Raw genomic sequence first — 144179 nt, forward strand, 5'->3', positions numbered from 1 at the left:
CGGATAGAGGCTGCCATTGTGACTGTTTACATGATGTGCTGTTCAGGGGCGGGGGATTGGCTTTTGGCCGACTGGTGCCTGTCAGCCAGGTCGATTGGTGGAATGATGGGTTGTTCAGAATGTGGCTGGTCACAGGTGGCTGTGTTTGCGTGCGTTTGTTGGAGGGGGACTGGGGTCATGTCCATTGGAATAGCTTCTGTATTGATGCCATCTGTGCCCTGCAGCTCCCATCGGCCCCTCTTGGGATGAGCCTGGCTGCTCAGTCACTCTGCCGACTTGTGTGGTACATGCTTCTGCTGATGGTTGGTTTGTTTACTGGCATGAGTACAGGGCTGGTGCAATCCCCCTCAGGATGCTGTTGTGGATGTTGCCTTGCGCTGGTGGCAAGCGATGGGGGACTACTGTTGTTTTGTGTCATGTGTTCTTGATTTTCATTTTGATGTGTTGTACCTTCACATGCCTGTGCTGCGTCAGTACGGCTATGGTGACATGCCGTACATGGATGCCCACTCACGGGGCGCTTTGAGCCCCTGCATGCTTTTCTACGTTGGCATGCATGGGTGAATTGTGGATTTCACTGGTTGCATAGTGTGAGTACATTGCGCCTGCCAGGAGTTGTGCAATGAGGCCAGGGAGTGGAGTACAGGCACTCAGTGGGCCATTTACGGTTGGTTCGCGTTGCCGTATTTCTCGCCATGGCGGAATGGTACTTTACGACGTGCTTGATGGCGTTCAGTACATGTCCGCTAGGGTCAGAATTCGCGTACCGTTGCGCCATGGCGGTGATTCCGGTTTTGCAAGGCGCGCGTGCGCGTACTTGGTGCAGTTAGCGTTGCCGTTCACTGCGGTGTCGCTAATGGCATCGTACTTTACGGTGACGGGTCATGATCGCAACGAGCGGTGTTCGATGGCGGTATTGCATTTCCGCCATCATTTTTCCATTTCCGCAAGGGTCGTAATGAGGCCCAGTGTCATTGCTGTTGGTCCTGTTCCCTTGCTCCTCCTGAAGTGGTGCAGATCTCTTTCTTCTCTTATCCCCTTCATCCATTCTAGGAAATTTCGCCACATTGACGTGCTTCTTAGGTACCACTAGTGATGGTACATTGACGTGTACTATTGTGCACACACCATTCCACAGGGGAGGCAGTGTATGGTATGCCTTTTCTCCACAGGCCCAATAATGGTCCATTATTACTGCTGTTCCCGCTCCCCCCTCAGGTAACTCCGTCACACTTGCACAATTGGTGTTATATCCTACGTCCACCTCTCCTTTATGCTGGTAGCATACCTTGGGCGCAGTCAACGGTAGTATCGTTATTGGGTCTTCATCTTCTTCTACCCACGTGAGCATTGGTACATACTTGATCCACGTCGTCCAACATCGGTGATTGTGTGTCTCGATGGCTGAGATAGTTTCTTTTGTTACCATGTTGCTGCCAATCACTCCTATCTCCCAGCTGTTGTCCAGGTACACCTTTCCTGTTATCGTCAGTAGCGGCCTCTCCCAGCATCCTTGTTTACCCGGAACTTCAGTGGCGTACCAATCACATGGTAGATACTGCAGTGTTACTTTCTGTGTTTCTCCTTTTGCAGGGCCACTTGTTATATATTTGAATGCTTCAGCATGTAAACTGGTCTTGTGGTAACTCAAGTAGGTCTTGAGGAAGTTGTTTTCATATGGGTATGAGTCTCGTGTTTTCCATGTCATGTGCACTACAGTTCCTTGGAATCTTCCTTTCGTCTGGAACAGTGCCAAGTATATTATGCACTGCGCTATCTTCTCATTTATTTCTGTGGCAACAAATGTTCGTGAAGCACTCATGGCGTATGGTATTAATGAGCAGACGTAGCAGCTATCGTCAGTTGTCTGCTTACCAATGCGGGTCATGTGTTGGTACCATATGTTGTTTGTGACGTGTGCTGAATCTTGTACATAATTATCAATACCTTTATTGTCTGAGTATGTGCTGCGTTTAACCCTATTTTGCTTGGGTGCAATGTTACTACTACCACCTGACGTAACAACTGTTGCAGCAAGGAACGGGGGTATATTAGGTTTGGGTGCAGCAATAAAATTGATAGCACAATACTAGGGGATTAAATGAGGAATTTATTCCACCATTCTAATATCTACCATAATGCCACAGTATAATTCCTCTCACAGAGTCACATGTCAGTGACGAAACGCGGCTCCGCTTATATACGGCTTTGTATGGCGAGTTCAACGGCCCTCATACACCCCCCTCTAGGGGTGTGTGCTTAGGGGCCGCGCTGTGATTGGATATGTTTTATGCTTCAATCACGGGGAAGGTGTGTCAGTTCACCTCCCGCTCGTTTCTCTCTAGATCATAGAGAAAAAGGATACGTCACACGCATCCACCCACGAGTCGGAGGATGCAGTGCGTAGACGTAACAGCCGATCGAGGTTTTCTATTCGGCAGCCGGAACGCGCGTCATCACGCTGCCGGCTATTTACTCAGTCCCTATTCTATCTCTTTCACTGTTGTCAGATCCTCACTGACACCGTGAGCTACGTTTGATTCATTCTCAAACTATTGGTAAGTATACTTCTGCTTCACTTCCTACTCCGCTAAGAAGCCTCATTCACTGTTTTATATGTTTTATATCTTGCATAACACTCTGGTTTTGATATTTGTGCAATCTTGTGACCTTTAGGCACCTCTTTTCTTTTCTTCCCCCCGGTAGGTATTCGTTACCGCAACATCCATTTTGATACCAACGTTGCTTCATCACAGGGTATCATTTCCTCCACTCTGAAGAATGTTCATGATCATCGGGTTCTATTAATTTAAGATCCGTACGCGATAATTGCAGAAGAGCACATAACATCTTTTAGAGACTCAGGTAATTTCTCTTTCTGTGCTCTCTCTCTTTTTTCACTCTTTATCTCGTTATGACTACATTTCATAGATTCTGTATTTTCCAGATTCACTGAAAGATATACTTCTCCCCTGTTTTTATAATTTCTTTAATGTTATCTTTACTTCAGTGTCCTGCTTCAGTCACTCCTGCTCATGCTCTGCACCAGGGTCTTGTTTGACGTCTTGACCTCCTGCCTTTGAAGTTTTCCCCCTCATTCATTTAGGGTAAGGTTCCCCTTCTAGGCAGTTTAAATTAGTAGTCTTAACTTAAATCACTGATCAGCCTTAAAGAAATTATGGTTTTTTTAATTTAAACTTGTCAACCCATGATTTCCGTTTGAGAAGCATACAGCATGTGATATTATGTTTTTGTTGTAATACAATTGATTTTTTTGTACAAACTATACATTTCTTTATGTGATGGAGTATTTTGTCTGCTTCCCCGTAGGGAATTTCACTACTTACTTTGCCCCGAGGAAGGCGGTTTTCCAACACCAGTGGCCTCACAGGTGGCCCGCCGAAACGTCCTAACGGTCTCAATGTCGAATGGAACTTAAATTCTGTTCCCAATTGCTTATTGATTTATTCTCTTTGAGACCTTTTTCTTTCTTTTCTCTTCATATACCAAGTGAAAAGTGGACGTTGGCAGACCTGTATATTGCTTACAAGTGCATTTATATTTTGCCTAGACCAATTGGCGGACTTTCATAAAATGCACTTAGATTTTGCTTAAACCGTAATTGCACTTAGATTTTGCTCAAATTATAATTGTATGTCTTTGTTGAAAGCAATGAATTTTATGTATTTGTTAAACACACTCTCTCTTTTTTGTGAAATAAATAAGTCAGAAAGAAAATACGTTTTTCTTTGTGTAAAATGATGTTGCTCTATGCTTCTTATGGTGACCTTGGGTTGTTCTAAGTTGGAATAAGTAGGATATCGTGCTGGATACCATTTAAAATCATTTCATAAATTTTCAAATTTAGTCTTTACGGCTTTTGAAACCCTTGTTATGTGAATATTGGTGACCCCATCATTAGCTGTACCACGTTTGGGTCAGTCCCCATTTTGTGTACTGCCAGACAGAGGCAGCCAAAAATCCGGTGATCATCAAAATCCCTATTATTTTTATTACAACTGCTAATCTCACCGGCATTTTGCTCTTACCTTGCTGCAGTCCTGGCAGCGTATTCTTGCCACGTTAAAGTTGCCCGCCTAAAAATTCTCAGAAATGCTCGTTTTTAGATGTTAGTTTTGTTTTATTTAAGCTCTCCCTATCAAATAGTCATTCAGTGCCCAGGCGAAGAGCTGCTCCCACGCTACTCTAAGTGATTGGTCTCTTAGGACCGGCAAGTATGGGCGGAGGTGGGGCATGTAATATTCTATGGCCAGGAGGAAGGCTGTGTAGTAGGCACGTACCCTTCTTCTTTTTAGGTATGTTGGCCTTTTTATTTCGTATACAAATTGGTGTGACAATTCTTCTGGGTAATTATCGTCTGGGAGTACCATCTACGCCTGGACAGTGGACTTGTTAATTAGCTCTCTACTTAACAATACAATAATACGCAGTTCCTGTATGTGCGAGAGAAAAAAGAGAACATTCACGTGTTTACATGTGTATTTGTGCGAGAGAACATTCAGTTTAAGTTGCAATTATACAATAATACGCAGTTCCTGTATGTGCGAGAGAAAAAAGAGAACATTCACGTGTTTACATGTGTATTTGTGCAGCCAGTGACTTTCAGTTTAAGTTACAACTGTCCTTGGGAGTCAATGGGCGGGGGGGGGTTTTTTGCGCTCAGATGGCGGAAGTATTTTTACTCTTTGAACGTGTGATCATGGGGTGGGCAGTGTAGGGATCACCCCTTTCTTCGTCAGTTGTTGTCTCTGGGGTAGCTGGGTAGTGACACAGTAAGGGAACAATTGGGTCGTTGTCTGTGGTGGAACTTCCTTCCGCTGTCGGTGATGTTGTTGCTGTTTTTCCAATGGACCTGTCGTTGGCGCTGGGGCGGGTCTGCAGTTTGTATATCTTTACATCATGTAGGTGGTTCCAGGCACGCTTGTCCTTTAGTTTTACTGCTCTTGGTGATACGTCTTCTACCAGATGTGGGCCGGTGAACCTTTTGTCGTTCCAATTTCTATTGAAATTGCGAAGTAGCACGTGGTCACCTTTGGCAAGTTTGCACAAGTTCTCTTTTTCTAATTCTGTACTGGCGCCTTCTTCTTGATTTCTGGTGGACCCGCCCCGCGTGCGCTCGAGCTGTTGAGACACAAACACAACACTAGTAATCAAAGACGACACATATTGATACATTTCATCACCTAGTACACTCGCTGAACTTTCGTGGTCAGTGAATGCCCTTGACGTTGGCGTTAGGGGAAGGCGCATTTGACGTCCAGTAACCACCTCGTGTGGGGTGAGGTGGTGGTCGGACCCTAGCCTGTTTCTTAGTTCGAATAGGGCTAACGGAAGGCAATACAACCAACTTTTCTTTGTTGTTTGTTGTATCTTTGCAATTGCCTCCTTCAATAAACCATTTAGGCGTTCACATATACCGTTAGCCTGTGGGTGATATGCACATGCAAATTTGTGCTTTATGCTCAGCAGGGCTGTGATATGTTGGAACATTTCGTTTGCGAAATGTGGGCCATTGTCTGATCTTAACACCTCGCACACTCCCCACCTGGGGAAGACCTCCCTTACTATGAATTTGGCTGCTCTAAATGCATCTGGGTGTGAATAGGGCCCTGCTTCAATCCACCTAGAAAATGGGCATACTACTACAATCATGTACCTATTACCTTGACATATGTTGATCATATCAACATAGTCAATGTGAAGGTGCCGAAACGGTCCTTCTGGCCGGGGTATGGTACCTCTTATCACTTTTAGGGTATGACCGGCCGTAAACTGTTGGCATGTGAGACAATTGCTGATAAAATTTGACACATGAGAATTTAACTCGGGACAGAACCAATCTTCTCTAATTCGTGCTGCAATTATTTCCTTGCCTGTATGGGCTGGGTGATGTAATTGGCTCAGGGCGGTATTTAAAAGTGCCAACGGTATTACAACTTTCCCAGTACCACTCTGGCGCCATAGTGCGTCGGTTGGTGACATTGTACATCCTCTTTTTACCCATATTTCCTTTTCGGCCATTGGTGCAGCTGCTTGTAATTCCATAATCTGTGTGGCTGGGAGATGGGTGTACCCTTCTCTTATTAACATCTCCCTAGCCATTCCCCTCCCTCTCCCTCTCTGTGAGTCTGTGGGGTTCCATATCTCACCAAAGTATGCAGCATATTTCGCATGTGCGTCTGCTGCATTCCCTTTTGAGACGTGGTCTTCACCATTGGTGTGTGCGGTGCATTTTACTAGGGCTAGCTCTTGGGGGTCGTTTATTACTTCAATTAATTCAGCCAACAAGAGGGCATGTTGCACTGGAGTGCCATCAGCTCTTCTAAACCCTCTTCTTCTCCATTTTGATAGCCCTGAGTGGACAGTGGATGTAACATATGCACTGTCGGAATATATTGTTACACGTTTGTTAAAACTTTCCTTTAATGCCAATATTAGTGCAACTAGTTCAGCGGCTTGAGCAGAGTAATGCTGTGGTAACTGTACACACTTCATAGCCACACACACCGGCGCCTCCATCATTTTTACCACTGCTGCCCCAGTCCTCCGTATCCCATCTCCTTGATCAATAGTTGATGACCCATCAATAAACAAAAGCTCACCTCCCTCTAGTGCATTTTCTTCAACTTTTCTAGTGCATGAATATATTTCATTTAGTTGGGTGCAGTCGTGGGCGTAATCTCCCTCCTCAATTATTTCTGCTAGAAATCTTGCAGGGTTAACAGTGCTACATCTAACAATCGCTAGTTCAGCCCTAGACAAAATGATCTCATAACCTGATGCCCTTTGTGTCGTTAGTGTGGACTTGGGTTTATTCAATATTGCAAATAGTGCATGTTCCACAAACAGTGTAGTTGGACACCCCATGGTTATTGCTGATGCCTTTTCTACTGCAAAAGCAGCTGCAGCGAGACCTTGTTCGCAAGGGAAGTGGCCTAACATCACGGGGTCTAAGTGACCGCTGTAAAATGCTACTGGTTTATAGCCCATGCTTGTTTTTTGGGCCAATACTGCTTTCATTACTGCTGAGTCGCAATGTGAAAATATAAAAAAGCGTCGCTCATAGTCTGGGGATGCCAGTACTGGAGCTGTTGATATCGCGTCCTTCAATTCGTCAAATGCCTCCCTCATTTCCATAGTCCACCCCAACTTTTTCTCCCCTTTATTTGCTTCCTTCAAACCCTCAAGCAGGGGTCCTATGTATGAACTGTAATCAAATACCCATGCTCTACAGTAGTTGCACAGCCCCAGAAATTGCTGCAGTTCTCTCACAGTCTGTGGCATGGGAGTGCTAGAGATGGCCTGTGCTCTTTGTGGTGCGATCTTTCTTCCATGTTGGGATATCAGTTGGCCAATGTAAAGTACCTGTTCCTGACAGTATTGTATTTTTTCCATGTCTACCTTATACCCCTTTTCAGCCAATATAGTCAACATTTTTAAGGAGTCCTCTCTACATTTACTTTCGTTTATACTGCAAATTATTATGTCATCCACATACTGTAACACTGTGCTTTCCACCTCAACGTTACCCAAATCCATCTGTATTACTCTATTGAAAATTGAGGGTGATTCACAATACCCCTGTGGTAACCTGGTATGTTTCCATTTTGTATTTCGGTAAGTGAAACTTGTCAAATCTTGTGAGTCGGGGTGTAATGGTATTGAGAAAAATGCATTTTTAAGGTCTATTACTGTAAATCGTGATGCTTCTGCTGGAATGCCACACAATATTGTGGCCGGGTTTGCTGTTACTGGATATTCTGCTTCTACTATGTTGTTCAAGGGCCTGAGGTCCTGTATGAAGCGCCAAGACCCCCCTTTAGCCTTGCGCACTGGGTACACAGCCGTGTTACATGGTGATTCTGAGGGGACCAATATGCCATTGTTTATAAGGGCCGTTATAGTTTCATATATGCCCTCATCTGCCTCTTTTGACAATGGGTACTGCTTTACTCTTGGTAGTATGGCACCTTTTTTCAATTTTATCCGTACACCCCCTATGCTTTTTATGCATCCTACGTCATAAGGGCTAATGGTCCATAATGATTTGGGCACCTTTGACATATCCTCCTTAAAGAAAGGGACTGGGGTGCATGCAGGTGCCTCAAGTGCCATCGCAATTTTCTGCGCTATTTGTTTGTGAGCCACTCTTAACCATATTTCTACACTCATCATGAACACCATTTCCCCCTCCTCCTTTTTTTCTGAGAACAGCTCCTCATCTGACACCTGGGTCAACCTACATCCTTCTGCTAGTGCTATCACTGCCCTCCATGCTCTTCCTTCTTTGTCTTGGGCGTGCACAGCAATATACTCAGCTGTTGCAATAATGCTCTCAATGTCCATTACAAACACCTTTCCTTCTTGTTCATTAACAGGTGTTTCTGGTCGGAACAGATAAGCTGCTGGCCTCCTCCATATTTTCCCTTCTATCCCTGGCATCCATGCAAATGCCATGTCTGTTCCATACTGGAATAGCTCGCCATCTACTGGTTCCGCCCTAATCGCTATCTGCCCGCAGTATGCTTGCATAATCTGTCGTGCTGCTAGCATGTTAATCCCTGGAGTAGAGCAAATTATACCATCCTCTGTAAAGGAGATTGTCATATTTAACCTATTCATTATGTCCCTCCCCAGTATATTTACTGGTGAGGCACTATAATACAAAAGTGGAATTGACAGATCATAATCTCCGATAGATAAGGGAACGTTATCAGTAAAAGGAACCAACCCTTTAGCCCCAGAAAATCCTTGGGTGTTCATGGCTTCGCCTGACATCTTAAATTTACCTTCCCTTATGCAAGACCGGGTTGCCCCGGTGTCAACAAGGAATGATAATTTTTTGTCACCTATCGTTACCTCTATGCGTGGCTCCTCCGCACTATTAGGTGTTACTGACAGGATGGGACACACCAAGGCTGTCTGTGGGCTGTCCTATTGGGGGTACAATGATTGGCCATTCCCTGTGTAAGGGTTGTGTCCCAAGACCGTCACCCTACCCAATTGCGTTTGTTCAGCTTGGGGTTGTTGTGTTAGCGCTACTTGTTGTTGTGGCAGTGGCTGTTGTTGTGTTATTTGTTGTTGTGGCAGTGAATATGTTTGTGGCTGTTGTTGCGTTATTTGTTGTTGTTGTATGCCCTGCTGTTCTTGTGATGGCCTAGGTTGTGCCTGTTCATTCCATGCTGGTGTTCCTGGCCTGACCCTACACGTACGTGACATGTGTCCTAGTAATCCACAACTCCAACACACGGGTGGTTCCCTGCTCTGCCATGGGAAGCTCCCTGTGTTGTCCTGGTATACCGGTTGCCCTGTGGGGTAGGAATTTCCAAGTCCCCCCACCTGCTGTTGGGTATTATATCCGTATCCTCTCCCTCTCATAAATCCTCCTCTCCCCCTGTTATAACTATAATACCCAGCTCCTTGCATTGGGTACCCTCCTCCCACGTTTGGTGCGTGTAATTGCAGTGGCGGCACTTGCTGTATTATACTTTGTGGAGGTGCTATTTGAGCTGGATCTTGTGCAGCCACTACTTGTGTGGGGCTTTGGGCCATTGGTGTGGGCGTAGTTATTAGTGCCCCTTCCATTGTGTATTTAGTAAGTTTTTTCTGTACTAGTTTGGCCTCTTCTGTTTTCCTGTCCTCTTCCTTTTGTTTCATTTTTCCTTGCCATATCCTGCAGTGATGTACTATAGTCAGCTGTATTTCTGGCCATGGTTTTGCTTCCATTCCCACTACTTTCTTTAGTTGTTTCTGAACTCCTTCTGGGAGCCCTTGTACTAGTATATGATAAAATATGGCTGGTGTTTTATCCCATTGTTCTCTAGTTTCCATGCGCCACTTCTCTTGAATATCCTGGATATAATCAACAGGATCCTCATTCTCACGCATCTTACGGGAAGTAATTGCTCCTATGTCTGATGTGTCTGGGTACTGTACTCTCAGTGCCTGCCATAGCGCATGTCTGCAGTTTGCAAATGGCGCCCCATCATGCGATGTGTTCGTTATTGTTACCCCATGGAATCCCGCTCTCTTCCAGATGTCGTCCGCTCTATCCCCTAATATTGATATTAACAGGCCCTTCACATCTCCTACTGCTAGTTTCTGTCCTGCGGTGTGTTTTTCCATTTCATATATCCACTTACCCGCACCTCCACTTAGTGATGGGAGCCTACATTTTATATTTTCTTTATCCGTATGCTTCCAAGGTACATACTGCGGTCTAACCCCTCCTCTCACCAACAGTGGCATTAAGTTGTGTCTTGTGTCACCCTTTACGCTCCATAATATTGAGTCCTCACACCCCTCCTCTTCCCCCGTTTCCTTTACCACTTCAAATTCTTCCTTACTACCCCTACTCCTACCTCCCTCTCCGTCCTTTCCCCTTTTTTCATCATTTCCTGTGTTTAATATGGGTATGTTTATTTGTCTGTCTTGCCTGCGGCTAGGGAGGTCTCTAAGCCGACATGCATAGGGAGTCAATTCGTCCATGAAGGGCGCAAGCTTTATTGTGCGCAGCGAGCGTGTGGCGGTTGAGCATGTAGGGTGCGATGGGGGAGGGCGTGATGGAGATGGCGATGGTGTGGCTTCATGGGTTTGTTTTTCCACTAGTTGTTGCACCCTCTCCTCACTTCTTTCCAGCTCCTCCCTTCTCTTACTGATCCATGGCGAGTCTATGTTTGTTCTAGTGAGGTACAGCTTATCTAAGCTTTCCCTTTCACTCTTTCTTCCTACCCTCTCTACTCCTTCTTCCTCCTCACTGCAAAAATCAGTCATAAATGGTATCCCCCACTCTGCCTTTTTCCCTTTTACTGTTACTGTTTCTAAGTCTATTAGCTCCATTTCTCCTCTTCCTTTGTTACCAACTGTTCCCCCTGGTGTTGATGTTGTTGCTACTTCTCTATTTCTATATACATCCCCCCATTTTTCACTCTCCCTATTACTCCCTCCTCTTTCCCCTTCACTCCTCTCCTCCATCTCCCTACTATTTTCCTCCCTTTTCCTTTTTAGTTCCTCCATCACTTCGTTGCTCATCTGTTCCAATATTCTTTCATCCTCTTTCTTCCTTTCCCATTTCACCCTTTCTCTTTCTATTGCTTTCCCCTCTTCATATTTCTTAGCTGCCTCTGATACTACCCTCCTCCTCCATATTTCCATTTCCCTTTCTTTATCTTCTTCTTCCTTCTTTTTTTCTCTCAACACTACTCTTGACACCCTTTCTGCTGCTGCTTTTACCCTTTCAGCTTCTATCCTTTGCTCCTCATTTCGTTCCCTTAATTTGTCCAATTCGTCTTTACCCTCTTTTCTTTTCCTCACTCTCTCTTTTTCCTCCTTCTCAAGCTGTTTTATTAATTCATTCTGCTCATCCCTTAGCTTTGCCAATTTTTCCTCCAAAATCTCTTCTCTTTGTCGTAATAGTTCCTCCCCCTTCATCTCACTCTCCCTTGTACTATCCTCGTCTGTTCTCTTTACTGCCTCCCTCTCTTCTCCCGTTAGTGAACCCCGTAATTTTAATAATATCTGTGCAGCTACCCACTCATCATGTCCTATCTCTACAATCTGCTCTTCTCCAATCCTCCCCTCCCCCACTGTCATCTTCCTATGAGCCACATATGGTGGAGGGCTGTATGCCGGGTTTGAGTATCCTTCAGCCGCCCTTAACTGTCCTTCTATTTCTCCTAATTCTCTTAAAGGGTACAACCCTTCTCCCTCTGTTTTCACTCCCGGTGTTATGAGTATCTCGTTGCTCGGTTCCTTTTTTATGTTGTCTAATTTATCAATCTTTTCTCCTCCCTCTCCTTCATTCCCCGTATTCTTTCTCCTTTCACACCCCTTTTCCCCATCCGTTCCCTCTTTCTTAATCTCCTTTACTTCCGGTGTTTCTCCCATAGAGAACATTCCATTTGGTCCTGGTCGGGACCCCTGGAACATCCTCCATAAGTTAAACACCTCCACATGGCTCGCCAACTTCTTCCCCTTGTATGTATTGTGCAGATGGTTTAGCAGTGAATGTTGGGCATATGGATCGAAACTACCATTAGGCGGCCATGGTGTTAACATTTTGTTATCCGTCCCCTGGGTCCACTCTATGCTGTACTTAATTAATTTCTCCCTATGGGGTGGCAGTGTGGTGCATATGTGTTGTAGTGGGGTAGTGAGGGTGTTCCCCCACCCTCCGGACCCTGTCCCGTATGACATAGTAGTGCCCCACTTGTTACTCTTCCCTTCACTATCAGTTTGCAATTTACAACCTTATATTGTTTACCTGGCCCCGTAAGTGTGGGGACTTACGACAATCCTTTGACAATTATGCAATAATAATAATTAAAAAAAAATAAAAAATAAAAAAACGCAAATATATATATATGTATAATTTTATATTGTATATTCATTCCCCTACGGCCCCCTGCGGCCGAGGCGCACGCAGCCCCCTGTGGCTGCGTACCCCTTACGACGATCTTATACAGTCGTCCTGATTCCTCGTTCTCCTCCCCCTTTTACACTTGCCGTGGCCGGCGTTCTCCGTGCGCAGCCATGCCCCTCTCCCCTTCTCCTCTTCCGATCCACTCGTTTATCGTTTATCTCCGTATCCGCTCCCTTATCATGTTTCTCTTCCCCACCACTCTCAAACCCAAGGTTCCTTGTGCTCGCGATATCCTATTAAATCCCTACTGGTGACGTCACCGATGTCTTTACGCTACTGGTACATTCTCATTATTAGTTTCAAAATACACTTGCAATCTACCCCCGCTAACCCTACAGCTGTCTTCCTGTCTCTCCTGGAACAAGGTAATCTCATCAATAATATAATCGGACTGCGCACGCTGCGTCGCCTCGCGTGTGATACGCCCCTCAACAGGAGGGCTTAACCAGCCAATTATCTTCCGTATTGGGCAACTATGCAACTAGCTACCGCCTACAGGGAAACGTCATCTACCTATCGAGTTTCTTGCTCGAACAATAGGGAACCTCATCTACTCATTGATCAATAAATGTCAAATCGTAGGAAACCACACACACCCACCCCTACACGTTAGTCGCGATTTAGGCCAATCAGTGTCTACGAGCGGCCACACGTGATGTTTTCGTGCTCCGCCCCCCTCTTTCGCGTGACGTAGCCGACTGCTCTCGCACTCGTCTCGCCACCATTCATTCCATTAGCAACACTCAGTTGTTAAACCTTCGCCGCGCATCTGTACAATACCTCTCTCCTCCCTTATTTACTTCCTCCCCCTCCCTCACAATTTCGCATTGCTCGTTGTGCGTGTCATGCTCACCAAGTTCTCTCGATGCAGGGCCGCTCGACTGCGTGCACCCCTCCAAGCGGCTCGCCACCTCCCCTCGTCTGGACCACGTCTGGACACTCGCCAACCGTGGGCGGGATACTTCTCAACCGGCTCCCGAGGGCCAATATCCGGATTGCGCTGTCCGGTCTTCTCGCAGCTCCGCGATGGTCCTGTAGTCCTCAGAAGGGGGCAACGGCAGAGGGGGCCGCGCCGCCGGGCCTCCTCGCAACGGGAGTGCCTGGAAAAAGTAAAAATAAAAAGTCGATCTTAAACAGATCTCAGCAGTGCCTCCAACTTGTCGGGGGGAAATTCTGCCGGGGTCGGCCGGGCCGTCCGCGGACCTCCAGGCAGGGAGGCCCCAACTCCTCCCGTGTATATCCCAGATGAGATGAGATAGAGTATGAGACGCACACAAGGAGCAAGGTGACTCTGCTGTTTATTAGACAAAACGGCAGGGATGGGTCAAGGAGCGTACGCGTTCGTCCTGACACACACACAATCGTGGGGCTCGCAGGCCCTTTTTGCTGTATTATGACGCGCTACTTGCGTCACTTCAGAAAGTTAACAAAAAACCTATTGCCACTCTTAATTGGGTGTTCGAGTGGTAGGGTTAGTATAGCACACATATAGAGAAAGATATTAGTGGACAAGGTGTAGTCAGGTGGTATATCTGGGTTGTCCCTACAATTAGATACATGAGAATTGTTACATGAAGACTCCTGAGGATTGGCTAAATTTGCTGGCGTCAGTGATAAGAGCCCCATGTTCTGATTGGTGCGCCCGTGAGCTTCCCAGCCTGGGACCACCGTCGTTCCCAGCTCTCGGTGTACCTGTAAGTTGCAACAATGTTTCACTATGGGTACATGCAGACAATGTGAGGACTTATTCATAGCTGGACGGGGGACCGCTCCCACTGTTGCAGATGTCCATTGAGCCTTTCAAGTGTATCTGCCAGTGTCTCGTAGCGAGGGATCCAGACGCCTCTGTTCTCCTGGGTTTGGCATCTCGTCAGGTTCGGCTTGGTCACGTGGGGAGGGACCGTGAAAGAGGCAGAATTCTGCACAATTAATATTGTTTTTCTACTGTGCGTCTGGTTTAATTTGTCGGTGTGACTTTAACGTTGGTGCGCGGAGTACGAGGTTGCAACATCGTGCCTTTGATGATTTGCTCTTGGAACGTGGGTTTGCAACATTGCGACCTTGGCTGGTTGCTTCGCCGAGCTCATTCTGCAGGATCAGCAACTGACTCTTGCCTTGTTGATGTCCACGGGAGCTCTTGTTTGAGGCCTACTTGGGCCTGGTGCATAAGTTGTCCGTTTGGTGCACAGGTGCTTTAGGTTATAGGAGCATATAGTTTCATGACCAGTATTGTCTTCATTCTACTTCTCATGGCGGTAACTGGTTTTAAGAGAAGCGTGAGCAAGCTAGTAGGAGAGTTCATGACGCGTCTTGCGTTTCTGCATTCTGAAAGCCTATGTAAAAATAATAAAGATGCACGTCCGTGAATATGCCTGTCGCCTACGTCATAGCACTGAGTATATTCTTCATGTAGGTTGGTGTGGGAATGTCCAGTGTGTACATTTGTACAGATGTGCTTCCCGTTGTCTAGGACGTCATGGCATCTCTAACAACGTGTAGATTTTAGTCTAGTTGATCCGTGCCGCAAGTGTCGGCATGGCCAGTGCGGGCTGCTGGGCAGGCAGATGGACACATCCGTATGTTCCTGTACCAGGGTATCTGGTCGTCTGGTAGATGGACAAACTCGTCTCGTGGCGGGTGTTTGGGTCGTGACCCTCTAGGCCAAGCGCGAGAGGCGAAGGACGGGAGCCTGGTCTTCCATTCTCCCACTTCAATACCATGAGAACACACCAGGAACACTGACCTGTAAGAGAGAAAAAGCAGGAGTATGCAAAATAACTGAGACAGTGGCCAATATAGTCACTTAAGGAAAAGGATTAATTTCCGGGGTGCCAACGCGTTCATGTTGAGGGCGGAAAAACCTCTAAGAAACTCAGGCTGTTTTGTGCCATCTCTGACTCTAATATGTCCTTCTTAGGTGAAGCAATTCTCTTTTACATGATTTTGTTTTAATTTAGCACAGACAATACTGTAAAAGTGATGTTCAGACGTTTTTTAATATATACAAGTTCACTTAGTAATATAGAATAGCATCCAACACGCTTCGCTTGAGTCTGTTTTTTTTTATTGCTATGACAATGTCCATCTTTCCTTCAGTTTACAAGAGTTTCCCTGCAATAGCATGTTCAGATGCTGTTCTTTGACATGTCCCCTTTCCCCACATAACCGTCCCCCAGGACCACAGTGTCTCAAGTGTGGATTAGTGCTGCTCTCCTGCCCCCTCCTCCACACTGTTAACAATTTCAAGGCCCTCAAATGTGTGAGCACTTGGAACATCACAACTGCATTACCCACCCCTGGGGTATTTTATCTCCTTCAATTACATTCTGTTTCATCCTTAGGCTGCTTCAATCAAGTTCATTTGACTAAAGGTAGGTGGGGGAGGGCTGAAGCTAAAATTCAGGGCTGCCTTCAGCAGTAATATCCCTAATCCCTTTACACTGGACACTGCAAGCACGGGGGGAGGGGTGGTGGGGGCAGGAGGGTGCTGTTAAATTATCTATTATATTAAAAATAATTCTACCAACATAAATTAGGAAGTTATTGATGTACAGTACAGAAGAGATGCTGAAGCCGGGACGATGGGATATTTGCTTATTTGTATTTGAATGCACTTTTGGAATGTTCTATTGTTATATGCTGCTGCGAGTTTTGCAATCACCCACCGCCCCCCAACTCCTCTGCCTGTTTCCAGTAGTTGCCAAGCTGTAGCATGTCTGCAACACAATCTAGCAAACACAAATACAATTCAGGTTATGACACAATATTATCCCTCCCCCTATCTTTCACTCCACCATCTTGCGGTGTTGACCTGTTATCAACCTCTCTGCCGTTTGCCCTGGATAAATACATTGAAGTAATGCAATGCATGTTGCTCCTTTAACAAATCCCAAGATACAACAAAAGTAAATAAACTCCATGCCAATTTAGTGCCACACCAGAGATCTGCAAGTTATCCAGGAAAATGCATAAAATGAAGAGTAGAAGTTTGAATAACACCAAAGCACTTTGAGAGGTACAGTTACTGGTGCTGGCCTAGACTACAGTCTCTATGATGTTCCAGGCAATAAAAATGTATGTGATGGAACCCTACCCTCGCCACCTACAAATAGCCTTAAGTGTCATACAAATAGGATGCAGGAAGAGAGATTGGCCTGGGTTCATGGCTCAGAAGAACAGGCCATGATGTCAGTATGATTACTGGTAACCAAACATGCGGGGGCTACCCAGTCCAACCTTACCGATGATCACCTCACTGTCCATGGTCAGGCCATGCTTCATCTAAACGCTGCACTCAATGTTTGCTCGCCATTAATGTAATGTTCTCCCATGTCTGGTATTCGGTTGTTTTTATGGACCATTTAGATTACATACTGCCATAGATCTGGATCCTGGCATCTCTTGCCTCCCTGCACTTAAAATCTCCACTTTGTCAGTACTTATTCCTAGTTCGTGGAACCCTTCCTGGTCTTTCATATCCACTTTTCCATTTGACGTTCTAGGATGCCTTCACCCTTTATAAGACGTTGTTGCCCTTCCTTTCTTTTTACTGTCCATTCCACGATTATACTGGCCCCCTTCTTGACCTCATTTTGTTGTTTTATCCTGCTCATGTGTTTAGTTGCCGCCCTTCGATGCTGCCCAGCCACGGCCCCCTAAATTTTGCTCGTAACTTTCCTGTAGTTATTATTTTTCCTGCTCTGGAACGGGCGCTTCCACTGCTCTGCCTCGAACTCGTGGATCGCAATATTACTTTGCATGCAACAGCCCAAATCTTACCCATCTCCACACGGAACTGTGATTCAGGGCCACCCTGAAATATTGTGGCCCTTCTCTGAGTCCTGAGATGTATTTGTGCTTTAGTTGAAGCATTGCCCCTTAATGCTCTTACTCTCCTTTATGGTTTAAAAGGTGTAGGTATGGTTTAACAATGGTATTACAAAGGTAGCGGGCGCCCCTCTCTCGCAAGAACAGACATGATAACCTGTTCAGTGGTTATTAACCACTTGAGAGTTCGCAGCCACTGCTTTTACTCACTGTGCCTTTCACAGATGGGAAATATCCATTTGCATATCAGTCTTTGTCCTGCCCAGGGGCAGTCCAGCACCGAAATACAATGGCAATGGTTTAACAATTCCTGTAACCTTTGGGCCAATTTTCGAGCATTTCTCAGGTGGAGTGACCACCTTGTTCGAGTTGTATGATACTGCCACCCCCACCCACCCAGCTCAGAAATACACGAGCCTCTCCACCATAACCTGGATTTATGGTTATGATGTCTTTGTTTCCTCTGGAATCCGCCATCTTTTTGCACCTCCTTTCAGCTGTCAGATTCTATTGGATTCCATGAAAATGACTCACGCCATGCGCATATGTGTAAGGCTTTTACAGATGCTTGCATTACATGGAGGAAAACTGCGTGGAAAACTGGGACTGCCATATGTTCTGTGCATTTTTTCCCACGTGACGTGGATGCATGCCCTGGGAAGAGGAAAGCTCTCGTGTCGACCTTTTCTTTGGTTATATTCGTTCTTTTTCTGAAAGGTACATACTAGAAGATAGGCAATACAATACAACTGAAGCTGAGTCAAAAAACACATGACTTTGTTAATCTACTGAAACCAAATGCCAGGGCAGATGTAGTGAAAGAAGCCAATCACAGGATAATGGCCCTTGAACAGGTTCGGACTGGGACATAACATTGAAAAATTGGCCCACAGATGCAAATGCAATTCCTTCCTTTTTTTGGACAAACTGTTGTAGTAGTACCCAAGGGCGAGGATTGTTATCAAATGTGATGAAAATTGTGCATTTTAAACAGTATTCACTCAGTAACACTAGTCAAAAATATTAGCCGCATGGTGTAAAGTAACTTATCAAACTGGCCCCAAAAAGGTGCCTCACTTTGACACAAAAAACTGGCCCACAATAGTATTTTGCGTTTTTGGTTCGTGCATTGCCCTACTGCTCTATAGGCCAGCCCGCACCTGCCCTTGAACATCTGACTTTCTCCACAGAAAAAAAAGGAAAGGAAAAAGCTGCCTGGTAAGACACATTTCGTTTGATTATAACTGTAGGGAAACACTATCTGATCTACTCTGACCTTAAATCCTTAGACATAGATATAAAGAATGTGTAAGGAGAAAATAAGGAACAAGGCTTGAAGAATTCTAAGGCGATTGTACAGAACGATCGTAATGTATTCTTGCTGCTTTTAGCAAAGAGGGCTAAATACCACCAGGTGTTGCCTCAGGTGGAAAGAACAATACAAAACATGACATCATAAAAGTAATTAAATATACATGATAGGACATAGAATAAGAGCAGGAGCAGTGTTATTCTAAAGCCAGATTTTGATTGCTTGATTAAATGATTGACTGATTTTGTACTTTTGACTAAACTTTTTCAAGTAAAAAGAAGAATTACACAGTTGAAATAAATACACATGGTGAATAAATTTTTGTATTTACAAAATTGAAACCACCTATTGAAATATATTCAGTAATAGAAACATGGTTAAACTTACAAAACATTTCTATAAATGTTGGAGATATCACAACACATTTGATCCCCACAGCCTGCTCTTAAAAGAGTATCTTAAAAGATGCTCACAATAATTCATTTAAAGTTAAAAGTTCTCTATTGCTGAAAAGGTTATTCTATCTGGGTTCTAATTGTATATTATGCTCAAAGAAAGCCCCCCACTTTTTTGGCTACCTATCTAAATTACCAAGCTGGAACACCATAGCCTCATTTACTGACCAAATTCATTCTATTCTACCTCTGGGGCATATTGTGTTATTTCATACATTCTTGTGCAATGGACAAATTAGCAAAAGAATGCAATGTATGCTTTGTCATTTTCAGTTGACAACTACATGAACTGGTTTACTCAGTTTCCATTTCTTTTTATTATGATTTGATGGAACCTTGTAGCATTGGCAAATAACCATCTTTGCTGCGCCCCTGCTAGTAGCTGAAGGTAAGGTTGGAGAATATATCTGCCCATTACATGGAGTCTAATTATCAGAGGAGGAATATCAGCATGGGAACAGATATAGTATGTATTAAGACAGAACTGGAAGCTAGCTGTGTCCATAAAATCCGTAACGTTCTAATCACCAGATTGTGTACTGATGGCACATGACAAATCTTGTCCATAAAGTAGTGATAGTTACCAATGATAGCTGAATATAGCTATCACCCCTGTTTCGGTGGGAGAACATGGACTGTGACACTACTGGACATGTACACACCCCCGACATTGTATTGATTGCTATTCACACACCAGGGGTCTGTCCGGGTGCAAACATTTTATTTTATTTTCATGCATTTTTAAAAAGCAAGATGACCTAGTCCCTTTTCTATTTACTATGGCCTTAGCCGTGGGCGGGAAGGAGGGCCGGGACTGGAGCACAAAGCTCCAGTCCAGTAGGTAAGTGAGGACGGAGGGAGAGGGATAGGGGAGGGTGCAGGATATCTAGAGAGGTGGGGGAGAGCTTGCGGTGTGGGGAGGCAATGAGGAGTTGCTCCCTGTTGCCTCTCCACAATCAAGATGGCAGCACCCAGGGAACGACCTCGGGTGGCTGGAGAGACATGGGTGGCACAGTGTTTGTTTTTGCCCACGCTTCCAACCACCTGATTGAGTGCCATCCCCAGTGAGAATGTCAGATATTGTCCTCTTGTATGTTGATTATTGTTGTGATGATCTTCAAAAAGGGGAGCTGTGTTGGCCCCAGACGCTACCTGCCAATTACACTGCTAGCCTTTCATGGGGAGCTTTTGGGAAGTGTTCTGTGAGGAGGATGAATGCACTGGGTAGATCATATTAATATAAGATGTTCAATTGGGCTTCATGAGCAACTGACCAACCATGGACCTGTGCTTTAATTTGCATTAATTATACATGAAATATGTTTTGTTTGGAAAGGAGTCGCTTGACATTCATTGATATGAGAACTACTTGAATACAGTGATCCACTGAAAACTATGCAACCTGTCTACAGATATATGAGCAGATACGAATATTGTATCTCTTTAAAAGTCTTTCAAAACAGGAAATCCAGTGATAATTTGGTATGGCTCAGGGGGAGGGCGGGTAAAATACGTTACAGATGTAAATGGGGTGAGACAGGGATATATTATTCCAACTTCTTTTTAAAACTATATCTCAATGGATTCTCTCTGTTATATCTCTATCGGATGATGTCCTAAAAGTGGGTAATGACTGGGTATTGCTTCTCTGGTTTTGGATACTAAGGGTGACCCATGAACAAGTTGATGCTGATGGCTAATGTCCTATGTAAGGGACAAAGTTGGATAGAGAATGTGACAAACAAGAGTACTGCCCCATCACCTTCCACAATGGGCTTCCTCCTGGGTGTGGCAGTACCTCCCACTGCCTAATTGGAATAAGGAATAAAGGAAATAAAATAAGGAAATAAGAGGATGCTTTCAAACAACGTTTGTAATTCTATGACACTTTTATATGTATTTTGTAAATCACGTTTGACATACTGTTTTCAGTATTCATGTATGTGTACACTTCATTTGGTTTTGTCATACTTTATACATTTATGTTGTTTCAAGTAGGCATTTACATGTGTTGTATGTGCTGCCATATATGTCGATATTCTCATTAAATGCACCTCAAAAAAGATTGTCAAACCCTATCATTGTTACCTCATTACCTGTCCATAGGGGGCTCTATATGTGGTATCAGCTTTTTGTATGGCTTGCAGGGGACCAATGTTGCTGCTGGGGATTCCAGTGAGGAGAGCTTTGCCGTAATTTAGCTTGGAGAGAACCAGTACTTGCACTGCAGTGGGAAAGTCATCAGGAGGAAGAATGTGTCTGATCTTTCATAGGAGGTGTAGGTTGCCTGATTTGGTGACAGCAGCTAATTGGAGTGTGGTGGGCGTTTATGGTGAAGACACAGGATTTGACAGGCGTGGAGAGGGGTATGTGTGGGAAGTCCATGGAGATTTCTTTGATCATTGGGGTGAGTTTGGGTTTGTGTCTAGGGGCAGATGAGGAGAGAATGCTTTTGATGGTGTGGAGTTGTGAAGGGATGAGATTTGGAAGTATGTTTGTGTGTCATTTGCATATTGGTGGAAATGGACGTTATGTTTGTTAAGGGTCTCTCTAGGGATTCAACATTTAGGTTGAAGAGCAGTGGAGATAGAGAGGAGCCTTGTGGTATGCAATTAGTAGCATTAGCAATGTTCAAAAATATTTGCTTGGAGACTTTGTGAATTTTAAACTATTACGTAGCAGGGACACAATGTGAGAAGAGTTATGTTTGCACCTTTTCCTTGTGGCAGGGCAAACCTGAGATGTTGGCATTTGGAAATAAATTGCACACAGCACATTTGTTCATGTAGTATCAGTCTGGGCATTCTATTCTCATGCTGCCCTTACACATACAAATATACCTATGAGCTCCACAGGATAACATTTATTATGTTGGATTTCTTATTGTGGATTTAAATATTCACCAATATTCACCAATATTTCTACAATACCACCACAAAATGCATGGGCAGGAAACAGGCTGTATTAGAATTTAAACTCTACTTTATTTTGATAAAAATGTCAAGTGGTCCCCAAAATATATGCTGGGGAAGACAACACACTATAATTTACAAATTTAGACAGCTTGTCTACACAAGAAATCAACCTGCCTGTAAAATCTTACTTATTCTAGAACACAGACACATTCATTCATATATATTCTATGAAAAAACTTTGTTAAAGGGACGTTGTGGTTAAGTCGCACTAATAAAAACCTATGAAATTCAGTAAAAAAACATTGTTAAAAGGACGTTATGGTTACAAGTAAAATCAAAACCCCCCTGAAATTCGCCAGTTATGGTAAGCCAAGCAACCATAACTCGCGCCACCACAGTGCACTGCTAAGACTAATACCCAGGACATCAAAGATGACATCACAAATATCATTGATGACATCGCTAATGACAGCACATGTGCATTTACTTTTCATACAAGGGGTTGTGAATCTAATGTTGGCAAAAAAGTATCAGGGATTATTGGGACATGTGCAATAAACTACATAATTCATTATGCAATGTAGTGCTCTAAAGAACATTCCATTGCAGTGCTCTTTCTAGTACAGGAACCTACTCATACAGAAATGTATGTATTGGCTGCAGCATACACCACAACGGAGCTATATTTGTAATTTTCCAAAGTTGTATAATACAACGGTGAGTGTTCTGTATCAGACTTTTCCGTACTGTGAAACATGTACTAAGTAGCTAATAATGCATCACTTACTACATATTTCTACTAATACACACAAAACATAAATGCATACAAATATGGGGCTTATATATGGAGAGTAAAGTAAGCAAACAAGAGGCAGTATCAATAGCAACTGTGCATAATCTACATGATTGTATTCACGCACAAAAATGGCCTGCTTCTTCCTCTTTATATGTACATCATAAGATGCGATTAAATTCTAAGGAAAGTAGCGTAAGAACATGTGAGAATAGCAATATCTATAAATGTAATACCTTTTGAAAGTTAAGTTTCTGTCTGTCAGTAAATAAAATCACCTGGCCTAGATATGGCATTGAATAAAAAAGAAGGGGCTAGACATGTGATGTCATCAATGATATTTGTGATGTCATCTTTGATGTCCTGGGTGTTAGTCTTAGCAGAGCACGGTGGTGGCGCGAGTTATGGTTGCTTAGCTTACCATAACTGGTGAATTTCAGGGGTTTTTCGATTTTACTTGTAACCATAACGTCCTTTTAACAACGTTTTTTTCATAGAATTTCATAGGTTTTTATTAGTGCAACTTAACCATAACGTCCCTTTAACAAAGTTTTTTCATTGAATTTCATAGGTTTTTATCAGAGTATGCAATTTTCCTACAACTTACTTATATCATACTTACCAAATATAACAATATTTGTGTCCAATTTACAAAGTGTCACCTTAAAACTCTGCCATTTCCCACCTTCTATAATCATTTTGAACATTCTATACACTTTTTGCAACTATTTCAACTAGTTTTGCATCCGTAGACGTCTACGAACATCTGACTTCATTACGGACCTTCCGGACAGCGCCACATGACCATGCGCTGGTGCGGCATGATGACGTGTCCGAGAACCCGTCCGCACTTCACAATTAGATCCGTCCTTAGCGGACAGTTCGGAACTGCATTTTCTACTGATCTAGGAACTTTCAACTTCACAATTTCCCTTGCACACCTCCTACACCTGTTCATACTCATTATCCATTACCAATCTAGTACACAGTACATACTTGGAAGATTTTTTTTAAAAACTGCTATTTATCTTAAAAATGGCATCAGTTATTGCCATCCCTCCTCCCCAAGAGCCACCACGACCACCAGCTGGAGGACTTTCACAACAAAAAAAGCACAGTACTTTCAAAGACAATGAAGAGGACCAAGAAGATGAGGTAGAGGAAGTGCCTACTTCTAGCACCAAGATCGAATCATGGGTGTGTCAGTTCTTTGCAACTGTTGGGAGTGTACTAAAGGCTAAAGCTACCAAAGTGAAATGCACTGAGTGCAAGCAGTCCCAGACTACCTGGACAGTACTCCTACGGGACCACCTCCATGCACCGTCAGACCAAATCCAATGGCCGCAATGCTCTCAGAAAGGTTGTCCCTTTCTCAGCATGTACTAAGCTGTCTTCCTCCACCTCATCTTTGTCAACAAATACTGTAACCACAAAGCCTGATATTTGCGGGCATTAGTGTGTTGTAAATAAATAAATAAGGAGGGCTACGGACCATTATCATCCATTGCAGCCCAGGAAATGGGGGATACAGGCCATTAGCACCCCTGGTTCCCAAAGCGGGAACCCAGGGTGCTAAAACATAGATTTATCTTCCTATAGCAGGAAGCCTGCGGCGTCCCGCTGTAAGAAGGAAGGATTATTCTTCCTACAGCGGGATGCCTGTGGCATCCCGCTGTAGGCAGGAAAATCCTTTTCCGAGACAGCCAAAATGGAAAGAGAAGGCTGGGCTCCGTACACAACCCCTCTACCATTGGCATGGCAGCCTGCAAAACCCTATGCACATATTACCACAACCACTTTTTTTCCCTTTCAAACCTATCCTACCTTTGAATAACTTAACGACATAGCCGGTCGCAGGTAGACATAGCCACTTTAACACAATTTTTCATCCCTAGCGGTCATGCCCAGTAGCCAGATTGTCCCCGTCATGACCTTATGCCATGACCCAAACAATCTGGCTACTGCCCACGGCCACAGGCTATACCTCAGTCACCAAAGGTATATGACTATTTTTTGTACCTACATTATTACACTTGTAAAAAAAAGAAAACACAGGCACATTTGCAAAACCATGCTTTAACGTCCTTGCCAATGCTCCTCACAAGTTTGCTTGAAATCCGCCCATGTTTTATTTTTTAAAAAGTGTCAAAATGTACGTACATACAATAGTCATATAACTTAGCCCCCACTTGACAAAATCCATTCAGTCTTTACACAAACATTGAAAGTTGGGTCTATAATCTTTCTCAAAACTTTTGTCCACATTCGTCAAATAGCAACAAAGTTATAAGCCATCTAAAAATGTTAAGACCACCCCCTCTAATTTCGCCCCCTCTTGAGAAAATCCCACCAAACTTTAGAAAACATTTATATCTAGATTTAAAATTATTTTGCAAACTTTTGTGCATTCAAATAGCACGACATTTATAAGCCTTTACAATATTTTGGGATGTGCCCTCTAAATGTGGTCCCTCTTGACAAAATAGCTCCACACTTTCAGAAACCATTCAGAATCGAGTCTAGGATAAAATTAAAAAGTTTCATGCAGTTTCATTGAGTGGCGTCAAAGTTATAAGCCATACAAGTAATGCAGAAATAGGCACAGATGTCCCTGAACATCTAAAGTGTTCGCGAACAGCACAGGGCTGCCCCCCGAACATCTGTTTGCGGACTATGGGAGTGAAAAACGCCTGTTTTTTGGCTTCTTGAGGCCATATCCCATCCCATCCTTATCACCCCTTAGCTCACCCGAGATTCTTTGATAAGTTTGACAAGTGCAATGTTGTGTTTTTTAATATTTTTCAACTGCAGTGTCCGCAAATCCAACATGGCAGGCGTTTCCAAAAATCTGACGCACTTCATGCTTTTCACCATCCATTCAGGGGGCACATCAGATGACCGTGGACATCACGTCACCTTCTAGGCCAATCAGATGCTGTCCGCGGACCGAACAGGGAAATGGGTCTGCGAAGCGGAGCCAGATATCACACATTTTTTGGACCTACTTTTTGGCCATTTAAAAAAAAAAGCTACTGGAAGGATTTACACCACATTTACAAATGCACGCTTTCAGTACCAAGTTGCCACTCCTGGCGTAAATTTGGTACAAATCCGTCCAGTGGTTTGGGCTGTAGGCATGAGCAAAATGTCTTCCATTATGTCTATGGAAAAAAACACAATTTTGGGACGCCTCCTATAACTTTGCTCCCTTGACGAAACCTCAAACTTGCCACAATAATTCAGAGCCGGTCGTTTACTTTTTTTGCAAAGTTTGGTGAGGATTCGTCCAGGGAGAGAGAAGTTATAAGCTGCCCTAAAAGCGCTCTTCCTATGAGTTTAGCAACTAATACATATATCACACAGCCCACGATTTTGGTAGTGGGAATAATTCCAAATTATTTGTGATAGCATGTGAAGGTGTTTGGTTGTTGTCAAGTTTTGCAGTGCAGTAATTGCAAAGTATTAAGGGGTCAGTAATTTCTATTTGTTTTCTGCTATAAGGTAGAGAGCTAATTTGAACCATTTGGAATCTTCATTGTCTTCTATTTTGTACGTTATGTCTACAGTTTTTGTGTTACTTTTATAAAAAGTCCTGCAGCAACACACACACATGGCTTGGTACTTCAGCGGAGGTACTTTTAAACTTTAGTATTTCTTTTTTGTATGTGTTAAATAGAAGGTTGCTATTTGTACAGTAGTTGCTAATTTGTTGTAAAGTTAATGCATTTTGTAAGTGGCTTTCTCTTCTAAAATATTTTATCTGGATATGCTCTATTTCTTCGAGTAGTCGTTTGACTGTACCATGTAGAATATTGTTATTTAAATGGACAAGTGCTAAAGCATGACTTTTAGCATAGTAGAGTTTATGGGCCAGATTTCCTATAGTTGAATGATGTGTTGATATCATTTTATAAGATGGAAGGTGCTTTTGCAAATTGGTCCTGAAATGCAGGCTAATGAATCTCCTTGTAGTTCTGTGTATTTGCGTACTGGACAGGCATCCATATTTTGTAGTAGTTTCATTTTGAATTTGTCTTTGTTTTTTACATACTGATTGAGGAAGTGGCGTAAAGATTTGAAAGATTTTTTAGCAATGTTACACATTGATGTGCACGGCCATTTGTGGACTGGACGTTTTGGTTCAGTAGAATGGAGAGGTGATACTGATTTTCTGGGGATATTTTTGTGAGCAGAGTTTCTTGTTCCATAATGGTGTTATTGCGTTTTTCATACCCTAGTCCACTACTATGTATGGCAAATGGGTTTGTTTGCTTTTGTTTATATGCTTCTTCATTAATATGGTTCTGTGCTCGTGGTGTGACTCCATTCACCTCCACAGATGTATAAGAAGCTATTTTTGTTGATATTCCATTTATTGAGAAGTCTTTTTTGTAATTTAGTAGATAGTTTTGTTAGTGGTTTCATTCTATTTAAAAATAAAATAAATAACTTACTTTTGAGAAGGATTGCAGTCTCTGTGAGAGCTTTTAGGATTACTTTTATATGGTAGGTTCTAAGGGTTGTCCATGATTTCTCTCTTGTTTTTATAAGGTTCTGAAGGACTCTGTGGCAGAACATTTTTTGTAAAAAAGAATTTGGTATCGTTAATTGCTACTATTTCAAGATGTATAGGTGCAGTGTTAGCAGTAGTGGTAGCTGAAGTCTTGTTAATCACTTTCTGTTTCATTTTACATTTTGATAGAGGAGGCAAAGCTTCTGTACTGGAAGCTTGTTTTGCTTAATGACTACATTAGCTGTTTTGTTTCAACTTTTTGTACAACATCTGCTAGAGATGGATGCTTATTTTGGACACTTTCATTTTGATATTCTCTACTTCTATGTTGCTTTCTACGTAGGCATTCTTTGGGGTTGTTGGAGAAAAAAGAAAGTGTGGTTGGGCTGTTGTGCAGTGTATGCATGCTTTGTACATGAGTGTCTGAGTATGATGGTAAGGATGATTGTGGAGGTGTGTGATTGTGCAATGGGCAGCTACATCAAGTTGGGAAGGTTATTCTTGTATTTGTGTGTTACTATGCTGGGCTTAAGATGACAATATAAAGTATGCAACTCGTAAGGGGAAGCACTAATACTACATCTAATCGGAAAGGGTAATATATTCTTTGTTCTACAATACTAACATGCTAGTGTGTTTGAGTAACAGTTAGAACATTATGTTAGTATTGTACTTACTTTTTTGTATGGAAAGAGTAGGTTTCTTCTAAGTCATCGTTCGTAATTCAGACGCTGCTGCTTTTCAGGAGAGTGGTCTTCACTGCAATTGTAAAAGAAAGAAGTTAGTGAATATGTGTGTTTATAGCACTTTTGTTAATGTAGACATTGTTTTTTTGTTTGTTTTTGTAGAAGTAGTGTTTTCATACAACTGAGAATAGTATTAATATGCACTCTCCTTTGCCTATGTGCATCCTGTATATTTTATTTAGAATCTGATAGTTGAATATGTTTGACAAATGAGTGTAATAGTAAACGTATAGAACACACTTGTTTTTTTAATGTTATGTTCTTGGATGTTAAGAGATAGAAGAAATAATCATATCCATTTTTTGCTATTTTTACAGGGTAAATGGCAGAGATTGTACAGAAAAGAATGGAATGTATGCATTTGTGAAGGTGTGGGAAATAAAGCAGTAGGATTTCCTATAGAGGCAGTGGTGTTGTTTGAGCTGGGAGCCTTTGTGATGACATTGTCTGTGTGTGCTTGAATGAAGATGCATGTACTCATTCTGGCTGGGTGTAATTCTATAACACACTGGACAGTCTTTTTCATAATTATACTGTTATTTCTCCCATCTTTTAATATGAAATAACATTTTTTAGATAGCTGTGTGAGTAAACAAAAATTTAGAGAGCAAACAGGTTTGCAATTGACACTTCATCATAGCAGTTTGGAGAAATGACAGTACGTTCATTTTACAGTTTATACAGGGTAAATGGCAGTTACTCTGTTTATATGTATTCCTAGAAGAGATGTACATGTACTGTGTAGAAAATATTCATACCTGTAATCTGTGTTCATGCATGTGGATGTGCATGAATCTGCAAGTAGAAATCTTGGGGAGTTTTATAGTAGTTGTTACTGTAGGTCTGTTGAAGTTACAGCCGAATTGTACTGAGAGTGATCCATAGTACATCTAAAGTGCTGGTCTGTAATGATAGAGTTAGATGTAGAGTTCTTGGATGTGATTGGTGGATAATTGTGTGACTGTTTAACAGTAGCCATTGAGAAAATGGTGCAGAGAGTGAAGTACAGAGGGTAGAAGGGCGTGCCGCATCCGGGGTTTCTCAGCAAACGCAGCATGGACACTGGACTGTAGTGATCAGCAAATCAGATGTTGAGGTTGTGGTTTATGTTGAAAGAGGTTGTGTGTAGTGAAGATGGTAGAGGTGGAGAAAAGCAGGGTGTTGGTGGTTGGAGATATGTTTGTGCATGGTTTTGAGTAGTATGCTAAATGTAGGAATGTGGCAAACAATTTTGATGTTAAAGGAGTGGAGGTGGTGTGGAGCACTGTGCCTGGTTTTAATGTGCAGGGAATTGTACAAGTTTGTGGAGATATGGGCAGGGTAAACATTCCACATGTAGTTGTTTTGCACTGTGGTGCTTTGTATTTGGGGTATGTCAGTTATTTTGTCTGGTTTAGTACCTAGGGCAATATGGGACAATAAGTTTTTTTTTGTCCCGAGCAGGTGGAAAGAGGAAGATGTAGGGTGCGCTTTATTGAGGTAGGTCGCAGACCTTCTCATTCTCTGTTTTACAGTAATGTTGGTATCATTATATTTGACCCAGCTAAGCAACCATAACTCGCTCCACTGTGCACTGCTAAGATTAACACCCAGGACATCAAAGGTGACATCACAAATGTCATTGATGACATCACTGATGACATCACATGTCTGGCTCCCTCTTTTTTCCTTTACTGACATATCTAGGCCACATGGTTTTCTTCGGTAACCGTCAGGAACTAAAAATTCAAAAGGTACTATAGCTGTAGACTTACCCTTCAAATATGTTCTTACAGTAATTCCCTTAGGGTCCAGTCACATCATATGAAACATATACATAGGGGAAGACACAGGCTTGAAATACAGCAATCCTTTCTGTGCATGAAGATAATCAGTAAGGTTATCAACACTTTCTGATATTTCTGCTGTTTTTTTATTACTGTACTTTCTCTGTATATGCTCATATTTGTATACATTGTACTCACACTACTTTCCTTAGGGTCCAGTCACATCATGTGATACATATATATAGGGGAAGTAGCAGCTTTGAAGCGGACCAATCATTTCTGTGCATGAAGATAATCAGTTAGGTTATAAACACTGTCTAGTAGTACTGCTGCTTTTTTTATTACTTCACTTTCCCTGTATATGCTCATATTTGTATGTGTTGTTGTCTCTTTGTGTTTTGTCTGTAAAAATGCAATTATGTAGTAAGTGGGTTTTATTAGCTACTTATTACATGTTTCACAGTACGCAAAACTCTAATAAGAAAGCATTTATCATTTCACTATTCAATATGGCAAGATTATGAATACTGCACCTCCATCATGTATGGTGCACACAATGGGCCTCATTCCAATGAGGTCTGCAGCGGGTCCCACTCTGGAATGCCTGGTCAACCAGGCATCCTTTGCGGGAATCGCTAGCAGACCAGGATGCTAACAACGGCCTGTCATTAACGGGCCCGTTGTTAGCATCCTCCCCATTCCCATTAAGCCGTTTGGGGGCTCAAATGGGAATGTACCAGGTCTGGGTCCCGAGAATGGGAATTACCGGGCCCGCCAAAGTCGGCATGGCTCAGTAATTCCATATTCCTGGGACCCAGACCCGGTGCCCTGTATGGGGGTAGCCATGCCGCTAAAAGCGCCATGGCTACCTCCATACTCGTAATGTTGCCCAATGCCTATGTTTCTACATGTGTAGCTTAATATACTGAAAAAACTTCATTATAGAATGCTATTTATATCAATGCATTGCTTATTGCACTACGTACCTGATGATATTTATTCCAATGATCCTTGACACTTTTTTGTCCACATTATAATAAGAATCCCTTGTACAGACTTTTCATGAAAAGTAAATGCACATGTGATGTCATCAGTGATGTCATTAATGACATTTGTGGTGTCACCTTTGATGTCCTGGGTGTTTGTTAGTCTTAGCAGTGCACGGTGGTGGCGCGAGTTATGGTTGCTTAGCTTACCATAACTGGCGAATTTCAAGGGTTTTTCGGTTTTACGTGGAACAATAACGTCCCTTTAACAAAGTTTTTTTCACTGAATTTCATAGGTTTTTAGTAGAGCAATTTATCCATAACATCCCCTTAACAAAGTTTTTTTCACTGAATATGTATATAGATAAATCCAGATAGATATAAATAACCATTTCTAAATTGCACAATGCACAATGCAATTAGCATTTCCATACAGGCCACTTGCCACCTAATAGAGGGTATGCATTTGCCACATATATACATGAAACTGACTTTCTTTTAATGAATGACAGATACTTCAGGACACTTAATTTTCTCCAATATTAAGGACAAGCATTGGTATCAGAGAAATGGAATATAAAAATCAGCAGTAATATGAATTACATTTCAATGATTACTCCTGATGTGGGCATGTGGTACTGCGGGTTCCTAGCATGTGCATGTAAATGAAATATAAGATATGGTGGGATGCATCACAATCTACAGGCTTGATTTGACGGAAAATATGCTGTCAATTTAAAATGCACAGAATATTGATTTATCTACAATGTTCACTGAAAAAAACATAGCTACGGTGCAGGTAAGTTGTGCAGATTTAAGTTAGTGAATATGTGTGTTTATAGCACTTTTTTAATGTAGACATTGTTTTTTTGTTTCTTTTTGCAGAAGTAGTGTTTTCTTACAACTGAGAATAGTATTAATATGCACTTTCCTTTGCCTATGTGCATCCTGTATATTTTATTTAGAATCTGATAGTTGAATATGTTTTAGAAATGAGTATAATATTAAACGTATAGAACACACTTGTTTTTTTAATGTTATGTTATTGGATGTTAAGAGATAGAAGAAATAATCATATCAATTTTTTGCTATTTTTACAGGGTAAATGGCAGAGATTGTACATAAAAGCATGGAATGTATGCATTTGTGAAGGTGTGGGAAATAAAGCAGTAGGATTTCATATAGAGGCAGTGGTGTTGTTTGAGCTGGGAGCCTTTGTAATGACATTGTCTGTGTGTGCTTGAATGAAGATGCATGTACTCATCCTGGCTGGGTGTAATTTTATAACACACTGGACAGTCTTTTTCATAATTATACTGTTATTTCTCCCATCTTTTAATATGAAATAACATTTTTTTAGATAGCTGTGTCAGTCAACAAAAATTTAGAGAGCAGACAGGTTTGCAATTGACACTTCATCATAGCAGTTTGGAGAAATGACAGTAAGTTCATTTTACAGTTTATACAGGGTAAATGGCAGTTACTCTGTTTATATGTATTCCTAGAAGAGATGTACATGTACTGTGTAGAAAATATTCATACCTGTAGTCTGTGTTCATGCATGTGGATGTGCATGAATCTGCAAGTAGAAATCTTGGGGAGTTTTATAGTAGTTGTTACTGTAGGTCTGTTGCAGTGACAGTCGAATTGTACTGAGAGTGATCCATAGCACATCTAAAGTGCTGATCTGTGATGATAGAGTTAGATGTAGAGTTCTTGGATGTGATTGGTGGATAATTGTGTGACTGTTTAACAGTAGCCAATGAGGAAATGGTGCAGAGAGTGAAGTACAAAGGGTAGAAGGGCGTGCCGCATCCGGGGTTTCTCAGCAAATGCAGCATGGAAACTGAACTGTAGCAATCAGCCAATCAGATGTTGAGGTTGTGGTTTATGTTGAAAGAGGTTGTGTGTAGTGAAGATGGTAGAGGTGGAGAAAAGCAGGGTGTTGGTGGTTGGAGATATGTTTGTGCATGGTTTTGAGTAGTATGCTAAATGTGGGAATGTGGCAAACAATTTTGATGTTAAAGGAGTGGAGGTGGTGTGGAGCACTGTGCCTGGTTTTAATGTGCAGGGAATTGTACAAGTTTGTCGAGATATGGGCAGGGTAAACATTCCACATTTAGTTGTTTTGCACAGTGGTGCTTTGTATTTGGGGTATGTCAGTTATTTTTTCTGGTTTAGTACCTAGGGCAATATGGGACAATAGTTTTGTTTTTTGTCCCGAGCAGGTGGAAAGAGGAAGATGTAGGGTGCGCTTTATTGAGGTAGGTCGCAGACCTTCTCATTCTCTGTTTTACAGTAATGTTGGTATCATTATATTTGACCCATCTAAGCAACCATAACTCGCTCCACTGTGCACTGCTAAGATTAACACCCAGGGCATCAAAGGTCACATCACAAATATCATTGATGACAGCACTGATGACATCATATGTCTGGCTCCCACTTTTTTCCTTTACTGACATATCTAGGCCACACGGTTTTCTTCAGTAACAGTTAGGAACTAAAAATTCAAAAGGTACTATAGCTGTAGACTTACCCTTCAAATATGTTCTTACAGTAATTGCCTTAGGGTCCAGTCACATCATATGAAACATATACATAGGGGAAGACACAGGCTTGAAATACAGCAATCCTTTCTGTGCATGGAGATAATCAGTAAGGTTATCAACACTTTCTGATAGTTCTGCTGTTTTTTTATTACTGTACTTTCTCTGTATATGCTCATATTTGTATACATTGTACTCCCACTACTTTCCTTAGGGTCCAGTCACATCATGTGATACATATATATCGGGGAAGTAGCAGCTTTGAAGTGGACGAATCATTTCTGTGCATGAAGATAATCAGTTAGGTTATAAACACTGTCTGGTAGTACTGCTGCTTTTTTTATTACTTCACTTTCCCTGTATATGCTCATATTTGTATGTGTTGTTGTCTCTTTGTGTTTTGTCTGTAATAATGCAATTATGTAGTAAGTGGGTTTTATTAGCTACTTATTACATGTTTCACAGTACGCACAACTCTAATAAGAATGCATTTATCATTTCACTATTCAATATGGCAAGATTATGAATATTGCACCTCCATCATGTATGGTGCACACAATGGGCCTAATTCCAATGAGGGCAGCCACGGAATGAACAGTGCCGGTAAGGGACCGGCACCGTTCATTCCGGGCCACCCTATTGCGAGGTCTGCAGCTGGTCCCACTCTGGAATGCCTGGTCAACCAGGCGTCCTTAGCGGGACTCGCTAGCAGACCAGGATGCTAACAATGGCCTGTCATTAGCGGGCCCGTTGTTAGCATCCTCCCCATTCCCATTAAGCTGTTTGGGGGCTCAAATGGGAATGGGGATGTACCGGGTCCGGGTCCCGAGAATGGGAATTACCGGGCCCACCAAAGTCGGCATGGCTCAGTAATTCCATATTCCTGGGACCCAGACCCGGTGCCCGGTATGGGGGTAGCCATGCCGCTAAAAGCGGCATGGCTAACTCCATACTCGTAATGATGCCCAATGCCTATGTTTCTACATGTGTAGCTTAGTATACTGAAAAGAACTTCATTATAGAATGCTATTTATATCAATGCATTGCTTATTGCACTATGTACCTGATGATATTTCTTCCAATGATATTTGACACTTTTTTGTACACATTATAAGAATCCCTTGTACAGACTTTTCATGAAAAGTAAATGCACATGTGATGTCATCAGTGATGTCATTAAGGACATTTGTGAGGTCATCTTTGATGTCCTGGGTGTTTGTTAGTCTTAGCAGTGCATGGTAGTGGCGCGAGTTATGGTTGCTTAGCTTACCATAACTGGAAAATTTCAAGGGTTTTTCGGTTTTACGTGGAACAATAACGTCCCTTTAACAAAGTTTTTTTCACTGAATTTCATAGGTTTTTAGTAGAGCAATTTATCCATAACGTCCCCTTAACAATTTTTATTTTACTGAATATGTATATGGATAAATACAGATAGATATAAATAACCATTTCTAAATTGCACAATGCACAATGCAATTAGCATTTCCATACAGGCCACTTGCCACCTAATAGAGGGTATGCATTTGCCACATATATACATGAAACTGACTTTCTTTTAATGAATGACAGATACTTCAGGACACTTAATTTCCTCCAATATTAAGGACAAGCATTGGTATCAGAGAAATGGAATATAAAAATCAGCAGTAATATGAATTACATTTCAATGATTACTCCTGATGTGAACATGTGGTACTAAGGGTTCCTAGCATGTGCATGTAAATGAAATATAAGATATGGTGGGATGCATCACAATCTACAGGCTTGATTTGACGGAAAATATGCTGTCAATTTAAAATGCACAGAATATTGATTTATCTACAATGTTCCCTGAAAAAAACATAGCTACGGTGCAGGTAAGTTGTGCAGATTTAATGCAACAAACCCCTTGAAATTCAGCAGATGTGGAAAGTCATGCTTAGCTTAGTTCGATGCGCTCCCATTGATTTTCCGCATTATGCCATGTCTTGCATAATGCCATTTTGTAGGTCATTGTGAATTCTTTCTCTTATAACATTTATGTGCTCATGGGCTTTGCAATGGAATGTGGCGAATTGAGCTGGTCATGACTTTCCACATCTACTGAATTTCAAGGGTTTTGTTGCGTTAAATCTGCAGTTTTGTTATACCATTGTTTTCTTACGGCCTACATGCCATGGTCTTCATCCGTGTCCACCATAAATGTTATCCAATATGTTTCTTTTGGACCCACTAGGAGGTCACCACCTGTCTTTTGGGCCCATGAACTAGGGCCTCTGGCCAGTAAGTACGCCCTTCGGCCATACCCACTGAATCTTTTAATACACTACCATTCTTTCCCGCTCACTAGCCATGGCCTTCCATGACCATTGGCCCTGTCTTTCTGCTGTGGCTGCTTTGCATGTTGCCCCACTAGCTTTGATCCAGTTGCACTAGACATTGCCTTTAGCCATGGCACCCACGGCTTTCGTCCGTGGCTACTCTACATATTTCTCCAATAGGTTTCCTAAATGAGCCCAGGGGTCCTGGCCTCGACCATGGCCACACCACTAGGTTTTTTTTGGACACATAAGATATGGCATTCGGCCATGGCCAGTGAACATGACCTTTTGCCGTGGTCCCTTAACATGTTGCCCAAATAGTTTCATTCGGGCACACTAGTCAAGGCCTTTGGTCATGTCCACTTTTCATATTGCACCATTCGGTTCCTTAAAGTAACCCAGTAGCCATAGTCTTCGGCCAGACCCCTTTCCCCTACCTCACTGTAGCTCTAATATTCCAGCTTTTTTTGCATTCATCTCAAATGTTTCCCCATAACCACGGTTAGTTTAGCCCTGATAATAGGAATGTACTACACATAACCCTGGTTATCTGTAAAATAACCCTGATTATCTGTAAAATAACCCCAGTTATTCGTATGAAGCACTTACATTTCCAGTCCTGTTTTCTGCTATACCCTATGTAATTCCCTCTATAACCCAGGTTTTCCTGGTTATGCAAAAACGTTTGAGCTCTGAATTTGGTGTGGCCCCTAACTCCACAATTTCACATGGTGACCTCTTCCCCCTCCCCACCTCTAGCCTGGTGCCATTTCCTCCTTTTTCCTCCTCTAAATGGCTTTTCTTCCTCTTTTCTTTGTAGTCATTTTTGGGTTTCTCTAGGGAACTTTATACTCTGCCATAGTGCGGTGACTGCCACACTATAATGTATTAACCTAAAATTATGATTTTCTGAAAGGACAACAGCTATCCCCACAATTTCCAAAGTTGATTTGGGTATATCTAATTCAGGGTCCTCTCACTTCAACACAATGCCATTGGCAAAATGTAACTGTTCTTTTGAAATTGCACCTTTTTCTGTCAGAATGGAAGTGGTTCATATAAGCTCCCTATCATCCAAATACCTTGTTCTTAATGACTAGGCTTTCAGAAGTGTTGATTCATAATTTCTCGGTCAGGCTATGAAGTGTGTGCCTTCACTCTTTGACAATACCTTTGAAAACATAGCTTTGGTTACAAGGTACTGCGCAACCTGTTCAGAGAAGTTGTTGGGTTCCAATTAGATCAAACTACCATTCCTTTGGCTTTGGAAATGCTCAGAAAGCAGGATACATGTCACACTAGCATGCTGCAACATTTTATTCGCATTCAATTGGTTATATTTTATCAGACACTGCCTTCTGTGTGCAGGAAAATGCTATTTCTTCTACAGTATCTCAGATCACACTTGGGTTAAAATATTATGAGAAAACAATGCACATTTTACAACACCATGCTAAACGTTCCATTTCAAATCACTTACCCTTAGTGGCATTCCTCCCCAAGTCCACCCTCTGCAAAGACTTTGCTGAGAGATAATTCTAGATGACATATACCTAATTAGATTGGGACTTTTTATAATCATATTTAGATAATTATTTTCAGGCACAGAACCAGCTTGGACCGTCTCCAGATAATCTCTCCAGGCAGCCATGTGCCTCTGCTATCCCCTTTATCCACCTCTGGGAATCAGGCCTGTCTCAAGTAAAACCTGATTCGTGCTTCTTCTTAGATAAGGCCCATGGTCCATTTTTAATCCAGATATTATCCTAGCTCTGCACTCATCCAGTTGGATCCATACTGCAGTCTTAAAAATCGCAGTGCTTTTTCCCTACTTCATGTGGGTTTCAATTTAAGTACGCCGTCACTATGCCATAGTTACATCATCATTTCTGATTGATGAAATCTTCCCATGGGCTGCCTTAACAGGTTGACACTCCCAGAGAATATGCCCCTTAATTTAATGGGTTGATCATATTTTTGCATGTGTGACAAGGTGGAGCTGGACAATTTGTCTTCCATATCTTCTGGTAGGAATGTTTCCCTTCAATTTAATATGGATGTTTAGATGGGCATGGTCAAGCCTTATTCAGAGACATGATTTTAATATGTAATGTGTAGTCTATTTTATAGAACATACTCTAACCATTTCAGAACACTTGTCATGTTGCTTCCAAACCTCTGCATTGTAAATACATAGCCACAATACTTTTAGGTGCACCGAATAATGCTGATTTAAATGGTTTATTTATTCATGTTAATTCTTGATTACATGCCAAATCGCCCGTAGGCCTCAAGGCGCACAGCTAAGACAAACAGCGACAAAGACAAGGAGAGTGAGACCGCATCAGAAACATTGATGACTAAATCAGTGGAGGCCAAAGAAAACAAGGGACGTGGAATGGGATTCCAGGTGGCAGGGGCCAACACATCAAAGATTGTTTTTCCAAATGTGGCCTGGTCGAGAGAGCTAAGCATTCGTGAAGGCACATAGCGCTTGATGTGTTCTCACAGATAGATGGGTGCAGCAAGGGTAATTTAAAGCATTTAGAGGTAAGTGTCAGAATCTTAAAGGCAACATGATGCTTAACTGGTAACCAGTGCAGACTTCGTCTGGCTTCGATGATAGAGTGCCATTTGGAGATGCCCAATACTGCTCTGACCATGCCGTTTTGTGTACCCTGAAGAGCTGCAAGATTGGACTGAGCAGTGACCGCGAGAAGACTGTTACAATAGTCCAGCCTCAAGTTGACCAAGGCCGAGGCAAGGATGGACATATTGTCAACAGAAAGAAAGGGGCAAAGATAAACTAGCTGTTTGTTGATCAGACCACAAAAAGAGTCTTGGCTACATGCTGGCTCATAGAGATCTCGGAATCAAGTGTGACGCCAAGTGTTTTAACGGACTTAGCCACAGGGATGATGGTATTCACAACGGATACGTTGGCATTTTACAGGGATACATTTATCAACATATGATTGGAGGCCGTAATGAGAATTTCGGTCTTATTTGTATTGAGAGCCATGGAGTTCACCTTCATCCAAGAGTGAATGGTGGCGCAGATGGAATAAATGGCCTCGGCATCCTGAACATATGGGCCTGATAGTTCAAGGATGACGTGGGTCTCATCGGCATAATTGGTGTACCGGACACCCAGGTCATCAAGCATCAGGAGAAGCGGAAGAAGGTAAATGTTGAAAAGCGTGGGTGAAAGTGATGAGCACTGGGGAACACCCCACTTGGGTATATTAGGGGAGGAACAGGCAGTGTGGATAGCAACTCTGGAATTACAAAGATCAAAAAAGGAAACAAGCCATTGTGTGATGACGCTGGAGCAGCCCACCAGTGATTGCAACCTGGCCGCCAACAGCTCGTGGTAAACCAAATTGAATGCGGCCGACAGATCGAGTAGCATAAGAAGTGCTGGGTGACCTTGATCGATGATGGCCGACAGGTTGGACTTCAGGTTGAGCATGGCAGTCTCAGTGGACACCCCGATATTATTGCGGTGGGTTCCTCCCTCTAAGTCCTCATTTTTACCTGCCACTGCCTTTACTTGGACTTCTAGTGCAGATACTCTGGCTGTCAGTGCAGTGCTACCATATTCCAGGTCTGACACCCTATGTCCTGTCGGGGCTGCAACAGGTCGACCGTCGAGGATAGAGCATCTAGTTTAGAATCCAGGGTCCCGATTTCAGCCTTGAGTTCTAACAACATTTCTTGGATGTCAAGGCTCGGGATCGGAGCCGCGTTTCAGTGCTGCTCCATCATTGTTTCCAGGGGTTCTGACAGTGACTGTGGCCCGGGTGTCTTGGCGATTCGAAGTTCTGCTTCCTTTGTGATTTGTCTGATTTTCCCATGCTTGTGGGCTGTTGCAGACAAAGCTGGAACAAGCTTATTAGGTGGTGTTGGGACAGTATTGGGAGCGTGACCATGGTGGTGTGGTTCTGAGCTGGGTGACGATTTCGTCAGGAGATCCGATCAATTGACTGGTCGGACTCTGGGTTGGTTGGTGATTTGCCGGGCTATACTGAGTCTCTTTACCCGAGTGGCTGTTCCAGGCGTGGGGTTCTCACTACCACTAGTGGCATTCTCCTCTTGAGGGTGCTTACCAACTGGTGTTACTCATACCGTGTACATTTGCATTACATTTGCGTTACTGCATTACTGCGTAAGGTGGCTCTTCCTGGCAGAGTGTTACTGTTTTGGCAACGTTCCTTTACCCTTCTCGTTTCACGTAGCTGGGCCAGGTGTTGCATGCTGGTCTCTTGGAGAGCTTTCTGTGCGAGGGATGTTCCTTGCTGCTGTCGCAGGCTAATTAATTGTAGAGCGCCTCAGTAAGGTCCGGGTCTCTCTTTCCAGTTCATAACGCTCTGGTCGTAGGATCTGACAATTGAGTGATTTCATTTTATTCCGGCAAGGGACTTTCCCTCACTACTAGCCAGGCGGCGGATCAGCAGTGTGTAAGCCTTAGGTTACTCGCTGCAGTGGTGGCGTTTCAGTTCCTTTGCCACATGTGCAGTCGGGTGCTGCTATGTGTCACCACCCGGTACGCTTCCTTGTCACCAAGTCCGTGACTGTGATTGCTCTCTTCTGGTTTTAAGGCCGTTCTGTAGTACCTGGACGCCGACTGTGTTGTATGTAATTTTGTTGTTGTGGTGAGGTCTGCAACGTGGTTTATGGTCATTGCATCGAAAATGATGCATCGAAATGACAATGCATCGAAAAAGATGCATCGGAAATAAAAGCATCGAAATTCTGTTTTACGTTAAAAGTACATATCCATCGAAACTTTTCCATCAAATGGATATGTACTTTTAAATGTAAAAGATAGCATTTTGATGCGTTTATTTTCTACATTAAAACGTTACATGGAGCTGTCCATTGCTGACATTTCGGCACTGGCCAGCTCCTTGTAACGTGTTAATGTTTTTTTGCATATTGGGGGGGTTTGCCCTCATCCCCCAACCCCCATGACTACCCCCCCTTAACGCTAACCGTAATCTAACCCGTAATCTAACCCTTAATCTAACCCTAAATCTAACCCAGCCCCAACACTAATCCCTGCCCCTAACCCTTAACCCTAACCCTAAACCTTAATCTAACCCTAAATCTAACCATAGCCCCAACACTAACCCCTGCCCCTAACCCCTAACCCTAACCCTTAATCTAACCCTTAATCTAACCCTAGTCCCAACCCTAACCCTAACCTTAGCTCCAACCCTAACACTAACCCTTTATCTAACCTTATTGTTAATAAAAATAATTTCGAAATTACCATTGAATTCTAAGCAATGGAAAGGCATTTAGATGGAAATGTTTTCCGTTGCTTATGATTCGATGGTAAAGCATTAGATGAAATGGTTTTCGATTGATTGACTAGATACCCTGCAACGTGGTTGTGTGAAGGGGCCAAGCAGCAGCGTGTGGTTGAACCGTCTCACCCTCTCTTTAAGGATGGATTCCTCTGAGGGGTCCAGGGCAGATTCCAGCCCGTCTCCCCCTAAGGTCTTGTATCAAAGGGGCATCACTGCCTGCCCGGTGGGTCCGAAGTGTTCAGCTGTTAAAGGGGTGTAGCCTGGGCCCCGGGCCTCGGGAACACTCCGGGGTCTGGCCAGTCTCGGATCAAACGCCCACTGGGGCTCCCACTATTTGCGGATTTTGCAGAGCTGGTGTCCCCTCGTGGGGAGTAGGGTGCCCGGTCCTGTGGTCTGTAGAGAGAGGGGAGGGGGAGGGGAGCTTACCCCTCCTACCATGTTCCAACTCCGCTAGGTGGGCCGCTGATCGCCAGGCTTCCTTAATCATTGGTTGGGTTTGGTGGGGGTGCCACGCCGTTAAGTTTATGAATACCATCAAGCCTGGGCCAGCTGCGCCCATCACTGCCTCCGCTCTGGGCGGGTTTGTGCTGAGGACTCAGTTGATTGTAATTGAGGGCTCACCAACACTATACATGCACATGTGCTCAACATTACCTGTTAAATGATGCATTACATTGGATGCATACGTGGCAGACTGAAAGGTTTGGTCAAACAGTTATCGAAGCATTATTTGTTAAACATAGAGGACATGTCAAACTATGCTGTTCTATATTACGATTTGTTTTTTTTTAAAATACTGCCCCAGTCATCACCATAAAGATTTAGCACAGATTCTGCCACACAGTAGTGTGCCACCAGCAGAGATAGTCACATGTTGACCTGGAGAAAAGGCAGCAGAGGATAGTAAAATGCAAGAGGAGAGAAAAGCTGAACACAAGTGAAATTTTTGTGCAGATAGGAAAGGGAATGGGGAGTTTGCATGCCTCCTGTGAAGTCATTGTTGAATGCTCAAAGCTTAGCACTGAGCATTTAATGCTTCTGCAAATGAGCATATTCCCAGATGGGCAGTTTATAGTACTTACCAGGACTCCTGAAAATAATCAATAAGTGGTTGTGTGATGGGCATTAATTGAAGTGTGGAGACTTGTTTGTCTTTAAGGCGTTCATTTTACCTCACAACTACATTGAGAAAATTCTGAGACTATCTGAAGTGACTGCGCAGAGAGTGGACAGTCTGCAAGGTAAATGAGGTGAATACACAGAGAAAGAGACATCAAGTGTGTAAATCATCTCTCGAAGTACCATACTTTGGTGACAACATATTGAGGGATGGCTGCAGTGGAGGCTGGGGGCTGGTGTGATATTCTAATAAAATAGTGTACTTTATTGCCTACGAGTGCAGCTGCTTCACAACTCAGAGTTTCCATAAAGGGGCTGCCCGTGTTACATGACAGTCATCACATAAGACTGAGGTTGCTCTGGGGCTGTGGACCTGGGACAATGTCTTTGAGGCTGCAAGCCAAATATTCAGGAGCTGGTGCACCATGGGGTCTTTAGAGTGAAAATTCCTAATTGTAGTGGTTGTGGAGCTGGAAAAAAGCGAAGAACTGCAGTGGAGATATGGGCTGTGGATGGTTCTCTGAAATAGGATACAGTAGGTAGATGTCAATAGTTATTGGATAGAGTAGGAGTCAATGTGTAGTATTCTAAAGCGTGTGGGTCATCTGATGGGAAATATGAGCGGTATTAGGTTGAAAAATGCAAATAGTGAGGAAGTTATGTCAAAGAAGAGGAGTGAACTGGAAAGGAGGAGTAGGGTGTGATGTTATCCTATGATTCATTGGTTCTAAAGAGATGTTAAATGTCATAGCAGAGGAGATAAGGATCTGGTCGAGGTATTCATTAGTAATATTTGTGTTTTCTTGTGCATCTGCTCCAGACCAGTCTCCATTGTAGAGAGTTATGGCTTGGCCATCATTGTATCTGGCCCCAGTATGAGTCAGGATGTAGGAGATTGCTGCATCCAGTTTGTTGATCTTGAATTGTTGTGGTTTGTCTATTTCAATTAATTGAAAAGCCAGGTCTTGTACTATTTCAGTAGGACACCCCGCTAGGTGGACCCCATTCATAAGGTACGAGAATGTGGTTTGCAAGAGCCAGAGAGTCTGGCCTCTCAGCAGCTTCAAGGGAGAACTGCCACTTTAACAGGAACCACACAGGATTGGACATTAGCCAGAGAGAATCTGTGAATATAACAGAGAGGAAGATTAGTTGGGACTTTAGTAGCACAAGGGAGTGAGTTCAGAGCTCTTTGAGAGAAGGGTTCTGCCATATTAGTTCTGGGGCACACCTTGTCCCTGTTTTCACCCGTTTACATTTCCTGTTGCAAACCACTTTGATTATGATATCACACATACAGAGGATTGTCGGGAGGGACCCCAGGATTGGCTCACTAAGGTCGGTTTAGCCTACACCAATCACTGTGGCCCACTTGGAATTAAAAGAGGGTTGTGTCCCTGTTTTGGCAGATCATCTGAAGACTTCACAAGAAGTAAGAAAGAAGAACTCAACTTTGAACCCTGGCTGAAGGTACAGCCTGCATTACAGCTTCCACCAGTGAAGGAAGGACAGCATATTGAAAGAGGGAAGCAAGACCCCTCCTCTAAACTTCTCCCAGGGAACAGAGGGAAAAAAGAACTCAGAGGACCTCTGGCCACAACAGAACCAGTACTCAGCTAGCATCGTGCCCCGCTAGGCTCTGCAGCAAAAAGGTACATTGTGGTTCTGGCCCTCTGGTCTATCCCAGAAGGCCGCTAGAGACATTTTAAGACCCTTTTCAGCCTTTGTGCTAAAGCCAAGAAACCTTAACAAAGTGTAATAGTTATTAACCATACCGACTACCTTCCTGTCAGTATCCAGAGTGCATCCCTTATCCTTCTTTGAAAGTGTCTGTCCTCTGCACTCCTTCACAGGGTGGGTTGCGTTTCGTAGTATTGTTAGGCTGTCTGTTATAATAATAATGAAGTATATATATATTTGTAAAACAGAAAATGTGGATTAACGCATGGAGGGATTTCCTCTGTGATTGTGACCGCTCGATCTAGCGAGCTATATATTGGTTACGGCCATCACGGCACGGACTCAATTTCTGAATGTGACATCAGCTTGATACTTACAACGTTCTGTTCTTTGTGGGATTACCCATCATCGACTTTTTTTCGATATATTTGGTTTGCCTGTGCCTTGAAAGCGACCTGTGTGTCGAAACACGTGTCGGCTGTTCCTGCTACAATTAAAGCATCAACTGTACTACTAGTGTCCCTTATTTATATAGGGGCCAATTCATAGAATTCGGCGCACAAGTGGCGCACGCGGCTGGCGCACAGTGTGCGCGTGCGGTAGTCTGCGCCAGCCGCGTGCGCCGAAACACATTCAGGCGCACAGCGTATTCATGGATTCCAACATCCACAACCAGCCGTGGCGCAGAGTGGCGCAGCGACCCTGCAGCAGCATCAGTTACGCCCCCAAGAACGCCCCTCGCGCAGGGAAAAGCCATCAAAATCCCCAATCCAGCGCAAAGGGCAGCAGCAAACGCAGAGCGGGGAGCGTGTATTTCAGGGGTGTGCGGGTGTTCCCACACGCGATAGGCCTGGGTACGTGTATTACAGGGGTGCGCGAGAAAATCTACACGCGATTGGCCTGGGTACGTGGATTTCAGGGGTGCGCATGAAATTCTACACGCGATTGGCCTGGGTACGTGTATTACAGGGGTGTGCGAGAAAATCTACACGCGATTGGGCTGGGTACGTGGATTTCAGGGGTGCGCGAGAAATTCTACACGCGATTGGCCTGGGTACGTGTATTACAGGGGTGCGCGAGAAAATCTACACGCGATTGGGCTGGGTACGTGGATTTCAGGGGTGCGCGAGAAATGCTACACGCGATTGGCCTGGGTACGTGGATTTCAGGGGTGCGCAAGAAATTCTACACGCGATTGGCCTGGGTACGTGTATTACAGGGGTGCGCGAGAAAATCTACACGCGATTGGCTGGGTGGCTGGGTACGTGGATTTCAGGGGTGCGCGAGAAATGCTACACGCGATTGGCCTGGGTACGTGTATTCCGGGGGTGCGTGAGAAATTCTACACGCGATTGGCCTGGGTACGTGTATTACAGGGGTGCGCGAGAAATCCTACACGCGATTGGGCCTGTGCGAGTGGGGCAGTGTATTACGTGGGTGTGGGGGAAGTTGAAGAGGTGAATTGCCAGTGTGGGTCCTCCCAGGTCTCCACTCTACCCCCTCCACGACATCTGCAGGCAGCCCACACCACAGGGGACTACCCTGCACCCCTGGTCATGTCCCGCAGGCAGCCCATCCACCATGGGCATGCCCCCCAGCCAAGCCACATGTCCCCTTGCACCCCCACCCCCCAGCACCGTGGGGCACCTGCCAGCAGGCCCCCAACCATGTCCCACTCATGTCCCCTTGCACCCCCACCCCCAGCACTGTGGGGCACCTGCCAGCAGGCCCCCAAACATGTCCCCTTGCACCCCCACCCCCCAGCAGGCCCCCACTCATGTCCCCCTGTACCCCCACCCCCCAGCACTGTGGGGCACCTGCCAGCAGGCCCCCAACCATGTCCCCTTGCACCCCCACCCCCCAGCAGGCCCCCACTCATGTCCCCGTGCACCCCCACCCCCCAGCACTGTGGGGCACCTGCCAGCAGGCCCCCAACCATGTCCCCTTGCACCCCCACCCCCCAGCAGGCCCCCACTCATGTCCCCTTGCACCCCACCCCCCAGCACTGTGGGGCACCTGCCAGCAGGCCCCCAACCATGTCCCCTTGCACCCCCACCCCCCAGCAGGCCCCCACTCATGTCCCCTTGCACCCCCACAACCCAGCAGGCCCCCACTCATGTCCCCCTGCACCCCCTCCCCCCAGCACTGTGGGGCATCTGCCAGCAGGCCCCCAACCATGTCCCACTCATGTCCCCTTGCACCCCCACCCACCAGCACCGTGGGGCACCTGCCAGCAGGCCCCCAACCATGTCCCACTCATGTCCCCTTGCACCCCCACCCCCCAGCACTGTGGGGCACCTGCCAGCAGGCCCCCAACCATGTCCCCTTGCACCCCCACCCCCCAGCAGGCCCCCACTCATGTCCCCTTGCACCCCCACCCCCCAGCAGGCCCCCACTCATGTCCCCCTGCACCCCCACCCCCCAGCACTGTGGGGCACCTGCCAGCAGGCCCCCAACCATGTCCCACTCATGTCCCCTTGCACCCCCACCCCCCAGCACCGTGGGGCACCTGCCAGCAGGCCCCCAACCATGTCCCACTCATGTCCCCTTGCACCCCCACCCCCCAGCACTGTGGGGCACCTGCCAGCAGGCCCCCAACCATGTCCCCTTGCACCCCCACCCCCCAGCAGGCCCCCACTCATGTCCCCCTGCACCCCACCCCCCAGCACTGTGGGGCACCAGCCAGCAGGCCCCCAACCATGTCCCCTTGCACCCCCACCCCCCAGCAGGCCCCCACTCATGTCCCCCTGCACCCCCACCCCCCAGCACTGTGGGGCACCTGCCAGCAGGCCCCCAACCATGTCCCCTTGCACCCCCACCCCCAGAAGGCCCCCACTCATGTCCCCCTGCACCCCCACCCCCCAGCACTGTGGGGCACCTGCCAGCAGGCCCCCCAACCATGTCCCCCTGCACCCCCACCCCCCAGCACTGTGGGGCACCTGCCAGCAGGCCCCCACTCATGTCCCCTTGCACCCCCACCCCCCAGCAGGCCCCCACTCATGTCCCCCTGCACCCCACCCCCCAGCACTGTGGGGCACCTGCCAGCAGGCCCCCAACCATGTCCCACTCATGTCCCCTTGCACCCCCACCCCCCAGCACCGTGGGGCACCTGCCAGCAGGCCCCCAACCATGTCCCACTCATGTCCCCTTGCACCCCCACCCCCCAGCACTGTGGGGCACCTGCCAGCAGGCCCCCAACCATGTCCCCTTGCACCCCCACCCCCCAGCAGGCCCCCACTCATGTCCCCCTGCACCCCCACCCCCCAGCACTGTGGGGCACCAGCCAGCAGGCCCCCAACCATGTCCCCTTGCACCCCCACCCCCCAGCAGGCCCCCACTCATGTCCCCCTGCACCCCCACCCCCCAGCACTGTGGGGCACCTGCCAGCAGGCCCCCAACCATGTCCCCTTGCACCCCCACCCCCCAGAAGGCCCCCACTCATGTCCCCCTGCACCCCCACCCCCCCAGCACTGTGGGGCACCTGCCAGCAGGCCCCCCAACCATGTCCCCCTGCACCCCCACCCCCCAGCACTGTGGGGCACCTGCCAGCAGGCCCCGAACCACGTCCCCTTGCACCCCCACCCCCCAGCAGGCCCCCACTCATGTCCCCCTGCACCCCCACCCCCCAGAACTGTGGGGCACCTGCCAGCAGGCCCCCAACCATGTCCCCTTGCACCCCCATCCCCCAGCAGGCCCCCACTCATGTCCCCCTGCACCCCCACCCCCCAGCACTGTGGGGCACCTGCCAGCAGGCCCCCAACCATGTCCCCTTGCACCCCCACCCCCCAGCAGACCCCCACTCATGTCCCCCTGCACCCCCACCCCCCAGCACTGTGGGGCACCTGCCAGCAGGCCCCCAACCATGTCCCCTTGCACCCCCACCCCCCAGCAGACCCCCACTCATGTCCCCCTGCCCCCAGGTCCTGACGAAACGCAATCATGGCAGTAATGGGCAGCATACCCAGCACAAACACCCAGCCAAGGATTGCATCCACCCACATAGATGCAATTACATGATACAACCCCAATGGCAAGTATGTAAATGAACACATGTCCGTCACACACACATACACAATGGGTGCAAGTGAATGTCAAAACCCATATCATGACATGCATGAAACCAATGAGAAAATACCACAAATGTAAGTAATAAATATATGTATTAAAGATGAAAATGAAGTAAAGAAATAAAACACACAACAATGGGGATGACAAAACAAATGGTCCATGTCCGAGAACTAATAGAAAAAATCAAAAAACAAAGGAATCCAAAAACTAATGTAGTCCAAAGCAAAATAATGGGGAGAAAAAATAAGGAAAAACCATTGCCTCATGGTGAACACAAATATAAATCCAACAAATGTTTTCCAGACATCAAACTATGTACAAGAATATCCCAGGGTCCATGAGCCCAACACCATAAATGAAACCTACTACTACTAACTAATAAAAAAAATATATACAGAAAAGTGGCCATTGTCCGAGCGGTCCAAAAAAAACTTAAAAAATAAAGGAAACCTAACACTAACTAACTAAAGAACTATATACAATGGCAGCGGGCAAGTCCTGCGGCTCACTCTGTGATGTTGCCGGCCAGGGCATCATCGAACTCCATGTCGATGTCCCGGAGGCGGGACTCTGTCCTGGCCCCGAGGTCTCGCAGGGACAACCCCGTGTCCACCTCAAACTCCCTGCGAGCTTCCCCGAGGCACTCAGCCCGCCTCAACGCCCGACGCATGGAGAACTCCGCCCTGACCATGGTGAGCCGCTCCTCTTCCGCCCGCTGCCGCTCCGCACCTATCCGCTGGACCAACTGCTCCCACACGGAAGACACTGCCATCCCAGGGTTCTCCTGCCCTCCGGCCGATTCCTGCCCCTCTGATCTTGATGGCCCCGAGCCATGATGCCTCCCACGTCGAGCCTGCTGCTGCCTCCGACGCCACTGCCTCTGCCAGCACGACGGCATCCAGGCTGATGGAATCCACCGATGCCGTCGTGCACGTGCCCTGCCAGATGATGCCGGCACATCCTCCATCTGCAGGGGGACAGTTGCTGGTGTGTCCACCCCTGCTGGACCTTCGACTCCCGACTGTGGCAGGGATGGGGTCCCCACCGAGCTGACTGCGTTGGTCGGGGCAGGTCCACAGGGGGCCCTGGTGGCATCTGGGCCGGAAGACGGCATGGAGCACGACTGGCGCATAGCCTCCACAGAGGAGGAGGGGGTCGCCAGAAGGCCACACACATGTAGGAAACCCCCGACCATGGCGGCTCCCAAATGGTTCACGTACGCACGGTGCTCTTCGTGATGATGTGCATGCTCCTCCCGGGAAGCATGCACCTCATCACGAATGCCAGCCGTGCGCAACGCGACACCAATCAGGACCCTCTCCACACGGCCAGGGGTCCCCTCGTCCGCAAGTAGAGGAGTGTCAGATGACATGGACATCTCCCCTACCTGCGGACGGGCCTGGGATGGGGCATCCCTGCTGGTGCATGGTGGTGCAGTCACAGTGTCAGGGACAGTGACATGCACAGGCACCTCCACGGCGACCTGTGCTGCCTCCTGCCCCTGGCCCTGGACTGCACCACTTGCACCAGCGGGGATGCCCCCACCAGGCCCCATGTGTGGCTCAGTAGCGGCCTCCTCCCCCTCTGTGGAAACCACCAACCTGGATGTCTCCACGCCGTCTTCCGCCGGTGCAAGCCCCTGTGGGGGCTCACCCACCCCTTCCGCTGCAGCCGTGGCGGCATCCCTGCAGCTCTGCTCCACAGCGCCTTCTCCGCCCTCTTCTTCACTTGCCACTGTGTAGAGGGAGACATAGAACACAAGCATCAGGGTACTGTACAATGGTCCCCTAGACAGGAAGCAACAGCAGATGAGTGGCACTGTCATACATCACTTCCATCATGTCCCTCCACAACACATGGGTCAGTGCAGGCAAAACACATACAGTAACAGGCATGGCGCATGCCATGGACATTGGCATACATGACCAAGGGACTCATGATTCATACAATGTTGGTTTTAAACTCACATGCATCATGGGTCTTGCCATCACATGCACACACCTCACCGTAGTTCCATCCATCTGGCCTCGTACACCGCAGACGCAGTGGATACAAGGATGACTAGGCTGCATCAGTGAATCTGAACATTGTCACAGACATGTGTCATGCATCCATGGCATTTACAAGTCACAGACACGCAGGTCAGACACACACATATGGACAACATACGTGTACATGGGACCAGCACCCATCCCTCACCCCCACCCATGTCCAGGAACAGAGACTGCCATGCTTCCATGTGTCCATTCCGCACAGAGCCCCCCATGTTGCAATAGAACACATGCACCAACCATGTGGTTCACACATCACTGTACTCACATGCCTGACCATGATGTCCCTGCACACACACATACGTACATGGCCTATGTCACACATACAGGCAGGTATCAGACAACCAGCACACTGCAACATGCCCTGTCTCACACAGCAATGCTTGGCCACTTACCGGCCAACTCCAGATGGGTCTGCCTTCGAAGGATCTGGGCGTGGAGCGATGGGTCTACGCGTTCCAGGACCCTCATCTGGATGTCACTCAGGCGTGCCCGGCCCCCCTCCGCGAGGCGCCGGGCCTTATTGAGGGTCCTGGACCTCAAGTCCTCCCAGCGCTTCTTGATGTGCTTGATGTCGCGGGTTGCCACCCCCTCCGCGTTGATGGCAACCACTACATCGTCCCAGATCCTCTCCCGTCCTTCCTTGTTGGCGCGTGGTCTTCCGAAGAGGGCATCATAATGCCCCAGGACATGCTCCACCAGGACACCAACTTCCTTGTGACTGAAGCTGGTGGCGACCCCTGGCGACCCCTCTGCCTCTCTGGCTGGGGGTCGCCACTGGTCTCAGATGGTGCTTGCCCCGACATGGCGACCCCCGAGGCAGGCGTGGGTGGGCAACTGGGTCCTGGGGCTGGGCTGTGGAGCGATGGTATCCCAGTCGGGAGTCTACTGTTCCAGCAGGGGTGGACACAGCAACTGGACCCCTGCAGATGGCTGATGTGCAGGCACCAAATGGCAGGGCACGGTGGCAGCAGGCAGGCAGGCAGGCAGGCAGCAGCAGATGGCACGTGGAAGGCTGCTCGGGGCACTGGGGGGCAGTGATTCGGCCTTCTGGGCAGGAGCGTGGTCTTCCGTGTGTATTCGCGTGACCAGCTTGATACGGAGTGATTTGGCACGTGAAAAATCTGCACGTCAGCGTGTAATTCGAGGAAAGGCCCTTAGCGCGTAAGCGCGTCTGCACGCATACGCATTTTCATTGGACCACAGGCCCTCAGCACGTGAGCGCGTCTGTGACGGGACGTGCGAGGGTGTATCCCTCATTGCACGTGATGACAGAACACACGTGGATTTCAACCAATTGCGTGTGAAAGTTCACGGCACCCCGGAACACACGTACCCAGGCTAATCGCGTGTGGAACTACCCGCGCACCCGGAAACACACGTACCCAGCCCAATCGCATGTAGATTTTCTCGCGCACCCCTGTAATACACGTACCCAGGCCAATCGCGTGTAGCATTTCTCGCGCACCCCTGAAATCCACGTACCCAGCCCAATCGCGTGTAGATTTTCTCGCGCACCCCTGTAATACACGTACCCAGGCCAATCGCATGTAGCATTTCTCGCGCACCCCTGAAATCCACGTACCCAGACCAATCGCGTGTAGATTTTCTTGCGCACCCCTGTAATACACGTACCCAGGCCAATCGCGTGTAGAATTTCTCGCGCACCCCTGAAATCCACGTACCCAGGCCAATCGCGTGTACGCTCGCTCCCCTCCGATCACACGCGATGACACCCGAATACGGGAAACACGTGCACGGCAAAAGACGTGCACAGGCGTCAACGAATCCGCCCACACGGAGGCGTCCCGCGGACAGCATAAAAGTGCGCGCAAACAACAAACGCGTATATACAGCGACGATGAATGCCCCATTTGTTGCTGCACTGATCGCGGGACACCGCAGGAGGAGGAGAATAGCCAGGGCACGCATTTTTGCACCACGGACAAGCCTTTTTGGGACGCCTGACGACCAGGTCTACGGCAGGTATAGGTTTCCACCCCATATCATCCTAGACCTGGTCAGGGAGTGGGAAGATGACCTCACATCCCCCACCCTTTGCTCCCAAGCATTGAGCCCCTTGGAGAAGCTGCTCAATGTCTTGTATTTTTTGGCCACTGGGTCGTTTCAGCGGACCACTGCCATAGTGGGGGGGGTCTCACAGGCCACGCAGTCACGCTGCCTACACCAGGTACTGGCAATCATGGCAGCGCACCCCTCAGTCCGCAGGCACATATACATGCCCAGAACACCCGCAGAAAGGCAGGCCGTTGTCCTGGATTTTTTCAGGGTGGCACACTTCCCCAAAGTGCTCGGTGCCATAGATTGCACCCATGTGGCCCTACGTCCACCTAGGGCCACTGAGCACATCTACCGAAACCGCAAGCACTGGCATTCCATCAATGTACAGGTGGTATGCGATGCAAAGGGAATCATCACCTCTGTCTATGCAAACTACCCTGGCTCCACCCATGACAGTTTCATATACAGAATGTCCGCCCTGAGCCGGGCCCTGGAAGCTGGGCAGCATGGCGACACATGGCTCCTAGGTCAGTACAAATGCCCTTGCACATGCATGCAAGTCACACACAGACAAATATCCAAACCCTAATAATCTCAACTATTATCACCTCCCCAGGGGACAGTGCCTACCCTCTGAGCAACCACATGATGACGCCAATCCGGAACCCCACCACACCACCCCAGGTAAGATACAACACCGCCCATATTGCAACCAGGGGCATAGTGGAGCGCACATTCGGAGTGCTCAAGTCACGTTTCCGCTTCCTTGACCGCTCTGGTGGGCAACTACTCTATGCACCACCAGTAGTGTGCAGGATCATTGTGGCAGCATGTGTCCTGCACAATGTTGCAACACGGCAGGGCGTCCCGGTGGACATGGTGGTGCCCCCACATCCCCAACCACAGGCACAGGCGCTGCCCATGGGAGGGGACAGGGCACGTGGCGAGGAAGCCCGGACCCAGCTTGTGGCCACATTTTTCACCTAAACTCCCACCCCTGCGGAGTGCACACAGGCCTGGCACATACCAGGTGACAATCGATGATGACAAAGTGACAGTCAACTGTCACAACCCTACCACCCTGAGATAGTTGCCATGGAAGTGCCACATCGTCTGCATCCCTAGCTACTTAAACACAAGCTATCCTGTGCAACCAAAATGCACACATATGACATGTGACATGACATGGGCCATACACAAGTATTCCAAGGCGCAATGAGGCAGGGGGGGGAACAAGGGAACACAGAGAACGGTACTACTAGGCCAGGTGTCATTGAGATTGTGCAAGTGCAGGGGTAGGGGGAAGGGAAAAGTGCAAGGGGAAGGGTGGGGGGGAGTCCAGTACAGGGGAAGTAGGCCAAAAAAATAATACATAGGTCGCCTGGTGGCAACTGCAAAGGTAAGTGCAGACAAGTGCTGGGAAGGGAAGGCTGTAGGGATAGAGAGACAGTACTGCAGTGCAGGGGTTTCCAGGGTGGCAGTGCAAGTGGACAGTGGCTGGGCCAGGGACCGAGGTTGGTGAGAGTGTCCCAGTAGCAGCTCCTGTGCAGTTCCAGTGAAGAATTCTGCAAGGGAGAGGCAGAGAGTAAGCAGAAGCAAAGAGGAAGGTCTTGAGGTGCTTCCAGAACTGGAGATGGTTCCCCTCAAGTTCAAGTCAGGCAGGAAGTCTGTTCCAGGGGGAGGGCCCTGCTGCGGAGAGAAACCTACCCCCAGCTAGTTGCTCTGAGAAGCGGATGACCTGGACATGCAAGGTGTGCATCACACACACCTGCAAAACAGGCCATGGCCATCACTGTCATGTCAGTCAAACCCTCCCAAACATCAACATGACATGGCAAGCAATACCCATACACCGACGCAGTAACGATAAGGTACACATTGCCATGTCCTAAATGTACAGTGGCATCGGACAATGATGCCTGACCCGGAATCAGATGAAATGACAGACCAACAAAATGTCCCACCCAAAATAAGTCGTTTCCAAATGCATTGCAACAGTCGTAGACGTAACATCACAATTAATGCCTGTCTATATGCACATTATGCATTGCAAAATCAACAGTGCAGCTCATGTGTGCAGTGTCCCACTCCTGCATCACACTGCTCAGCGCACAGCACAGTGAACAGCCATTGCGTGTGATGCACACCCTGAGCATCACATCTAAGTGACAGACTACATCAAACATCAAATTAGGCATGTACTGGAACCATAATCGGTCACAGAACATGTGCTGCCGGGACACAGTGGGCACCAGAAGGCAAACAGTGTACACGTGGATATGCAAGGGTGGGAGTACATGGAGTGCATCCGAGTGCAAGTGTGTGGTTCTGCAGGGACATGCACTCCACATATGCATGTGCACTCAAGTGACCATCAGTGTTCCCTACACATCACATGTGAACATCCACCATGTGTACACCCCAGCATGTCAAACCACAACTATCCCCTCGCACCTGAAAGGAAAACACAACACATGAACAGGCATTGATCAGCAGAACACAACATGTACATAGGACAACAACATTACAATGTCAGAGTTCCCATCACACTGCAGGGCAATGCAACTATCAACAACAACCCCCCCCTCCCGCGCAAATGACCATGACCCACTGAACAACTGCACCTGGGTCATGGAGCCTCCAACCCTCATTTCCACCTGGCCACAGGATCACCTTTACCCTTCGTGTCCATCTCCCACCTTGTGTGTAAAAAGATGCCTGAACCCTCAGAATCCACACTCATTTCCAAAATCACAAAATCCAAGGCATGAAAACGAACCCAAACACCCTCCAGTAGATGACTTGACGTAGCAGTACCTCACAAACACCAAGTACTACCACAATGATGCAACAACCAAGGTAGCACAGCAGAACAATGTCACGACAGGATGTGAGACATGTGTGGTACATGACATAGGATGATGCACCATGAATGGATGTGTACTGTTACAGGTCCCCTGTACAGGCGCGGGAGTCTCATGAAACAACCACCCACACCATGTCCCAGGTGCCTGCAAGGTCAAACTCACACAGGCCCCTGAGATCATGGTGGGGAATGAGGTTCAGGGATATGCAGTCGGGACAGGTGTAGACACACTGGATGACTGGAATGAGTGGCAGGTGAGGGGAGGAGGAATGACACATGAAACTAGGGAATGCACGAAAATGTACAACCTGCATGAACACATACACAATCCAAACAAACTTGGACATCATTGTCATGGCCTTCTGTAGTCCAGGCTCAGGAGTGGTACGAACCAACCACCCCCTCTAGGGTTTTGGCGCCTGCAAGTTCGGGGCTTACACAGGCATCCGCAACCCCAGTGGGGAAAGAGGGTCAGGGAACGTTGCTTGGATAGGCACGGAAAGCAGGAACACCGGGTAGAGGGCACAGGTTTCATAATTGCATAGGATCACGGGTGATTAGGGAAAAAAACATACCAATTAGGACCACACATACATCCATGCATCAGTACACTCCACAGCAAGCCTATGCAGGGCAGTTTGTAAGGAAAACAACAAGACACTTAGCTCTGGTTTTGAGTGCTGGCCTCCTGCCTGCGCACTCTCAGGGCCGGTTACAGGAGCACTGCAATGCTGCAAAGAGAGACACAGTCAACAACCTGTATGTGCCAATTACACAAAAACACAACACAAAACATGCCCCATAGCAACAAACTACTCTACAAACAGACAACCAGTGCTCGATGCTTCATACCCATATATAACATCACCCCTGTGACGGGTCATACACAGTCAATGCAGTAAGTCAGGCGCTGGTGGGTGCGTGGCAAATTGAACACCAATGTGTCACAATTCACACAACATGCAATGTTCCCTGGGTAAGCAGACAGACCCATATGGCAAGCCATGACTACAGAGCAAGTTGCGTACCACCATGACCAAAACAAAGTTGGCAGTGCATTTATCATGAAGTACGTGGAATAGACATGCACTGCACCCAAGTATGTCCCTTGCTGTATGTCCCTGTGAGCTGCCCCTTTCCATGTCTCGGAAGGCTACATGGTTGATACAAGTACCTCAATGAACCTTGGTGTACCGCAGGGTATGTGCCACTGCCCCTGCATGTGTCCCAGACAACCCTACTATCAACAGCCATCAGTCCACAAACACATCTGAGCTGCATTGTGTGCTTCAACACCAATATTCGTCTAAGCTCACCCTCAGTGCTGTGACTAAGCCTGCATGTGCAACTCGCCTGGTGCAAGCGTTGCTGTGTCGTGGCCCCCCTGTGATGCTCACCTTGCCTGGAGTTCCTTGGAAAATGTCAGCAGTTCTAGGATGTGGGTCTGCAATCACTGTGGCTCTGCTCGTGCACACATGTGCATGTGGGCACCAACAAACGGGTCAGGAATTCCGTCATCCAATGGGCCATGTCTGCTGGCAAAGGTGCTCTGGTGCCTCATCCCCCTGCAGAAAGTGCATGAAACAAATGATTAATGCATCAAAGTGTTCTGTGTGTGTCTCATCAGGCATCTCATTACTTGACCATGTCAGAGAGTCACATCACAAATCACACCATCAGTCCGTCTTTGACTTCCAAAGTGTGGAACACTATCTACAGCATGAATTGCAACAGGCACGTGTACAGGAAAGATATGAGACATAATACACAATGCATAGCAATCAATGTCCACATTAATCATGACACACCCCATCTAGCAAAAGCTGAACAGTGGACAATTACACCTAAATCATCCCCACTAGGGGTGTCAACACAAGTCACAAAGCACCAGACATGCCACAGATATGACAGTCCAAAGCTGTTACCCGGGGCTCAACGGGTTAACGCTCATGAGCCCCCTCCGTTGGAAAGGCGGAGTTTGACTGGGCAAGGGAGTTATGGGGCACGTGCGCGGTAAGAGTCAGTCCTTGCTTGGTTGTACGAGAATAAAGAAATTCCTCCTATCTCTCTTTGTGTGCATCCTTCATTAGGCCTAGATCCCTAGGCAACAAAAGCCCTTGTGTAAAATTCTGTAACACCGAACCATCCTTGCGAGCCCATGGATAAGGGAGGCAGGAGTGGCATATGTGAGTCAAGGAACCCAAGCAGCAAACACATACACAAGACAACCATGAAGGGCCCAGCTGGAACAGACAGTGGATGCCTTCAAAAACCACAAGGCACCGCACTGTCACATGAAAGCACAATAGACTACAAATTTTAAACTAACTCAGCTATTAACTAATTACACTAACTATGGAAAACCTACATTACCTATTTAAACTAACTATCAAACAGAAACTTAACTAACTAAACTAAAAGAAAAATCAAAAATGGCCACATACGACCCGGGGGGGAGGGGAGGCACCCAGGAGGGGGGAGGTACAGGGTGCTACTCAACATCCACATGCGATGATGCTGAGCCAAAAAAAAATACCTCCATGGGCTCAACGCCTGCACAGCACGACCTATGTGGGAGATAGATGGTCGTCCGAGTCTGGCTCATCCTGGAAAGGAGGACGTGGCACAGTAGCCTGGCCACGCCTAGCCGCAGCTTGCCCCTCATCTGCAGCAAGTCTGCCGGACAGGTGAGCCTGGTTCTGTGTGGCGATGTTACATAGGTCTGCATGCAGAACCTCACGTGATACACGTGCTTCCTCTTGCAAGGTAGCACGTGTAACACGGAGTTCCTCCTGCAAGGCCTGGCTGGACAACCGCTGCACCTCCCGGCAAGCCTGTAGCTCAGCCGAGATGGTGCGCTCAAGATGTGCAAACCTCTCCTCTGCCTGCTGCCTCTGGGACATCATAAGGACACCCAGAGTGGATCTGAGGGAGGCATACTACTCCCTCAGGGCATCCATGTGCGCCTCTGCGTGAGCAGCAATTGCTTGACGCAGAGACGACATTTCAGCCTGGCGTGCCCTGTCTGAGGCCGCCATGCCCAGCCTGAGCGAGCGGGCCGTGGACCGTGCCGCCTGCTGCTGGAGAAGCACCTGCCTAGCAGGGGGGAGCACAGATCGGGCCACACGCTCAATGCTGTCAGCGATGTTCTCCATTGCTGCCCCCTGCCGTTCGGAATTGGCAGTCATGTCTTGCTCCCACTCAGTATACAGCGGTTGCGCGCGGCGACCGCGTTGCCGGGCTTGACCCCTGCGGGACCCAAGGACCGGGGGTCCTCGCTGTGTTGGCACCTCCTGCGGCTGCACGACTACATGCCCCCGTCGACGTGATGTCCCAGGCACATCAGTGACTGGTGTGGAGGGTGACCCTGCGTCCCGATCCACCACGGGCGGAGGAACCAAGACTGTCTGATCCCTCAGTGCAGGTGTCGCAGACAGAGGAGTGTCCACATCAGAATCACTCACCCCTGACACATGGACTTGATGCTCATCCAACTCAACATGGACGTCAGAGTCGTCATCAAGGCTGGACTCATAGGCAGCCAGAGACAGGATGGACTGCAGCACTTGGGGGTTTTCGTGGCCTACCACCCCACGACCCCCACTAGTGCCGGGTTGATGTGGTTTTACCAACCCTGTGTCTGGCATGACAACACCATCCTCTGCATCCATTGCGTCATCACCTGAAAAATAGAGAGGAAAAGGTCACTACACATGTCAGAAGCACACAACACACACACACACCGACAGCAAAGGCATCCGGCAGACATGTGACACACAACATATGACCTGGCATGCATGCTGGGTCTACTTTGAATAGCTACTGCGATGAGACCTGTTCAAAGGTGGCAGTTTGCATGGAAGTGGGTCTATGCAGTGCTGAAAATGTGTACGCCACTCACTACCTACATGTACAAGCACTCCATGGTGTGTGCCAGGAAATGTGAAGGCAGTGCAATGTCAAATTCAGACATCACGTGCATTGTGTATTCAATGTGTACCATGTCTAGCAGCCAAGCACCCCTCCACCCCAGTACCAAAGCAGGGATGCCTAGCATGGTATCAAAAGGCTGCCCATACACCTGTGTATTGACAAGCAGTGTTGACTGGCATCAACAGCTTAATGTGATTCAAATTACAACACTGCAAATGATGCTGGGACAGTGGGCAGGACACATGATGGAAGATCCGGAGGCCGGCCACGTGTGACGAAGACACGACAAGAGTTGGACAGAGTCATTGACCATTGAACAGGCTGAGGCCTGTGAGCCACACAGATTGTCAGAGCCTAAACATGTGTGCAACGCAGGACTGAGCCACAGTTGACATGGGGAGGCCGATAATATGGCAGGCAATGTATGTAACCAAGGACTCATATTACAGTGATCATCCAGTCAAGGACACATAGGGGCATGCGTGCAATGCACATGGAGCATGAATGGGCACTCATGTCCCTGCGGGACATCTGACCCATGCACAGTACAAGTGGGATACCCTGCATCGAGTACTAAGGCTGTACCACACGGCATATGTCTGGCAGTTTCTAAGCTGGAAGTTAGCATCTACACAGGACACATGAACAAGACACTACACATTGGCAAGAATGTAGCAGACCAGTGCAAAGGTGGAACTGGGGTGCAGAGTGGCGGAGGAGGGGCAAGGGAGCATGCCCACATGGAGTCCCGCATGCAGGCAGAGGAGACATGCATGACGGTAGCATTGCATTACTTACACATCAGAACCATGTACACGTCACATGTAGCAGCAATCATGCACAACACATCCCACAAGTGAAACACACACGTCCTCAACAACTACGCATCAACACTCACTGGACTGGGCATCAAAGTCCAGCATCTCTCCCACACCTTCGACCAATTCTGGTGGTATGAACTCCGCAACGAGAGCCTCATGCGGAGTGAGTTCTTCCTCCTCTGGTGCAGGCCCACCGCCAGTCACCAGAGTCAAGTTGTAATTTGAGGCACGCTTAGCCTTAGTGCTGCGCTTGATGTCATTCCAGCGCTTTTTGCACTCCTGTGCCGTGCGCACCTCATGGCCGAATGAACTGACATGTTCCGCAACATGCTTCCAGTGGGTGTCACGTTGGGCAGCCGTAGTCTGACTATTGGCACCCACTAGCATGTCACGGCTGTGTCCCCGCACGTAGTCCACGAGGAAGTCCAGTTCCTGCTTACAGAAAGGCTTCTTCCTCGACGTGCAGGAGGTCGTGGCTGTGTGTGGGGTCCCAGCCTGTACTGCAGGTGCAACCTTCCTCCTCTTGAACTGTGGCGCAGACCCTGGCTGGCTAATGCCGCCCTGACCAGTATGGCCAGTGAGTTCGGTGGATTGAGCCGAGGGAGTGGCAGGTGGAGGGATGACCAAAGGCCTGACTTGTGTCAGTGGCAGCTGGGTGCCCACTAATGGACCCTGCGCAGCAACATCAGCTGTGGCAGGGTGGTTGGCCGCAACGGTCCTGGTTGGCAGACTCACAACCGGGGTGCTGTTGGGTGTATCTGCCCCTGCACTTGCCAACACCCGGCTGTTCGGGGCAGCAGATGACATGACTGCCCCAGGGACACGTGTCTTGGTCTGAGCAGCCCGGCGTGCCCCTATGGTTTCCCCCCTGGCCTGTTGGAGATCTACCAAGGGCTCTTCAAGTGCCAACGCAGCCTGCGCTGGCAGACCCTGAGCCTGGGTGGCGGTGTCCACAGCTGCACCTGCAGCTACCGCTACCCTTGGGCCCGTAGCAGTCGATGGAACGGACTGCCGGGTCATACGGATGCCAGTGCCAGATGCAGGAGCTGCATCCCCCGGAACCACAGGGGGTGGTGGCATGGCTGCACCAACACATGGCACAACATTGTGCTCAAGTGGTGCACCCCTGCCTCTTCCCCCTCTGTGGCTGCCCTGGACACCCTGGAGTCCCCCTACTCCCTGGTCACCACGGCCACGTCCCCGACCACACCCGCCACGAGGAGTACGCCCAGCTGAGGCGCCCCTCACCTTTGGTGGCCTCCCAACCATGGCACAGATGTAATAGTGCTGGCACAGATGGAGTGGTGCCAATGGGAGGTGTACAGCACAATTGACCTGGGCAATTGGGGTGAAGGGGGTGGGAAGCAAGATGTTAACAGCCCCCCTGCACCTGCAAGGCTGTATGTGACCCCGGTGATGTGGTGACGGGTCACGCAACGCTCAGGCACCCAAAAACTGCAGTAAAACCGTGCACGCAACCCTGCAGCCTACGTGCGTGGATTTAACCTCCCGCAGTACGCGGTGGCACCCAGTAACACGAATAACGCGTACGCGTGGGACACGCAGGCTACGATGACATCGAAAATGGGTGCAATACACAGGGGCACCCGCAGTGGGAAAAGGAGCGTTTGCGACTCACCGTCTGACTAGCGCGATGCAGAAAAACAAGCGTAGCCAATATTCCCGCCAAAAGAAGAGATACGTCCTTGAGAGCTGTGAAGTAGATGGCGCGCGAAACAACTGGAAGCAGCAACACACGTCGGTCTCCACGGAAGGCACGTACAGCGAACTGCTGGGCCCGCTCACCTTTAACCCGTGCTGAGGGAAACGCACGCGCGCGTCACGTCACATGCGGACGTGCAGTTTTTCACGCGCGATTACGTGCATTACACACGGACGTGCAGTTTTTCACACGCGATTACGCGCATTACACGCGGACGTGCAGTTTTCCACACGCGATTAGCCTGGGTACGTGTGTTTCCGGGTGCGCGGGTAGTTCCACACGCGATTGGCCTGGGTACGTGGATTTCAGGGGTGCGCGAGAAATTCTACACGCGAATGGCCTGGGTACATGTATTACAGGGGTGCGCGAGAAAATCTACACGCGATTGGTCTGGGTACGTGGATTTCAGGGGTGCGCGAGAAATGCTACACGCGATTGGCCTGGGTACGTGTATTACAGGGGTGCGCGAGAAAATCTACACGCGATTGGGCTGGGTACGTGGATTTCAGGGGTGCGCGAGAAATGCTACACGCGATTGGCCTGGGTACGTGTATTACAGGGGTGCGCGGGAAAATCTACACGCGATTGGGCTGGGTACGTGTGTTTCCGGGTGCGCGGGTAGTTCCACACGCGATTAGCCTGGGTACGTGTGTTCCGGGGTGCCGTGAACTTTCACACGCGATTGGTTGAAATCCACGTGTGTTCTGTCATCACGTGCAATGAGGGATACACCCTCGCACGTCACGTCACAGACGTGCTCACGCGCTGAGGGCCTTTGGTCCAATGAAAATGCGTATGCGTGCAGACGCGCTTACGCACTAAGGGCCTTTCCTCGAATTACACGCTGACGTGCAGATTTTTCACGTGCCAAATCACTCCGTATCAAGCTGGCCACGCGAATACACACGGAAGACCACGCTCCTGCCCAGAAGGCCGAATCACTGCCCCCCAGTGCCCCGAGCAGCCTCCCACGTGCCATCTGCTGCTGCCTGCCTGCCTGCCTGCTGCCACCGTGCCCTGCCATTTGGTGCCTGCACATCAGCCATCTGCAGGGGTCCAGTTGCTGTGTCCACCCCTGCTGGAACAGTAGACTCCCGACTGGGATACCATCGCTCCACAGCCCAGCCCCAGGACCCAGTTGCCCACCCACGCCTGCCTCGGGGGTCGCCATGTCGGGGCAAGCACCATCTGAGACCAGTGGCGACCACCAGCCAGAGAGGCAGAGGGTCACCAGCTTCAGTCAGAAGGAAGTTGGTGTCCTGGTGGAGCATGTCCTGGGGCATTATGATGCCCTCTTCGGAAGACCACGCGCCAACAAGGAAGGATGGGAGAGGATCTGGGACGATGTAGTGGTTGCCATCAACGCGGAGGGGGTGGCAACCCGCGACATCAAGCACATCAAGAAGCGCTGGGAGGACTTGAGGTCCAGGACCCTCAATAAGGCCCGGCACCTCGCGGAGGGGGGCCGGGCACGCCTGAGTGACATCCAGATGAGGGTCCTGGAACGCGTAGACCCAGCGCTCAACGCCCAGATCCTTCGGAGGCAGACCCATCTGGAGTTGGCCGGTAAGTGGCCAAGCATTGCTGTGTGAGACAGGGCATGTTGCAGTGTGCTGGTTGTCTGATACCTGCCTGTATGTGTGACATAGGCCATGTACGTATGTGTTTGTGCAGGGACATCATGGTCAGGCATGTGAGTATAGTGATGTGTGAACCACATGGTTGGTGCATGTGTTCTATTGCAACATGGGGGGCTCTGTGCGGAATGGACACATGGAAGCATGGCAGTCTCTGTTCCTGGACATGGGTGGGGGTGAGGGATGGGTGCTGGTCCCATGTACACGTATGGTGTCCATGTGTGTGTGTCTGACCTGCGTGTCTGTGACTTGTAAATGCCATGGATGCATGACACATGTCTGTGACAATGTTCAGATTCACTGATGCAGCCTAGTCATCCTTGTATCCACTGCGTCTGTGGTGTACGAGGCCAGATGGATGGAACTACGGTGAGGTGTGTGCATGTGATGGCAAGACCCATGATGCATGTGAGTTTAAAACCAACATTGTATGAATCATGAGTCCCTTGGTCATGTATGCCAATGTCCATGGCATGCGCCATGCCTGTTACTGTATGTGTTTTGCCTGCACTGACCCATGTGTTGTGGAGGGACATGATGGAAGTGATGTATGACAGTGCCACTCATCTGCTGTTGCTTCCTGTCTAGGGGACCATTGTACAGTACCCTGATGCTTGTGTTCTATGTCTCCCTCTACACAGTGGCAAGTGAAGAAGAGGGCGGAGAAGGCGCTGTGGAGCAGAGCGGCGGGGATGCCGCCACGGCTGCAGCGGAAGGGGTGGGTGAGCCCCCACAGGGGCTTGCACCGGCGGAAGACGGCGTGGAGACATCCAGGTTGGTGGTTTCCACAGAGGGGGAGGAGGCCGCTACTGAGCCACACATGGGGCCTGGTGGGGGCATCCCCGCTGGTGCAAGTGGTGCAGTCCAGGGCCAGGGGCAGGAGGCAGCACAGGTCGCCATGGAGGTGCCTGTGCATGTCACTGTCCCTGACACTGTGACTGCACCACCATGCACCAGCAGGGATGCCCCATCCCAGGCCCGTCCGCAGGTAGGGGAGATGTCCATGTCATCTGACACTCCTCTACCTGCGGACGAGGGGACCCCTGGCCGTGTGGAGAGGGTCCTGATTGGTGTCGCGTTGCGCATGGCTGGCATTCGTGATGAGGTGCATGCTTCCCGGGAGGAGCATGCACATCATCACGAAGAGCACCGTGCGTACGTGAACCATTTGGGAGCCGCCATGGTCGGGGGTTTCCTTCATGTGTGTGGCCTTCTGGCGACCCTCTCCTCCTCTGTGGAGGCTATGCGCCAGTCGTGCTCCATGTCTTCTTCCGGCCCAGATGCCACCAGGGCCCCCTGTGGACCTGCCCCGACCAACGCAGCCAGCTCGGTGGGGACCCCATCCCTGCCACAGTCGGGAGTCGAAGGTCCAGCAGGGGTGGACACACCAGCAACTGTCCCCCTGCAGATGGAGGATGTGCCGGCATCATCTGGCAGGGCACGTGCACGACGGCATCAGTGGATTCCATCAGCCTGGATGCCGTCGTGCTGGCAGAGGCAGTGGCGTCGGAGGCAGCAGCAGGCTCGACGTGGGAGGCATCATGGCTCGGGGCCATCAAGATCAGAGGGGCAGGAATCGGCCGGAGGGCAGGAGAACCCTGGGATGGCAGTGTCTTCCGTGTGGGAGCAGTTGGTCCAGCGGATAGGTGCGGAGCGGCAGCGGGCGGAAGAGGAGCGGCTCACCATGGTCAGGGCGGAGTTCTCCATGCGTCGGGCGTTGAGGCGGGCTGAGTGCCTCGAGGAAGCTCGCAGGGAGTTTGAGGTGGACACGGGGTTGTCCCTGCGAGACCTCGGGGCCAGGACAGAGTCCCGCTTCCGGGACATCGACATGGAGTTCGATAATGCCCTGGCCGGCAACATCACAGAGTGAGCCGCAGGACTTGCCCGCTGCCATTGTATATAGTTCTTTAGTTAGTTAGTGTTAGGTTTCCTTTATTTTTTACGGTTTTTTTGGACCGCTCGGACAATGGCCACTTTTCTGTATATATTTTTTTTATTAGTTAGTAGTAGTAGGTTTCATTTATGGTGTTGGGCTCATGGACCCTGGGATATTCTTGTACATAGTTTGATGTCTGGAAAACATTTGTTGGATTTATATTTGTGTTCACCATGAGGCAATGGTTTTTCCTTATTTTTTCCCCCAATTATTTTGCTTTGGACTACATTAGTTTTTGGATTCCTTTGTTTTTTGATTTTTTCTATTAGTTCTCGGACATGGACCATTTGTTTTGTCATCCCCATTGTTGTGTGTTTTATTTCTTTACTTCATTTTCATCTTTAATACATATATTTATTACTTACATTTGTGGTATTTTCTCATTGGTTTCATGCATGTCATGATATGGGTTTTGACATTCACTTGCACCCATTGTGTATGTGTGTGTGACGGACATGTGTTCATTTACATACTTGCCATTGGGGTTGTATCATGTAATTGCATCTACTATGTGGGTGGATGCAATCCTTGGCTGGGTGTTTGTGCTGGGTATGCTGCCCATTACTGCCATGATTGCGTTTCGTCAGGACCTGGGGGCAGGGGGACATGAGTGGGGGCCTGCTGGGGGGTGGGGGTGCAAGGGGACATGGTTGGGGGCCTGCTGGCAGGTGCCCCACAGTGCTGGGGGGTGGGGGTGCAGGGGGACATGAGTGGGGGCCTGCTGGGGGGTGGGGATGCAAGGGGACATGGTTGGGGGCCTGCTGGCAGGTGCCCCACAGTGCTGGGGGGTGGGGGTGCAGGGGGACATGAGTGGGGGCCTGCTGGGGGGTGGGGGTGCAAGGGGACATGGTTGGGGGCCTGCTGGCAGGTGCCCCACAGTGCTGGGGGGTGGGGGTGCAGGGGGACATGAGTGGGGGCCTGCTGGGGGGTGGGGGTGCAAGGGGACATGAGTGGGGGCCTGCTGGCAGGTGCCCCACCGTGCTGGGGGGTGGGGGTGCAGGGGGACATGAGTGGGGGCCTGCTGAAGGGTGGGGGTGCAAGGGGACATGGTTGGGGGCCTGCTGGCAGGTGCCCCACAGTGCTGGGGGGTGGGGGTGCAGGGGGACATGAGTGGGGGCCTGCTGGGGGGTGGGGGTGCAAGGGGACATGGTTGGGGGCCTGCTGGCAGGTGCCCCACAGTGCTGGGGGGTGGGGGTGCAGGGGGACATGGTGGGGGCCTGCTGGGGGGTGGGGGTGCAAGGGGACATGGTTGGGGGCCTGCTGGCAGGTGCCCCACAGTGCTGGGGGGTGGGGGTGCAGGGGGACATGAGTCGGGGCCTGCTGGGGGGTGGGGGTGCAAGGGGACATGGTTGGGGGCCTGCTGGCAGGTGCCCCACAGTGCTGGGGGGTGGGGGTGCAGGGGGACATGAGTGGGGGCCTGCTGGGGGGTGGGGGTGCAAGGGGACATGGTTGGGGGCCTGCTGGCAGGTGCCCCACAGTGCTGGGGGGTGGGGGTGCAGGGGGACATGAGTGGGGGCCTCGAGGGGGGTGGGGGTGCAAGGGGACATGGTTGGGGGCCTGCTGGCAGGTGCCCCACAGTGCTGGGGGGTGGGGGTGCAGGGGGACATAAGTGGGGGCCTGCTGGGGGGTGGGGGTGCAAGGGGACATGAGTGGGGGCCTGCTGGCAGGTGCCCCACAGTGCTGGGGGGTGGGGGTGCAAGGGGACATGGTTGGGGGCCTGCTGGCAGGTGCCCCACAGTGCTGGGGGGTGGGGGTGCAGGGGGACATGAGTGGGGGCCTGCTGGGGGGTGGGGGTGCAAGGGGACATGGTTGGGGGCCTGCTGGCAGGTGCCCCACAGTGCTGGGGGGTGGGGGTGCAGGGGGACATGAGTGGGGGCCTGCTGGGGGGTGGGGGTGCAAGGGGACATGGTTGGGGGCTTGCTGGCAGGTGCCCCACAGTGCTGGGGGGTGGGGGTGGGGGCCTGCTGGGGGGTGGGGGTGCAAGGGGACATGGTTGGGGGCCTGCTGGCAGGTGCCCCACAGTGCTGGGGGGTGGGGGTGCAAAGGGACATGAATGGGACATGGTTGGGGGCCTGCTGGCAGGTGCCCCACGGTGCTGGGGGGTGGGGGTGCAAGGGGACATGAGTGGGACATGGTTGGGGGCCTGCTGGCAGGTGCCCCACAGTGCTGGGGGGTGGGGGTGCAGGGGGACATGAGTGGGGGCCTGCTGGGGGGTGGGGGTGCAAGGGGACATGAGTGGGGGCCTGCTGGGGGGTGGGGGTGCAAGGGGACATGGTTGGGGGCCTGCTGGCAGGTGCCCCACAGTGCTGGGGGGTGGGGGTGCAAGGGGACATGAGTGGGACATGGTTGGGGGCCTGCTGGCAGGTGCCCCACGGTGCTGGGGGGTGGGGGTGCAAGGGGACATGAGTGGGACATGGTTGGGGGCCTGCTGGCAGGTGCCCCACAGTGCTGGGGGGTGGGGGTGCAAGGGGACATGAGTGGGGGCCTGCTGGGGGGTGGGGGTGCAAGGGGACATGGTTGGGGGCCTGCTGGCAGGTGCCCCACAGTGCTGGGGGGTGGGGGTGCAGGGGGACATGAGTGGGGGCCTGCTGGGGGGTGGGGGTGCAAGGGGACATGAGTGGGGGCCTGCTGGGGGGTGGGGGTGCAAGGGGACATGGTTGGGGGCCTGCTGGCAGGTGCCCCACAGTGCTGTGGGGTGGGGGTGCAAGGGGACATGAGTGGGGGCCTGCTAGGGGGTGGGGGTGCAAGGGGACATGGTTGGGGGCCTGCTGGCAGGTGCCCCACAGTGCTGGGGGGTGGGGGTGCAGGGGGACATGAGTGGGGGCCTGCTGGGGGGTGGGGGTGCAAGGGGACATGGTTGGGGGCCTGCTGGCAGGTGCCCCACAGTGCTGGGGGGTGGGGGTGCAAGGGGACATGAGTGGGACATGGTGTGGGGCCTGCTGGCAGGTGCCCCACGGTGCTGGGGGGTGGGGGTGCAAGGGGACATGTGGCGTGGCTGGGGGGCATGCCCATGGTGGATGGGCTGCCTGCGGGACATGACCAGGGGTGCAGGGTAGTCCCCTGTGGTGTGGGCTGCCTGCAGAGGTCGTGGAGGGGGTAGAGTGGAGACCTGGGACGACCCACACTGGCAATTCACCTCTTCAACTTCCCGCACACCCACGTAATACACTGCCCCACTCGCACAGGCCCAATCGTGTGTAGGATTTCTCGCGCACCCCTGTAATACACGTACCCAGGCCAATCGCGTGCAGAATTTCTCGCGCACCCTCGGAATACACATACCTAGGCCAATCGCATGTAGCATTTCTCGCGCACCCCTGAAATCCACGTACCCAGCCCAATCGCGTGTAGATTTTCTCGCGCACCCCTGTAATACACGTACCCAGGCCAATCGCGTGTAGCATTTCTCGCGCACCCCTGAAATCCACGTACCCAGCCCAATCGCGTGTAGATTTTCTCGCGCACCCCTGTAATACACGTACCCAGGCCAATCGCGTGTAGCATTTCTCGCGCACCCCTGTAATACACGTACCCAGGCCAATCGCGTGTAGAATTTCTCGCGCACCCCTGAAATCCACGTACCCCGCTCAATCGCGTATTTAACTTCCCGCGCGCCACTTTTTTGATGCGCTGGAACTCTACCGCCTGCCTTCGTGTGGCGGCCGTGTTTCAGCTTGTGCGTGTCTTTGGCTGTGCGTGGCTTTTCCCTATTTGATTCCATGAATACGTGTGGTTCGAGTGCGTGTGGGCGTTCCGTCTGCTTCCCTGCAGTACATCCCCAGTTACGCCCTTATTTTCGAGTGTTGTTCCCCATTCCGCGCTTTATGCCCCATGTCCCGCCCACTTTCTGGTGTGTGCGCTGAGGTTGTGCGCTTTCACTGTGCGCGTCGCGCACGCCTTTCGCGATGTTGCAGTGACTTGTGCGTAATGCACGGGTTTGGCGCACATCCCGCGGTGAACACGCGCAGGGACTTCCATGAATCGCACGCGTGCGCGTGCGCTTGTTTTTTTCCGCTTGCGCATGCTTGCGCATGCTTGCGCGAAGATTTTCGGCGCACGTTTGTTCCATGAATCGGCCCCATAGTGTTTAGCGCATCTCCACCTCACCCCCTTTTTTTGTATATATATATTTGTACAACCTTAACTGGACACTCCTATAATAATTGTATTTTTACTGTTTTGCACTAACCAACGTTTCATGACTTTTAGAGTTGATACGTCTGCTGTTCTGTCCACATTACCAACATTGGACAAGGAGGTTTATCATTTTAATTGTATGCTTGTTTATTCCAATGTGTCCGCATCCCTTCTGGTGTATTAGAAGTGTGGGGCTGAGTGATGGTTTAGCAACCGATATTCAACCCTGGAACACTGGTACCGTGGAATTTGATTTGTCACAATTGTAAAAAGTGGAAACAGGATTGCTCTCACTTTATAGAAATGTATCCGACGGATTGCTCTCAATTTATAGAAACGTATCAGATGGATGTCGGATTGCTCTCACTTTATAGAAATGTATCCGACGAATTGCTCTCAATTTATAGAAATGTATCTGACGGTTTGGCGGGATTTCACTGCTTCTTTGTTTGCAGCAAAAACGCTGATCGTGGCTTTGCTGTTTTATTTGTTAATAGTGCGTTATGCTTTTCCTCTCCCTCACCTAATGCGGGTTGAAGACTTTCCAGGGCTTTGTGCTCTGGATATTCGTAAACACGTCTCACAGAACACAATGAATCCCGAGTATGTGGAGCACCTCTAATGCATCTTAGGTGCGCTCTAAACCCTTCCACATTATTAACATTTCATGTGATGTGCACACATCACTCGTTAAGCCCAAACTGCGTGTAGCACTGATTCCCATGCGGCAACACGCGTGTGATGGGACAGGTCTCTGTGGCAGTGGGCATTCAGAGCAAAGAAGGCATGTGTCGACAGGACCTTATGTCGCCCTGCTAAAGCTCGACAGCAGCTACAATGCTATGAGTACAAGTATTAACTCGAAGGTTCATATTTAGCACAGTTTATCATCCCCTGATAATGGAAGGCCCTCATTAAGACCCTGGCGCTAAGTGTATAACGGCGCCGTAAAAGGCTGAGGCGCCGATAAACACTTAGCGCCTTACTACGAGGTCCCTTTGCGGGACCCGACCTGAACAGCTGGTCTAGACCAGCCGTTAAAGTAGGGACCCGCAAAGGGACCTTGGTGCTAAGTACGGTACCGCAATTTCCGGTACCGTACTTAGCGCCTTCCCCAGTCCCATTGAGCCCTATGGGGCAAAAATGGGAATTGGGAAGGGCCAATGTTCAATGGGGAATTACCGCCCCGCCAATCTTGGAATGGGGTGGTAATTCCCCATTGAACATTGACGGACTTGTTACGATACCGGCACCAACCATGGTGCTAATAGCACCATGGTTTAGCGCCAGGCTCGTAATGAGGGCCAATATATGCACAGATAAAATGTAACAACCATTAAAACGCTGTTCTCCCACGAGCCCCACAGGCGTCAGTTTATGTCTGTACTTTTCGTCTCAACATTTTCAAATGTGTGGTACTATGCTCTGCGAGTACTTATGCCATATGTTGGAAAGCAAATAATATTTCATTTTACATCACATCTTCTTTGTCTAAATTAGCTCTCATACATCGTTCAAGCATTGTTTATCTAAATGGAACACATTCATGTATGTACATATTGCACCATATTGCATGTGAAATCATCAGAATCCGCATGTGTGATAGAACGGAAACGATGCTGGCAAGCCCTGGTACAAGACAGCGAAGGCCTGCCAGAGCCATGCCCACCCTTGGACTATGCCTGAGCCAACGGCTGTCACAACTATAAAGATAACACAGGTAGAAAGTGAACTGTATTCCTCATCACCATTGCTTTGATAACCTGGGCTGAGAGTAGGCTATTCTCTTCAATGTGTGTGTCAACAGAGTAAGGTTTCAAACATCAACAGTGTGGCAAATTTCAAATAAATGAAATATCCAAAGTTATATAAAAAGATGTAGCTTACTTAAACAGAGACAACTTACTAAAAACACTAACGGCCCACCCCTGTAAGGAAGGCAATTGCACAGAAATTGCACCTTTAGACTGTACACTCTGGGTGACAGATGAAGCGCAACATAATTACTTTGACTATGCCCAGTGTCCAGAAAATCGAATAGACTTGTTGGGGACATCCAGTCCACTTTAAATCTACCTTAGTCACTTGTGTGTATCTTAACAGCAATGGGACGGCCTTCTAGGTGCTTTCCAATGGTTCGAGTCATGTCTGAAATTGATGAAAACAGGTGATTTGGTTCCAGCGCCTTGATGCGGCGAGTCTGCTCAAAGGGGCTTGGTCAGAGGCGAACGGCCCCAACTTAAATAGCTTAATTGGCATTCTGGGTGGCTCGGTGGTGCGATGTCATGGCTCCGTTGACAGGCAGTAGATAGGTGTGGACAGTGAGACAGGATCATGACCCAGTCAAAGGGAAAAGGGATCCCTTCCAGAATTGGGGAAGGCGTTGGAGTGGTCCCAGTGTCTAGAACCCCATCTTGTACAATGCATGCTGATAATGGTACCACTGTCTGTCACACAATACATCCAAACCAGTTTTATGGCCAGAGTTCTCTTTTGTTTCTTTCAGAACTACCACCCACAAAAGGCACCTGGGCACCACTATGAAAACCCAGAATGGAATCCAGAGAATGAAATTAAGAACAGAAATGAAATTAACTGGTATTTCTCCTGCCAATCAGAGATGAGACACCCAACATGTAACCCCCCCCCCAACTCCAGATGGACCACAGGCGAATGAGGGTGCAGCAGAAACCAAACTGGGAGTGAGAAGAGACTGCAGATGAACAGCAGCGACACAGAAATACTCCCCAAACCAAATGAGAAACAAAACACACACACACAGGAAGAAAACCACCAGGGAAATGACCAACCTGAGCACCTGGTTGCCACCCTTCAAAAGGGGATGGGGCCGAGATGGGATTTTAAAGAATCCTACCAGTGTAATCCAGCTCTTGTGGAGAAGACAGCACAGAAAGGTCCACAGAGCCAGGTCAGTGCTGGATCCAATGGAAGAGGGAGCCTCATGAAGAGAACATTATATAAGGACAGTGAATGGAAGTGTGGGTTGCAAAGGCGAGCTCAGGAGGTGTGAGGGTGGACCAAAAGACCAGACAGAGCACAGAAGGTGCAGCAGAGTGCAGAATATTTGGTGGCAGAGGTGGAGCAGAGTACAGGTGCGGTACTGATTGTGAGACAGAGTGATACCACTTGTAAGTAGTTTAGTGGGATGAGGAGGGTGTGTGGAAAATTTGAGTGTGGAAGGAGTGGGAAGATAGAGACATGGGTGGAAGGTGTAGGGAGAATTAGAGAGAGAGTGAAAGTTATGAAGAGAGTGCATTATAGGAGGGGTGGAGAGAGAGTGCAAGCAGGCAGTGGAAGTAGTGGCAATGGTTGAATGAAGCAGGAGCACAGGGAAGGTAGTTGGAAGAGCTATGCAGAGAGAGGGTGGTTAGACTAGGACATAAAGGTATAGATAGGAAGTTTTGTTATGTAAAAAGGTGAGAGAGAGTGTGGTTAGTAGAGAAGAGTCAGCTGGGCACCATATTCCTAAAAGGTGAGCAGAGCACATATTCCTGATTTCCGAAGGGGGGGCTGAGAAGAGAGGGGGCGAGTAGTGGAGTGGGACGTGGGTGAGTGTAGCAGAGGGGAGAAGAAGAAAGAAGTAGTAGGATCAGGGAGAACAGAGAAAGGGAGGAAGTGAGTGAGATACAGGACCAGGTTGTATGTTACTGGTACAAGAAACCTATCAACTCCCATTGACAAACCTCGGGAGGTTTAGGTTAGGACACCCCTAGAAGAACCCCAAATGGAGCTACATAGATAAGGCACTTCACCATGAGGTCAACACCTACAGTTAGATATTGACAGTAGGTGTCCTTGATCACAAGCTGGGGTTAAGGATGCCTGGGTTAGAGTAGCTGATCGAAGGCAAAGTCAGTGGTAACACTCTTGGACTTCACAAGTTGGTGGTCCTTCTACCAGTCCCTTTGAAGAGTTTAGGGCCGGGGTTCGTATCTTCTAAGCCAGGGAAGGATTTCAGTGTCTTGCAGAAGCTTGTCATAAAACAGCACAGTCAACGTCGTGTGCATCAGTCTTTTGTAGTATCATGTAAGAACATATATATGTTACCAAAATGTAATGGCATTTTTATTGCAAGTGCAATGCCATTTTATGGCCAGCATGTAGTGGTATTTTTGCCAGCAGTAATATATATATATTTTTATATAGCCAATATGACATGTAAAGGTGTTGTTGGTGGCATGCAAAGTACATAATTTACAACACAGCCAAGCACAACTTGAAACTTCAGAGAGAAAGGCACACATAGAAGCTTAGTGCTGCCAGGCCAAACAATGAAGAACACCATTTTATTTGGATACCTCATACATGGAAGACTACATTATTCATATAACTAACTCAATTAACATTGATGAATACGAATTCTAACCTCCATTACATTATAATGTAGTCTCATTTGCAAAATGAGGTGAAAATACATGTTTTTCTGACACTACTGAAATTCATTTTAAATGCACAATGGCATTTTGTCTCTTCCTTTTTGTGTTAGCTTGTGGAGAGCAGAAAGTATGCGCAGCATCAAATAAAGGAAACAGTTGCTCAGAGAGCAAGGATTTCATTGTTCTGGAAATGAAGGGTGGCACAGAAAATATTATTTTTTACCTGATTGGAAGAAAGTGTCTGCAGATATGCCACGTATAAAGCGGGAAGGCTCCGAGTTTTGATAATAGCAAAACTTGCAGAGAGGAATTAGTGGAGACAGGGCTGTGAAGACAGACAGAGTTCCAAGGGGTTACAGAGCACTGGCTGTGAGAAATTATCTCACTGTGCTCCCCACACAAGAGTTACAGAAAAATGTTATGCTGACTGGGGCTGCCTTTGCGAGTGGAGCAAGATCGTGCCAAGATCTTCAAAGACGTGCTAATTTTGGTAAGATTTGTGCCAGGTGAGGATTGTTTTGAACGTCATATGTTTGGTTACAATTTTTATCATAGTGTAGAAAGGTTAGGGAGGTCACTGCATGTTTATTCTTCACCGTGTTCAGAATGTGGGAACATTAACCCATGTTTCAAAAGATCTGCTTGTTCTGTTTTGTTTTCTCTTTGTATTCCAGATGATGATGCAATGTATTCATGGTAAGAAGGAATGATTGTGAATAATATTTGTGTGTAATATAATGAGAGTATATAAAAACAAATGGGATTTTGGTGTCATTTTTGCATCTGTGAACTTAATATATATATTAATATATTACTCTATGTCCATGAGCCAGTAATACCTAAGGGCGCATGGATCACTGGATGTAGATAAACCAGTGATACCAACCACAAACTGTAGATGGCGCTCTGAGTAAAATTATTGGGTTTTAACAGTGCATAGGTCCAAGGCTCTCTATAGACCACTGGGAGGTATTCCAATAGAAAGGAAGGTTTGGTTTCATGATGGGGTTATAATATAAGGAGGAAAACCATGCTCATTACTAAATACAGCAAAATAATATGAGGCCAAACCGAGTCTAAATGCAAGACTATTTTACCACCAAATTACTGCCAATATTTTTACGGTAAGTAACTACGGCCAAACACCAAATTTACCCCAATAAGACACAATTTCTTACAATCAGGCAGGCCCAGCAGTTTATCTCTTTTGTCACTTACAGGTATTTAAGTAAAGGGTTGCCATCTCTTTTGGAAGTGCCTATTGTCCACCCTATCATGGTTCTTTGAATTGGTTATTTTCCAGTACGATTCCAAGCTAGGAGATTTTTAAATTGATTCACAGGAGTGCATTCTTCTTACTGGTTAAAACGCTGATTCCCAACAGGGGACTTTTCTGTTTACAAGCCTCCTGTCATTAGCCAACCACAATGACTTTAAACAGTGTTCTTTCCTATGCTGTGTCATACCCACTGTCCTACTTCTGTATGGGGCCAAGCGAAAGAGATGTAAGCATGCATTTCCACATAACAGTATCCTTCCTATCAATGTAATGTGCCCTTCCGACACCGTTGAACCTGTCTCCTCAAGGCCAATTCACACCATGCTAGCAGGATCCCTTCCAAATGGACATTTTCCAGCCCTACCAGGCAGGCCACCTTTGTCACTGGGGTGAGGCGTCAACATCCTCACTGTAGAACCAAACCCTGTATTATCTGATGATGGTTTACTTCAGTGGTGATTTGCCTGCAGCAGCTGTGCACTTTTGTATTCCTTGCCAATGAGTGGAAGCTTAAGATAGGAAGACAATTATTTTCACCCTGCACATATGGGAGTAGGCAGTGCTGATGAAAGTGCCTGGAGTGGAGCAGAAGTGCGCTCGTTTGGCAGATCTCTCCTGTGTGACTTGTGCCTGACACCCATGTTTTTTTGTTGTTGCACCCACCCCACTAGGAATATGTTTCTGGCCACCCAACCATATGTCAGCCTTGATGCCAGATGCCCCCAGTGGCTGTACAGAAGGAAATGTCAAAGATTTGTCGGTTGATTCCTGTATTTAATTATATGTGTCATTTGCATGTCTTCAAGGAATGGAGTCCGTGAAGGTGGTGTAGCAGTGTGGCGGGACAGCTGGGCACCGCAGGGGACCGGCGAGGTCTCTGCTATTATAGCAGGCATATGTTTTCCCAAATGGTGTCCTTATCTGTGTGCCAACTATGTGGGTCTTTTAAGTAGTAATTAGTTCATGCTTCAATGATCACTCATAGTTCACTGCATTATGTAAACTGTGTTGTTACTGTTACTGTTAGCGGTTTATAGAGGGGGATACGATTGTCCTATCCTCGCAACACCCGATCCGCTAAGGTATCTGAATACCAATGGCTTAAACAACATTGGGAGATAAGAAAGAGGAAAACGAATATTAGGAAGAGGAAACCAATGAAAGACCTTTTGAATCTCTCCTGATGAACCATGGGAATTTAATTATGGTGAAACACATGTTGAGAGAAATAAAAGTACATGAAGAGGAACTGTAACAATATAGGAGAGAATGAATAAAACAAAGAACTCGTCCAGGAATAAGAGCCACATTTGACCAGAATCTGTACATACAAAATATAGTGAGCATATGTTAACTGTTTCATATTATTATCATTCATCAATATTAGCGCATGCAGAGCATTAATGTACTACCCAGACAGATGAAGGTTCTAGACATACCCTCTCTTTTCCCTTGTTTTTCGGACTTATTAGGTCGGCAACAGAAGTGGGGTTAAGTTGGAGAGGTGGAAAAATTCCTCCTTGCTAGTGCACTCCCCCACAAGGTCAATTTTTCATTTGCAGTCATGGCATGTTCTGAGATGCAGATCTTGCAAAGGCCCACGCTGCCTATTCTAGGCAACTACTATAATATAGTTTAATCTCGAGGAACATGCACCTACACCTGAAAGCAAGAACCGAAGGTCCAATGTATCAACTAGACAATGCAGACAAACACACATTGGAATTGAGTCATGCCAACTCCCAGACCATTTTTATGCACCAACGGTGGTACCTATTTTTAACATCCTCACTATTTGCATCCCGTGGTTGTAAAAAGACTCATCTGATCGGATACAATGTTGAATTCACACCATTCAATTCTGTTGGCAGAGGGATTCCATGGACCATGATGGTGGTGAGATCAGGTAAGGATGCGTCAATCAATTTCCCTCCCTTCTTCCTGTTCCTACCTGGGCAAAAAGAAGAGCTGATTCGAAGATGGGCGGATCAGGTGCGTTACCATCATCCGCAATTCATAGGTAAGAATGCAAAATAAAAAAGTATGCATTTGTGAATGTTGGGTGAATGTGTCTGTTTGCACATGGGGTGCGTGCGGAGAAGGTCGGTGTGTGGGCTAAAGTGTTTGGCGTGTGTGTATATGTGTGTGTATTTCAGTTTGAGTTGTTTTCCAACAGAATTTGCCATCCCAAAACTCCATTGCACAGGAAAACACGAGCATGTGACTGAGAACCAATTTTGGGTTATTTTGCGCTACTTTTCACGGCACAACATTTTGTATGAAAAAAAACAGAACAGGGTGAATGGGAAACATTTACAATCAGGTGAGGCTGGAAGTAAGTGTATGGAGGGTGGCGGATTGAAAAGTAGTGGAGGTTGTTCAATGATCCTAGGACCGTGCATTTCATTTAAGTGGTCAAGGGAGGATCTAAAACCAACTTGCAAAGCACTGCACCAAATAAATATCCGCTCAGGCTAAGGTGGCAGAAATATGTGTAAATGCTTGACTTTCAATAATATTATTTTCATAGGGACGATGCTAAAAGTACACACATCATAACAAAACAAACGGACATATCTAAAACCTTTCAAAAATATGTTTAAAAAAAGAAGTGCAGTTGTTGTTTTATTTTTCTTATTTTGAATGAAGAATAGCACCAAAACAAAGTTTTTTTAGTTCAATAACACAAGGCAAAGAACAAATACAGTTGTTTATCATTGTTTGGCATACTTGCAACATTGATGCTGATTAAGCTGCATACAATTAGGCTGCATTGGGATGGTTTCAGAGTCCAGTTGGGCTAAAAGTGGCTTCCCATTTCTAACAACACTCTAGGGCCTCATTTAGAGTGTGGCGGATTCTGAAATCTGCTGGCTTTTCAATGCAATGTATGGAGACTGTCGGACTTTACCCCAGCTTTACGATGGCAGAAACCCAGTGAAAAGATGGTGGAATGCTATCCTCAGCCTCGGATTTCAGAATGCACCACACACTAAACGAGTCCCAGTGTGTGTGTATTACATTACATATGTAGTCTTACAGTGGTAAGTACAGACATTTTGAGAAAAGCAATACAGGTGAGTACTGGCAGGGGGAAAAAAGCCGTTACATGTGTTTTGTAACGGGCAAATACTGCCACTGTTAGTCAAAAGCCATCACAGGGGTTTTCTGATGGGGGCAAATATTTGAATCATTACGGGAAATCCATTACATATGTGTTCTTGCAGTGGCAAATACTGGCCTTTTCTGGGCAACATCATCACAGATGAGTTCTTCCAGTGGCACAAACTTGCCTTTTGGGCTAAGGCAGTCACAGGTATGTTCTTGCAGTGGAAATATGGACATGTTGATGCAAAGACATCATAAGTATGCTCTCACAGGGTCAAATGCTGGCATGTTAGGGCAAATGTATTACAACTACGTCCTAATAGGGATAATGCTGGCATTTTGGGGCATTGTCATCACAGGTGTGTTCTTACAGGCGAAACTAAGGGGGACTTCCGGTTCACTGCACTCCAGTTGTAGTTCAGTAGAGGCAGGTCCTTGAGTCTTCTTTCCCTTTCGTTTCCACATCGTGTCGTGTCCCCGCTTCCAAGGCAGCACATAAACATCAGCCTGGAGCCGACGCGGGGCGGGCGCTAAAGCGCATCAAAGGCACGCGAAAGGCAAGTGCGCCTGGGCGTGTCGGGGCGCTGAATGGGCAATGGGCCCCTGCACTTTGTCAAAATCACAGTGTAATCACTGAGGAACTCAACATTGGGATGCTTAACAGGGTAAGGTACACACGTAGTGAACTTATTGATTTAGCCCCAGAGGGTACACGGCTCTTTAAGAGAGCCCAATGTAGTAGCTATATAAGGGATGCCCAAGATATGAGAGCTCCAATGAAAGAGATGAGGGATGAAGGGAGGATCCGGGCTCTCAAAGGCCCTTTTAAAGGTCTGCTGACTAAATCAGTAGGGGCTCACCGGTACGATTTATATAACATCCTGGTAGAAAAGGCCCTAGACTTTCCATGTGTTGCAGAGACCTAGTTTTCACCTAGCTCTGCCCCTAATCTCTGTCAGATGCCGCCAGAAGCCTATTTGGCACTGAGCTTAGACAGGCACCTCCAGGTCAGGGTGGGGGCCAGGCAATACATCATCTTGATTCCTTTCAGTGCCACCTTATCTTAATTAGGCACTCTTTGCCCTGTGAACTTTTTCTGATTAGAGTGCAGGTGAATTGTAACACGACTATAATTTTTTTATTGGTATACCGACTACCCTCATATGGTCAAGCTAACTTCTCTGTTAATTTTGCACAGTTTGTCGCTAATCTGGTTTTGATACATCCTAACTTAAATGTGCTGGGAGATTTTAACCTTCATCCAAATGACTCTACTGATCTGTGTGCCAGGAATATGGTGACTAGTCTGTTAGACCTATCTCTAGATCTGCATAATGATCTTCACACCCAAAAAGTGGTAATGTGCTTGATCTTATTTTTTCCAAAGAGGGCTTGACAGTAAGTTTGACCCCAGTTCTGGTCACCTGGTCAGATCACTTTCTGGTACCCTTTATTGTTAGAGTACCATTCTGCTCTCCTGAGTTCTAACATGGCTGGCACGCTCGCAGGTTATGGCACAAAGTTGACATGTCACTTTTGGCAGCTCAATTGTTAGAGGCTAACATGGAGTTTATGGGAGAGGGCGAAGATCCCTGTACCTCTCTTCTTAAATCTCTGTCAAAGGTGGCAGAGGTCTTGGCCTATGAAGTCTCATTTCGGGAGAAAAAAAGCCCACAGTGCCACGGTTTACCCCTGATCTTTGGGCCCAAAAGCAGGCTTGTCAACATATTGAGAGGAAGTGGTGGGTAAATCATGATCTCGTAGCTCGTGTTGCCAATAAAGAAGCTGTGTCACGCTACCACAAGATGATTGTGGAGGTAAAATCTAAATTTAATTCAGACCAGATTTCGGAAGCATTATTTTCCTCTAGGGAACTGTTTATCAGTGCAAAAGAGCGGACTGTTTGTCCTTCTAAGAGGCAGGACAAACTACCAGTTGCGCAATTGCAATGTAATACGATTAGCGCATTTTTTCTGAGAAAATTAGAGATATCCACTAAGCTATTGCAAATGATAAAATGGCCACTGAGGTGGACCAGCCATAGGACCCTCCATTAAGGGGAGATACCGTACCTATCCCAGCAAAACTTTTCTACCTTGAGCCCATGGTTGATGTTATTATACTGAGGGTCCTGAATGGTTTGAAATCAGCTTCGCCTTTTGATGCAGTTCCATTACACGTTTAAAAAGTCCTTCTGCAGAGGGCCGTCTGCATGTTTACAGTTGCTCTACAGCACTCCTTTACTGTGGGGGAAATTCCAGCTGCTCTGAAACATGCAGTGGTCACTTCTCTTTAAAAAAAGTCACATTTGGACCCCTAGGCCTTGGCTAACTACAGGTCCATCTCCATGCTTCTCGCCATTATTAAACTTAAATTAATAATTGCTTACATCTATTTCAGTCGGGATTCCATCCAGCTATGGATAAGGAATCAGTTATGATATCATTTCTGGACGATCTAGCTCTTCTCTAGGACAGTGCAGAGGTTGAAGTTCTAATTCTCCGGACCTCGGCACGGCATTCGACACTGTGGATCATGGCATTCTATTGACCCTGCGGGAGCAAGCAGGTGTCACAGGGCCCTTCTGGCATGTTTTGGGTCATTTCTTGTGCGACAGACCCAGACCATTTCCTTTCAGGACTGTCAATCTCTGGTTTCCAGTCTAACCTGTGGGGTTCCTTAACGATCAACCTTGTCCCCTCTTCTTTTTCATTGTATGCGCCTTTTGGCAGACCTGATTACTAAGTCTGGAGTCCTTTTTTTCACCCATGCCAATGACACACAGCTAGTGTTTTGGCTGGACTCCCCTCAATTTAAACCCTTTGGCAGACTTTGTGACTGCCTAGATAATATAGGCAAGTCAATGTCTGTCAATTGGTTAAAGCTGAATGGAAATAAAATGGAGCTCCTGGTGTTTGGTCCACAAACGGCTAGCAGTCTCTGGAATACTCAATTCTGGCCTGACTTGCTTGGCCCCTGCCCAGTACTATGTGCGCCTTTGATAAGCATTGGGCTGAGGCTCCTTCCCAATGGTTCGAGAGAAGCGCATATTTGGCAGTCTGCCAAGCAGGGTTTTGGAAACTTAAAATCCTGAGGAAGATACTACCCCTGTTACCTTCAGGCAGTCGTACTATGATGGTAACATCTACTGTAATGGGGTCACTGGACTACTGCAATGGGATATATTTAGGGCAGCCTGAATGTCAGATACAACATATGCAGGTGCTCCAGAACTCAGCAGCAAGATTGGCGCTTAAGGCGCCTTGGCTGTCCCCCTCGACAGCCCTTCTGCATCACCTTCACTGGCTCCCGGTAACAGCATAGATTGAATTTAAGGTACTCTTGTCACTCACCGGGCTTTACGCAATGCAGGCCGAGAGTATCTGAAAAACAAGATTGAGCGTTACTACCCTACTAGGCAACTGTGCTCAGCATTGCAATTTATTCTTAAAATATAGAGCTATTCCTTCTCAGTTATGGTTCTTACATTATGGAACTCATTTCCACTGTCACTGAGAATCCTAGAGGAGTACCTCTCCTTACGCAGGGCACTTTAACCTGGCAACATGCAAATTAATTTAAGAGCTTTTTTTCTCTGTATTGCCAATACCAGTGCTTAGATGCTTTCTGGCCTTAGTGAGCGCTTTATGCATTTTTAAATAAATAAATAAATACATACATTGTGCGTCAAAGTTATCATGCATGTGTTCATACAGCGGAAAATACTAGCACGCTGTAGCAATGCCATCACAAGTGTGTTCTTACGAGCAAATACGTGCAGTGTTCAGACAGAGCTATCACAGCCATCATTGGTGTTGTTGAGTATTTTTGTATATTATGGCTAGTGGTTCACTCAGATGTGAGGTACTGAATATTTACATTTATTTAAAAGAAGTCTTCAGTTTCAGAGAACTGACTCTCCAGCTTTACAATTGTAGAGGTGGAGCCAAGCACCCCCACCCAAAGCTCCTCCCCCATGTGGCCTATATGTTGAGAGCCAGAGTGTGAGACACGTGCAATGCCAGTGAGAGTACCAATACCGAAGAGAACCCTGGAAGTAAAATTCCCATTGAAAAAGCCATACATGCATACACAACAATATGATGGCCATTTGAACGAAATCCCGGAAGAAGCGTGAAACCTGAGCAAAAGAGAAGATTGATGACGCCATAAAGAGTAGAGCTGATGCACCCAGAAGAGAGGCAGAGAAGAGAGAATATCAACACTCTATAGGCACTCTAAGGAGGAGGTGCCAAAGATGATCAACATTTCAGGCTCAAGATGATGATGTTCATGCTAACAGAAATGATGAAGAAGATATCAAATCATTTTACAATTGTACAGAAGCACTAACGCAAGTAGACAAAGTATTCCTAAAGGCTGGTCATGTACTGAATAGATTGCAGTGATGCGCCAATGTATATGCATAGTAGATTTATGGACTATGGATGATTCCACAGCGCACTTTAGCAGAGCTAGATCCAGTGACAAGAAAGGGTTTCAGTGTGTTGCAGTTAGAAATCAGAAAACTTAACCATGGAGGTGAACCAAGGAAGGGCTTGGCTGGCTCAACACCAAGAAGTTAAGGCCACCTTGGGCCTGAATGATGGAAGCAGTGGTTACAGAACGTGTGAAAGAACAGAACTCCTGTCTTAAGTGAGAACAGTGAATACGTCAGAGGTTTATCATTTAATTGTATTTTAAATGCAGAAAAACTTGAAAACCTGATTTGCAGTCACATGGTCGGATGAGAATAGATGCTGGGACGAGCTATATTGAAACAGAGAAGACGGAGTATGCCTATCCTCCCTCATATTCCCGAGCTCAGAGAACACTTTCAAGGCTAAGTTCAAGGCTTAATTGACTGGGAGACTGCAAGAGTGATGATAGATGAACAGGCTAATTGGTGGGAAGCCATGGTTATGACCAGCCCACCAGCACCTGGATGTCAGCTTGTGTGCTGCTTGCGTAGGTGGAATATTACAGTGAGGTAGAAGTGTGCCAACCAATTATAGAGGGCCACGTAATAGAGATCCCTATAGTTTGTATAAATATGGGACGTTGTGTATTTTATGACGTTCGTAGAAACTTGTACTAGAGGAGGGCTTAGTGGCCCCACCTGATGTTAGAGACCCAATCATCTTCCCAACAAGTATGGAACGTGTACCTAGATGTTCCCATTAAGCCTATCACCTTCCCAAGTAGGTTTTTGTAGTTCGTCACATAGATTGACGTCAATGATGACAAGTTTTCGCTATATAACCTGTATTTTTTATTAAACTCGCTAAGTGTGAAGATCGAGCAAATTCGTTGCTGTTTGATGTAACTCCCTGTTTTAGATAATTGAATATTAAAACAGTTACACTTTGCAAACTTTCTGAGTCAGTTTGATTATTGATGTTTGAGTATATTCGGCATCTCCATCCATCTCAAAGTATTGCTACCTCGTCTTAAAGGGCTGGGTCGGACCCACCAGTTCAAAATGGAGATCACTACAATGTGGTACGTATCCAAAACAATACAAAGCAACATATTGCCTGACTATATGAATCTCACTACTATAAGTTTGCAAGGGCATCCACTTTTATTCACAACATCTTCCTCTAAATATTATGATAATCTAAAATACAGTAGCCAAACTGACATTTTACTTAGCATTGTATTTCACATAATGCAAGTATCACTAAACATTTGATTTTCTGCAGCATCTAGACAAGCACTTCAATCCAGAACAATTCTTTCTTTTAACTTATCTCTTTTATTCAAATGGGGATTATAGGTAAACCGTGTGTATTAACAAAGGCTTTCGTGCATGGGTAGTATAGTTCAGTGGCAACATGATCGTCTTGGAAGCAAGACGATGCAGAGCAACACAGGTTTGAGTCCCGGGTCTCTGCTAAGAAACCTCTTCAGTATTAAACGTGTTATAAAAAAACTATCAGTGAAATGATAACTGTTTTCTTATTAGAGTTTTGGCTACTGTGCAACATGTGATAAGTAGGTAATAAAACCCACTTACTACATAATTGCATTATTATAGACAAAACACAAAGAAACAACATCACATACGAATATGAATATATACAAGGAAATGGGAGTAAAAAAAAACAGCAGTAGTAGCAGAAAGTGTTCATAACCTAACTGATTACTTTTATGCAGAGAAATGATTGCTCTGTTTCTAAGCTGTTACTTACCCTATGTATATATATATCACATGATGTGCTTGGACCCTAAGGTAAATAGTGTGAGTACAACATATAAAAATAGGAGCATATACAGGCAAAGTACAGTAAAAAAAAACATCAGAACTATCAGAAAGTGCTGATAACTCTACTGATTATTTTAATGAAAAAAATGGATGAGCGGGACGGGGGAACACGAGGGAGACACGGGACATGAGCGGGGGGTGGGAGGAACAGGAGGGAGACACAGGGCATGAGCGGGGTGGGGGGTAACACAAGGGAGACACGGGGCATGAGCAGTGGGTGGGGGGTAACACGAGGGAGACACGGGGCATGAGCGGGGGTGGGGGAACAGGAGGGAGACACGAAGCATGAGCGGGGGGTACAGGAGGGAGACACGGGGCATGAGCGGGGGGTGGGGGGTAACACGAGGGAGACACGGGGCATGAGCGGGGGTGGGGGGAACAGGAGGGAGACACGGGGCATGAGCGGGGGGTGATGGGTAACACAAGGGAGACACAGGGCATGAACAGGGGGTGGGGGTAACACAAGGGATTCACGGGCATGAGCGGGGGTGGGGGGTACAGGAGGGAGACACGGGGCATGAGCGGGGGGTAACACGAGGGACACACGGGGCATGAGCAGGGGGTGGGGGAACACGAGGTAGACATGGGGCATGAGCAGGGGGTGAGGGTCAACAGGAGAGAGACATGGGGCATGAGCGGAGGGTGGGGGGGTACACAAGGTAGACACGGGGCATGAGCGGGGGGAGGGGGAAACGGGAGGTAGACACGGGCATGAGCGGGGGGTGGTGGGGAGCAGGGGAGAAACAGGGCATGAGCGGGGGCTGGGGTGGAACAGGAGGGAGACACGGAGCATGAGCGGCAGGGGCGGGAACGGGAGGGAGACACGGGCCATGAGCAGGGGGTGGGGGGAACGGGAGGGAGACACAGGGCATGAGCGGTGGGTGGGGGGAATGGGAGAGAGACACGGGCCATGAGCGGGGGGTGGGGGGAATGGGAGAGAGACAAGGGGCTTGAGCGGGGGGTGGGGGTAACAAGAGGAAGACACAGAGCTTACTATGCAGCGTTCTGGTGCAAACAATAAACAAAGACGGCGGGCGTCTCTCACAATACGACGCACTGCACGCTTCACTGCAGCCAATAGGAAAGCACGTCAGATGTCCATGGACATCACGCAAGCCGCTTGCCCAATCCCCGTCCTGTCCGCGGGGCGAACAGGGAAGTGTGTCCACGAAGCAGACACAGATATCACTAATTTTTTTCACTTACATTTTTGCCATTTTTAAAAAAACTTGGTGTAAATCCGTTCAGCGGTTTGGGCTGTAGGTGTGAGCCAATTTTTTTTCCCATTATGTCTATGGGAAAATAATACGTTTTGGGACCCCCCCTGTAACTTTCCCCCCCTGTACCAAATCTCACCAAACTTTGCAAATAAATTCAGAGTGGGCCATACACCTCTTTTGCAAAGTTTAGCGAGGATTCGTCCAGGGGGAGAGAAGTTATAAGCCGCTCAAAAAATGTTCTTCCTATGGAAACAGCAACTTAACCATAACTACATGGCCACTAATGTGGCCATGTAATGTGTGTGTGTGTGTGGCTTTCCTTGAACATTAATGTATTCCTTTCAATCTAAATACATGCCCTTTTTTATTAAGGGGCCTTATTATAATGATGTCAGCCTCTTTGTATTCTAGGCTGGAGATGTACTATTCTCCAGTAACAAATATTTAGTTGGAGATCCTCTTCCCTCTCATACTATACCTGACTCTGCCTATGGATTGAAAAACGAGGGAAATGCAGAGGATACACACTTTACACATTATTTTAATGAACAGAATGCAAAGACAACTCTTGAAGAAAAAAAATGAGTATTGTTACTCCAACTTTGTTTATGGGGTTTATTTACAATCATCAAACCGAAACAAAGAGTTGATTATTTACTAAGCACAACTCTCCATTCTATGATCACACTATTAAAGCTAGAAAGAAGGAACTGACATCCAAAATAAGACAGACTCATGGATCATGTATCCCAGAACTGGCTAAATGTGAAAAACGTAGAATTATGCAATAGCAGTATAACAATTGACTCCGCTGTCATCGCTTCCTTCTATTACAGAAAGACGGAAAGCATATGTTGGAATCTATTACTATCAAGCATTCTTGCAACTTCTGGGATTTGATTAACTCTCTGAATGTGTCATGCACCAGCCCTGGAAGCTTGTCCATCGCTGGAGGTACTACTAACATGGATGCCAGAAGCAAGCCTTACGGTCTAGTCTATTCCAAGATGGCCGCCCACTTTTATAACCTGCTGATCAGACTAGCGCTCGGCGCGTTGTATCGAATTGCTACCAGCGCTGCCAGTCCCTTTCAGTTACTCGCTTTCTCTATTCAGCTTAGTTCCTAGCCTTTTTTCTGTGCCTTTCCACTCGTGGTGTTTTCAGGTCTTCAGGTAAGGTGATCGGGATCTATCCAAGCTGTTTTAGCTTTCACTACACGTTTACTTCGTTACATGCATATTCCTTATCAGTGTTTACTTTTGCATTTCGCCCTGCCCCGCCGTGTACAACCGCTAGCGCGGTTGGGGTAATTCTGTATCTTTTCTGATCTATTCCCTATCTGTGTTTCCTCTATTCCTTCTCTCTACCACTCAGTATAATTCGGCTTGTTACACTCTAAGCCGGTTTATTCACGGAGGCCAGTGATACCGAAGAGACCTGCGGTATCCCCGCACGCTGAATCCAGCAACCTGCTCCTTATTCCATACCGGAGTGTTCCATAGCTGGAATTGGCAGACCAACGTTCCCTCTTCAACAAGTCTTCGACAAGACCTTGGATCTTCTCATCTCTACGGTCTTGATTCCATCGGGGTTTTTTGCCTATACGGCTTTTTCCCCGTTTAAGGCATGCTCCTCCGGTAACCTCTGGTTCTGCATTAGATTCAGACCACGGAGGCGGCCGAGGGGGCGCGGCCCTATTTACAGCAAAAAAAGGAGAAGAAGAAGCCAGAGAAGAAGATCAAGAAGAGAAGCTCAGTCAGGGTGGAGGAAGAACCTGACCATACAGGTGAGGAGGAGTCAGGGGAGGAGGAGACCCCGCTTGACAGAATGCCCAGATTAGTGATTCCCAGTGTAATCAAATTGCGGAAAAAAGGGATGGCTCACAGCTGAATGTGACTAATTTGGAATTTGTCTCATCACAATCATGGGAAATACATTTTTCACTAGAAGACATAATTTATTACTTCAAGAAAGTGTCCAATTCTAGGGATACTGGCCCTAATGGACAATCTAATTACATCCTAAAAAGTAATCTTATTTTTATTATTTCATAATGTGGTTAAAACTAAGACTACTCCTAAGTCTTGAAAATCCTCTATAATTATTCCAATTTATAAAAGGGGCGATCGTCTAAATTCATTAAATTACCGCCCTGATCGATACACAAAGTTAAATATGAGCGTCTCTAGTATTTCGAGATTTGGTGACAAGGGCCACTAATGATACTCTCATCACTGACTCTGCTACATCCTCCAGCACTAATTCTTGTCCCACAATAACTGCAAATGCAACCACATGCCATAGCACTGTATCAAATAATATTCCTTGCATCAGCCCTGTATCAAATGCTGCTACTTGCCATTGCCCTCTACCAAATGCTGTTCCTTACCATAATCCTGTATCAAATGTTGTTCCTTGCATTAGCCCTGTATCAAATGACATTCATTGCCATGGCCCTGTATCAAATGTTGCTCCTTGCATCAGGCTCGTATCAAATGTTGCTCCTTGCACCAGACCCTGTACCAAATGATACTCCTTGCCATAGCCCTCTACCAAATGCTGATCCTTGCCATAGCCCTGTATCAAATGTTCCTTGCCATAGGCCTGTATGAAATGTTGCTCCTTGCTTCAGCCCCGTATCAAATGCTGCTCCTTGCATCAGCCCTGTATCAAATGTTTTTCCTTGCTAGAGCATTGTACCAAATGTTGTCCCTTGCATCAGCCCTGTATCAAATGCTGCTCCTTGCCATAGCCCTGCATAAAATGAATCTCCTTGCATGAAGCCTGTATCCAATAATGCTCTTTGCCATAGCCCTGTATCTAATGTCTTAACTTGCCATATCCCTGTCTCAAATGTTGCACCTTGCATCTGCCCTGCACCAAATGTTGTTTGTGACCATAGCTCTTTACCAAATTCTGCTCTTTGCTTCAGCCCTGTATCAAATTCTGCTCCTTAACAAAAAGGTAGCAGGCGGTCCTCTTCAGAAAGAACTTGGCATTATAACCTGTTCTGTGATGAGAGTTTGCAGCACACGCTTTTTGCTCACTGTACCTTTCACAGATGGGAAATAACTATTTGCATATCAGTCTTTGTCCCAGCCACATGGGAAGTCCAGCACCGAAATGCTATGGCAATTGCTCTCTGCACAAGAGTACCAACAGCAACCCCATACATGTGTTTCAGCCTTGTTGGGCCTCATCAGTGAGGTGAAGCTGTGCCTCTCTGAGCATAGTGAGCAGGGAGTCCACGTCTGGTTGCCCCAGGTAAATCAGGGTGACCAACCCCAAGTTCCTTGCAAATATTTCAAAAAAGGTAGTAGGCACTCCTCTCCAGAAAGAACATGGCATGATAACCTGTTGTGAGATGAGAGTTTTCAGCACACGCTTTAAAAGATATTTAATTAAATTCCCAAATGCAATTTGGAGAGCCCAATTTCTGAGGTTATAATTATAATTGTTTTTATAACAAGTTTCATACTTAATCTTTTGCAAACAGGATAAATCAATGCACTTCATGGGAAATGTTTTTGTGGGATTACACTTGCCTTTCTAATTTTGTGGAATTTTGTGAATCAGGAGGAATGGCTGCTGTAGGATGATTTTTGGTTACATTTCATAAATGTAACCAAGTGTGAAATGCAATACCTCTAATGATAGCTGTGTAAAAATTCCTGAAAAAATCAATGTAATTGAAGTTTTATATTAGCTGATATGGAGTACTGTATAAATGTTCCACCTCTCTTTCTTTCCTTTTCTTTTTTTACTCTACATGGAATATATAGGCACAGAGCACTTTATAATGGTTTTCATGGGAGCTGAACCAGCATTTATTTACGTATGTTATGTGTATGGATTTACCCTTCTTTGTTTGCGTATGGTTTACTTGTTTTAAACCAAGATCACAATAAATTAAATAAAAAATTACTTTTCAGTAATATATTTACCTTATGAAGAACCAAAAGGAAACCTTTTTTCAATACACCTAGGCACATCTTTCTATGAACAAGTATAAGTGGCTTTCACTCAATATGAGAATACTGGCCCTCATTACAACTGAGGTGCTAAGTGCACCAACTTTACCACCATGGTGTAAACTATGTTTACACCATGGTAGATGGCGGATTTACCGCCCCATTACAAGGTGAGTGGGGCGGTAAATCCCCATTTCCCATTTTCCCTTCCCCATTCCCATTTTTGCCCCATAGGGCATAATGGGAGTGGGGAAGGCGCTAATTACGGCACCGTAAATTACGGTGCCGTAATTAGCACCAAGGTGCCTTAGCACCATGGAACTTAACGCCTGCAAAAAGCAGGCGTTAAGGTGGGAATCAGGCGTTAAGGGTTAACGGTGGCGTTAACCCTTAACGCCCGAGTTGTAATGAGGGCCACTGTGTGTAATCTGTTCGGTCCATGTGTGTGTGTGTGTGTGTGTCTGTGTGTGTGTGTGTGTGTCTGTGTGGCTTTCCTTGAACATTAATGTATTATTTTCAATCTAAATGCATGCCCATTTTTAAAGGGGCCACCATGTAGTGTCTTGGCTGGAGATGTACTATTGTCCAGTAACAAATATTGAGTTAGAGATCCTCTTCCCTCTCACACTACACCTGACTCTTCCTATATATTGAAAGACAAGGGGAATGCAGAGGATTCAGACTTCACACATTGTTTTAATGAACAGAATTAATTCTCTCAGCATACATTTCATTGCACTAATATCCAGTCTATACTATGGTCCCCACGAGCGGTATTAACTGCATTATGTCTCCAAGGTAATAGTGGGTTATGATTTCACTATGATCTAAATCATTCAACACTGGCTTCAACCACTAACTATATTCACAAATAACACTTAACTTTACAACAGCAATGCCACTTTAAAGTGGCAGCCAAAAATGAGTTCCGAATTGGATTTCATTTTTTACTGCAAAGTGGACTGGGCCTTAAAGAAACCACATCTCACTTTCTCCCTATTTTCAGAATTCACCCCATGCATTGCCACTCGATTTACCTTTTTCAGATGCAATTTCTGATATCGGGAGGTCCAGTGAGGTATCAGCAGTCAAAAATGCATTCTGAATTGGATTTCATTTTTCACTGCAAAGTGGACTGGGACTTAAAGAAACTACATCTCACTTTATATTTGATGCATACTTGGAAAGCATAACATTGGAAAATTAGCACCTATGTCCCTAGTTTCACAATTCACCCCATGCATTGCCACTCGATTTACCTTTTAAGATGCAACTTCTGATATTGGGAGGTCCAGTAATGGACCCAGTCAGTGAGATATCAATCTGTAAGAAAACCCTCCATGCAGGTTGCTTATTTGGGAATCAATCCCCATAAATTGGTCACCCTTTTCTCCTATGCTAGCCTCCTTCTCTCCATGGAAAGTTCTGCCATCAGTGTAGAGTTTAGTCATTCAGTTCTTCTTCAATTTCCAGTTCGCTCCCCTTCTTAGTCTTCATCACTCAAAATCCATATTCCATCATTCTCCCCTCTGTTCTATGGGTATTCCATTTTATTTTCCTCTAAGCCCACTCCTGGCTTGTCGGAGAATATGTTTTCCCAACCACATGACCAGAAAATCTGAGAGGGTGCTTGTTCTTTTTGAATACATACTAATTTAGTTGTTATACTCTAATTACAGACTCATCTATGCTACCTTGATAGAACATATATTTTTCGATTATAATATGGCTCGAGGTGAACATTTTGAGATGCTGGAAAATTCAATGCTGATATGTTTTGATGATTCAACACATTTTCTGACAATTCTGATGCAGCAGCATTTAATTATTATTGAAGATTCTGATAGATCTTACTCTTATCTAAAAACTGTCCAAATTTACCCTTGTTTTGCACCACTTAATTTTGTTTTGACATGTTATGTCACTTTTCTCTTCAAGTTAAATGCATTTATTTCCTTGGTGTGCAATTGAAGCAGTTCTCCATCAGAAGAGAGAGGCAATAGATTGTCTAAATATTCCCTTTGCATGTTACCACTAACCAAATAAATACTCTTACTGTGCATATTCTCAATGAACTTTCACCTTGACTAATCCAAGGCAGTTGTTTGGTGCTGGGCATCTGAATGGTCACCTTTTCTGTAGACTTCTCATGGTTAATGCAAAAAACATGTGACATTGAGTCAAAGAGTGATTGCCTGAAGTCAATTAATGCAACTTATCTTGTTTAACAACCTGCCTTGCAAACAATGGAGGAGCTTTTCAGGGTGGACAAAAAGACATTTGGCCTGACCATAGCATGTAATATTTGTCTAACAGGTTTCAACCAAACGTTAACCCTTATGGGCTATTCAGCATGTTATGAAAGTAAGCATTTAAAATGTACATACTATTTCGATTTTATTCTTTTATTTCAGCACCATTGGGTTTAATTTCTTCATTTTTCAATGCAGACCTGGCTTTACAATGTACATGATACTCTACAATAAAACTCAATATTTTCTGTCCTGTTTCTAAGCTTTCAAACAATATAGTTTGAAATGAATTAGAAAAATGACAGATCAAAGGAGCACATTACACAGTGATTCAAAGAATTACTCTTAACACATGCGATTGCACTATAAGTGCATGTGAAAATATCAAATTCTAGAATCTTTTACGTCCATGTTTTGCTGTATTCCCTGAAAAATAACAACTTCAGTTCTGGGCCTGTCTTTCAAAAGTGGCACATGGTTCATTATTTGAAATAAAGGCAGTCACTTTAAACAGTACGGATCTCTCTGCTTAAAACAACACTAGGCTTCATATCTTCCTACTATTTCATTCTGTGCTGAAAATGTATATTATTCTATGCTTGACATTTTGGGCTCAGGATCGCACACATGACTGAATGAAAAAATGGAATGGAATTCCTCTCTTCACATGATAATGAGCAATTGAACAGTCTGACAAGTGCCCTTTTAATTGTCACAGCAATCAAGAAGCATGGACCTCCAGGAAAGGAGTTGATACATGTAATTTCTCTTGCTCTTGCGAGGAAGAACTTTCTCATTTTTTTTAGGCCTCATTTGGTAGATCGTTCCATAATGAAAGTTCCTGTTTAAATACATAATGCCCAAAATGTCATCATATTAATAAGACAACAATAGAATCAATGTAATATTTCTGTGATGTATTGAATTCTAGATAAATGTAATTTCCGGAGTTTTCTTCAGCTTCTCACAAGCAGATCTTTAGCCAGTCTTTAGTTATTTCTGTGGCTGTTGAAAGCCTATCATTTGCATTGTCACCCCTAGTTTAAATGTGCACTTGGTGTAAAGATCACCACAATTTGTTTAAGCATGGACAATACTGGTGAGATTTATTTTGCTATCTATGCTGTATATCAGCTCACAAAGAAGGGAGTAGGTGACCCTGCTGTATCCTCATATATGATCTAACACTCCTGTCATTATTTTAAACACGATTGAATCAGGACCCAACATTCAAACAAAACAGCAAAAAAATGCAACATTTATTTTATTCTTTTACATAGCAAAAATGTCATAAAAACACAATTTGATACAAATATTTAACTGTTAAAACATGGATATACATCTTGTGGATGGAAACAAATTTGAAACAAACATATCAAAAGTGGTTCAGTGTGCATGAAGGTTAGACCTATTGTCTCTGCAATTGGCTCATTGCTGCAACCATTATCTACATAGATGTAGATTGTTTCCTAAAACCATTCATTCTCACAATGAAGTCATACATGAGGTTGACATCATCAATATTCATTCCCACGTTAAAGTGGCAGAAACAGATCTGCTAGTAACTCTGGATGTGGAAACACTAAATAATAGTATTCTGCAAACACCCACTCTAGCAGGGATCAAGAAGTATCTAGACACTCACTCCGACACCAACAGGAAGGCACCCACTGAATTTATCCTTGAAAGCACACATCTAGCTCTTACAGATACATTTTTTCTTTTTGAAGATAAATTGTATAAACAGACAAAACATACAAATATGGGGGCAATGTTTGCCCCAGATCTAGCCAACCTGTATATGGACAACTTTGAAACGTATTGTATCTGTTCTTACAAAGAGAAAACACATCTTTTTCCTTAAGAAAGTAGATCATCATCCACAATATAGTTGTCACTTATTGCATAACATACCAAAAACTTAAATCATCACAATATATCAATTCAGTATCAATTTAAATTATATGATTTTGGTGAGGTTGTGCATGTGTAACTAACTCTTTAGAAACCACCAGCCAGACACTATGTAGAGCCAAATTCAGTAACATGTTCAGACATGTGTTCCAAAAAGGATTGCTGTTGATTGCATCATAATTATGAACACACCTGCCCAATATGCTCATATATAAAGACCCCTTGCTTTTACATCTGCTTAAAACATGGCATGCTGTTTCCTTTATTTCACCATTATTACACATTCTGCAGTGTTTCACATTGTCAGGGACTTTCAGCTGGGGTCCAGTGTTAGCTAGTACTGTGAGTTGATCTATGCGAAACAAAGATGAAATCTACGTAACAAGGGAGATGGACAAATTAGTAGGTAGGGCTGCATTGCCTTAAACCTATGGACCACCAAACTATTGTCCTTATATTGTACAAGGGTTGCAAGATGCTCATGGTTCCTGTTCCAAACCCAAAGTTTGAATTTCTGGGTAAATTGTTTTATTATTTCTTCTGTTTCGCTAGTCCAATCTGGGGTCCACTTTATATCTTCGAACAGCTCTATAAGCTGTCTTTTGTAGCAATCTGCTTTATTTCTCTGCATGTTTTCTCCCAATACATTCAAGAGGGGACGACATAATCTAAGCAGAATCCATTGAAGTCCTCCATTTCTTGTTGGTACAGATTTATCGTCGATGTTGTGATGATCTGGACCAGCTAACGAGAACATCTATAGAATTTTTATGTATGGTTTAATTAACAGGACATTCTCTTGTGCTTTACAATGTCAATGGACATGGAAGCCATTCCTTTTCTGGACACATGGCTTTTGAAAAACCAGGATGAGGTACTGATACCTCATATAAAAATACATTGTTGTACTCTCCAGTTCCACCCTAAAATCTTCTGTATAGGCAGATTTGTGAATCAAAAGAAACTGCACCATTCTGTAGGAATTTGAGAGACATAAAGCTACATTACAAGGAGGTTATACAACAGAGGATACCCTGCCAGAGTGCTGAGAGCAGTGAGAAAAAGGGGCAAATTCACAGATATAGAATTTAGCCTTATTAAAAATAACAGAGAACACACAGATCAGATAACGTGTGTCACCACATACATCTCGGGTAGTGATTGCCTGCGAAAAGTCTTTCTCAAGCATTTGCACATCCTTAACACATAGAATTTTAATCTAAAAAGACCATGTTTTGCTTTTAAACGCTTGAGAAATATTAGACAACGCCTAGCACATACTTAAGAAAAGGTATACAAGCAGGAATCTACCATCACCACCTTATGGGTTTTACAACCTGTAATTGGGCAGTTCAAATGTGGAAACTGTTCCGTTTGTCCATGGACCAAAACTGTGAAGTCGGTAGACCTTTCGGCCTCAATTGGAAATGCAGAGATTACACCAACTGCAAGACCAAATTGGTCATATATGGTATTAAGTGCTCCTGTGATCTTCTGTACATTTGGAAATCAGCCCTTGACATTCATCAATGGATTTGTGTACATCGATCGTACCCTCAAAATAAAGTCCTTTACAAGCCATTAGTGGAGCATTTCAATGGAATGCAACATGATCATTCTGAGCTGTTCTGGTTTGTCTTCCAGGTACTTAAACAACACCTTCGAGGCAGAGACAGAGTCAAATCTTTGAGACAATTGAGCAAAAGTGGAGAAGACGGTTAGATACGGTGAACAGAGGTTTGAACACCAGTAGTGAATTGCCAGCATACATTTTTAATTAGGTTCATGATGCCACATTTCATCAACTCGCTGAGTAATATTTCAAAGTTATCCTACATTTTTTAAATATGTAATCAGTAACAAACATATCACCAAGCTCCAAGAATATATACATATTCTGTCTCACAACATGTGTGATTAGAAATACATTTCATCACCCTCGCAGTTAGTTTAGATGATTACAGCAGAACTTCTCGTGCGTAACCAATAGACATACACTTACGCTTTGATATTCTCTAATTTTACTGTGAGATTGAGTCACAGATTTATTTAAACAGATATAGACATCTATTCACAATAGAGGCGGTCCCTTCTAGGATGGCGCATGTTCATGCACTACTAGCTCTATCACGGCACTCGTAGGCCATCTACGTCAGCTGGTTCGGTGCCAGGGGCAGGTGACTTCACACAGAGTGATACGTGCACCAGATGTTTGCATTTCATTAAAAAAACCTGCTAGCACATGCAAGTTAGATCTCTCGCAACTGTGGGCAATTTTCCATTGACTTGAAGTACTGAGAACTAAGCCAAAGGTAGGGAAGCACAACTTTAGATTGATGTGAACTAGACAAACATAATTGTTTTTGATGTTACCGGTATAGACAAAAGGATGAACGTCATATCCAGTGGGGGGGGAGGTTAATTGTTTTTTTTCCCTGACACTAACTAGCTAGTTCTAATAGCACACAGTCATTAACATTTTGAATTGCTTGGCAGATTTCAGTTGTTCATAAAAAATGTAAACTAGGTATATGGTATGTGACACAGGTATTGGTTGACAAAATGAGGACGACAGCGGCAGTGAGATGACAAACACCAAGGTTCTTATTGGTTGAAGCGTATGTGCAGACTGCCCTTCATATATATGATGTGTTCACTAAGGTTAGTGCTACCTCTGGGACATAGCTCAAACATAAGGTATTTTGATGCAATACATACAGAACAAATAATATAGAACAAATAAATGTAAGCACTTGTATGTGTTTGGTTGTAGATTGTCAAAACCGAGGGTCTAGCAGCACAAGGGTGCCATGGATTTGAGATCGTATTGAAGTAATTGCTCCGTCCTGATTAAGGCCATCACCAATATCCTTTGGGTCACTGGGGATGGGTAACTTGTGCCATATCAGCCAAAACACAGAGTGTTGACATTTTAGATCTGTTCACTTGTTTCATCCACTGAGTACACTTAGGAACCTTGGAGTGAAAACCTTATCCAGAAGACTAGAAATCTAGTCTAATGGTTGTTTTGAAGTGACACAGGCATGCAACAGATACAACTTGAATAATGTGTTTTAATGCATCTGTCTACCAAAACAAATAAGGATGATGTTAATGACTGGGTACTGGCATATGTTCCTCTAGGGTTTCCTCTAAAAAGTTTGCTCACATGATACATAATTGTTTCATGTGTTGTGAAGGCATCATGAAGCAAGAAACATACAACAGATTTAAAGTTCAAACAAAAATTCACTGACCTTAACCAGCAATGTGCTTGCATTGTCTGTTCATTTGTTTGTTTATTTGTTTGTTTAAAAAAACAATAAAATATGTTATCAAAAAAAGAAATTGTTTATTAACTTAAATGTCAGGATGGTTGAAGGCCTAACTTGCCCGGTGCTAAGGTGGGATTTCCCTACCTAAAGAAACTACGGAAAGTCTGTGTCAGTACGTTAAAATTAAAATGTCTGTTTGTGTCCACAACCTATACTTGCCCTCACAGCTAAAGCTAAACAAAGGGTAGGGACATCAGCAACAAAATAAAGACTGTTCCAAATAAAGTTCTGAGTTTCTTCCAGCTCTGAGCATACTTCCCAGTTCCGCAGCTCCTGCTGTGAGCACCCGACCTGGGATACTCCCACCACTGTGACCTTCCCACAGCCTGCACGGGCGTAGGTACCACAGTTTCTCCTGGGGACCTGCTAGCATCCTAGTTTCCCAACAGTACCCTCCTCGGTGACCTCGTTCACTAGAGGGATTCTCTCTCTCCAGGCTTGGAATGCTTGGCCCGGTGTCTCTCCTGCAGGTCTCTTTCCTGCTGGTCTCTCCACCTTTTATGCACTAGCAACTATTTAACAGGTTGCACATGTGAATCCTCAAGCTCATTTGCCTGACCATTGTTAGTGGAATTCCCTGGTTATGCCTGACCTTCACAACAGTCTGCATGCCTACATGGTATAATGACATGTTAGTGTGTACCACTCCTAGTCGCCTCTTCCTCGCCCAAGTACTATAATGGTATGAATGAGGAAAAATGAGGTAAGTGATTGATAACAGCCTATAAAGGCAGGTAGATGTTGAGGTTCATTACTACAAGTAAAATGAGGGGGCCCATGTTTCAACTGAGGACATCCTCTCCCAAGTTCCCAAGGACCTTCCATGCAGGTGATCCTCCCTCGTATCTCCACCCCCAGGGTCAGGATCCATAAGCGATGGCCTTTCCCTCGCCACATGAGAAGAGGATCCATGATAAGTAGGGTGTGAGGACACCCTCAGGTTTCTCACAGTGTTCTCAAGCACTTTCACTTTTTGGGTGCTAATCTTGATTCACACAAAAACATGTTAACACGATTGAGACTTATAGAGACAATATCGGCAGTCTCGCCTTCCCCCCTAATAATTGGCAAACATCAAGATTCCCTGAGGTCACCTCTGCGTCTATTAGGTTTAAATCCTTTAAAATTATCAGTTCTAGTGAAGCAGTAAATGCAGCAATGCGCCTCAAATCGGCCTCTCATTTATTCCTCTTTTTCACTTTAAATTTATAGCTAAGAACATGGGTCAAAATCTTTGTTGAAGCAGTAAACTGATTTCTTATGCATGGTTTTATCTCTGTGATTTTAAATCATGCTCTGGTTATTCCTTTGCAGAAAAAGACAACCTTGGAGCCACACTGTTGCCTAACTATTGTCTCATCTCCTTACTTCCTATTGTCATGAAAATGTTGAAACATGTGTTTACCCCCTAGCAGATTTTAGACCGCTACCAACTTGGCTTTTGTCCGCTTATGGGCACAGAATCTGTACTGGTCTCAGTGCTAGATGATTTAGCTCGGATTAGAGATAAAGGCTGAGTGGTAGGTTTTATCTTATTGGACCTTTCAGCCACCTTTGATACCATTGCCCATACTGTTCTTCTTTCCAGCCTGCAAAACATTGATATTGTTGGCAGTGTCTTTGATTGGTTTCAATCCTTCTTAGATTCCCACTGACAATCTGATCTCTAACTTCTTTTAGATCATCCCCATTGGCAATTTCTTGTGAGGTCCCCCTGGGCTCAGCTTTTCTCCCCTCGTTTTTAATATTTATGCCCAGCCACTAGCATGTCTTATTTGATCGTTTGACTTCCGCTTTTCTTCTTATGCGGATCATACACAGATTTTATTTCAGCTGGATCTTGAACAAGATAGCACTGCCAACCAGTTGAAAACCTGCCTGGAAGCGGTAGGTAACTGGATGGGCTCAAATTGGCTCAAGTTAAATGGGGAAAAAACAATGGTTTTACTGGTGGGCTCCCCTACTTCATCTATGTCTGGACCCTGGATCACTGGCCACTAGCTCTGGGTGCACAACCCACCCCTTCAAAAATAATAAAACGTCTATGGTTGAAGAATTCTCCATCTCTCTCATTGGAGGCCCAAGTTGCTGTCATGACCCGTGACCCAAAACCCCACTGGCATGGTGACATGCCAGGTAGGGTTAAGACTCAAGGTTCACTTGGGGCCCCAAGGGCCTTGCACTATCCTCATGGACTCTCCTGGAGTCAGTCCTGGCGCCTTTGGCGCCAGGCTCATGTTCAGATTGGAACACTGTCTTGAAGGGACTACTTTTTCATTTGGAGGCCTGTTGCCAACATGGAGGCATCCACACAGCCTAGTTCCTAGAACCAGACTGTGCGATGCAGTATTTTGGTTGTGGTAGCCCAGACTACTTTACCTGGACTACTTTACTGGAGGGCTATATAAACCACACCCAAGTTACAGAACTTGCTTCGCGTTATTCTGCAGCCAGCAGCGTGACTTTCATCGTGTCCAGAGACCAGATCCGGTGATCCTTGAACAGCGGACCTGCAGAGGAGACAAAAGAACATTGTTGGCAGTCCCTGCTTACCTCACTTTACTCACAGCATTTACGGCAGTAATCACGAGAACCTCACCTGGCTGGGCATTTCTTGGCCGGCTCTGCTCCGGAAATCTTCACACGCCCAGAAAGAATTTTGCGACCTGAAAAGGAATAAAGAATACAGGTTACCAAAAGAAGACATTACCGCGCCGTACTTCTCGCTTAACCTACCATCCATCATACGCTCCTGCGTCCATCATCCTGGTAGGATCCCGATCCACGCTGCGCATCCACCGAACCTCCGTGCACATAAGGGGGAAAAAATAAGGCAAAGACATTAATCGCAAGAAAGGAAAGCAAGGACCTCTTAAGACTGCTATACTGACTTACCTCCTTAAAGACACTTGAATACGTTAGCAACAGTGAAGTTAACTCGGTCGCTCAAACCCGCAGGAAACAATACCCCCCTGCACAGAAGGCAGGACAGAGAGCATGCCAGATATCACAACAAGGTGAGGAGTGGGCCATCAGATCGAATCCAGGGTGCAGGGGGGAGGAAACAAAATCTGTTCCTAAATCCAGTCCTCCTGTGTTTTCAGGCCCGACCTACATAGAAGGCATCATCCGGAATCGAGAAGGGTCCAGGGTGAATCCGGCAACCAGGGCATAAGGGCGTCCCCATGGATACCAGGTGAGCGTACCAGTTAGCTCCATCTGTAGTGCCAGTTTTCTAAAACTAAAACAACTGAAAAAGATGCTGCCATATATCCCCACTTGCTTACATGCCTCAGCCGTTGCTGGTGTGAAAAATGGCTGCCTCAACTACTGCAATGCCGTACTTTTGGCCCAACGAGCATACCTTCTAAAATGATTGCAGGTATTGCAAAATGCTGCAGTTCGCTTGCCTGAACACATTCCCTATGGTATGGCAGTTTCCCCAGCCCATCGCGACCGACACTGGTTTTTGGTTAACCACAGATCGAGTTTAAAACCCTCTGTTATTCATCTGACTCTTCAAGAAAAAGGCTGCCAAGACCTTCAGGAAAAAAATGCTTCCTTACTACCCTGGACGATCTTTATGCGCTGCCTCTCTATGCTTCTGTAAAATTCCAAATTACCATCTGGAAAAGATGTGGGAGGCATGACTTCTCAGTGGCTGGCCCAATATTATGTAATTCTCTTTCCCATTCCTTGGGAAAGATTCAGGATTTTGATCTTTTTAAGATACATTTAAAGATGTATTTGTTTGCTTAACCTTTCAATCCTTCCTTCTGCATCTTTGCACTCTGATGCCAATGGTGAGGGTTGCACTATACAAATGACTGATTGATTGATTGAACCACTTTTGGTACGTTTGTTTGAAATATGTTTCTCTCCACAAGATGTATATCCATGTTTTAACTGAAATATTTGTATCAAATTGTTTTTTTTCTACAATGTTGCTTTGTTGCTTTGAAAAAGAATAATAGAAACGTTGTATTTTTCAGCCAATACTTTTTTTACCCTGCTTGTGTGAGCTTTTGGTGCTGATTGAATCATGTTTAAAGTAATGACAGGAGTGCTAGCTCATATATGAGGATATGACAGGTTCATCTACTCCATTATTTGCAAGTTTATTTTGCATTCCCCTAGCTCTGAGTAGGTGCCCATTCTTTTTTAAGATAAAATACAGGGGAGTCCCATTTGCTGTGCTGTATATCTTCAAAACATTTAAACAAACATCCGCAGCCGTTTTTTTGCAAGTGGACTGCATGTTTATCCTTGTGTAGTAACACCTGCTTATATAAGACCTAATTATTTCCATCTGACAGGGTCTCTGGTGGAAGATGTTACAATTTATGCATAATACCTACTGTGACGGGTTGCAATTTGGCTAGGGTTTAGAAGCTACTGCTTTTATGATTTTTATTAAATTAATTAATAAAATCACATTGGTAATCCATATCAGGAAGGGAAATCTGCTAATCAGACTTCCGTTCAAAAGCTCCTTGCCAAATGCATATTGTGCCCCGGTGACCTGCTGAATCCGGTGGCACAGAGGAGGTTCAGGGGTCTCAGGTGCCCATTTAACAGCTGCAGTGGCGGCCAAGTCATTGCAGCACATTGCTGCATTTAGGATATGCAACCTGTTCCCAGAATCATATAACTATGAGAATTACTATACTTGCAGCAGTTGTAAACTTTCAATATAAGCAATACCTGAGTTTAAGGTATGGTGGTTAGTTTCTCTCATGATTATTGCAGCCATATCAAAGGTTGTCACACATGTGTCAGCCCTGTCAGCTCAGCCCAGCTGTGGAAGAGGTATATGTATTTGGGTCAGAAACCCTAGCCCAGCCACTTGCAGGGCAGGAACCGTATTGGCTATGCCTTTCCTTTCTTTCTTAGTCAGGTTGGGTAACATCTCTCTCCAGTGAGCAAGCCTCCCAGCAGCAGCTGGGAAATCGAAGGGTGCACCCATCCCAAAAGGAATAGCCTCACACCAGGGTACTGCATCCCAAAATGTCCTTTGATGCAAATGATAATGGAAGGGGGAGGAGTAGATAGGGAGTTTAGCTTAGATGGAGGTATATTCCACCATATTGTTTCTTTCAGTCTCTGTCCTGTCCCCTCTGGGACAGTACTTTGTTTGTGATATCAGAGAGCAAAGGCCACTCAAGCACAGGGATTGGACCCATTCAAGCAGGCGTGCTTGTGTTCAATTGCCTGCACACTTTTGCCATTTAAAGAAGGGGTCTTCCACACCTTCTTTGAATAATTTTGGAAAAAATACCTAAGGAAAATTCGTTGGACCTCTGTTGAGAGAGTGGATTTTCCAAAAGCTGCTCACCAGTGAGGTGAACACTGAGTGTCCAAGTCAGAGGGGAGCAATTTTTCCTACCAATCCCCAGCGCACGTTGGGGTGACCTGCTGCTATAACAAGGCCTGCCTCTCTACCAGTCACACTGCTGCCTCCCTTTCATTGGGAACCTAAGAACAAAGATTACACTTGCCACTGAGACCCCTGAGAGGGACTCACAACGCCTGACAGACAAGAGAGGCAGGATTCCTGTGTTTATTCGGTAGAACCACTGTGAGACAATATTTGATCCTGCTCAACCACATCAAACCAGCAGGACCCTTCGGTGATGCTTTCAGTACGTACACAGTCTTCGCAATACTAAACTGCACATTCAAACCAGTTAATCAGCTGCACCATGCTAGCTGAGTGCATCACTGCCTTGGCTAAAAGTGAAAGCTTCTCATTGCATCTGCTGCCTTCAAGCTACTATTCAATCTGCCAGAATCTTCTCTGCCAATCTTCATCATCAGTCGAACCGACCCCAGTGGCCTCATTGAACCGCGAACATCGGACACTGCATTAAACCACCTGACTTTAACTGCACATCCGGTCACCAGCATCTTTGCCATTCCACTGGACGTCGAACTGACTCTGGTGGTCCTTACGTTCCAAACTTCCTAGAGAGCCTCATTTAAACAACCACATAGAGCAACGCATCGAGTCAACTGCATCTTTGCCATCAAACCAACCCTAGTGGCCCTCACAATGCACTCTTCTTCAAGCACAGCTTCGAACCTCAACAAACTCAATTTCGACCCTTGCTCTACACCGGCTCGCATCTAGAAAAATGCAACCGCTACATTTGAGATGCTTTAAACCTACAAACAGCACTTACAAACCTGGTTTGCCATTGTCAAACTTCTAAGACCAACAAAAGTTATTATTTACTGTTAACTGCCCCTCTGGTCCATTTTCCGGATCTAGAGACTGGCTACCATTCATCCCTTCTCGCTCAGATACATTTCCTTTTTACAATCATTGTGGATAGTTATTGCCTTGTCTCTCATGCTTCATTACTCAGAGTGCGGCATCTTATCTCTTTATATATTCTGTTTTTTTCAAACAGGCGTGGGTTTTGTACAACATCTTTCGATTTAGTTTTCCAACAGATGGTGTGTTTAATTAAAGTATGAATATATATTTTATAGAATCTTGATTTGACATTCCCTTTATTTTGGACTCTTATATCTTGCTGTTTGGGCTGTTACTAAATAACATTCACACACCTCTTCTGAGTTTAGCTGTCCCTCAGACCAACTGTAACACAAAAGGCAAGTTGGTATATCTACTGTAGAGAAGAAGCTAAGTACCCCACCTCAACCACTTTGCCCATATTGTCTATATGTTGGGAACCGGAGTTTGAGATATGTGCGGTACCAGTGAAAATACTGATATCGAGGAGAATCCTGGAGGCAAAGTTCTCATTGAGGAAACCATACTTGCATACAAGACAGTATGATGGCCATTTGAATGAAATCCCGGAACAAGCAGGACCACCGTATGGCAAAGAAGAATGGTGACATCATGCAGAGCCGAGCTGACGTACATGGAAGCGATGCAGAGACTAGGGAATGCAGATAAAGCATCACGAAAGTGTCGAAGATAAATGACATCTTGGGATCAAGATGAAGAAACTCATGCTACAGAACTGATGAAGATGCTAAGTCAATGTACACGTGTACAGATGCAAAGAAGCGCAAGCAGATGAAGTATTCTTGAGGCTATTATTGAGGCTAGCTAAGTAGTGAATAGATATATACATATACATATAAGTGAGTAAAGGATGGATGTTTCCACTACGTATTATAGCAGACCTGGCTAAAGAAGGAATGCATCTTTTCCAGTGTGTCGCAGTTGAAAAACAAGTGAATTACAAAGTGCCTCTCAGAAAGGTGAGACTGGATGAGGCAAGATGCCAAGCTCTTATCAGGAGTGAGCACACATTGGATACAAATCGTGTGAAAGGATAGAGCTCCTGTTCAGAAGTTATGGACAAAAACAAGAAGACGTCAGAGGTCTATTAGAAAATAGAATTTTAAATACACTAGGACTCGATTTTGTGGTCTTCAGTCATGTGGAACGATGAAGTTGGACAAACATGATGGACACACTTACGCATGAGGGCAGAGCGTGCCTTCACTTCCCTGAATTCTCCAGAGCTCAGAACACTCCCAAGGACAAGTTAAAAGCCCTAATCGACAGCAGACCACTGAGGTGATGATAGATGAATATGCTAATTGGAGGGAAGCTATGGTTGAAGACTAGCTCACCAACACCTGGAAGCCAGGTCTGTGTGCTGCTAACGTAGGTGGAAAAGTACTGACGGAGGTTAGAGTGCCAACCAATGGAAGGGGGCCGTGTGATTAAGGGTCCTATAGTTTGTGTAGCCAATGGGACGTCATGTATTTAGTGATGTTCATAGTGACCTGTTTAAGGAGAGGGCTTAGTTGTCCCACCTGATGTTAAGAAGCCTATCACTATTCTTCACTCCTGTAGATGAGTATGGATCGTATGCTTAGAGGTTCCTTAAGAACCAATCACTTTCTTCACTAGGTTTTTGTAGTTTGCCACACAGGATGACGTTAGTAATACGTAGGTTGACGTCACCTTTGACGATTTTATGCTATAAAAGAATGCTTTTTTAAGATGCATTGAGAGATCTTACGCTGAGACGTCTGTTGATGTCCGTTGTACTCCCTGTTTTAGATAATTGATATTAAAACAGTTATCCTTTTGCCAACTACCTGAGTAATTTTGATTATTGATGTTTGAGTAACTTCTGCATCCCCATCCATCTCAAGGGTATTGCTACATCATCTTAAAGGGCTGGAAGACTGGAAGACTCCAGTTCAGGTGGTTGCAGAGGATGGTTAGATATCCATCGAGAGAGTAGGATTTGGGGTCCTGGAAATATCACACAACCTCTGCCATTTATCTGAAAGGACGTGAAGCTCCCTGTAGATAGCGTTATCTGTTTTTTAACTTTTGACTTGCAAGCAAGGGTGAGACGGTTCCCCCGGTTTCCACGGAATCCCCTCCTGGCAACTACAGGAAGCAGAATGGATGGAAGGTTCAAGAGGATACTGAGGAGGCGTACGATCCTGAGAGTCAGAAGCTGAAAACACGAATGGTGAGTAAAACTGAGTGAGGTGGCAAAAGTGTGAATGGGCAGTGGGTGAAGAAAGTGATATGGGGAAAATTAGTAATGGAAGGAGTTTGGGGTAAAGTAACTTGAGAAGTGATGAATATTGAATATTAATTAATTGACTTGAGGAGAGGCCAAGCAATTAAGAGGTATCGTGAGGAGAGGCCACGATAAAGGATACACCCAGGTTTCCTGTGTTTTAAAGAACGGAACAGAAGAAGTTGCACCTAGAGCCCTACAAGATGGTTGATGTGGACTACGAACTCGGTTAAAGATGAGTTTAAAGAGGGCAACCTACATCCCATATCAGGTATTTTTAGGGGCAAAGAGAAGACCGTGAGATATATATGGCCGGTCGAGTATGTCCGTTTGTCTGTTTGTTTTATGTGGCTGTATATGGTGGAGAAAAAAACAATAGAGGAATTGATAGACGCGAACAAGAAAATAATTGATTTGTGAATTAATTATTTGTTGGAATTTAACTGATAGTGTTTAGTGATAGCATAAAGTCAAAAACGTGATATAGAGAATTTGGAGCCTGAGACGATTGGTGCACGCTCATATTGTTTTGTTTTTCTGAAACATACTTTTAAATCTGCAAAGACTAAAGGTGAGTTTTGACAGTCAAGAGTGACGTGTCAAAATGGAGGATATTACTCCACTTCTACACCTCTGCAAGCAGTTACCCAAGCATGCACCCAAGCTTAAACAATACATTGCAAAGTGGGTTAAGGGTACAGCAGACAAAATGTTCATGCCATGGCCACAAGGGGGGATCATTATTGAAGGCAGTTTTCCAGCATATGATGACATATTTGCATGCTGCATAAATGGGAAAGAAGTTAGAAAAGTGACTAGAGAGTTTAGAGCTCTGGAAAATTTACTAGGAGGGGAGAAAATGGCCGCCTCCTGTAGAATGGATACTCAATGTATACACAGAGGGGGTTGAGGAGTCTTCCGCTCCACCCGCCGCAACTGAAACAGAGGTCAATAGTAAGAAAGATGATGGGTTGTACCCATTGAGGGAGCTTAAAGCAGCAGCAGGGTATAGCAACCCAGCATATGAGTCACATGCGCAAAGCAACGGCGAGGGTGCAGAGAAAAATACTAAGAGAGATGTAATCTCTAAGATCCCGAGGGTCAAGGAGAGCTGCGATAAAGAGAGAAGTGACCAACCAAGTACATCCTTAGATATAGGATGAGAAATAGGATGAGAAATAAAGAGATGGAAGGGACAAAAAGATAAGACTGATGAGTTAGCGCGTATACAGAACAAATGGATGAGTGGTCAGATTTTGCTCATACTTGATGGGAAGAGCATCGAGGATGTAAGGCAAAGGGAAGATAGAGATGAGCAAGATAACAAGGATAGAGAAAGAAAGGAAAGATTGAAAGAAGATGGTCGAAAAGAAAGGATAGACAAAAACAGGAGCAGTTGTATCAAGATGGGCAACTGAGAAAGCAAGAAAGAGCAGAGGAACAGACAAAATATGACAACAGACAGAGGGTAATCGAAAAATGAGAAAGAATAGAATGGAAAAGAATGGAGGAAGAGGAACAGAAATTAAGGGATAAGAGAATGCAAAGACGAAGAGATGAAGAAATACGAAGGGCAAATGAGAGAAGGGACATGAAGAGAAAAGAGGAAGAAAGGATGAGAGGAAGCAAGAAAGCAATGAGAATTTGACGATGAGCTAGAGCGAAAGAGAAGACAAACACGCGACATTGAGCGTATGGAAAAGGAAGCAATGGGTCTTAATCCAGTAGAGTCATGGGTGGACATAGAATAGTTCTTCCCAACACATGAGCCAATAGCAGGTCTGCTAGAGCAAATCTAGAGGATAAGTTTGACTCGAGAAGCATTGAGGAAACAATCCATAAAGGCTATCATGATATGAGGACTAAGGAAGTGTTGCAAGGGAAGGGGAAAAATTATCGACTCGAATGTGCGCAGCTGTACGACAAAGAGGGAGCCTCTTGTAGTTTTGAGTCAAAGGAGCTGTCTTTAGATAGACTGACTCTGAATAGGAATGAAGAAGAAAGAAGTCACATGAGTTGGGGACAGGATATGTCAGACAAAGATAGAGCAACCTTCCGTGGGGAAGAGGAAGGTGACGCATGTGGCCCTGAAGGGTGGTTTTCAATGGATAAGGAAGTAAGATGGTTGGATCTAGACCAACCCAAACATTGGGCATCAGAATTATTGACACGGCTGGATCGACCTAAAGGGAGACTCCATGATGAGAGGGGGGACTCGCCACCTTATGTGAGCAGGTTAAGTTTGCTGCCAGGTAGAAGGTGGAGCTGAACCATTGTCCCAGCTATGGATAGACAGACGAGGGGTGACGGATGTGAGTTTGGGGTTTCACAGTTTCCATTGTGAGAAAAGGGAGGAGCTAGGCCACAGTATATACCTTGACCATAGATGGATAAGGATAATTTAAGGTGTAAATTCCCGAGTTTAACTTCTGGTGCTGGGAAATGGATGCCTGAGTTAGAGGAAATGACAGGGGCAAACATGTTAGCTATAGGGGACATTAAAGGTTTCCTGATTGCTTTCCTTGGGTAGAGGACTGATGATGTTTGGTCAAGAGCCGAGTATTCTGGTGTTACCACGATAAACACTACTCACGATGGGGCACCGTTCAATAACTGTTGGCCAGCTGTCTGGAAATCGCTTAGAGTACTACATCCGGACACGTCCGATATGGGAGCTATAATGGCGAAAAAGATGCAGGAAGGGGAGGATCCTCTTGTTTACATTCAGAATTTCCAAGAGCAGTGGGCCTTGGAGACACGGGAATCTTGGGGGAAATCTATACCTGTATTTTATCATATATTGTACCAAGGGATGCCAGAGTCAGTGCAGAAGCAGCTCAATAAATTGGGAATGGAAGCAAAGCTGTGGTCAGAAATACAGTTGACCATTGTGCATTATCGCAGGCTGTTGCAAGAAAGACGATGTTAGGAAAGGTGAAGAGGCAATGTTAGTGCAGAAGAAACTGTCAAAGTACGCCATTGAAGGGACGATGTTGACTATTGGAGACGGGTAGGGTACACAGCAAGCAGCGAATTTGCTGCAGGTGAATAATCAAAGGCAGTTTGATCAAAATAATAGTGGATTTACACCACAGGGAAGGGGAGGCTTTTGAGGTAGGGGCGTCCAGAATAATTAGGGAAACTTCCAGAACAATCAAAGTGGGTTTCAAAACTCACAGAACGATAGCCAAGACATACAGGAGGGGCAAATTAGGAGACCTCCTTCTGTATGCTGTACATGTATGTCAGGGAACTTTTCTCACACGTGTAGAAGTCAAGGATTTGTGCAGAATGGGCAGTTCACAAGAGGGGGCTACAAACCCACCTGCTTATTTGCATCAGAGTGGAAATGGGTTTGCTCAGAATCAAGCAGTGCAGCAGACACAAGCGCCGAGAGTGCAGCAAGACTTCCAAGCACAGAAGGCACTAATGAATCCACCACAAGGGCAGTCACAACAGTCACCCATGCAGATAAAGCAAAGCACAAATATGGGTTAATTAATTACTCCTAGAATTGGGGTTGTCACTGATGATGGAGGGAATTCTTTCACAGGTACAGGGATGAGAATCTATTCACAATAGGACCGCTCATTTGGAAACGTTATGTGGTCGATTCTATCTGTGACGCCTAATCCTCAAGAAGAACCGAGGGTTGACGTTAATATAGGAGCCAAATCTTTTTCATTTTTAGTAGACATGGGTGCAACACGCTCATGTATACGAGAGGGGAAATTTTCGATGTTTGGAAATGCCATGAATACACAAGGTTTCACAGGAGCTACGAGCAGAGTTCATTTTACTGATGCATTGCTAGTCTCTATAGGAGAGTGTGACATGTCTGTGCCATTGTTATATTCAAGACAGACACCTGTAAATATATTAAGTTGAGATTTAATGACCAGGTTGAACATGACAATTTCATTCACCGATGAAGGCATAGTGTGTTCAACTCCAGGAATGCATTATTTAAACGTGAGTGAATTTATTATGGCATTTGCAGGACAAGTGGTTATGCAAGGAGTACCGTTACAACCAGAAGGTTTTCATTATGGGGTATGCACTCTCTTGACATGGCTGCCAGGCTTAGTGGACAGGACTATGAGAATGCCTGATGAATCTTTGTTTAGGCCAAAGATACCTACGGATGAAGAGGAAGGGCACATCTTTCCTTTAGAATTACAAGCAGCCACATATTGCGAGGAGAAATGGCTTTGCTTGATGGAAATGATCATGATGGCAGACGATGGTGCACAGTGATTGCCACTGGGGAAGGTTACATATTGACTGAGGTCACTGATGAGGATATGTTTGGAGACCATCCATCAGAGGACGAAGTAATATTTGAGATGAGTATTACTTTTTGGCTGTGAGCAATTAAACGTGAGGTTCCTCAGAAAATGATGCTAGCATGAAAGAGTCCCGAATATTTTGATGAAAACATGGTAAAGGTGATAGTTTCATTATGGAAAACAGGTCCCTATGACATAGTCCTATTGAAGGGAGCTGGAGAAGTGAAGATTAAATTGAAACCAGGAGCAATTTTACCTCGAGCACGACAGTATCCCATGTCTCGAGAGGCAGATGAAGGTATTTTTAAGACGATATCTGCTATGATTCAAGATTTATTCACAGCCAGATTGTAGAGGCCGGGTTGTAGTTCCTAATCTGGTGACAATCTTATGTGATATTCCTGTTAAAGCAAGATATTGCACTGTGATTGACTTGAAAAATGTTTTTTTTTTCAATCCCATTGCATAAAGACTCACAAGATATGACGTCATTTACGTTCAGACAAAGTCGTCTGAAAAGCATCCACGGGTACTGTGAGTCTCCATCGATTTTAATTGAATTCTGCAGGTGGACTTAAGCAATGTTGATTTAGAAAGTGTTGTGTTACAGGACATGGATGACATATTGGTCTGTAGCACCTCAGAGGAAGAGTGCAGATGTGATTCAATCCAGCTAATGATTATTCTTGCAGTAAAAGGATATAAAGTAGACATGGAGAAGTTGCATTACTGTCAAGAGGAAGTGCTGTACCTAGGCCAGTTAATTTTGTGTAAAGGAAATAAAGTTACTCCTGAAAGGGCTGAGGCTATTTTGAAAACAGCAAAGCCACTCACGATAACGCACATGCAGAGATTTTTGGGACTGTGTAACTATCTAAGAGCATGGGTCTTTGATTACAGTTCATACATAAGGCCCTTGTTTCAAGCTCTGAAGAAAGCACAGGTAAATCAGGAAAAAATTGTTTGGACTGAAGAAATGGAAGAAAGGTTTGACGAGCTGAAAAACGCAATTTGCACAGCTCCAGTTTTAGGGATTCCCAATTATGCTGAGCAATTCTTTTTGTTCTCACACACGAATGGCATTGTTATGACAGCAGTACTCACGCAGAGAACCATGTTGGGGTACAAGCCCCCGTGTTCGCCATTGAGAAGGGTGATGGGGTGTTCTATTACGTTATAGCATGCATTATTTGCCATTTTGGAAAAGCCTGAAGGAACCTTGACATCTCAAAGGCCTTCTGCCTATGAGGTAGTCATATGGAATCCAGCAATTAAAATAGATGCAGAAAAGTGAATCCTGCCATGTTTGTGGCAGAACCACTGGCAGAGGACGAGCATGCACATGATTGCTCGAATTATGAGGAATTCTATGATGAACTCCTGAGGGTGAAAGAAAATGCATTGGCAGCTGGGGAGATTCTTTTTATTGATGGTTCTTCCAGAATCGATCAAAGTGACGGGCAAAGATATACAGGTGCCGGTGTGGTGAAGCACATGGCCAAGTATTGATAAGTGCATGGCTACCATCTCACTTTTCGGCACAAGCTGCAGAATTAGTGGCGCTGATTATCGCACCCGAGAGACACACCGACCAGGAAGTAACAGTGTACAGTGACTCAGCCTATGTGACGTCGACAGTGCATGCATGGCTAGTATGTTTGAAAAGGAGGGGCTACCTCCGAGAAGACGGCACTCCAGTGCAACACACACAGCCTTACTGGACAGACTCATTAAAGCACTACAACTCCCAGTAGCCATTTTTTTGCAGTAAATTGTATCATATGTCAAAAGTTTACTGCTGGGCACACATTGTGAACAATTAGAGGAGTTATTCCAAGACCTAGTGGACCCTTTCAGCATTTGAATATCGACTATGTCGATATGCTGCAAGTATGCAATGGATACAGATACATGATTGTAGTGGTATGTACTTTATCGCGGTTGATTGAAGCTGGGCCGTTTACACACCCAGACTCCACCTGTGCAGCTACATTCTTTGTACGAGAAGTGTTTCCTAGATGGGGAATATGTGAGGTATTGAGATAAGATAATGGCCTTCATTTTGTTAACAAAGTCTTTGAGCAAATAAGTTTGTTGCTTAGTATAAAGTACAAGTCATCATCGCTGTATCACCTGCAAGCGAATGAGGTCTTTGAGAGTCTCAATGGCTTGCTTAAAGACAGAATAGCCAAATTGAAGCTTACCCTGAAGAAAGGATGGTTGCATTGTCTACCACTGGCATTGTATGAGTTGAGAAATCAGCCAGGTTCAGACCACCATCTCACCATCCACGAGATAGTGACAGGGAGGCAAATGAGGACACCTCTCAAACCTTCGTCTAGAATGAGAAGTGATGCCCAGACAACAACAGAATTGTTAGGAAAGGAGTTACGTGATTACCTTACATGCATGTCTTAAAGTATCTCTGTCATTTCAGATCAGCTCAAGCGGAAGGGGGTGTGGGACAACTCGGAACACAGAAGGAGATGTTACAGCAAACGGAGTTAAAGAGCTTTGTCTTCCCAAACTGTTCCCTGGAGATGCAGTTCTAATACGAAACGTTGCTAGAAGCTGGCACGGCCTCGTTTCAACGGCCCCTTCATAGTGGAGGATTTGACACAGTCTGCAGTTAAGCAGCCGTTTTTTACCGGCACGGCTACCACCACAGCCGCAATGAGGCCGATTGTAATGATTAACTCTCAAATCTGCCACAACATCATTGGAACAGCTTTAAACTTCAGATTGTGGAAATTCACAGTTCGGCACACAATTTTGGAAATGTGACTCATCGTACGTACCCAGTGTATTTACATGAATAATGTTAGGACATCCTGTCAAAATGCAAGAAGGCATCCTGGGCGGGAAGATTCCTCAGTTGTGAAAGCAGTGGACGAGCAAACCTAGTTTATTTTCCTTGAGCAGAGTTTGATTCTGACAATGGTTAAACCCAGCCCTTCATCCTTCGGAGGCCGATAAAATGAGTTCTAATTTTCTTGGGTAATAACGATTGTTCCTACTTAAAGCTCTTAGAAGTATACACCAAGACATGAAGCTCTATATACATTAAAGGCAATACAACAGGCCAAACAGAAAGGAAGTTCTGAAATACAAAGGATATTTAAAGTATACAATGTGCTAGCATAAAAGTTAACAAAATAACATAAAGGAAGTTAAACACTAAGAAAGACATTGAAAAAAGGTTAACAAATAACAATTTACAAATTATATTTCAGGACATGAAAAAAAATGTTAGGAAACATATTTTATTACGAGCTAAACAGGATTATTAAGAAGAAACCTTGGCAGTAGGACTATCAACAAAGCAATAAAAAAGACAAGAAGTACCGGTATTGTGATAATGCTAGGGGAAGACCTCCATGGACTTAGTAGTAGTTGAATTGTTTAGGTCCAAAGTGGAGAAATAGTACACTCTTTGAATTTTAACCACCTAAATACCCCATGATATGGATGTGTTCACGTCAAATGAGGGCGGATAGAGGATGGGCCATGCTTTGAATACCATATATTTTACATAACAGACCAGACATTGCTTTAATGTGGAAAAGTACCATTGAAAACATTGGTGTATATAAGGACCAAAGTGGCTGATAAGATAAAGACGTCAGTCAAAAGTGAAGATTATAGTATGCCTTTGAAGAGGGTGAAAGGGACTTTGAATAAACTTCAAAGCATTCAAATAGTCACATGACACACTTAAGAGCAAACAGGAAACTAAAATACCACCTGGCCACCACAAACACTTGAAAAGCAAACTGTTTGAAATAAAGATGGCGACCTTGATATGCAATTTAAACAGCAATTTTGGAAATGAGGGGTGGCATTGAGTGCTCTGTCATACCAAGTTCAATTATACAAGATATCTGCATTTGACCAGCTATAGACACAGTGGTCCTCAGTACGAGGACGGTGATAACCCACCGGTGCTACCGGTGCATCGCCGCTGTCCCTGCAACACCAAATCTGCTGCCTGATATCCAGGTGCCACTGGGACATATAGTCCCGGCGGCCCGGAATATCAGGCAGCGAAATCGGGAACGGGTTCACGGAAGCACCAGCACCATTGCTAACGGTGCCAGTGCTTCTGTGACAACTCTACTTTCCTGGGCCGTAGCGGTCGGCAGGTTAGACCTGCTGGGTGCAACAGCCCAGGAAAACAGAGTTGTAGTTTGCCAGTCCAGAAAGAGTGCCGGTATGTTTCTAACAGATCCCTTATTTCCGAACCGCAGGACTTCTAATAAGGGTAAGTGACTGTGGGGCAGGTAACGGTTAAACTGAGGTTAATTAAAAGAGGAGAGCTTACACACCTTCTGGAAAGAGTGGCACATCCTGTTGTCAGATCATTGCAAATTCAATTAGCACTGTCTATTTTCAGAGGTGAGGTGGTCTCAAAATTATGTCAGGCAACCATTTGCTTGTAACCGACAGGCTTGTTGTTGTTTTTTTGTTGCTTCAGACTGTCGGGGGGAAATTCTGCCGGGGTCGGCCGGAGCTGTCTGTAGACCTCCGGGCAGGGAGGACCCAACTCCTCCCATATATCCCAAAAGAGATAGAGTATGAGACACACGCAAGAAGCAAGGTGACTCTGCTGTTTATTAGACAAAACGGCAGGGATGGGTCAAGGATCGTACGCGTCCGTCCTGACACACACACAATCGTGGGGCTCGCAGGCCCTTTTTACCTTAGTATGACGCGCTACTTGCATCACCTTAGAAAGTTTAGCAAAAAACCTATTTCCACTCTGGATTGGTTACTCGAGTGGTAGGGTTAGTATAGCATACATTTAGAGAACGGTGTTAGTGGTTGAGGGTTAGTCAGGTGGTATACTTGGGCTGTCCCTTCAATTTGATACATGAAAATTGTTACATGAAGACCTCTGAGGATTGGTCAGTGTTAATGGCGTCAGTGATAAGAGCCCCATGTTCTGATTGGTCCACTCGCGAGCCTCCGTATTTGAGACTATCGCTGTTCTCAGCTCGCGGTGCACCTGTTATTTGCAACAATGTTTTACTATGGGTAGGTGTAAACAATGTGAGGATTTATTCATTTGTTGGGAGGTCGACTACTCCCACTGCTGCAGATGTCCAATGAGTCTTTTAATTGTATCTGCCTGTGTCTTGAAACGTGGGATTCATGCGTCTCCTTCCTCCTGGGCTTGGCATCCTGTCAGGTTTAGCTTTGTCACGTGAGGTGGGACCGTGTTTGAGGCAAAATTCAGCACAATTAATATTGTTTTTCCTACTGTGTGCCTGGTTTATCTTGCAGGTGCGACCTTGGCGTCTGCTTGCGGCATGCGAGATTGCAACATCGTGCCCTTGGCGGTGTGCTTTCGCCGGGCTCATTCTGCAGGGTCAGCAACCGAGCTCTTGCTCATTCAGTGTTCATGGAAGCTTTGGCTTGCGGCCTACTTGGGCCTGGTGCATAGGTGGAACCGTTTGATGCATAGCGCTTTAAGTTACGGTATCATATTGCTCTATCCTCAGTATCGTGTCTCCGTTATATTCTTCATTATGGTACATGGTTCTTAGAAGAAGCGTGAGCAAGCCTTTTTAGATAAGTTCATTATGCGTCTTGCGTTTCTGCATTTTGAGAGCCTATGTGGAAAATAATAAAGATGCACGTCCGTGGGTATGTCTGTCGCCTACGTCATAGCACTGAGTATGTTCTTCATGTGGATTGGTGTGGGAGTGTCCGGTGTACATGTTTGCACAGGTGTGCTAACCGTTGGCTAGGTCGTCATGGCATCTCTAACGACGTGTAGGTTTAGTGCTGGATGGTTCAGTCGAGTTCATCCATGCCGCAGGTGTCGGCATGTGCAGGGCAGGCTGGTGGGCACATCCGTATGTTCCTGTACCAGGGTATTTGGTCGTCTGGTAGATGGGCAAACTCCTCTCGTGGCGGGTGTCTGGGCCGTGATCCTCTAGGCCAAACGCGAGAGGGGAAGGGCGGGAGCCTGTTCTTCCATTCTCCCACTTCAGTCCCCCCTCTGGTCGACTTGTCGACCACAAACATATCCTTTTCTTTATCTCCTCTTACTCTCCATATTTTAGTTATTCCTCCCAAATGTCCATAGTGGTTAACATGGTCTTCAAATGACCAATACATATATTCACAGGTTCCTCCAGGAGTGCAGTATACCCATTTCCCTATGTAGCTCTTTGGGTTTCTTGGGTTTTCGAGCTTCACAGATGGTGGGTCGAGGTGGTTGGTGATGATCTGGTTGCGCAACTTCTCTCTTTCTTTTATGATTGTGCCTGTGTGTTTGCCATCATCTGTTGGCATCAAAAGGTGCATACCAACCATTTCGATCATCTCGTCTGTGGTGCGTGCCTTCTGGGCCTTCCAAAATCTTATTATGATCAGTGTAGCTCCAGCCAAAATAGTACATCCAACTATAATCTTCAGTCCATCTGACAGCCAAGATGGCATCCATGACCATAATATTGAAAACCAGCATCCTTTTTCACACCTTTACTTTCATCCATCATTTTTGAGTGCATCTGGGCCAATTGTAAAACTGCTTCTGTCAGTGTACCATTGTCAGCATCGTTGGCAGGGGAGAACGTGCAGCATGATTGTCCTATCTTAGCGCAAACTCCTCCTTCCATTGCTGTGAGGAGGTCCAGTACATATCTGTTCTGAAGCGCTACCATCCTCACAGCTCGCAGTTCCTCTTGTATTGCGTTGAATCCATTCACTGTAGAGTTAATTGTCATCATTAGTTCCCACCTAGTTATCTGGAGCCATTTTGTGTTTGCGTAAGCCTGTAGTCCCGGATGTATTATTGAGGAGAAGAACATTGCTGCTCTGCTGAATAGTCTGTGTTCTGGCGGAATTGAAGTCAGTGCTGTTTCCGACCTTCCCCACAGGTAGTTTCCTGTCAGAGGTTCTCCTTGTCTTTTCTTCCTATTCAGGACGGTGTTGTTGCCGTTGTTCCTGTTCTCTGGCCCCTTCTGAAGCTGTGCAGATCTCTTCTTCCTCTTGTTTCCTTCATCCATTTTGGGGAAATTCGCCATATTCACATGTTTCTGGGGCACCACTAGTGATGGTACATTAACGTGTACTATTGTGCATACACCATTCCACAGAGGGGGCAGTGTGTGGTATGCCTTGTCTCCACAGGCCCAGTAATGGTCCATTACTACTGCTGTTCCTGCTCCCCCCTCAGGTAACTCCATCACGCTTTCACAATTGGTGTTGTATCCTACGTCCACTTCTCCTTTATGTTGGTAGCATACCTTAGGCGCAGTTAGCGGCAGTATTGTTATTGGGTCTTCATCCTTCTCCATCCACGTGAGCATGGGTACGTACTTGACCCAAGTCATCCAACATCTATGGTTGTGTCCATCAATAGTTGAAATATTTTCTCTTGTTACCATGTTGCTGCCAACCACTCCTATGTCCCATTTGTTGTTCATGTACACCTTCCCTGTTATTATCACCAGTGGTCTTTCCCAACATCCGTTTTTACCAGGGACTTCAGTGGCGTACCAATCACATGGTAGGTACTGTAGTGTTACTTTCTTTGTTTCTCCTTTTTCAGGACCACTTGTTATGTACCTGAATCCTTCAGCATGTAAACTGCTCTTGTGGTAACTCAAATAAGTCTTGAGGAAGTTGTTTTCATATGGATATGTATCTCGTGTTTTCCACACCAGTTGCACCACTGTCCCTTGAAATCTTCCTTTCGTTTGGAACAGTGCCAGGTATATTATACATCGTGCTAATTTTTCATCTACCTCCGTGGCAACAAATGTTCGAGAAGCGCTCATGGCGTATGGGATTAATGAGCAAACGTAGCAGCTGTCTTCTGTTGTCTGTTTACCTATGTGGGTCATGTGTTGGTACCATATGTTGTTTGAGATGTGTGCTGAATCTTGTATGTAGTTGTCAATACCTTTATTATCTGAGTATGTGCTGCGTTTAACTCTATTTTCCTTGTGTGGGATTTTACTAGTACCACCTGACGTAACACCTGTTGCAGCTGGGGGTGGGGGTGTATTAGGTTTGGGTACAGCAATAATATCAATAGCATAGCTGTACTGCCATACAGAGGCAGCCAAGAACCCGGTGATCATTAAAATCCCCATCAATTTTATTACAGATGCTAATTTCACCGGCATTTTGCTTTTACCTTGCTGCAGTCCGGCAGCTTATTCTTGCGACGTTACAGTTGCCCGCCTGAAAATTCTTAATATGCTTGTTTTAAGTGTTAGTTGTCGTTTTTAAGCTCTCCCTATCAAGTAGTCATTCAGTGCCCAGGCGAAGAGCTGTTCCCACGCCAATCTAAGCGATCTATCTCTTAGGACAGGCAAGTATGGTTGAAGGTGGGGCATTGAATGTTCTATGGCCAATAGGAATGCCGTGTAGTAGACACGTACCCTCCTTTTTTTCAGATACGTTGGCCCTTTTATTTCATATACAAATTGGTGTGACAATTCTTCCAGGTAATTATCGTCTGAGGGTACCATCTACTCCTGGGCAGTGAATTGGTTAGTTATCTACTTTCTTAGTAGTACAATAATACGCTGTACCTGCATGTGCGAGAGAAAAGAAAGAGAACATTCAGGTGTTTACATGTGTATATGTGCAAGACAATGACCTTCAGTTCAGTTATTACTACAGTGGGTAGGGGGTCAATGGGCAGAGGGTTTGGGGCTCAACTGGCGGAAGTCTCTTTTCTCTTTGATCGTGTAACCATGGGGTGGGCGGTATGGGGATCACCCCTTTCTTGTCTAGTAGTTGTCTCTGGGGAATCTGGGGGGTGGCAGGGTATGGGGACACTTAGGCCGTTAGTTGCGGTAGAAGTCTCTTCCTCCGTTGGTGACGCTGTTGTTGTTCTCCCAGTGGCCCTGTCGGTGGTGCTGGGGCAGGTCTGGAGTTTGTAGATCTTTACGTCGTGTAGGTGGTTCCAGGCACGTTTGTCCTGTAGCTTTACTGCTCTCGTTGATACCTCCTCTACCAGATGGGGGCCAGTGAAGCGTGGGCTGTTCCACTTTCTGTTGAAATTGCGGAGTAATACGTGGTCACCTTTAGCAACTTTGCACAGTCTTTCCTTTTCCAATTCTTTATCCGCGTCTTCTTGCTGATCGCTGTTAGACCCGCCCCGCGTGCGCTCGAGCTGTTGAGACACAAACACTACACTAGTAATCAAAGAAGACACATATTGGTACATTTCATCACCAAGGACATTTGCAGTACTCTCGTGGTCGGTAAATGCTCTTGATGTTGGCGTTAGGGGAAGGCGCATTTGACGTCCGGTAACCACCTCGTGAGGGGTGAGGTGGTGGTCGGAACCTGGTCTATTCCTTAGCTCAAATAGGGCTAACGGAAGGCAATACAACCAACTCTTCTTTGTTGTTTGCTGTATTTTTGCAATTGCCTCCTTTAATAGGCCATTCAGGCGTTCACATACACCGTTGGCCTGTGGGTGGTATGCACATGCAAATTTATGCTTGATGTTCAGTAAGGATGTGATGTGCTGGAACATTTCGTTTGCGAAATGTGGGCCATTATCTGACCGCAGTACCTCGCACACTCCCCACCTGGGGAAGACCTCCCTCACTAGGAATTTAGCTGCTCTGAATGCATCTGGGTGTGAACAGGGCCCTGCTTCAATCCACCTCGAGAATGGGCATACTACTACAATCATATACCTATTTCCTTGACATACGTTGATCATATCAACATAGTTAATATGGAGATGTCGGAAGGGTCCCTCTGGCCGGGGTATAGTACCTCTTATCACCTTCAGAGTGTGACCGGCCGTAAACTGTTGACATGTGAGACAATTGCTGATAAAATTTGACACATGAGAATTTAACTCGGGGCAGAACCACTCTTCCCTAATTCATGCTGCAATTACTTCCTTGCCTGTGTGGGCTGGGTGGTGTAGTTGGCTCAGGCCGGTGTTCAATAGTGCCAGTGGTATTACAATCTTCCCAGTGTCACTCTGGCGCCATAGTGCGTCAGTTGGTGACATTGTGCATCCCCTTTTTACCCATATTTCTTTTTCTGCCATTGGTGCAGCCGCTTGTAGCTCCATTATCTGTGTGGCTGGGAGATGGGTGTACCCTTCTCTTATCAACATCTCCTTAGCCATTCCCCTCCCTCTCCCTCTCTCTGACTCTGGGGGGTTCCATATCTCACCAAAATATGCAGCATACTTCGCATGTGCGTCTGCTGCTGCATTCCCTTTTGAAATGTGGTCTTCACCATTGGTGTGTGCGGTGCATTTGACCAAAGCTAATTCTTGGGGGTCGTTTATTGCTTCAATTAGTTCAGCCAATAGGAGGGCATGTTGCACTGGAGTGCCATCAGCTCTCCTAAACCCTCTTCTTCTCCATTTCGACAGCCCTGAGTGGACAGTGGACGTAACATATGCGCTGTCGGAATATATGGTCACTCGTTTGTCAAAGCTTTCCCTCAACGCCAAAATTAGTGCAATTAATTCTGCTGCTTGAGCGGAATAATGCTGTGGTAGTTGTACACATTTCATTGCCACACACACCGGTACCTCCATCATTTTTACCACTGCTGCCCCAGTCCTCCTTATACCATCCCTTTGGTCGATAGTTGATGACCCATCAATGAACAGGAGCTCACCTCCCTCTAGTGCGTTTTCTTCAATCTTTCTAGTACATGAGTACATTTCAGTTATTTGCGTACAATCGTGGGCATAATCTCCTTCCTCAAGTACTTCTGCTAGGAACCTTGCTGGGTTGACCGTGCTACATCTAACAATTGATAGTTCAGCTCTGGATAAGATGATCTCATAACCTGATGCCCTTTGCGTGGTTAGGGTGGACTTAGGTTTATTCAATATTGCAAATAGTGCATGTTCCACAAACAGTGTAGTTGGGCACCCCATGGTGATTGCTGATGCTTTTTCTACCGCAAAAGCAGCTGCGGCGAGACCTTGTTCGCAAGGGAAATGACCTAACATCACAGGATCTAAGTGGCCGCTGTAAAATGCTACTGGTTTGTAGCCCATGCTTGTTTTTTGAGCCAACACTGCTTTCATTACTGCTGAGTCGCAATGTGAAAATATAAAGAATTGTCGCTCATAGTCTGGGGTTGCCAGTACCGGAGCAGTTGATATCGCATCTTTCAGTTCATCAAAAGCCTCTTTCATTTCCATTGTCCACCCCAACTTTTTCTCCCCTTTATTAGCTTCCTTTAACGCCTCAAGCAGGGGTCCTATGTATGAGCTGTAATCAAATACCCCTGCTCTACAGTAGTTGCACAGACCCAGGAACTGCTGCAGTTCCCTCACTGTTTGTGGCACTGGCGTTTTTGAAATGGCCTGTGCTCTTTGTGGTGCAATCTTTCTTCCATGTTGGGATATGAGCTGACCAATGTAAAGTACCTGTTCTTGACAGTACTGTAACTTTTCCATGTCTACCTTGTAGCCTTTTTCAGCCAATATTGTCATCATCTTTAATGAGTCCTCTCTGCATGTTCTTTCGTTTGTACTGCAAATTATTATGTCGTCGACATACTGCAACACTGTGCTTTCCACTTCAATGTTACCCAAATCCATCTGTATTACTCTGTTGAATATTGAGGGTGATTCGCAGTACCCTTGTGGCAATCTGGTGTGTTTCCACTTTGTGTTTCTGTAAGTGAAGCTTGTCAGATCTTGTGAGTCTGGGTGCAGGGGTATTGAGAAAAAGGCATTTTTAAGGTCGATCACTGTAAATCGTGATGCTTCTGCTTGAATGCCACACAATATTGTGGCCGGGTTTGCGGCTATGGGGTATTCTGCTTCTACTATGTTGTTCAAGGGCCTGAGATCCTGTATGAAGCGCCAAGACCCCCCTCTAGCCTTGCGCACTGGGTATACAGCCGTGTTACATGGTGATTCTGAGGGGACCAATATGCCATTATCTATAAGGGCCGTTATGGTTTCATATATGCCCTCATCTGCCTCTTTTGATAGTGGGTACTGTTTCACTCTGGGGAGTATTGCACCTTTTTTCAATTTTATCCTTACCCCCCCCTATACTTTTTATGCACCCCACGTCATAGGGGCTAGTAGTCCATAATGATGTGGGTACTTTTGTCATATCCTCCTCAAAGAAGGGAACTGGGATGGATGTGGGTGCCTCAAGTGCCATTGCCATTTTCTGTGCCACTTGTTTGTACGCCACTCTTAGCCATATTTCCACACTCATCATAAACACCATTTCACCTTCCTCCTTTTCTTCTGAAAACAGCTCCTCATCTGACACCTGGGTGAGTCTACACCCTTCTGCTAGTGCTATCACTGCCCTCCATGCTCTTCCTTCTCTGTCTTGGGCATGTACAGCAATGTAATCAGCTGTTGCTATAATGCTCTCAATGTCCACTGGAACCACCTTTCCTTCTGGTTCATTGACTGGTGTTTCTGGTCTGAACAAATAGGCTGCTGGCCTCCTCCAGATATTTCCCTCTATCCCTGGCATCCATGCAAATGCCATGTCTGTCCCGTACTGGAAGAGTTTGCCATCTACTGGCTCAGCCCTAATCGCTGTCTGTCCGCAGTATGCTTGCATAATCTGTCGTGCTGTGAGCATGTTAATTCCTGGAGTAGAGCAAATTATGCCGTCCTCCGTAAAGGAGATCGTCATATTCAACCTGTTCATGATGTCTCTCCCCAGTATATTTACTGGTGAGGCACTATAATATAAAAGTGGGACTGACATGTCATAATCTCCTATAGATAAGGGAATGTTATCAGTAAAAGGAACCAACCCTCTAGCCCCAGAGAATCCTTGGGTGTTCATGGCTTCTCCCGACATCTTAAATTTACCTTCCCTTATGCAAGACCGGGTCGCCCCGGTGTCAACAAGGAATGATAATTTTTTGTCACCTATCGTTACCTCTATGCGTGGTTCCTCCGCACTATTAGGTGTTACCGACAGGATGGGACACACCAAGGCCGTCTGTGGGCTGTCCTATTGAGGGTACAGGTACAGGTTTAGTGCTGGATGGTTCAGTCGAGTTCATCCATGCCGCAGGTGTCGGCATGTGCAGGGCAGGCTGGTGGGCACATCCGTATGTTCCTGTACCAGGGTATTTGGTCGTCTGGTAGATGGGCAAACTCCTCTCGTGGCGGGTGTCTGGGCCGTGATCCTCTAGGCCAAGCGCGAGAGGGGAAGGGCGGGAGCCTGTTCTTCCATTCTCCCACTTCAGTCCCCCCTCTGGTCGACTTGTCGACCACAAACATATCCTTTTCTTTATCTCCTCTTACTCTCCATATTTTAGTTATTCCTCCCAAATGTCCATAGTGGTTAACATGGTCTTCAAATGACCAATACATATATTCACAGGTTCCTCCAGGAGTGCAGTATACCCATTTCCCTATGTAGCTCTTTGGGTTTCTTGGGTTTTCGAGCTTCACAGATGGTGGGTCGAGGTGGTTGGTGATGATCTGGTTGCGCAACTTCTCTCTTTCTTTTATGATTGTGCCTGTGTGTTTGCCATCATCTGTTGGCATCAAAAGGTGCATACCAACCATTTCGATCATCTCGTCTGTGGTGCGTGCCTTCCGGGCCTTCCAAAATCTTATTATGATCAGTGTAGCTCCAGCCAAAATAGTACATCCAACTATAATCTTCAGTCCATCTGACAGCCAAGATGGCATCCATGACCATAATATTGAAAACCAGCATCCTTTTTTACACCTTTACTTTCATCCATCATTTTTGAGTGCATCTGGGCCAATTGTAAAACTGCTTCTGTCAGTGTACCATTGTCAGCATCGTTGGCAGGGATGAATGTGCAGCATGATTGTCCTATCTTAGCGCAAACTCCTCCTTCCATTGCTGTGAGGAGGTCCAGTACATATCTGTTCTGAAGCGCTACCATCCTCACAGCTCGCAGTTCCTCTTTTATTGCGTTGAATCCATTCACTGTAGAGTTAATTGTCATCATTAGTTCCCACCTAGTTATCTGGAGCCATTTTGCGTTTGCGTAAGCCTGTAGTCCCGGATGTATTATTGAGGAGAAGAACATTGCTGCTCTGCTGAATAGTCTGTGTTCTGGCGGAATTGAAGTCAGTGCTGTTTCCGACCTTCCCCACAGGTAGTTTCCTGTCAGAGGTTCTCCTTGTCTTTTCTTCCTATTCAGGACGGTGTTGTTGCCGTTGTTCCTGTTCTCTGGCCCCTTCTGAAGCTGTGCAGATCTCTTCTTCCTCTTGTTTCCTTCATCCATTTTGGGGAAATTCGCCATATTCACATGTTTCTGGGGCACCACTAGTGATGGTACATTAACGTGTACTATTGTGCATACACCATTCCACAGAGGGGGCAGTGTGTGGTATGCCTTGTCTCCACAGGCCCAGTAATGGTCCATTACTACTGCTGTTCCTGCTCCCCCCTCAGGTAACTCCATCACGCTTTCACAATTGGTGTTGTATCCTACGTCCACTTCTCCTTTATGTTGGTAGCATACCTTAGGCGCAGTTAGCGGCAGTATTGTTATTGGGTCTTCATCCTTCTCCATCCACGTGAGCATGGGTACGTACTTGACCCAAGTCATCCAACATCTATGGTTGTGTCCATCAATAGTTGAAATATTTTCTCTTGTTACCATGTTGCTGCCAACCACTCCTATGTCCCATTTGTTGTTCATGTACACCTTCCCTGTTATTATCACCAGTGGTCTTTCCCAACATCCGTTTTTACCAGGGACTTCAGTGGCGTACCAATCACATGGTAGGTACTGTAGTGTTACTTTCTTTGTTTCTCCTTTTTCAGGACCACTTGTTATGTACCTGAATCCTTCAGCATGTAAACTGCTCTTGTGGTAACTCAAATAAGTCTTGAGGAAGTTGTTTTCATATGGATATGTATCTCGTGTTTTCCACACCAGTTGCACCACTGTCCCTTGAAATCTTCCTTTCGTTTGGAACAGTGCCAGGTATATTATACATCGTGCTAATTTTTCATCTACCTCCGTGGCAACAAATGTTCGAGAAGCGCTCATGGCGTATGGGATTAATGAGCAAACGTAGCAGCTGTCTTCTGTTGTCTGTTTACCTATGTGGGTCATGTGTTGGTACCATATGTTGTTTGAGATGTGTGCTGAATCTTGTATGTAGTTGTCAATACCTTTATTATCTGAGTATGTGCTGCGTTTAACTCTATTTTCCTTGTGTGGGATTTTACTAGTACCACCTGACGTAACACCTGTTGCAGCTGGGGGTGGGGGTGTATTAGGTTTGGGTACAGCAATAATATCAATAGCATAGCTGTACTGCCATACAGAGGCAGCCAAGAACCCGGTGATCATTAAAATCCCCATCAATTTTATTACAGATGCTAATTTCACCGGCATTTTGCTTTTACCTTGCTGCAGTCCGGCAGCTTATTCTTGCGACGTTACAGTTGCCCGCCTGAAAATTCTTAATATGCTTGTTATTAGTGTTAGTTGTCGTTTTTAAGCTCTCCCTATCAAGTAGTCATTCAGTGCCCAGGCGAAGAGCTGTTCCCACGCCAATCTAAGCGATCTATCTCTTAGGACAGGCAAGTATGGTTGAAGGTGGGGCATTGAATGTTCTATGGCCAATAGGAATGCCGTGTAGTAGACACGTACCCTCCTTTTTTTCAGATACGTTGGCCCTTTTATTTCATATACAAATTGGTGTGACAATTCTTCCAGGTAATTATCGTCTGAGGGTACCATCTACTCCTGGGCAGTGAATTGGTTAGTTATCTACTTTCTTAGTAGTACAATAATACGCTGTACCTGCATGTGCGAGAGAAAAGAAAGAGAACATTCAGGTGTTTACATGTGTATATGTGCAAGACAATGACCTTCAGTTCAGTTATTACTACAGTGGGTAGGGGGTCAATAGGCAGAGGGTTTGGGGCTCAACTGGCGGAAGTCTCTTTACTCTTTGATCGTGTAACCATGGGGTGGGCGGTATGGGGATCACCCCTTTCTTGTCTAGTAGTTGTCTCTGGGGAATCTGGGGGGTGGCAGGGTATGGGGACACTTAGGCCGTTAGTTGCGGTAGAAGTCTCTTCCTCCGTTGGTGACGCTGTTGTTGTTCTCCCAGTGGCCCTGTCGGTGGTGCTGGGGCAGGTCTGGAGTTTGTAGATCTTTACGTCGTGTAGGTGGTTCCAGGCACGTTTGTCCTGTAGCTTTACTGCTCTCGTTGATACCTCCTCTACCAGATGGGGGCCAGTGAAGCGTGGGCTGTTCCACTTTCTGTTGAAATTGCGGAGTAATACGTGGTCACCTTTAGCAACTTTGCACAGTCTTTCCTTTTCCAATTCTTTATCCGCGTCTTCTTGCTGATCTCTGTTAGACCCGCCCCGCGTGCGCTCGAGCTGTTGAGACACAAACACTACACTAGTAATCAAAGAAGACACGTATTGGTACATTTCATCACCAAGGACATTTGCAGTACTCTCGTGGTCGGTAAATGCTCTTGATGTTGGCGTTAGGGGAAGGCGCATTTGACGTCCGGTAACCACCTCGTGAGGGGTGAGGTGGTGGTCGGAACCTGGTCTATTCCTTAGCTCAAATAGGGCTAACGGAAGGCAATACAACCAACTCTTCTTTGTTGTTTGCTGTATTTTTGCAATTGCCTCCTTTAATAGGCCATTCAGGCGTTCACATACACCGTTGGCCTGTGGGTGGTATGCACATGCAAATTTATGCTTGATGTTCAGTAAGGATGTGATGTGCTGGAACATTTCGTTTGCGAAATGTGGGCCATTATCTGACCGCAGTACCTCGCACACTCCCCACCTGGGGAAGACCTCCCTCACTAGGAATTTAGCTGCTCTGAATGCATCTGGGTGTGAACAGGGCCCTGCTTCAATCCACCTCGAGAATGGGCATACTACTACAATCATATACCTATTTCCTTGACATACGTTGATCATATCAACATAGTCAATATGGAGATGTCGGAAGGGTCCCTCTGGCCGGGGTATAGTACCTCTTATCACCTTCAGAGTGTGACCGGCCGTAAACTGTTGACATGTGAGACAATTGCTGATAAAATTTGACACATGAGAATTTAACTCGGGGCAGAACCACTCTTCCCTAATTCATGCTGCAATTACTTCCTTGCCTGTGTGGGCTGGGTGGTGTAGTTGGCTCAGGCCGGTGTTCAATAGTGCCAGTGGTATTACAATCTTCCCAGTGTCACTCTGGCGCCATAGTGCGTCAGTTGGTGACATTGTGCATCCCCTTTTTACCCATATTTCTTTTTCTGCCATTGGTGCAGCCACTTGTAGCTCCATTATCTGTGTGGCTGGGAGATGGGTGTACCCTTCTCTTATCAACATCTCCTTAGCCATTCCCCTCCCTCTCCCTCTCTCTGACTCTGGGGGGTTCCATATCTCACCAAAATATGCAGCATACTTCGCATGTACGTCTGCTGCTGCATTCCCTTTTGAAATGTGGTCTTCACCATTGGTGTGTGCGGTGCATTTGACCAAAGCTAATTCTTGGGGGTCGTTTATTGCTTCAATTAGTTCAGCCAATAGGAGGGCATCTTGCACTGGAGTGCCATCAGCTCTCCTAAACCCTCTTCTTCTCCATTTCGACAGCCCTGAGTGGACAGTGGACGTAACATATGCGCTGTCGGAATATATGGTCACTCGTTTGTCAAAGCTTTCCCTCAACGCCAAAATTAGTGCAATTAATTCTGCTGCTTGAGCGGAATAATGCTGTGGTAGTTGTACACATTTCATTGCCACACACACCGGTACCTCCATCATTTTTACCACTGCTGCCCCAGTCCTCCTTATACCATCCCTTTGGTCGATAGTTGATGACCCATCAATGAACAGGAGCTCACCTCCCTCTAGTGCGTTTTCTTCAATCTTTCTAGTACATGAGTACATTTCAGTTATTTGCGTACAATCGTGGGCATAATCTCCTTCCTCAAGTACTTCTGCTAGGAACCTTGCAGGGTTGACCGTGCTACATCTAACAATTGATAGTTCAGCTCTGGATAAGATGATCTCATAACCTGATGCCCTTTGCGTGGTTAGGGTGGACTTAGGTTTATTCAATATTGCAAATAGTGCATGTTCCACAAACAGTGTAGTTGGGCACCCCATGGTGATTGCTGATGCTTTTTCTACCGCAAAAGCAGCTGCGGCGAGACCTTGTTCGCAAGGGAAATGACCTAACATCACAGGATCTAAGTGGCCGCTGTAAAATGCTACTGGTTTGTAGCCCATGCTTGTTTTTTGAGCCAACACTGCTTTCATTACTGCTGAGTCGCAATGTGAAAATATAAAGAATTGTCGCTCATAGTCTGGGGTTGCCAGTACCGGAGCAGTTGATATCGCATCTTTCAGTTCATCAAAAGCCTCTTTCATTTCCATTGTCCACCCCAACTTTTTCTCCCCTTTATTAGCTTCCTTTAACGCCTCAAGCAGGGGTCCTATGTATGAGCTGTAATCAAATACCCATGCTCTACAGTAGTTGCACAGACCCAGGAACTGCTGCAGTTCCCTCACTGTTTGTGGCACTGGCGTTTTTGAAATGGCCTGTGCTCTTTGTGGTGCAATCTTTCTTCCATGTTGGGATATGAGCTGACCAATGTAAAGTACCTGTTCTTGACAGTACTGTAACTTTTCCATGTCTACCTTGTAGCCTTTTTCAGCCAATATTGTCATCATCTTTAATGAGTCCTCTCTGCATGTTCTTTCGTTTGTACTGCAAATTATTATGTCGTCGACATACTGCAACACTGTGCTTTCCACTTCAATGTTACCCAAATCCATCTGTATTACTCTGTTGAATATTGAGGGTGATTCGCAGTACCCTTGTGGCAATCTGGTGTGTTTCCACTTTGTGTTTCTGTAAGTGAAGCTTGTCAGATCTTGTGAGTCTGGGTGCAGGGGTATTGAGAAAAAGGCATTTTTAAGGTCGATCAATCGTGATGCTTCTGCTTGAATGCCACACAATATTGTGGCCGGGTTTGCGGCTATGGGGTATTCTGCTTCTACTATGTTGTTCAAGGGCCTGAGATCCTGTATGAAGCGCCAAGACCCCCCTCTAGCCTTGCGCACTGGGTATACAGCCGTGTTACATGGTGATTCTGAGGGGACCAATATGCCATTATCTATAAGGGCCGTTATGGTTTCATATATGCCCTCATCTGCCTCTTTTGATAGTGGGTACTGTTTCACTCTGGGGAGTATTGCACCTTTTTTCAATTTTATCCTTACCCCCCCTATACTTTTTATGCACCCCACGTCATAGGGGCTAGTAGTCCATAATGATGTGGGTACTTTTGTCATATCCTCCTCAAAGAAGGGAACTGGGATGGATGTGGGTGCCTCAAGTCCCATTGCCATTTTCTGTGCCACTTGTTTGTACGCCACTCTTAGCCATATTTCCACACTCATCATAAACACCATTTCACCTTCCTCCTTTTCTTCTGAAAACAGCTCCTCATCTGACACCTGGGTGAGTCTACACCCTTCTGCTAGTGCTATCACTGCCCTCCATGCTCTTCCTTCTCTGTCTTGGGCATGTACAGCAATGTAATCAGCTGTTGCTATAATGCTCTCAATGTCCACTGGAACCACCTTTCCTTCTGGTTCATTGACTGGTGTTTCTGGTCTGAAAAAATAGGCTGCTGGCCTCCTCCAGATATTTCCCTCTATCCCTGGCATCCATGCAAATGCCATGTCTGTCCCGTACTGGAAGAGTTTGCCATCTACTGGCTCAGCCCTAATCGCTGTCTGTCCGCAGTATGCTTGCATAATCTGTCGTGCTGTGAGCATGTTAATTCCTGGAGTAGAGCAAATTATGCCGTCCTCCGTAAAGGAGATCGTCATATTCAACCTGTTCATGATGTCTCTCCCCAGTATATTTACTGGTGAGGCACTATAATATAAAAGTGGGACTGACATGTCATAATCTCCTATAGATAAGGGAATGTTATCAGTAAAAGGAACCAACCCTCTAGCCCCAGAGAATCCTTGGGTGTTCATGGCTTCTCCCGACATCTTAAATTTACCTTCCCTTATGCAAGACCGGGTCGCCCCGGTGTCAACAAGGAATGATAATTTTTTGTCACCTATCGTTACCTCTATGCGTGGTTCCTCCGCACTATTAGGTGTTACCGACAGGATGGGACACACCAAGGTCGTCTGTGGGCTGTCCTATTGAGGGTACAACGATTGACCATTTCCTGTGTAAGGGTTGTGTCCCAGGACCGTCACCCTACCCAGTTGTGTTTGTTGTGCTTGGGGTTGTTGTGTTATTGCTACCTGTTGTTGTGGCAGTGAATATGTCTGTGGCTGTTGTTGTGTTATTAGTTGTTGCTGTTCATTTCCCTGTTGCAACGTCTGCTGTTGCTGCATGCCCTGCTGTTCCTGTGTGGGCCTTGGTTGTCCCTGTTCGCTCCATGATGGTGTACCTGGTCTTACTCTACACGTGCGTGACATGTGCCCTACTAATCCACAACTCCAACACATCGGTGGTTCCCTACTCTGCCATAGAAAGCTTCCTGTGTTGTCCTGGTATACTGGTTGCCCGGTGGGGTAGGAATTTCTAAGTCCTCCCACCTGCTGTTGTGTGTTATATCCGTATCCTCTCCCTCTCATAATTCCTCCTCTTCCCCTGTTGTAATTATAATACCCAGCTCCTGGCATTGAGTATCCTCCTCCCATGTTGGTCGTGTATGGTTGGAGTGGCGGCACCTGTTGTGTTATAGTCTGTGAGGGTGGTATTTGGGAGGGATCTTGTGCAGCCACTACTTGTGTGGGGCTTTCGGTCATTGTTGTAGGTGCAGTTATTAGTGCCCCTTGCATTGTGTACTTAGTAAGTTTTTTCTGTACTAGTTTAGCCTCTTCCGTTTTCCTGTCCTCTTCCTTTTGTTTCATTCCTTGCCATGCCCTACAACGATGCACTATTGTCAGTTGTATTTCTGGCCATGCTTTTGCTTCCATTCCCACTACTTTCTTCAGTTGTTTCTGAACTCCTTCTGGGAGCCCTTGTACTAGTATATGATAAAATATTGCTGGTGTTTTGTCCCATTGTTCTCTAGTTTCCATGCGCCACTTCTCTTGGATTTCCTGGATATAATCAACAGGATCTTCGTTCTCACGCATCTTGCGTGAGGTAATTGCTCCTATGTCTGATGTGTCTGGGTACTGTACCCTCAATGCCTGCCATAGTGCATGTCTGCAGTTTGCGAATGGTGCCCCATCATGTGATGTGTTTGCTATTGTTACCCCAGTGAATCCCGCTCTCTTCCAAATGTCATCCGCTGCATCCCCTAATATCGATATTAGAAGGCCCTTTACATCTCCCACTGCCAGTTTCTGTCCTGCGGTGTGTTTTTCCATTTCATATATCCATTTACCCGCACCTCCACTTAATGATGGGAGCCTGCACTTTTTATTCTCTTTGTCTGTATGCTTCCAAGGGACGTACTGTGGTCTAACCCCTCCCCTCTCCAGAAGTGGCATTAAGTTGTGTCTCGTTTTACCCCTTGGGTTCCATAAAATCGAGTCCTCACACCCCTCCTCTTCTTCCCTCTCTCCTACATCGTCAATTTCGTCCGTCTTTCCCCTGCTCGTAACTCTTTCTTCTCCATCTTTTCCCCTACTTCCATCATTTCCTGTATTTAATGTGGGCGTGTGTATTCGTTCTTCCTGCCTGCGTCTAGGGAGGTCTCTAAGCCGACCTGCATAGGGTGTCAGTTCAGTTGTGAAGGGCGCAAGTTTGATTGTACGTAATGAGCGTGAGGTGGTTGAGCATGTAGGGTGGGATGGGAGAGGGTGTGATGGTGACGGTGTGGCTTCATGTGTCTGTCTTTCCGCTATTCCTTGCTCTTCCTCCTCACTTCTCTCCAGTTCGTCCTTTCTCCTACAGATCCATGGTGAGTCTGTATTAGTCCGGGTGGTGTATAGTTTATCTAGGCTTTCCCTTTCACTGTTTCTTCCTTCCTTCTCCATTCCTTCTTCTTCCTCACTACAAAAGTCATTGATAAACGGCAGCCCCCACTCTGTCTTTTTCCCCTTGATTGTTACTGTTTTTAAGTCTATTAGGTCCTGTTCTCCCTTTTCTCCTTTGTCAACCGCTCACCTTTGCGCTGATGTTGTTGCTACTTCTGTGTCTCTATATACATACCCCCTTACTTCACTTTCCCTTCTCCTATCTTCTCTTTCCCCTTCATTTCTCTCCTCCATCTCTCTACCAATTTCCTCCCTCTTCCTTTTTAATTCCTCCATTACTTTACTACTCACCTTTTCCAATATCCTTTCATCCTCTTTCTTTTTTCCTTTCCCATCTCACTCTCTCCCTTTCTAATATACTCTCTATCACCCTCCCTTCTTCGTATTTCTTAGTCGTTTCTGATAGTAATCTCTTCTTCCACATTGCCATTTCTTTTTCTTTCTCTTCTTCTTCCCTTTTCCTCTCTCGTAGCACTGCTCTTGATACCCTTTCTGCTGCTGCTTTTACCCTTTCAGCTTCTCTCTTTTGCTCCTCAGTTCGTTCCCTTATTTTTTCCAATTCGTTCTTACCTTCTTTCCTTTCCCTCGCTCTCTCTCTTTCCTCCCTCTCGAGCTGTTTGATCAGTTCATTCTGCTCATTCCTTAACTCTGCTAGTCGTTCCTCCAAACTCTCTTCCTTTTGACGTAACAGCTCTTCCCCTCTCATTCCACTCTCCCTGGTATTATCCTCATCTATTTTCCTTACTACCTCCTTCTCTTCTCCTGTTAATGAACCTCGTAATTTTAATAGTATCTGCGCAGCTACCCACTCATCATGTCCTATTTCCACAGTTTGTTCTTCTCCAGTCCTCCCCTCCCCTGCTGGCATCTTCCTAGGAGCCACATATGGTGGCGGGCTGTATGCCGGGTTCGAGTACCCCTCAGCTGCCCTTAACTGTCCTCTTTCTATTTCTCCTAATTCTCTGAAAGGGTACAACCCCCCTCCCTCTGTTTTCACTACCTTTGCTAGGGGTGTATCGTTGCTCTGTTCCTTTTTTATTTCATTTTCTTTTGGGTTATTATTCTTTTCTCCTCCCTCTTTTCCGTTCCCCGTGTTCTTTGGGTCTTCACTTTCCTTTTTCCCATTCTCTCCTTCCTCCTTAATCTCTTTCTCTTCCGGTGTTTCCCCCACAGTGAACATTCCATTTGGTCCTGGTCGGGACCCTTGGAACATCCTCCATAAGTTAAACACCTCCACGTGGTTTGTCAACTTCTTCCCTTTGTATGTATTATGCAAATGGTTTAATAGTGAATGTTGGGTATATGGATCGAAGCTACCATTAGGCGGCCATGGTGTTATCATTTTGTTGTCCGTCCCCTGTGTCCATTCTATGCTACACTTGATCAGTTTCTCCCTATGGGGTGACAGTGTTGTACATATGTGTTGTAGTGGAGTAGTGAGGGTGTTCCCCCACCCTCCCGTTCCTGTCCCGTATGACATCGTAGCGCTTCACTTGTTATCCTTCCCCTATTTGGTAGCTATTATCTTACTAACACTTACAATACACAGCCTTATACCTTTACCTGGCCCCGTAAGTTTGGGGACTTGCTATAGTCCGCTAAGGAAAATTATTAAAACATAGTATTTACATTTGTATATTTTCTTCTTTCTTTCTTCCTTTACACAACACCCTTACGGCCCCCTGCGGCCGAGGCGCACGTAGCCCCCTGCGGCTGCGTACCCCTTGTGACGTTCTTATACAGTCGTCCTATTTTCACTTGCTCCTCCTCCTTCTTCTACACTTGCCGTGGCCGGCGTTCTCCGTGCGCCGCCACGTCCCCCGTTTCGCCTCTCCTCGATCAACTCGTTACCGCTTATCTCCGTTTCCACTCCCTTACCACAGTTCTCTTCCCCACCACTCTCAGAAAGAAAGATGCCTTGTGCTCGGGATATCCTATGAAGGCCCTACTGGTGACGTCACCGATCTCTTCGAACTGCTGGTAAGTTCTTCATATATTCTTTGAGTCCAAAATACACTTGCAATCTACCCCCGTTAACCCCACAGCTGTCTTCCTGTCACTCCTGGAACAAGGTAATCAATAAATATAATCGGACTGCGCACGCTGCGTCGCCTCGCGTGTGATACGCCCCTCGACAGGAGGGCTTAACCAGCCAATTATCTTCCGTATTGGGCAACTAACTAGCTACCGCCTACAGGGAAACGTCATCTACCTATCGAGTTTCTTGCTCGAACAATAGGGATCCTCATCTACTCATTGATCAATAAATGCCAAATCGTAGGAAACCACACACACACCCCCCTACACGTAGTCGCGACCTAGGCCAATCAGTGTCTACGAGCGGCCGCACGTGATGTTTTTGTGCTCCACCTCCTTCTCTCGCGTAACGTAGCCGACTGCTCCCGCACTCGTTCGGCTACCATTCATTTCATTGCCTACACTAAATTGTCAACCTTTCGCCGCGCACCTGTGCAATACCTCCCACCTCCCGTATTTAATTCCTCCCCCCTCCCTCACAATTTCACATTGCTTGTTGTGCGTGGCATGCTCACCAAGTTCTCTTGATGCGGGGCCGCTCGACTGCGTGCACCCCTCCAAGCGGCTCGCCACCTCCCCTCGTCTGGACCACGTCTGGACACTCGCCAACCGCGGGCGGGATACTTCTCAACCGGCTCCCGAAGGTCAATATCCGGATTGCGCTGTCCGGTCTTCTCGCAGTTCCGCGATGGTCCTGTAGTCCTCAGAAGGGGGCAACGGCAGAGGGGGCCGCGCCGCCGGGCCTCCTCGCAACGGGAGTACCTGGAAAAAATAAAAAAGCAGATCTTAAACAGATCTCAGCAGTGCCTCCAACTTGTCGGGGGGAAATTCTGCCGGGGTCGGCCGGAGCCGTCCGTAGACCTCCGGGCAGGGAGGCCCCAACTCCTCCCGTATATCCCAAAAGAGATAGAGTATGAGACACACGCAAGAAGCAAGGTGACTCTGCTGTTTATTAGACAAAACGGCAGGGATGGGTCAAGGATCGTACGCGTCCGTCCTGACACACACACAATCGTGGGGCTCGCAGGCCCTTTTTACCTTAGTATGACGCGCTACTTGCGTCACCTTAGAAAGTTTAGCAAAAAACCTATTTCCACTCTGGATTGGTTACTTGAGTGGTAGGGTTAGTATAGCATACATATAGAGAACGGTGTTAGTGGTTGAGGGTTAGTCAGGTGGTATACTTGGGCTGTCCCTTCAATTTGATACATGAAAATTGTTACATGAAGACCTCTGAGGATTGGTCAATGTTAATGGCGTCAGTGAAAAGAGCCCCATGTTCTGATTGGTCCACTCGCGAGCCTCCCAATTTGAGACTATCGCTGTTCTCAGCTCGCGGTGCACCTGTTATTTGCAACAATGTTTTACTATGGGTAGGTGTAAACAATGTGAGGATTTATTCATTTGTTGGGAGGTCGACTACTCCCACTGCTGCAGATGTCCAATGAGTCTTTTAATTGTATCTGCCTGTGTCTTGAAACGTGGGATTCATGCGTCTCCTTCCTCCTGGGCTTGGCATCCTGTCAGGTTTAGCTTTGTTACGTGAGGTGGGACCGTGTTTGAGGCAAAATTCAGCACAATTAATATTGTTTTTCCTACTGTGTGCCTGGTTTATCTTGCAGGTGCGACCTTGGCGTCTGCTTGCGGCATGCGAGATTGCAACATCGTGCCCTTGGCGGTGTGCTTTCGCCGGGCTCATTCTGCAGGGTCAGCAACCGAGCTCTTGCTCATTCAGTGTTCATGGAAGCTTTTGCTTGCGGCCTACTTGGGCCTGGTGCATAGGTGGAACCGTTTGATGCATAGCGCTTTAAGTTACGGTATCATATTGCTCTATCCTCAGTATCGTGTCTCCGTTATATCCTTCATTATGGTACATGGTTCTTAGAAGAAGCGTGAGCAAGCCTTTTTAGATAAGTTCATTATGCGTCTTGCGTTTCTGCATTTTGAGAGCCTATGTGGAAAATAATAAAGATGCACGTCCGTGGGTATGTCTGTCGCCTACGTCATAGCACTGAGTATGTTCTTCGTGTGGATTGGTGTGGGAGTGTCCGGTGTACATGTTTGCACAGGTGTGCTAACCGTTGGCTAGGTCGTCATGGCATCTCTAACGACATGTAGGTTTAGTGCTGGATGGTTCAGTCGAGTTCATCCATGCCGCAGGTGTCGGCATGTGCAGGGCAGGCTGGTGGGCACATCCGTATGTTCCTGTACCAGGGTATTTGGTCGTCTGGTAGATGGGCAAACTCCTCTCGTGGCGGGTGTCTGGGCCGTGATCCTCTAGGCCAAGCGCGAGAGGGGAAGGGCGGGAGCCTGTTCTTCCATTCTCCCACTTCAAGACCGTCTCCAATAAACTAGTTATAGACAACATGTCTGTGGGGCAGATAGTTGGATTGCATAGAAGCCTGTATTGCTTTGGGTATTCAATTGACTGTTAAAACAGGGCAGTTGTCGATTCCTTCAGTTTTAGTGGTAAACCCCCTCATCAGATGCTTGAAAAAATCAATTAGCTCATTCTACACTTGTAATTTTTCCATGATCTCAAAATGGTATCAGGAGATTGCTGATGGCCAGCAGGCCACTTGAAATATGTGTGTTTATTCACAACGTCTTCAAAGGACTAACTCAAGACACTGGGCCTCATCAGTCTGGCGGTATCCCGTTGGAGATTTTGCAGAGCGGAATTAGAGCTACCGCCAGCGCCTGCAGCGCAATTAGTGCTGCATCACAACCTGATGTGAATGCGTGAACCACTTTAGCGCTAATTCCCTCCAGAGGAATTAGGGCTGAAACAAGTCACTCTGCCAAAACCCCAGTGCAAATAGTGCTACTGCTGGCCCGCCATCAGTGCTACGCGAAAGGGAAGCATGGCAATGGCCATCTTTTAAAAACTAAATCCACCCTGAATCCCACACTTCCTACAGACAACCAACCCTAAAAGGCACTGGGAACATGTCACAGGAGCGGACCTGAGGGAAGGTGCCTGAATACTGTCTCCGTAAGCTGCAATTTAGTGAGGGAGAGCTGGTAGTCCTCACAGAGGAGGTTGTTTGGTACTGTGAGGCGCTATATGGGAGCAGGCAGCACAAAACCTCAGGCCAGTGCAAATCCGCCATCTAGCTGACAATAAGCCCGAAGGTAACTGTGGTAAGCAGTGTCCCCGTGATGCAGAAGACTGCCGCAAAAGATGTAATGATCTAATGTACAGGGTGCAGGGACTCCTCTCCCAACACTGGCAGGAGGCCATGGTAGCAGGAGGCGGAACCAACAAGTCCCTTATCCTCGCACCATGGGAGGAGAAGTGCAGCAGTATCCTGACCATGGAGGGTATTGAGGAGGTTAGCAGAGCGTAGACGGTGCCAGCCTCCAGGAGGCAGGTGGTGAGTTACCACCGCCCCCAATTCACACAGCAAATGACTATCCATAAATGTTAGCCTTAGCATAAAATGCTGAAATGGACAGGGACACATGCCAGCAGGCCCAGCAGCTCTCCTGGACAATCACAGTGAACTGATGGGGTGTCACCTCAGCCCCCCTCCACATCAGCCTGTGGGGAGGGTGCCAAGTGCACCCCTGAGTGGTTGTGAAGTGTGAAGGTGTGGCAAGTGGCCAATCCAAGTGCGATCGAACCCACACCCCTGCTGGCGTTCTCGGTGCCAGCAGGAGTGTGGCGTGTGAGTATCCACAACACTGTGCAGTTGTCACACCAACTTGTTTCAGGCTGTAGGCATCTATGCCAGTAATTTTAAAAGCAGCCACAAAATGGGTGCAGATGACAGTGTTTGCAATAAAAGCAGCCAGTAAGTGCAAATGGGAGCAGCAGATTAGGGATACAGGTCAGCATTTTAGTGGGATTAATATGAATGAATGCAAAAAGAGACAGTAGATTAAGTAGTGCAGGTGAAGGCAGAAACATTTAAATGATGACAATGTATTAGGCCTTCAATGGTGAACCAGAATGTTTGCAAAAAAGACAGTGGATTGAAAGTGCATTATATATATGAAATTATGAGAATCCCCATCTGTGTAAAGTTGCATTGAGAAAATAGCATATATTAATTAACTAACTTCCCTACTAAATGACACCCCAGTAATTAATTAGCTCTTCTGATTAACTTTGCAATGCAATGTTAGGAAACACGGATGGACATTCTGTCTTATTTTTCTATCTCTTTTAACTCCATGGAAAAGAGATGCACAGTAAAAATAAAATGAATGAACTGTCTTTTTGTGGTTTCTGAAGCATCTTTGTTTGTGCAGGAAATAAGTTGATACATACATGCTCTCGTGAGTGATTGGACAGTGGACTCAGGAGTTTAGGAGTTGATGAGATATGTCAGAGGGGAAGCAGATCTGCTCTTGATTGTCAGGCAGTTTTAATAAATAGGGGATGAACTGAAGGGAGGGGCTCTTCTTCTTCTCCTCTGCCCTGCTCTTCGGCTGGCTGCTGACTGCCGGCTGCGGAGAGAATTCAGAGACTGCAATCCTGGCTGTTGGGTATCCAAGGCCATTTCTCAGAGTGCCAGTGATCGTGTGGGGCTTGGGAAGTCTTCATCGCAGACAGGCAGTAGTGAAGAGAGGGTCGCGCTGATATGACACAGCTACTTCTAATCCTTATGTAAGTGTTTGTGGAAATGAGGAGAGTGTTGAATGACTGCCAATTATCTCTGTATCTGTTTAGACAAGATTAGGGCATTACTTTCAACAGGGTCATTGTTGTTTTATTTTGCACACTGGGAACTGACAAAATAAAAAATAAGGTTTTGCAGTGCATGTTTATATCTTGTCTCTTAGATAACAGCGGCAGTGTCGTCCTGTTGGTAAGAGCTCATACCTGTATTATCATGAAATATAATGTTGTGTTTTTATTCCATAATAAGCAGGATTACCAAAAATAGTAATTGCAATAACAGAGAAAAAGCTGGTGTCATTTTGTCTCCTTTTCATATGTCTGATGATCACTATTTTAGTGGAGAAAAGTAACTGGGAAACACCTTGGGGATTACATCACAGCGGTAAAAGTGTTTACCACCGGAGGTAAAAGTAAGAAACAAAAGGGGCAATACAAAGGCAAGCTAGAAAGTTTGTGTGTTGGTGTGAGTGTGTTCCGCCATGCATGCTGAGGTGGAACAGAGCCCTTCCAGGGCGTAGGCTAATGAGTAGATAAGTCATTAGCACAATTTAAACACTATCAATGACATTATTTATTACCTTACCGGGTTCCCTCTAAATGTGCTAAGCCTGGGTGGATGCCTACAGTCAATCCAAGTACAGGACATAGTTATAAAATGGGGAAGGTTTGTCTTATCATATAGGGCAGTGTTATGAAAGGTATGCTGACCACTAAATTACCACCAAAATGAGGTAATGTCAATTTACCACCAATTTACCACAATACTAAAATACCACCAAGTTAGCTAATAGCCCAAAGACAAAACCTCCTACAAGGCCCAGTTGGCTAGCCCCATGCTCGCATGGCACACAAATCCCATGGCAGTGTATGACTCTCTGCCCCTACATGGGTTCAGCAAGCCAAACACAAACCAAGACAGAGTACTGCTGCTGGCTGCACCATAGTATCCCAATGAGCCATGGCAGTGCCATAAACAAAGCCACTATAGCCACTCCCACAAGGCATGGGGAGGGGCTGTTGTGGCATGAATGCATACAACCGTCCCATCTGCTCCAAAACAAAGTCTGTGCCTGTATGCCAGCACATGACCATGAGAGCATGCCACAATATGTGTGACCCTGCAGGGCGCAATGCATGCATGTTATACCCAGTGAGCTGCCCCTGCATGGACAGCCCGACTTGTCCGCACATGGGCCAAAGGCCACCTGGCCATGGGTCACAGACACATATCTGCGACCATTCCCACAATTCTGTGGGCACATGCAATGCCCCCTGATCAACCATGCCCACCTGGCCACATGGGTGTGGTGTCACTCTGAGCAATAGCATACCAACCCACGTGAATGCACCATGCCTGACAGCATGTCATTTGTCCCCTACAGGACCTCAGACAGTTCAGGAAGAGTTTGAGAAGGAATAGGGGGAAGGCAATTGGCGACTGGTACCTCCAGGCCTTCGAAGTCCACTACCGCCCCTGAAGGCCAGACACATGCGATGCCGAAGCACAAGTCTCAGCATGCCACACCTGCCCCGAGCAAGATCAAGCCTGCAAACCCCACATGCCACTGGAAGTACCTCCACACCAAGTGCACCCACCCAGCCAGCAGCAGTAGCTGCGACCGAGGACACGCCAGCTGGCAGGAGTGCCTATGGCAGCCAGGAGAAAACAAGCCAATAGCCACAGGGAGATTTGGGACCACATAGCATTTATCACTGCCAGCAGGCCCAGGCATCGAGGGTGACATGGACACCCCCCATATGGCTCCCCATGCTATATTCCTGAATCAATGCAGAGCCCCCAACCCATTCCTCACCCAAAACCGAGCTACTTCATCCTACAGAGGCTTGATGACATGGAGAGGCAGCAAATTGAGATGCAGGCCATTGCCAACACTCCCTCCCTCCATCTCCAGGCCATACGTGACTGTATGCAGGCAGCCACATGCAGGATTGTCTGATCAATGGAGTGCAACAGGTGGCTGCAAGTACTACCGCACTGATGGTGTATGGCCAGCGTGTCAGGGAGCTGACCAAGGGTATCTCTGCATTTGCGGAGTCCATACTGCAGAGTATGAAACTCACTCTCCAGCACACCCGGGGGCCAGGCTCCATACCCTCAAGTCCTGCCACACCCACTGAGGGGTCATTTTCCAGCACAACAAGTTGCCAGTCTGAGCGTAATCTTCACCCACAGTCAGGTGGGGCAGCCCTGAGGGAGAAGAGGCAATGCAAGTGACAGTGTCCCACTTGTTGCCAACAGTGGGCATGTTGGAGTGCTGGTGGGGGTAAGGGGGGTAGTGTGTTGGGGTGGTGTTGAGGGTGGGGGAGGGGGATAGTTTGTTGGGGTGGTTTTGGCAGCATGGGATGGGGCATAGTGTGTTGGGGTGTGTTGGGGGTGGTGCGGAGGGGGTATGCTGATGACACTCAGATCCTGATCCATTTAGATCTTGAGCAGGCTGAGATGTCATCGTGCTTGCATCAGTGCCTGTCTGCCGTGGGAGACTGGATGAACCAAAATTGGCTGAAGCTAAATGGAGACAAGATGGAGGTGCTGGTGGTGGGCTCTCCCCCTGATCCTTCACTCTGGGTGTCGTCCTTCTGGCCATCTTCTCTTGGGCCTCTTCCTGTCACGGTCGTTAAAGTAAAAAATCTAGGAGTGGTCATTTTTGCTACTCTTTCTATGGATGCACAAGTATTGGCGGTTTGTCAAGCCAGCCATTTTCATCTCAAGATAGTGAGAAAGGTGCTTCCCTTTTTACGCCTGAACCTGCAGCTGCCGGTGGTAGCTGCCATGGTTTTGAGTCGTTTGGACTATTGCAATGCATTATACTTCCCCTAGCCAAAGGGCATTGTCCAGCAGCTGCAGCGCCTGCACAATTTGGCCGCTCGGGCAGCAACGGGATCCCCTTATGGGGCTCATATTTCGCCAGTTTTGTGCTCTCTGCATTGCCTGCCTGTGGCTCAGTGCATTGGGTTTAAGGCACTCTACTTGTCCATCGTATGTTGCACAATCAAGGGGCAGAATATCTACTGCTAAATTCACCCGTTATCTTCCTAATCGGTCATTACGATCAGCTTCGGCAGTTCTGCTGTGCGTACCATCCTTTTGCCGCTCTCGTATTGAGGCCATGTTTTATCGGTCGCCTCAGCACGATTATGGAATGACCTTCCATTGGCAAAACCTGTCCAATCATTTGGCGTTTAGAAAGTCCTAAAAACCTCTTTGTTTTAGATGACTTTTTAGTTTTAGATGGGCATGCGGATCAATTAATTCCCTCTTCAGCGCAAGAGGGATGTTCTGATCTTTACAGACCTTCCCCCTTCTATCCCTCTCAACACTCCTTACTCCTGGAGTGAACACTTCCTCCTTTCCTCCCAGCGCACTCTCTGCACCCCTCAGGCCACGCCAACTCCAGCATATGCCACCTACCTTCTCTGTTATCCGACCCATGAAGCGTATGTCATTTGAGGCTTTCACAGCCACTTTCTCACCCCCAACCCCTTTGGCTAACTCATACCCTGACACACCCCTTTCTATGCTCCACTCTGCTATATCTGACACTCTTGATGTTATTGCCCCTGTCATGAGGATCCACTTGAAGCACAAAGCCAAGTGCAACTCCTGGTATGACTCAGACCTTGTCACCCTTAAATGCAAGTGCAGGGTGGCTGAGAGGAAATGGCGTTCTTCCTGTACATCCTCTGACAAATTGGCCTGCTGCCTACTCCAAAGGCAAAACCGGGTTTCTGCCCGCACCAAGAAGAGAGCCCTCATCCAAGCCCGAGTCTCTGCGGCATCCAATACCTCGGCCAAACTCTTTAAAATATGTAAGGAGCTGGCCAGTCCTGCTGCAGTCTCTACCTTTCCTGTCCCATCCCAGGCCCTCTGCATGACCCTGGCTTCTCATTTCATCTCTAAATCTCAGGATATCCTGTCATCTCTCTCCTCCTCTCCACCCTCTACTCCCCGCTCTTCCTCTGGCTCTTCTGAGCCCAACCCTCCTCCCTCCTTCTCTGCCTTTCCCCTGTTCTCCCCAGACAAGGTTTCTAGACAAGTCTGATTGATGAAAGTCTTGTCAAAACAGGTTCTTCCCAGTTCCTCTAAAACCATCAAGGACCACATTGACACCATGGCTCCTGCTTTGGCCGACTTCTGCAACCACTCCTTCACCACTGGAGCCTTTCCTTCACCCATGGAGCACTCTCTTGTGCACCATCTTCTTAAGAAACCCTCAGCCGACCCCTACTGCCCTACTAATTACCTCCCAATGTCCATCAATCCTTTCCTGGGCAAACTCGTGGAAAAGCTGCCCATCTCCTAGCTCAATCTTCACATTGAATCAGTTGGTTGTCTCCATGAACATCAGTTTGGCTTCAGAGTTGCCAGAAGCACTGAAACTTATCTCCTGAACATCCGTGAAGACCTGCTCTCAATCTTTACTCTAATGCCGCCTGTGTCCTCATCTTACTTGATCTCTTTTCTGCCTTTGACATGGTCAACCATGCCATCTTGCTCAACCGTCTCCATGATAACCTGGGAATCACTGATCAGGGCCTGGCTTGGCTGACCTCTTTCCTCTCGAATCGACCCTCCCAGGTCCAACTTGGGTCCTTCCTCTCCTCTATCCCTATCTGTGGTGTTCCCCAGGGGTATAACCTCTCTCCCTGGCTGTTCAAGCAATAACTGGCACTTCTTGCCCACTGCATTGCCGCCGTCTGTTCCAGTTTTCAGTGCTATGTGGACAACACTCGGCTAATTTTCAGGCTCCCTTCTGCCACCTCTTCTCCTTCTCTCATCTATGTCTGTCTGTCTGCTATCCAAGAGTGGTGTGCCGTCAATGACCTCTGCCTTAATACCAGTAAGACTGAGATTCTCCTCATCGGGACACCTGCTCCCTCCTTTCCTATCGCTCTCTGGCTAGCCTCTCTTGGCCCTCTTCCTTCTCCCACCTGTGAGGCTAAAAGCCTCAGTGTCATCTTCGACTCCACACTCTCCTTCTCTCCTCACATCTCTGACATTGCTAAGAAATCACAGTACCAGCTGCACCTCCTCAGAGGTATTATTCTTTTCCTCTCCTTCCCCCAAAAGCTAACTGTCTCCAGATCTCTGGTTCTCTCTATGCTGTGCTACTGCAACAGCCTCTTTCTAAATCTGCCTGCTTCTACTCTCCGCCCTCAGCAACTCATCCAGAACAGGACTGCATGACTTGTCCTTGGCCTCAAGCCCACGGATGGTATCTCTCCAAGACTAAAATCTCTGCACTGGCTCCCAGAGGCTGCGAGGATTAAGTTAAAAACCCTCTGCATTGTCCACAAGGCCTTCTCGGCCTGAGGCCTCCATACCTTCAACTCTCTCTTCCTAACTATCTTTCTTCTCAATCTCTTCACTCATCCGCCTCCAACTCCCTCAGGGTCAGTCGCTTCTCCAAGCAATGAGTTGGTGGTAGATCTCTTTCTTTGGCTGGGGCCTCCCTCTGGAACAGCCTCCTTACCTCCCTGAAACTTGAGGAGAACCATCTGTAGGTTCCGGTAACACCTCAAGACCATCCTCTTTGCTTCTGCATTCTCGCCTCCTATCCCCTGCCGAACTCCTGACTGAAACTCTGAACTCGGTTCCAGGTCCCCTCCCCTGCCAGCTGCACACCTGCACTGCCTCCCAGGCAACCCCTGCACTTGGGGGCTGTTTATGTATATTTACAGTCCCCACCAGCTCTTGACACTTGATATCTGCACTTACCCCTGCACTTGCCATAAGCTGGCTGCACTTTTTACCTACTGGTTTTATTTATTCTATTTATTTATTACTGTTGATCATATTACTGCACTGCTCCCTCCTACTTCCCCCATGCACTTTCCCTTTCCCCCTCCCATGCACTTGCACGATCACAATGTCACCTGGCCTAGTAAGATTGTTGTCTCTGTCTTCCCTCTGTTCCCCCTCCCTTGCCTCATCATGCCTTGAAACACTTATGCATAGGCTCATTGTAAATGTATATCATATCATATCATATCATATCATATCATATCATATCATATCTTATCATATCATATAATGATACCTTTGGGTGACCGTGCGCTTTATACAT

The sequence above is a fragment of the Ambystoma mexicanum genome, chromosome 6q (assembly GCF_040938575.1).
Source record: "Ambystoma mexicanum isolate Mex_15411 chromosome 6q, UKY_AmexF1_1, whole genome shotgun sequence".
Classification (NCBI taxonomy): domain Eukaryota; kingdom Metazoa; phylum Chordata; class Amphibia; order Caudata; family Ambystomatidae; genus Ambystoma; species Ambystoma mexicanum.